Genomic DNA, 111,404 nt, shown 5'->3' with positions numbered 1-111,404 from the left:
TTCTACCAAACATTTAAGGGAGAGTTAACATCTATTCTCCTCAAACTATTGAAAAAAAAAAGAAGAAGAAAGAAAAGCTTCCAAATGCATTCTATGAGGCCAGCATTACCCTAGAACCAAAACCAAAGACACTAAAAAAAAAAAAAAAAAAAAATAGAAAATTAAAGCCAATATCCCTGATGAACATAGATGCAAAAATCTCCAGCAAAATATTAGCAAACCACATTCGACAATACGTTAAATGGATCTTTCACCATGATCAAATGGGATTTATTCTGGGGATGCAAAGATGGTTCAATATTCACAAATTAATCAATGTGATACACAACATCAACAAAACCAAGAATGAAACCACATGATCATCTCAGTGGATGCAGAAAAAGCATTTGACAAAATTCGACATCTGTTTATGATAAAAACTCTCACCAAAGTGGGTTTAGAGGTAACACATCTCAACATAATAAAGGCCACATGTAACAAACCCAAAGTTAACATCATGTTCAATAGTGAAAAATGAGAGCTTTTTCTCTAAGAACAGGAACAAGACAAGGACATTCACCCTTGGTACTTTTATCCAGCACAGTACTTAAAGTTCTAGCATAGCAATCAGACAAGAAAAAGAAAAAAGGAGTCATCCAAATTAACAAAGAAGAAGTGAAACTGTCACTATTTAAAATGACAACAACAAAAACTGTCACTATTTGCACATGATATGATACTATACATAAAAACAAAAGACTCCACCAAATAACTATTAGAGTTAATAAATGAATTCAGTAAAGTTGCAGGATAGAAAATTAACACACAGAAATTGCTTATGTTTCCATATACTAATAATGAAGTAGCAGAAAGAGAAATTAAGAAAACAATTTAATTCACAACTACACCCAAAATAATAAAATACCTAGGAATAAACTTAACCAAGGAGGTAAAAGTCCTGTACTCTGAAAACTGTAAAGCACTGATGAAAGAAATTAAAGATGACACAAATGGAAAGATATCCCATGCTCATGGATTAGAAGAATTAGTATTGTTGAAATGTTCATACTACCCAAAGAAATCTATAGATTCAATGAAATTCCTATCAAAATACCAACAGTATTTTTCACAGAACTAGAATAAATAATTCTAAAATTTGTATGGAACCAAAGAAGACTCCAAATAGCCAAAGCAATCATGAAAAGAAGAACGAAGATGTAAGTATCACAACCCCAGATTTCAAGATCTACTACAAAGCTGTAATAATCAAAGCAATATTGTACTGGCACAAAAGTAGACACACAGACCAGTGGAACAGAATAAAGAGCCCAGAAATAAACCCATACTTTTATGTTCAATTAGTCTATGACAAAGGAGGCAAGAATATACAATGGGAAAAGACAGTCTTTTAAATAAATGGTGCTGGGACAACTGGACAGCCACATGCAAAAGAATGAAAGTAGACAACTTTCTCACACCACACACAAAAATAAACTCAACCTGGATTAAGGACCTAAATGTGAGACATGAAACTATAAAAATCCTAGAAGAAAACAGGCAGTAATTTCTTTGACATCAGTCTTGCAACATTTTTCTAAATGTCTTCTCAGGCAAGGGGGTGAAAAGCAAAAAATAAACTGATGGAACTACATCAAACTAAAAAGCTTTTGCACAGCAAAGGGATCCATCAACAAAACAAAAAGGCAACCTATGGAAGGCAGCTATGCTAACCACTATACCACCAACGCAAGGCAACCTATGGGATGGGAGAAGAGATTTGAAAATGATATATCAGGTAAAGAGTTCATATCCAAAATATATATAGAACTTTTAAAACTCAACACCAAAAAAACCCCAAATAATCCAGTTAGACAATGGGCAGAAGATCTTCCTGAATAGACATTTCTCTAAAGAAGACATAGAGATGGCCACCAGACACATGAAAAGATGCTCAACATTACTCATCATCAGGGAAATACAAATCAACACCACAATGAGATATCCCCTCACACCAGTCAGATGGCTACAATCCAAAAGACAAGAAACAACAAGTATTGACAAGAATGTGAAGAAAAGGGAACCCCCATGAACTGTTGATGGGAATGCAAATTGGTGCAGCCCCTGTGGAAAACAGCATGGAGGTTTCTCAAAAAATTAAAAATAGAAATGTCATATAATCCAATGACTTTACCACTGGATATTTACCCAATGAAAACAAAAACACTAATTAGAAAAGATATATGCACCTCTAGGTTTACTGCCGCATTAAGTTTTTATTTGTTTATTTTGAAAGAGAGCATGTGAGCGCATGAGAGTGGGGGAGATTGAGGGGAAGAGAGAGTGGGAGAGAATCCCAAGCAGGCTTTATGCTGTCAGCACAGAGCCTAAGGTGGAGCTCAATCTCATGAACCGTGATACCATAACCCGAGCCGAAATCAAGACTCGGACACTTAATCGACTGAGCCACTCATTTGCCCCTGCAGCATTGTTTTTAGTAGACAAGATGTGGAAGCAACTGGAGTCTGTCAATAGATTAATGGATAATGAAGAAGTGTTATAGACACATGATGGAATATTACTCAGCCATAAAAAAGAATGGCATCTAATCCTTTGCCACAACATGGATGAACATGAGGTTATTATGATACGTGAAATAAGTCAGAGATAGACAAATACTATATGATTTCACTCATATATGGAATCTAAAAAAACAAAACAGATAAACAACAACAACAAAAAAACCCAAACCAGCCAACAAACGAGAAAGATTCTTAAATACAGAGAACTGGTGGATGCCACAGGGGAGGTAAGTGGGGGGAGGGGTTTGAGTAAAATAGATAAAGGGGATTAAGAGGTACAAACTTCCAGTTATAAACCACTCATGGAGATGAAAAGTACAGCATAGGGAATATAGTCAATAGTATTGTAATAATATCAAAAGGTGACAGATGGTGAGGGACTACACTTACCACAGTGAGTGCTGAGTAATGTATAGAACTGTTGAGTCAATGTTGTATACCTGAAACTAATATATCATTGTATCTTAATTATACTTCAATAAAAAACTGGGATTGTATTGTACATAATGCTTTGTAGGCTTGCTTTCTTCACATAGTAATATCATGTACATTTCATTATATATTCTTAATGGCTATATAATCCAACTTTAATCTCCCCTTACACATTTCTGTTTTCTAACTTAATGCTGGTATAAATGTTTCTGGAATGAACATTCCTGTGGCTAAATCTTAACACACATCCTTAATTATTTCCTTAGGATACTTCCAAGAAGTAGAAATGCTAAATCAAAGGGAGAATGTTTTTAAATACCTTAATCATTTCTTGTTAAATAACACATGCAGTATAAAAATCTGGAAAATAGATGAACACAAAGACAAAAATATAAATCACCTATAGTCACATCACCCAACAAAATCTACTATTTACCTTTTGGTGTTAATTGTTCTGGCCTCTAATATATATGTGTGATTTTTCACTCCCACAATAAAATACTTCCAGTTCTGTCTTCTTTAGCTGATGGTCTCATGCTCTGAATCTTGCAACCTAGCAATCATTTCCTCAGTGGCGGATTCTGTCAGCAACAGTTCTAGATAACTTGACCATGATACCAATATACATATAAGCCAGGGCTCCCTGAGGCGTCTGTGGCTACAAAGTCTAATTGGGGTCAGAAGCAGAAGCTGGGACAGCAGGTTTGGCCTTAGTCTTACACTGGCCATCCATCAGTCAGTGTGACCAATTGTGATAGCTGCCTATATCCAAAAAGGGATTTCCATCTCTGGTTATATATGATGAATGAACCTGCACATTTGTCCCCACTCTTTTCTGAAACCCTCCTAAAGTGACAGTAAGGAAGTAAAGCATACATTTCAAAGACAAGGAGAACAGGAGAGGCACCATCAATGGACAAGAGAGGGTAGTATTTGGGAAATAGAAAGCAGGTGGACAAATGACATAGTGGCTTTGAGCATGGGCTCCGGGTAGAAGTGCTAGATCCACGGCTTTTTGACCTTGAGCAAGTCACTTAAACTCTCCATATCTGAACAAAAAATAGTACCTACCCAGAGAGTGGAGGGGAATAAATGATACACTCCATGTTAATCACTTAAGACAATGCCTGATGGAGTTGGTACTTAATAAGTGGCAGCCATTGTATGTACTATTATTACTGTTGTTGTTCCATAGAGACTCGAGACCTTGGCTGGAAGTAGGGGAAGCTAAAAAGAGCAAACCAACTCAACTGACCTCCAATGGAAGGTAAAGCAGCACACTGAAATGGTTTGACCTGGCAGGAAGGATCCCTAGTTAGCCCCTAGAATTCAAATTACCAGGCTTACCCCTATCAAGCAGGGATGTGGAGGCTTCCTCTTTGATAAATATCCTCCATATGAAGACCTATAGATACTGACACTGAGCTGCCTCAACAAAATAGGTTCATCCCTCACTGCTCAGTCAACACCACCCCCCACACCCCACCCAACACGCAGAGATTCCAGTTAGCATTCAGTGTCTCATTCTCAAATATCAATGGACAAGCCGGGGAGACCAGACATGTGAAGGGAAAGTCTAACACAAAAGATAGAGAAGCAAACTTACTCAACAGAGAAAAGGAACACAGAGGAAACAGAAAAGTATGGGTAGTGGAAGAAAATTTTAAAAACAAACCAAAATTACACATCTTCGGGAGATGAAAGAAGAAATAGAACCAGGAAATAAGAACAAGCTGGAATTGATCTTAGAAATCATTTATTGATCATCCCAGTGTAGAGGCAAGGAAATGGGGATCTAGCAAGGTGACCTGGTTTGCCTAAGGTGGTAAAAGTAGAATTCGCACAAATCAGAGGGAATTCATACAAAGGGCTTAGCAGTAGGAAGCACTAGATAAAATTTTAGTCTTAATACTGTTCACTAAGAGTATTAAGAATATTATTTGTAAATGAAGCCTCAATAAAGCTGTTTAAAAATTTTTAGAGCTTAGGGGCACCTGGGTGGCTCAGTTGCTTAAGCATCTGACTTTGGCTTAGGTCATGATCTCATGGTTCGGGAGTTCAATCCCTGCATTGGGCTCTTTGCTGTCAGCACAGAGCCTCCTTTTGATCCTCTGTCTCCCTCTCTCCCTCTGCCCCTCCCCAACTCATGCTCTATCTCTCTCAAAAATAAACATTAAAAATTTTCTTAAGGGGCACCTGGGTGGCTCAGTCGGTTAAGCGTCCGACTTAGGCTCAGGTCATGATCTCACGGTCCATGAGTTCAAGCCCCGCATCAGGCTCTGTGCTGACAGCTCAGAGCCTGGAACCTGTTTCAGATTCTCTCTCTGCCTCTTCCCTGTTGATGCTCTCTCTCTGTCTCAAAAATAAATAAACATTAAAAAAAATTAAAAGAAAAAATTCTTAAGAACTTCAATATGTTAGGTATGGAGCAAAAAGCTTTGGTTGATAGGGGTTATCGTGTTTATGCTCATAATTCGTAGGTATTACTGTTCCCACTTTACAAATTTTAAGAACCCTGACATTAAAAGAGTTTATTTAAACTTCTTCAAGCTTACCCTAGCTACTGAGTAGTGAAGCAAGCCTGACTCCAGAACACCTACTTGTAGCAGAGCCAGGAGCCCAGTTCTAAAGGACTCACATCAAAACTCAAACATGCTAGAATTCCCACTGGAGTTGAACCAATGACTTAGACTAGTATTGCCTAATTCAAGTATAATTTAAACTATATATATATATATATATATATATATATATATATATATATATATAATTAAACTATATATATAATTAAACTATATATAAAAACTATATATAATTAAACTATATATATATATATAATTTTAAGTTTATTATTTTAGACAGAGAGCGAGAGAGAGGAGGGGCAGAGGAAGAATGAGAGAGAGAGAATCCCAAGCAGGCTCCTTGCTGAGCCTGGGATCCCATGACCCTGGGATCATGACCTGAGCCAAAATCAAGAGTCAGACGCTCAACTGACCAAGCCAGCCCCATATAATTTTAAGTTTTCTAGAGCAACACTAACAAAAAAAAATAAAAAGAAACAAGTAAAATTAATTTCAATAGTATACTTTAATTCAATATATCCAAAGTAGTATCATTTCTACATGTAATACAAAAACATTAATGGAATTTTTTTACACTTCGTTTTTTATTAATTTCTGAAATCTGCAATATAATTTACATTTGCCACATATCTCAGTTCCAATTAGCTGTATTTCAAATGCTCAATACCTACCTGAGGCAGGGGGTGGGGGGGGCTACACTAACGGATAGGCACATGGTAAAACAATGACAGCAAGAGGGTGATCTGGGCTGAGCTCAATCCCCACAGCTTCTCCACTTGAGCAACTGGCGGCAGAGGTCAATGAGCCCATCATGGAGCTGATGAATGCCCTCTTAACGTTGGGCTCAGTAACTCTGTGATAGATTCTGAGACTCTACCAGAACATACCCCTTCCTGTGTTTCCTAAATCCCCCATAATGTCTCTATCCCAGCAGTTATTGAGGTGGGGCCATGGAGCGCAATGGTTAAGAAAGAATTCTTGAGACATCTTACGGTGCAAACATGTGCTTTTATTATGTCATGGGGACAGGACCCTATAGGCCGAAGGAGATGTTCTTCTGATTGTGAGGAGCGACTGATTACATACTTTTAAGTTTGCGGGGAGGGAGAATAGATACATTAAAGAAGACTACTAGGAGCCTGTAGATCCGGCTATTATTGTCAAGGTAAGGTTGCTCATAGTCTGTAGGAAACCATTAAGGCAGCCATGAATTCTCTGAGGAATATCAGCCCCTGCAGGTCTCAGGTATTTACCACTGGGCTTCAAGCTGTAAGGAAATTTAATTTTACTGCATTTGTCTTGCCTTGGTTCTCCTCATCTTTTCCCCCCTGAACAATTTTGACCCTTAAATCTTTAAGGTTGCTGAAGGTGGAAGGTCTTCTCTTCTGTAACTTCTTCCTGCTGAACAGGGGTGAAGAGATGTCCCTACCTATGGGTCAACATTGGTCAGTTGGGGAATTTTTATATAGGAGTTACAGAAGGCAGAGACAGCTGAATCCAAGGTAGACAACATGTATGAATCTCAAGTAGAAAGAACCATCTGTCGGCTTGAATTTATGACACTGAAGGAGTCTCAGCACCAGGTGGAGAGACACCAGAGAAAACAACAAAATAAGATTATTATGATAAAAAGAAACCTGAGAAAAAGACCTTTGATAGTTGACCAAAATCCTTCTCCAGCCCAGGAGTTTAAACAATCATTGAAGGAGAGGGAGGGATAATGTAAAGTGCCAATTTGAGTATTCATCTTTTCACAATCCTGTTTCATAATGTGGAATATATTCACAACATCCCATTTTAATAATAGCATATGTACCACCCTGTGCAGCTGTTAAAACACCTAAGGCATTTGATTTTGTAGAACTGCTTTGAACATCTGTGTAACTTCAGCATTAGGTAAGGAAATAGTGTTTTTTGAGTCATTTTGTGTTTTTATAGTGTATTTGTTAAAGGATTCCATATGCCAGATGACATCCTTCAGACCCACTGATGGAACAAAGATGGACGTTAAATGATCATACCAGTGAAATACTGATTGTGTCAATCGTTGTCTTAAATTTAGAAGATGAGCAGAATAGTGATGGTTTTGGTAATGCACCCATGAATCCCAAACCAAAACCAAAACCCAAGCAAAACCCAAGGTGCAATGACCTATCCATCCTGGAGGAAGCCAGGGCCATATGTTGGACCCAAGTAACCATTGGGTTCCATTTGGAGTGAGCCATCTAATTCTGGGTTTCTCTGCCCAATCAGTAGCAAACCAATCAGTAACCTGGAGTACAATGGTTTGAGAATATACTTCTAGTGATAGCCATCCCAAATGTCATGTGCTATTTGTCCAGGTATCACATGTATGATTTCTTTGTTCCCAGCATAAACTCATCTGTTGATTGAGTTGTCCAATGTTTGGTGTGAGCCATAAATATTCATCCCAGATTTGGTATATTCCATCCTGGGGATATCGATATGTAGGGTTTTTAAGATTGCACTCATTGGCAGGCATTAATCTGTAGGCTTGTGAGTTCAGTTTAAAACCCTAATAGTTTGAAAAATGAAAAATTCTGGTTATGGCTTGGAAAGTTCCAAGTCATATGGATCATAGGACAAGAAGAAACATTTTGTCTAGTGACAGAATTACCACGATATATGCTAGTGTTAGAATTAGGTATCACATCTAAAATATAAGTACCTAAAGGATGTCAATCAGTGCTTTGTAAAGGAGAAACCCATCAGAGTAACCTGGAAGTACTTGACATGGGAAAAATTCTACATATCCAACAAGCTGTTTCATTTTGCAGTTCAGTATAATACTGTGTCCATTGTAGAAAGGAACTGTCAAAATGTGTGAACAGAGAACAAAGAGAAAATATACAACCTTCATTGTCGTTTGAAGAGGAGTTTGAGGTCTTCCACAGGTTCACAAGAGTAAGAAGGCATATTAGTTTGTTCATTGGTTTCCTGTGAAAGAGGTGCAGGTTTTATTTTAGATATGAGTCCAGGAAGAATATCTAATTTTACTGCAGTAAGAGTACCTAATATGACCTGATGAGGTCCTTTACATTTTGAATTTAGGTACCCTCCCTCCCCCATATTTGACTTCCAACCTTTTAAATAAACCATGTCTCCAGGGCTTACATGGGGTGGACATTCAATTATAGTTCAATCAGGTTTTGGGAGCATGCGATCAGCATAGTCATTAAGTAACTTATGAATTAAACTGGCCTCGAGTGAATAATTTAATAAAGTATTATAATCTTTATCTAATAACATGTCCATTGTAAAAAAATGGCTTTTCATATAATAACTCATAGCCTGTAGGTTCTTCTGGAGCAATTCTCATTCTGAGAAGTCTTCATGGTAAGACAGTAACCCAATTTTCTTGGGTCTCTAGACTAAGTTTAGGAAAGTGTCATTTTCAAGTATGATTAGCTTTCTCTACCTTTCTAGAGGATTGTGGGTGCCAGGGTAAAGGTAGAAAATATTTAATTTTTAAAGCTTGTGCTATTTGTTGAGTTACTTGTGCAGTAAGAGAAGGTCCACTGTCAGTTTGAAGGGATCACAGAAAGTCTGATCTAGGCATAATTTCTCACAACAGGACCTTGGTTACTTCTGTGGCTCTTTCAAGTTTTACATGGAAAGGCTTCAATCCATCCAGTGAAAGTATTACAGACACTAGTAGGAACTTAGAGCCTTTGCAAGGAGGTATTTGTGTGAAATCAAGCTGCCAGTCCTCTCCTGGATATGTTCCACCTCTTTGGACTGATTTCAAAAGTTGGGGGGGGAGGGGGATGGATTGTACCTTCCAGATTTACTTGTACACAGACAATATAGGGTTGATATACCTGTTTTATAGTTGTTAAATGTATTCCACCAAATATATTTTTAATCAAATGTTCTAAAGCATTTTGCTCAAATGCTTAGCTTAGTGTAAACCTGTGTTACCTTCCATTGGTTATTTTTGGGTGTGAAGATTTTTCCCTCATCATTAACAAGATAGTCCTGTGTGTTTTTTGGATACCGCCATTTCTGGGCTGTGTAAATTTCTTGATCTCAATATACTGGAAATACGGACTTATTGGAGTTAAAACTGGTATAAGACTTAATATTTATTTTGTGCTGCCTGTTTGGCTGCATGGTCGGCCAAATTGTTTCCTTTAGATTCCAAGGTCATGTTCTTTTGATGTCCTTTGAATGAGTTACAGCCATCTCCATAAGTAGATTTACAGCCTCAAGAAGGGTAATTATTTCAGGCCCATATTTGGAGAATTACGATTTGGTAATAGTCACTCTTCCTTCCAAATTGCTCCATGGGCATGTAGCACCAGGAAAGTTTATTTGGAGTCAGTATAAATATAATTTTTAGGTCTTTGCTAATTGAAGAGCATGAGTAAGTGCTAGTAATTTAACCTTTCAGGCAGAAGTATTTACTGGAAGGGCTTTTACCTCAGTGGTCTTAAGTAGGCTAACTATGGCACATCCAGCTTTCCTTTCTCCCTTATCCATGAAGCTACTACCATCAGTAAACCCACTGTCATGTACATTTTCAATATGGGAATCTTTTATGTTTGGTCTGCTAGAATAATCAAGATTGATCATTTCTGAGAGGTCATGTCCTAACATAGAAGTATGATGGTCAGGTCCAGGCATCAGGGTAACTGGGTTTAAAGTTTGACAGGTTTTAAGTATTATTTCAGGCATATCTAAAAGCATAGCCTGGTATTTAGAAAGTCAACCTCCTATCATCCAATGGTGGCCTTTGGTCTCTAGGACATGCTGGACCTGATGTGGAGTCATTACAGACAAGGACCGTCCTGTGGTGAGTTTTTGAAGCTTCTTCTACTAGAAGGGTTATTCTGGCCACTGCTCAAAGACAAGCTGGCCACCTCTGAGCTACGTTATCAGGTGTCTTTGAAAAAGCAGCCCACCAGTCTTGTTTTGTTCCCTAATTTCCAGGTAAAAACCCACAAGCTTCAACTGAATCATACAATGGTTTGGCTAACAACCAAAATCCAGGAATCCATAGGCAGCAACATCCTACCATACTTAGGAAAGCACAGAGTTATTTCTTTGTAGTTGAGGGTCCAAGATCTAATATAGCCATTTTCTTGTTTGTAGACAGGGTACAGTGACTTGTTATTTCGTATCCCAGATATTGTACCTTTTGTGTGGAAATTTGTGCCTTCTTAAGAGAGATGCAATATCCCATTTCCCCAGATATTAAGGTTATAGAATTACTATCAGACGTTTCTTTTGTAGGACTACAGATTAAATATCATCCACATATTGGGGGTGCCTGGGTGGCTCAGTCGGTTGAACATCTGACTTCGGCTCAGGTCATGATCTCACTGTCCATGAGATTGAGCCCTGCGTTGGTCTCTGTGCTGACAGCTTGGAACCTGGAGCCTGTTTCAGATTCCGTGTCCCCCTCTCTCTCTGCCCCTCCCCCACTCATGCTCTGTCTCTCTCTCTCTGTCAAAAATAAACATTAAAAAAAATTTTTTAATATCATCCACATATTGGATTATAGTCCCTTAAGGCAAGGATATATCATAGATGTCTTTGCTAAATGCAGCTCCAAATTGGTGAGGACTCTTTCTAAATCCCCATGGCAAGAATGTCCAATTGAGCAGTCTGTGGGCTTGAAGGTGAGGCCCATTCAAAAAAAAGCAAATACTGGCTGTGTTTCTTCACAAAGAAGGATGCAAAAGAAGGTGTCTTTTAAAATAAGTACTGTAAACCAGTTAGCATTGCCAGGGACCTGGGTGAGAATAGTATATAGATTTGGCACTATGGGATGAATTGGTACAACCACTTAATTTATTGCTCTTAAGTCTTGTACCATTTGATATTCTCCCTTTGGCTTTTTTACTGGTGAAATTGGAGTATTATAAGGAGATTCATGAGGCCTTAAAATACCATGTTTGAGAAAATTATCAATAAGTGGTTGTAACCCAGATTTTGCCTCAGGTTTTAAGGGATGTATATCTCTTTATGAGGTATAGTGGTCCTTTAAGGTCACTTTAACGGTTGGGCTTTAAGATGCATTCTGGGGGGCTCAGTTGGTTGGACATCCGACTCTTGATTTCGGCTCAGGTCATGATCCTAGGGTCGTGGAATTGAGCCCCACATTGGGCTGTGTGCTGAGCATGGATCCTGCTTAAGATATTCTCTCTCTCTCTCTCTCTCTCTCTCTCTCTCTCCCTCCCTCCCTCCCTCCCTCCCTCCCTCTACCCCTCTCCTCCATTCACACTTCCTCTCAAATTAAAAAAAAAAAAAAAAAAAAGGATCCAGTCCTGGGACACTGCAATCCCAGACTTGTGGATTCACTTCTTTCCAGATATTGGAAGGGATATCAAGGCAAGGTTTTAATTCTCCCCAAGTATTAAAGAGAATAAGCCATGCTCTTCTTTAGTAAGAACACACCTCCTGCTCTCTAGTTTATATGTTAAGTCTCATCCAAGTAATGGAGTGGGACAAGATGGAAGGACTAGAAGAACATGAATAACCAACTGACTTTTGTATTTGCAAGTTATAGGCATTATCTGACAGCACATTTTAGTTTCCCCTTCTATGCCAACAACATTACAGTTAGAAAGACAAGGAAGGCCCGAGCGCTGAGTAAAAACAGACAAAGTGGCTCCTCTATCAATAAGGAAATGGACAAACTTACCTTCCATGTCCAGGGTGACCTGGGGCTCAGTCATCTTGATGTCAAAGGGAGCCGGACCAGCCTCAGGGCCCCATCATGCCATATCCTCTGTTTCCCACTATTGGGCAGCAAAGTGAGTTCCTGTCTTCCTCTCTCTTTGGAGACGAGGACAGTCTCTCTTCCAATGTCCTTCTTCTTTACAGACAGGACATGGCCCTGGTGGAGAGGTTTTGTTTGGACATTCCTTGCTCCAATGTCCGATCTGGCCATACCTACAGCATGGGGTTTTACCTGGTCCTTTGTCTGATGCCGGCTTTTTTTTTGGCCCCTGGTTAGTCTGGCATTGTGGTAAATCTGCAATAGCAGAAGCCAATATTTGAGCCTTTATTTTACCCTGCAATTTAGCTCTCTGGTCCTTTTCCTGTCTCAAAACTCTATCTCTATTATTACAAATTCTAACAGCTACCTCTGGTAGGCACTGGGTGGGGGGTTGAGGGCCTAAAGTCATTTTAGTCAATTTTCAGTGGATACCAGGTGCCAACTGACTTATAAAATGCATGCTTAATATAATTGTTCCCTCAGGTGAGGTTGGGTCCAGATTTGTATATTCACAGATGGTTTCTATCAAATCACCCTGAAATAGAGCTGGATTTTCATCTGCAATTTGAGTAACTTGCTGAATTTTATCAAAGTTTACAGGTTAAGAGGAGCCTTTTCCATTCCTTCCATGAAACAAGTGATCATATGATCTGTCTTTCCCTTCCTTATCCTCTTGATAATTCCAGTGTGGTTTGGTATGTGGGTTTGCAGGCCCCTGGTAGGACAATGATCTCAGATCTGGCAGATCAAATATATATATATTTGACTTGCCAGGTCAAGTCAAATATAACAGATAATTGTTGAAAACCCTCAATAAATCGAGAAGGGTTTTTGAGTATCATCCTAATTGTTGTTTTATCTGAGCCAAGTCTGCCATAGAGAATGGGACATGGACTCTAATAGTGCCCATTTCTCCATTAGCAGCCTCCCTATGGGGGTATTGTTCAGATTTAGGAGGAACTCCTGGAAGATAGGGAGTTCTGCTCCTGGTATGTCCATCTGGGCTGGGAGCAGAAGGGTCCCGAGCTTGTAAGGAGGAGGCATGGTAACAGAACCACTGTCTTATTTGTCCAAGCCGGCTGGTATTTCCTCCAGTAGTTCAGGTTTGTTACAAGGAGGCAGCCTTTTTAAACAATCATCATCCAATGTGTTGAGAGAAGAGGGTTATTAGCCTGCTTAGTGGCTAAACATATCCTGCAAGACACCCTTAGGTCAGTATCTTGATTCAAGGTCAAAAGTCCTGGACATAGGGCACTTTGGTCCATTTGCCTTATTTCCTGCAGAAGAGATTAAATTGGTATATAATACTGAAGTTTACTGTCCCATTAATAGGCCATTTTCCTCCTTTCCTAAGGAATACTGAGGCCATGAGTTATTGAAGGAGATAAATCTTTTCTTCTTTCAATCTTGCAATCAAAATTGGTTCCAGTTTGGGTTAAGAGACACCCCAAGGGGGAGTTCTTGGGGACTAAAGAGGAAGATCCCATGGTCTTATAAAAGCAGAAAAGTCCATTACCATACTCCCTCCTGGATTGCTGAGTGGTGTTCCACTCAGGATAATGTCAAAGGTTCTAAGTGTTCAAAGACCAGAGGCATCCCTCAAAAAGCCATTATGAATGCTGACTTGTTTACCAAAAGGATGTCAACATCCCTTCACTTCCCTATTGTTTTTCCCATGACACACTGAGAGCCTGTAGACAGACCAAGAGAGCCTGCTATTTTAATCCATGGAGATGTAAAGAATTTGCAGGGGGACATACCCAATGTTACAATTTAAGCAGTCAGTACGGGACACTGATGAAGAATAGTAAAATGGAAATCCATCATGGTCTAAGCGACATTCCAACACACATAGTCTTTATAACTGACTTCTCCAGGAAATGGTCCCTGGTTGGGTTTTAATTCAACTGGGTACGAGTTTTGGCTGGCTCCAGGTGGAGGTCTCTTGGCCAGAAGTGGCTAGACCAGAGATGTGGAGGGGATCACATTAGACCAATGAGGAGCAAATCCTACATGGGAGTCTTAAGATTAGCAACAATCTGTTTTGGGGGGGGGTGGGTAGGTCAGGGATGGGTATTAAGGAGGGCACTTGTTATGATGAGCACTGGGTATTATACGTAAATTATGAATCCCTGAATTCTATTCCCGACACCAATAGTGTACTGTATGTTAACTAATTAGAATTTAAATAAATATTTGAAAAATTTAAAAACATGTTTTAAAAAATTAAAAAAAAAAGATTAGCAACCATCCTAGTGACTAAAGTGGCCATCCCACGCCCAAGAAAGACAGCTTTGTGTAAGGACAGGAATAAAGAGAGGGCATTAAGTTTCTGGGTCTTGATTACCATTAGGGCCAAGGTACTAGCTTCCAGTCAAAAGGCAGGCTTTTTGTTCCTCCCCATAGAGCAGCCATGGGTGAGAGGATTGCATCCTGAGCAAACAACATGAAACTGTCCCAATAAGACCGTACTCCTTGAATAAACTCTGAAATGAAAATAAAAGGAGAGGAGCATCTGGCTGGTTCAGTTTGAAGAGTATGTGACTCTTGATCTCGGGGTTGGGAGTTCGAGCACCATTTTATGTGTATGGATTACCTTAAAAGGTTTTAAAAATAATTTTAGGGGCGCCTGTGTAGTTCAGTCAGTTGAACATCTGAGTCTTCATTTCGGCTCAGGTCATGATCCAAGCCATGCTTGGCTCCAAGGATGGAGCAGGCAGAGCCTGCTTAAGATTCTTTCAGTCTCGGGGCACCTGAGTGGCTCAGTTGTTAAGCATCTGACTCTTGGTTTCGGCTCAGGTCATGATCTCACAGCTTGTGGGATTGAGACCCACATTGGGTTCAGTGCTGGCAGCATGGAGCCTACTTGGGATTCTCTCTCTTCTCCCTGCTCTCTCTGCCTTACCACCCCTGGCCTCTCTCTCTCAAAATAAACTAACCTTAAAAAAAAAAACCTTAAATAGAAAATGATTCTCTCTTTCCCTCCCTCTGTCTCTCTCCCCCACTCGTGCTCACTTGCTGTCTCAAAATAAAAGTAAATAAAAAATAATTTTAAGGAGAACGTGGTTGGCTCAGTTGGAAGAGCATGCGACTCTTGGGGTCATGAATTTGAACTCCACATTGGGTGTAGATATCACTTACTACATACACATATACACAAATGTAAAAGGAGAAGAGGGAATAACCTGCCAGGTTTGCACAAAGGCTCCAAGTCCAGTGAAAGAAGATGCAGAATCCCTGTACTTATGGGCCACCAAAAATGATGTGGGGCCATTGAATACAACGGTCAAGAAATAATTCTTGAGACATCTTATGGTGCAAAAAGGTGCTTTTATTATGGCATGGGGACAAGACCCGGGGGCAGCAGGAGCTGCACTTACGACTGACAAGCAACTGATTATATACTTTTAAGTTTGGGGGGCTGGGTAGAGATCATCTAAGCCTCTAAAGGGATATCCTCATGTTAAAGAATTTTAGGATCTTAGAGGTCTAGAGGTCTAATTGTCAGGATAAGGTTGCTTTCAGTCTCTAGTAAAACATTAACATTAAGGCAGCCATGAGTTCCTTGAGGAAGTCACACTCTGCAGGTCTCAGGTATCATCAGTGGCCTGCAAGTTGTAAGGAAATTTAATTTTACTGCATTGTTCTTGCCTTTGTTCTCCTCATCAGTTATCACCTGCTATTCTAAAGTTTTTACATGTCAGTGTCCCTCTATTAAAGCTGGTTTCTTTGAGGTCAGGGACTATTCCTTTAAAATTCCTGATTCTAAAGCACCTCTGTGCTGTGTACATTAAATAATCCCTAGGTTCCAATCCAAGACAGCAACAAAGGCCAGCATTACCCTGATACCAAATCCACCCTAAGACACTAAAAAAATAAACAAATAAAACCACAGGCCAATATACCTGATGAACATAGATGCAAAAATCCTCAGCAAAATATTGGCAAACCACATTTAACAATACATTAAAAGGATCTTTCACCATGATCAAGTGGGATTTATTCCAGGGATGCAAAGATGGTTCACTATTCGCAAATTAATCACTGTGATACACAACATCAACAAAACTAAGGATGAAAACTATATGATCATCTCAAGAGATGCAGAAAAAGCACTTGACAAAATTCAACATCTGTTTATGATAAAAACTCTCAACAAAGTGGGTTTCGAGGGAACATACCTCAACATAGTAAAGACCACATGTAACAAAACCACAGCTAACATCATATTCAATGGTGAAAACTGAGAGCTTTTCCTTTAAGACCAGGAATCAGAAAAGGATGTTCACTCTCACTACTACTTTTATTCAAACTAGTCCTAAAAGTCCTAGCTACAGCAATCAGACAAGAAATAAGAGGCATCCAAACTGGCAAGGAAGAAGTAAATCTGTCACTATTTGACAAACAAACACAAAAACAAAAACAAAAAAAGACTGTCACTATTTGCAGACGACATGATACTATACACAAAAAACTATTGGAAGTAATAAGTGAATTCAGTAAAGTTGCCGGTTACAAAAATAATCTACAGAAATTGGTTATGTTTCCAAACACTAATAATGAAGTAGCAGAAAGAGAAATAAAGAAAACAATCTCATTTATAATTGCACCCAAAAGAATAAAATACCTAGGAATAAACTTAACCAAAGAAGTGAAAGACCAGCACTCTGATGAGTATAAGACACTGCTGAAAGAAACGAAGACGACACAAATGGAAAGACATTCCATGCTCATGAACCGAAAGAGCAAATATTGTTAAAATGTCTACATCACCCAAAGCAATCCACACATTCAATGCAATCTCTATTAAAATACTAACAGCATTTTTCACAAAACTTGAGCAAATACTCCTACAATTTGTATGGAACCAAAGAAGAGCCTGAATAGCCAAAACAATCCTGAGAAAGAACAAAGCTGGAGTTACACAACCCCAGCTTTCAAGATATACTACAAAGGTGTAATACTCAAAATAGCATCATACTGGCACAAACCAGTGCAACAGAATGGAGAGCCCAGAAATCAACCCATGCTTTTATGGTCAGTTAGTCTCTGACAAAGGTGGCGAGGAAATGCAACGAGGGAAAGACAGTCTTCTCAGGAAATGGTGCTGGGAACACTGGACAGCCACTTGCAAAAAACGCAATTAGACTACTTTCTCACATCACACACAAAAATAAAGTCAACATGGGTTAAAGACCTACATGTGAGGGGCGCCTGGGTGGCTCAGTCGGTTAAGCGTCCGACTTCAGCTCAGGTCACGATCTCACGGCCCCTGAGTTCAAGCCCCGCGTCAGGCTCTGGGCTGATGGCTCAGAGCCTGGAGCCTGCTTCTGATTCTGTGTCTCCCTCTCTCTGCCCCTCCCCCGTTCATGCTCTGTCTCTCTCTGTCTCAAAAATAAACGTTAAAAAATAATTTAAAAAAAAAAGACCTACATGTGAGACATGAAACCATAAAAATCCTAGAGGAAAACATAGGCAGTAATTTCTTTGACGTCAGACTTAGCAACATTTTTCTAGACATGTCTCCTCAGGCAAAGGAACCAAAAGCAAAAATAAACTGATAGAAATACATCAAGTTAAAAGGCTTTTGAACAACAAAGGAAATCATCAAAACAAAAAGGCAACCTATGCAATGAGAGAAGAGATTTGCAAATGATATATCTGATAAGGAATTCATATCCAAAATATATCAAGAACTTGTACAACTCAAAACCAAAAAAACCCCCAAATATTCCAATTAGACAATGAGTAGAGGACATGCCTGAATAGACATTTCTTTAAAGAAGACATACAGATGGCCAACAAACATAGGAAAAGTACTCAATATCACTCATCATCAGAGAAATGCAAATCAAAAACACAATGAGATATCACCTCACACCAGTGAGAGTGGCTAAAGTCAACAACACAAGAAACAACAGATGTTGGGGAGTTTTGGAGCAAAAGGAGCCCTTGTACACTCTTGGTGGGAATGTAAATTGGTACAGCCACTGTAAAAAACAGCATGGAGTTTTCTCAAAAAGTTAGAAATAGAAATACCATATGATCCAGTAATTCCACTACTGGGGATTTACCCAAAGAAAACAAAAACACTAATTCAACAAGATATATGCACCCGTGTGTTTCCTGCAGCATTATTTACAATAATCAAGATATGGAAGCAATCCAAATGTCTGTTGATAGATGAATGCATAAAGAAATGGTATATATATACACACACATATATATATACATATACATACATACAATGGAATATTACTCAGTCATAAAAAAGATGAGATCATGCCATCTGAGACAGCATGGATGTACTTAGAGGGTATTATGCTAAGTGAAATAAGTCAACAGAGAAGGTTCCACATATGATTTCACTGATATGTGGAATCTAAAAAAATAAAACAAATATATAAACAACAAAATGTGGAAACAGACTCATAAATACAGAGAATAAACTGATGGTTGCCAGAGAAGAGGTAGGGGGATGAGCAAAAAGGGTGAAGGGGAGTGGGAGATACAAGCTTCCAGTAATGGAATGAGTAAGTCACAGGGATAAAATGTACAGCATAGGAAATCGTATTCTAATTATATTGTATAGTGACAGATGGTAGCTATTCTTGTGGTGAGCATAGCATAACATATGGACTTGCAAAAATCACTATGTTGAGCACCTGAAACTAATATAACATTGTGTGCCAACTATACTTAATTAAAATAGTAACAATAATCCCCAGTAAGCACTGGTCACATTCTATGGGCTTTTGATACTAGCTTTATTGAAAGAAATAAATGAAGGCATGCCTTTGCCACTAGGTGACACTCTTGTCCCATCATTTCTTTGTTACTTGTTTGTTGTAGTCAATGCTATGGAGGGCTGTTTTTCACATTCACAAGAAAACAGGAGCACCCCCAAATCCTTTTGATTGGCCTTCAAAGCTGCAAATGATAGGATCTAAGAATGTAGGTGTGTATCCAAAATGAAAAGCCATCTTGATGACAGAGCGGACTCTTGCCATGCTGAAGTCCTCAACAACTAGCCAAGGAATCTCCGTTGTCTTGGCCAGTTTTTATCTGGCCAGTTTATCTTGGCCGGTTGAGGAAATCGAATATCCTGTTTTGGAATGAATAGGAAAGGGATCCTGGGATGAGTCATCTGGGGCAGGGGTGGGGGTAGGAAAGATGGGAAGGGGTAGAAGAGAGGTCAATCTGTCCCCATATCACAAACAAACAGCTCGAATTGTGACTACTTTGCATCTGGAGGCCCCCCACCTCGCTTCCCATAGTCTTCCGCCCATTGCCAGATTTGGTACGTCATATCTAGTCCACTCAATGTTTCCTTATTTGCACCTTCTTGTGACTCCAATAGACATTTGGCCATGGAACTGAGATTCACAAAAGCATTCAGGACTGTTCAAAGAATGCCGAATGACACTAGACACTGTGTGCGTATATGCACTCGCACAGTAGGTTGAAGATGGATAGGGTGGAAATTTCTTTAGTGGCACTGGCTTCTTTTTCACAAAATGGAAGTCTATGCAGATTAACTTTTCCTTAAGCATAGGAAATATATCCAGCCCATTTTATTGTATGCAGGCCAGAGGAACAGGAAGTTGAAACCTCCTGTGTTAGCAAGGTGACCATATAGTTAATTCATGGTCAAAATCAGGACACTTGTTTGTAGAAAGGAGTGTTTTTTCTAATTATATGGAGACAACAAGCAAAAACTGCGAAACTGGTTGAACTGGGATAAATGGTCACTCTAGATACAAGGTATTGCCAATGCCCTACAAATAGCTTTTCATCAGATTAAATTGCAGTGAAGGTTATTTGTTCTAGTCTGGTTATTTTCCTTGCTCCTGACAGCAAAGAAGAAAATGGCTTTGCTGTTTCTTAGCGTGTGAAGAGTGACTGGCAGTGGACATTTCTAATTTTCCTCAGAGGGCTCACCAACTTCTGCCTTCGGCTAACAGAGCCTAGTGCCAGGAATCACCAACAGCAGGAAAAAGCCGACATCCATATGTCAGTTCCTACTTCCCTCAAATCTGTTCTTGACTGCAGTCTGATTTATTTAATATCTGGCTAGTTGACTGTAGGTCTGAACCTACAATCCCAGGTTAAGATGGACAGTTGCCGAGAGGTACCTTCCCCTTACCTCAGGACTCACATTCCCTTGAGGTCTAAGGCTAGAAGCAAAGTTCCCCCTGCTGCCTTGATCCTTCTTTGTTCCCATCTGTGAGGCACCTCCTCTGTGTGATCACCTTAAGTGGAGCCCTGTGATGCAAGGAGCTAGCTGTGAGGCATGGTGCAAAGACAACAAATTGGGTCAAAGGACATGAGCTGAGAGCCTAACGTATAGTACCTGTTCAATACATGCAAGCTGATTCTCAGTCCGGCCATCATAGTAACAATTGCAGTAGAAGGGAGGCTTCTGTGATCCTCTCTACCATGAGTGTGTCAGAGAAGGAATTCCTTGCCTGGGTGTCCCCAATTCAAGCCTAGTGTAGTAGAGGCTAGTACCATTTGTATCAAGTGATAACACTGGGGCCTCTAGAGATCTAAGGTCTTTCAACATGCTTCAAACCTTAAACATGATTCCTTTGAATCCCTGGGAACTGGACAGGAAATAAAGGATCTTATTTCCCCACACATGAAGGCATAATGCCTTTGCCTAGCTCAGAACTCTAAGGGAGGGGCACCTGGGTGGCTCAGTCAGTTGAGCATCTGACTTCAGCTCAGGTCATGATCTCATGGTTCATAGGTTTGGGCCCCGCATCAGGCTCTGTGCTGACAGCTCAGAGCCTGGAGCCTGCTTCAGATTCTGTGTCTCCCTCTCTCTCAGTCCCTCCCCAGCTCTCACTCTGTCACTCTCTCTCTCTCTCTCTCTCTCTCAAATAAATAAACATTAAAAAAAATTTAAAAAAAAAGAATTTGAAGTGAGAAGAAAGTAGCGTAGAATAGTAAGAAGACCTGAACTTGAGAGTTGGATAGCCTTGGGTGTGAACTCCCATCCTTCCTAGCACTCATTATTTTAGTCAAACTCACTTAGTACCCGGAGCCTTATTTGTAAACTGAAGATCATGATAACTACCTGCAGGGTTGCTGTGACAACAAAATACTACAGATGTTAAGCCCCAGAACATAATAGGCCCTCTATATATGGAAACTATGATCACATAGGATCGTCTAAAAGAACAGTAATACTCAGGTGGGGGGAGAAGATAGCTCTGTAAACAGGAGTCCCCAGAAAGGAGATTCTAAAATCATAAATCTTGAAAGCCAAACAACCAAACCTAAGACTATACTTATGAGCTATCTCAACTGGGTAGTTTACACCAGAAAGCCCCTCCACCAGGGCAAATAAGCTTATATCAAATCAACGACAACTGATTTGATCAACTGGTAGTGGTTACCTGAACTGCTGGTTGAGAAAGATTCTGGTGCGGAGTCTGAACTCCCCAGGTAAGCGTGCCATGACTGACTGATTTGTGATGCCTGCTCCAGGCACAGGATTGGGGAGTACACAGTTACCTTTTGTTTGTCCCTGACCAATGGTAAGACCGTCCTTAATGCAGGCAGAAATCTGGAGAACTAGAACAGTACTCAGGCTTTGGGCAGCTTTGGGGAAATAAATGGAAGGCAGCATGCTCCAAAGGTTGATACAAAAGGAAAGGCATGGAGGATCATGGGAAACCCTTGATAATGTGTTAGGCAAATTTCAATGATTTCCTAATCCCATCCAGGAGTAGCCTTCCTAATTCTTCTCAGGAGACCCTAAGAAATTATATGGATGAGTCAAGAGAAGATTGGGAATATTGAGAAACCTTAAAAAGTGCACAGAGCCAAGTTAAAGTGGAGACAGGAAGCACAAAAGAATATAAGGTCCAATGAAAGCAAATGCCCACACTGGTCCTCAGGAACATTAGTTTAAGGTGCACAAGTTTATAATCCATGAGCCCAAACAGTCAAGAGCAAGAAAGCCTCCAATGCCCCTAAATTGAATGTCCCCGTCCAGAACCCAATGGCCTTGCTGTGATTTGAATGATGTATCAATACATTTATTCTGAGGACTCTACTCTTGAGAAGAATTGAGTAAAAGAAAGTACAGCCTAGTTCTCCCTTAATGATAGAGTACAAAAGATGACCTTTATAAGCATCATGGAGACTATAAATAGCAAACCCCTGTTTCCTGACCCTGTCCCAACTCAACAAGAAATAGAAGAATTGGAAGCAGAAATAATGGTGTCAAAGCAGACGTGAGTTAGGAAAGATAATCTTGAAGAACTTGAAGAGGCAGGAGAAATATAAAGACCAAGAAGTTTCAAGGAAGAAAGAGTTTTTTTTTTTTTAAAGAAAGAACAAGCAGGGCACCTGGGTGGCTCAGTTGGTTAAGCGTCTGACTCCTGGTTTTGGCTCAGGTGGTGATCTCATGGTTTGTGGGTTCAAGTCCCACATCAGGCTCTGTGCTGACAGTGCATAACCTGCTTCAGATTCTCTCTCTCTCCCTCTCTCTCTCTCTGCCCCTTCTCTACTCACACTGTCTCTTTCGAAAAACAAAATTTTTTTTTAAAAAAAGAAAGGAAACAGGCTTCTCTTCTACTGAGACTGTCATTACGCAGATTTCTCTGAGTGTGAGGATAGTTGCCCATGTGGCCACCATGTTTTGTGGAGTCTTTAGGGTCAGCCATCACGGAGGAAGCATGCTATACGCCTCCCTAAACTTTCTGGGACAGGCAATATTCCTTTGCCTTTTATCCCTACATTTTCCAATGACACAGCAAACAGGGAAGCACCTGTAAATTTTCCAAACTTTTTGGCAAAAATCACTGAAAAGTAAAGTCGACGGGTCCTGGCTCAGTTTGGAAAGATGTGGGTTCTAGGGGTGCCTGGGTGGCACAGTCGGTTGAGCATCCAACTTCCACTGAGGTCATGATCTCATGGTGAATAGATTCAAACCCTACAGCGGGCTCTGTGCTGACAGCTCAGATCCTGGAGCTTGCTTCCGATTCTGTGTCTCCCTCTCTCTCTGCCCTCCCCCTCTCATGCTCTGTCTCAAAAATAAACATTAAAACAATTTTTTTTAAAAGAAAAGATGTAGGTTCTAGACTCACATCTTTCCTGTATTATTTTTTAGGAAATGTATGTTTCAAAACTTTTTTTCTGATTATAGAATTAATATACCCATTTTGGAAAATGCAGAGAGGCATTAAGAAGACATTAGCAGTTGCCCATAAACCCTCTACCAGAGATAACCACTGTTTGCATTTCCCAGCCTAACATCTGCTATTCACTAATGGGTACCCTGGTCATCTTGGTGCATATGTGCTGTGGGACACTGGTACGTTGGGAAGATGTCCTTAGTGTCTCCTTGCCAGTTTTTCACCAGGAGCAGTACTGGCAGGGTTTGGGATGGGAAGGTGAGGGGTAATAACAGTGAATACACAATGGTGAGAAACGGGGTGATGGAAACTGTGAGCAAATTGCAAACGTGATGCATTTTGACTGTAGATATGGTAACATTAATTACTGGTCTGGGGGATAATTTGATGAAGATTAGACTTCTCCGATGTGTCCCGGCAGGTAGCTAGGTGTTTCACTAATTAGAATGACAGTCCCTCATGGTTTGAGAAACACTGTCTTTCCCAAGGCCTAGTTTCCTCATTTGTACAGTGGGGAGACCTCTGCTTACACGAGATAAACTGTGTAAAGTTCCCTCCAAACTGGAAGTAAAATAATTATTTCAAAGCCTATATATTGTAGCACCCATGGCCAGTGCCTTTAAACCTTAACCATGGGTTCTACCTTCTACCCCACTGCTAGACCAGCGTATGCAGTGACCACCTGACTTACTGTGATAAGTGGGGATGATGGGGAAACACAGAGGGAGAAGAGCTCAGGGTGAATCAGAGGAGACTATCCTAAGATTAGCTCTATCTCCTGATCACTGAAATAGTCCCTGGAATTTTCTGCTTAGTCCTAGAAAGACCTGATCAAGCTGGATCAACTGTTGCAAACCTACAGGCATCTCCGGGAAACAGGAGACAAATGAGCAGGAGATGAGGCATGTTTTACAGAAACACTACCCTTGCGGTGCACCTGGGTGGCTCAGTCGGTTAAGTGGCCGGCTTCAGCTCAGGTCATGATTTCGCAGTCAGTGAGTTCGAGCCCCGCGTCGGGCTCTGTGCTGACAGCTCAGAGCCTGGAGCCTGTTTCAGATTCTGTGTCTCCCTCTCTCTGACCCTCCCCGTTCATGCTCTGTCTCTCTCTGTCTCAAAAATAAATAAACATTAAAAAAAAATTAAAAAAGAAAGAAAGAAAGAAACACTACCCTTGTGCAGTTGGTGGCTCCTCAGAATTGAAACTATCTCCTTTTAGTCATCCCAGGTACTGTCTTTCATAAATGTCTGAGTTGGGGCACGTCCTATGTGTGGGCAGATGAACCAACCAGGCTTTTAGCACTCAGGGGATGGGCTGAGGTGAGGGGTGGTGGCCTTTCAGTGAGGAACCAGAGAAACAGGGTTATTTCTCACGCACCAGCCATGTGGACTTGAACCCATCTCTCCCAGTTTCTCTCCCTCTGGGTTTCTCAATGTTAGCATTGTTGACATTTGCAGCTGGATCAGTATTGGTTGGGTGGGGGTGGGGGTTTCCTGTCCATTGTAGGATGTTTAGCAACATCCTTGGTCTCTACCCACTAGATGCTAGTAGAAGCCTCATCCTGTCCCCGTTGTGAAAGCCAAAATTTTCTCCAGACATTGCTAAACGTTTCCTGAGGGAAAAACCACCCCTGTCCTTGCCCCACTGAGAACTACTGCATTATCCCGAAGGAGACAGAACTAACCAGAAGGCTTGAACAAGTTACGCAGTAGAGAGATGGCTTCAAGGACAGCCTAGTTTTGGGGGTCAAACTCACTCAACATCAAGGCCCAGCTAAGACTAGGCTCACATTTCCTTAAGTGTATTTCCTTAGGTTTGACCTTTGACTTCAACGACAGCTCCTTCACCATTGTTCTGGCCCGAGCACTTAGACTCTCTGAAATCTCTCCGTGCCACTTCCTATCTCCCGTTTCCAGGAGAGTTTTCTTCATGTTGGTCAGCCATCAGCAGCCCGGGGCTAGCCCTGTGTGTGTACCTGCTCTATTGTGTCACTGCAATCTTCCAACGTCCATCCAAGACCATTCCTAGTCATGGCTCTTTGTCTCATGGCCAATTTCATTCTCATCTGTTGTTACTTTGCTATTACTGCTGCAACAAATTACTGTGACTGTAGTGGCTTAAAACAAATGTGTGCATTTACACTTCTGGGGGGTAGAAGTTTGAGATGGGTCTCTTTCGGGTAAAACCAAGGTGTCTGGAGGGTGGCGTTCCTTTTGGGAGGTTCTATTCCCTTGCTCTTGCCAGTTCGAGGAGCTGCCCACGTTTCTTGGTTCAAAGTCCCCTTCCTCCTTTTTCAAAGCCAGGGATAGTGCATCTCTGATCACTCTCCCTGAGCCACACCGCCCTCTCTCTAACCCCAGCTGGCAATGGTTCTCTGCTTTTAAGGAGCAACGTGATCAGATTGGGCCCATCTGGATAATCCAGGCTCATCTCCCCATCTCAAAGTCCTTCATTTAATCACATTAGCACCGTTGATTGGCCATGTAACGTTTTGTCACAGGTCCTAGCTATCAGGGCATCGTTCTGCCTACCACAGCTGTGCAAACTGCCTGGCCTACGTCAGCATCATTCAGACTTGGTGATCCATTCTGAGGGGTCTGCGTGCAGGTGATGAGCTCAGTGTTTTCAGAAGGCAGTGTCACCAGGCCACTATCACCCTCAGCACAGTACCAGCTGTTTAGCTCCCACGATTATTACACAACAGCATGTAGTCTACCGAAGACTCCAGCCCTGATCTCCTAGGAGGAGGGTCTAAAGCTAGATCAAGTCCCATCTTCTCCTTCCTCTCTAGTCTCCTGTTGGCAAACACCAGGCAGAGAGGGTGTGCCAGTGCTCTAGCCACATCCCCCCAGGTCTCCCTGACCCCCCCGCTGTTCTCTGCTCAGCACAAGACACCCAGGGCTGTGAACAGGCTTAGGAAAAATGTGGATAACAGTGAGCAAACACAGAGTAGCTCACTGAACCCTCACAACCACCTTGCCGCCTCCCTTTCCTACGGGTGAGGAACTGGAGGCAGCGATGTTTAGTCACTTGCCAGTAAGTGGGAGCAATGGGATTCACAGCTAGGCAGTCTGGCTCCGAATCTATGCCTGGGCCCCTAGGCTATGGTGCGGCCCCCATCAGGAGACCATCATGCTCTGTGGGGAACAAGAGGGCTTTCACACCTAGATGCGATTTGCACTTTTAAAAAGCACAGTGGGGGACACCTGGATGGCTCTGTCTGTCATGCATCTGACTTCAGCTCAGGTTACAATCTCACTGTTTATGAGTTTGAGCCCTGTGCTGACAGCTCAGAGCCTGGAGCCTGTTTCAGAGTCTGTGTCTCCCTCTCTCACTGCCCCTCCCTTGCTCGCACTCGGTCTCTCTCTCTCTCTTAAAAATAAACATTAAAAAATTTTTTAAAAAGCACTCTTTAAAAAAGAGGGGTACCTGGGTGGCTCAGTCAGTTAAGCCTCCAACTTCGGCTCACATCAAAATCTCATGGTTTGTGAGTTCAAGCCCCACATCAGGCTCTGTGCTGACAGCCTGGAACCTGTTTTGGATTCTCTTCCTCCCTCTCTCTCTAACCCACCCCAGTTCACGCACATTCTCTCTCTCTCAAAAATAAACATTTTTTAAAAAGCAGAGGAGCGCCTGGGTGGCACAGTCGGTTGAGCATCTGACTCTTGATTTCAGCTCAGGTAATGATCTCACAGTTCGTGGGTTTGAGCCCCCTGTCAAACCTCAGTGCCGACAGCTCAGAGCCTGGAGCTGGCTTCGGATTCTGTGTCTCCTTCTCTCTCTGCCCCTCCCCCTTCTCCCCCTCTCAAAAATGAATAAACGTTAAAAATAAAAAAATTTTTTAAAGCTAAAAACAGAGAGGAGCACCCTGTGCAACATGGAGGCACGCACCCGACCAACGGGGGTGGATTCAGGCTGGGAGTCGGAAGGTAAAGTATGTTCAGGTTCTTCTGTTTACTGGCTGAGTGGCTTTAGGCAAATAACTGACCGTCTCTGAGACTCAACCTCCTCACCCACAGAATGGAGGTGACACAGGGGTGTGGCAGAGATGAGGGATGCGAAATGAGCTGGAAGACATTATTACAGTTTGAGCGTGGGCTTCACACTTGTTGGCAATGGATTTGGGACAGAGACTTTTCCGGCTGTCACATCACACCAGGCAGCACCTATTCTTGTGCCATAGAAAGCCGGGTCTTTCTTTTCATTCATGGCTACTGCCTAGGTTCTTGCTCGGACCTCTGCAGCTATCTCTAGTGGACACCCTGCCTCCCTTCCTGCCCCATCTAAATGCCACCCTGATTAGTCTTACTGAGGCTACACCCCTGTTGTTAACTCCCTTCTATGAAGGCAACCTTCTATGGCCTGGGTCTGGGGGTACCACAGATGAGCCGAGCCGGGTGGACCGGGTGTGCAGACACGCTAGCTGGACCCTAGGCAGCTTGTTAAAAAGGGACTTGGCTACTCAGCTCCTGTGGATTATCTCCATGAGGCCACATCTTCCCGTGTTTAACGAGAAGCTGGCAATCCCGGTATTATGTGAAATGGAGGTCTATATTTTTAAAAGTTGGCCCAAATACACAAAGACACACAGACACACACACACACACACACGCTATGCAGTCCAAACAAAAGCCACCTGCAGGATAAATGGAATCAGCCAGGTTTTGACTTTGGTGTACAGGCTAAATCCAAAATCATGAACTTTGCATTCTAGGCTTAGAAAGATTCAACAATGACCTACTTTTCCAATCTTCTCTCCTGCTCTCCTGGGCCCTTGGCTAACCAAGAGCAGTTCTGGATCCCAGGACACCTGAGGCACCTTCCTGCACCACGCACCTTTGCTCTGCTGGCTCTGCAATGCCTTTCTCCCACTTCCTCCAGCTCTACTTCAAGAGTTCTACTCCTCCGGAGGTCTTCCCTGAATTACCCCCAGCCAAAGAATAATTGAGTAATCATATACAATCTACTTCCCCTGGGCCTTCAGGGCATTCTCAAAGTTTCCCTTCTGTTGTACTTTTCTCCCATATTGTGGCATGCACCACACATCAGAGGGCTTCAGAGAAAAGTTGTGATATTAAATTGTAAGCAATTTATGGGGTGCCTGGGTGACTCAGTCAGTTGAGCGTCTGACTCTTGGTTTCGGCTCAGGTCATGATCTCACAGTTTCGTGGGTTTGAGCCCCACATTGGGCTCTGCGAGCCTGCTTGGGATTCTCTCTCTCTCTCTCTCTCTCTCTCTCTGCCCCTCCCCCACTTGCGCTGTATCTGTTTCTCTCAAAATAAATAGATAAACTTTAAGAAAAAGAACTGTAAGCAACTCCTGTGCAGAGTCCCTTCCCCAGTCCCCAGCCTGCCCCCACTAAGCCCTGGGATATTCCTTGTAGGTACTGGATGACTGTCAAGGCTTCTTGAAAGCTCCAGCTTTAAGGGATTAAGCTGAGTTTATCCTGGCCTAGCTCAACTCAGACCTGGAAGACTGCCTGATTGACTCACCAGTTTTACGCTGAATCCTTGGACGTGCTGCCCGTGTTGCAAAACTCCCCCTTCTCCTTGTAGCCCCTCCACAGGGCTCCACTCTTCCCCTGGCATGCCCTGCATCTCTTAGCTGCATCCTTGGTCACTTGAGATCTTGGGCCAGGGACTCTTAATGAGCAAAGCAGCCTCCCGCACCCTGGGGGAGCTGACCCAGGTGCTAGCCCTGCTGACTTGCATCAGGGGATGCATCACCTGGGAATGGGAGGAGATGCCCTGAAGGAGCAGCGCCTGGATTTGACTAATCCAAATTAGTACTGATATTACCTGCCTAAAAACTCTGGAGCCCAGAGGGGCCTTATAGACTTGAAGAGGAGGAGGACACCTGAGTGGCTCAGTAGGTTGAGCATCTGACTCTTGATTTCGGCTCAGGTCATGATCTCACTGTTCATGGGTTTGAGCCTCATGTTGGGCTCTGCACTGACAGTGCAGAGTCTGCTTGGGGTTCTCTCTCTCTCTCTCTCTCTCTCTCCCCCTTCCCCAGTCGCACTCTCTCCCTCTCTCTCTCTCAAAAAAAAAAAAAAAAGTTAAAAGATCAAAGGATGTAACTGAGCCCCAGAGAAGTGTGGCTTGCCCAAGGCCAAGACAGAGTGTGCCCTGGATAGGATCCAAGACGCCCAACTCCAACCTTAAGGACTTTTCTCCACTGAGCCATAGATTTGCCACTATCATTCTTCTGATAAAAACACAGGGGAGAGATTGCAGGGCCACATTTTTCAAAAACCCCATTTTGCAGCCAAGCAAAGATGGGTTTCTGATTTGCCTTATCTTTCCTGCCTTTGTGAATGTATCACTTGGGAAATCAGCACTTGCTGCCCCTGCAGGATCCCGACTTTGGTGCAATTTCCTTACCAGAAGGAATAGGAGAGGTGTGCATCCACACATGTCCACCTCCTGCGAAATGTGTCACGGGGGGGGGGGGGGGCAGGGGGCAGGGAGACAAATGAGAAAACTGTCACAGGCACTTTGCTGTGATGTGTCTTGATCTGCTTTCCATCGTACCTTTTCCCATATTTCCCTTGGAGCATTCAAATGCGGAGGAGCTACCATTTAAATGACAAAAAGGTTTTTACACTTGACGCCATTTTTTTTCAAAATAAGAGATTATACTGTTTTGTTCTCATGCCTGCCCCAGAAACCTCTGCATCAATGTACAGAGATCTATCTAGTGATGTTAAGACAAGATTATTGTCTTTTCTTTACAGACAAGGATATTGAGGCCCAAAGTAGCTCAAAATCAGTCACCTAGGATTTTGTAGTCAAATCAGTGGGCCAGGTGCTGTGCTGGGTTCTCGAAATACAATGGTGGGCAAGACGGATACGGTCCTCACCCTCAGATTGCTTTCAGCCTAGCAGGAGAGAGAACTGTCAATAATTTATATGAAACTGAATGTGAACAGAATACACCACCTCCAAATATTCCACTTTGGCATAAGAATTGTTTTGAGCTGAAGACTACGGAGAAACAGACTGCAGAAAAAGTTCTCTCCCCTCCCCCACTTGCCTAAAAGCAGGGAATGGATTTCCCATTGTGAAGGTAACCTCTTCCCTCTCTTGTACTGGGAAGGGCAGAAGCACTGAATCACTGGAGAGGACTCTAGACTCCTCAGCTTCAAGATGGCCCAGGGAGAAAATGACATAACAAAACTTACTGAACCCTCATCAGCCATTAGTTTCCTCATACATGTATCTTCCCACAGTTTACCAGCCCCAGAAGCTCAAAATCCATTTTTAAAATGTCTTGTCACTTCTCTACACATTTATTGTCCTTTGTAGAAGCCTCTGGGTCTGACCACGTCTTTGGGGTTTCGTTTCATGTCTAAGAGGCCCTCCACATGCATGTGAAATAAACCTTTTAATCCTGTTCATCTGTCCTCTGACAGTTTAATTTCCAGGGCCTCAGTCACAGCCCAAGAGGATAGAGGAGAAGGTGTCCCTCACTCCAACATCTTCAGACACTTAGTCCCGTGTCCATGATGTGGACCCCAACAGTCCCAAGTCAGCAGTGAAGATCTCCCGGGTCAGCTCAATCCTCAATCTTTATCTGCTCCTTTCACCTGACCTTGTCACTGCCGTGGCTGCTTCCCTAAAACACATGCTGTATTTTGAGGTGAGTCTGGAGATCTTAATCTTCATGGCCGGTATTTCATGAGTTTCCCAGGGGTATCTTTCAGGGTCGGTAGCCCAGAGCCAGCTGCCTATGGCTCATCTCTGTTGTGATGATGTGGCTTAGCCAAAACCAGAAAGCCAAAGAGAAAGCATCAAGGAGTTTCTTTGCTTATAATACACTTAGGCATGCAAACCATGGCAGGCTTTGATGGTTTCTGAGAAATGTCCAGCATTTCTAAGGAAGCTGTCATTTAAAGTCAGCCTCATGACCTCTGCTCATCCAAGCACATTTCCACATCCAAAGCCCAGAATTCTTTACGTCTCTATCCCACGGTTAAGCTGTGACAGCTTTCACTACCATGAAACCAGTAAAATCCAGCAGAAGCCAACTACTCTGAGACAGGCTGATGGATGCGGAATAACAACTGATATACAAAGGTGTGCATGTGTGTATGTGTATGTGTGTGTTGTTGGGGTGTGGGGACACCCCAATTTGGAATAAGTATTGCATAGGGGGCTATGCCAGTAAGTGTCACTGGATGTTGTGAGTGCCTAGCCACAGCCCCTGAGTCCCTAAGCACTGTGTGACAGGCATAAACCAGGAATACTTTAGGGTCACCTGCTTGGGTGTCAGAGGTGGGTGGTCACTTTAACAGTCTGTCCTGAAGTCTGCCCCCTCTGCTATGTGGCAGTCCATCTTCCTCCTGCTTCTTGAGCCAAGGAACTCTTGAGGTAGGTCAGGAGCTCAGTGAGAATGAACTTGGACCCTTCCATGACAGGGATGCTGGCATGTTCAGATACAGCCGAGAGGCTTAAAGAAGGTGGGGAGGGAGGCTTATTAGACACAAAGCTGCAGGGAAGAAGGGTGGGGGTCCTTGGGGACAAATCACGACTGCTAATGATTAGGGGGCATTACGGCAGTAAGGTCAGACTCAGCACCAAGTCCTGGGTCCTGGGGAAATTATGGTCAGAGGGCAGCACCCACCACCTACCATCCTTGCCACCAACTGGCCTTCCAGCCCAGTATGCACGACCCCAGTGGGATGCCCCTGGGAGTTGCGTGTGAGGAGAGAGGGATGGAGGAAAGCCAGAGCGGGCGTGAGGCTGGTGAATTGATGCTCCGCACCGTGAAGGGGTCAGAGGTTGAGGGCAGGTTGCATCCCGGCGTTGCCGCCAGGCACTCGCAGGCCGGCGAAGGATGGCAGAGATGTGGACAAAGGCCCTGGTGGCAGAGCAGCCTGGGAAGCGTGAACGGGCCGAGAAGCACGGAGCAGACCAGCAGCCAGAAGAAGGTGCCGGGAGCTGCCAACCGTGGCCAGCCTGTCCTGCAGGTGCCCCCCAGCCCCCCACCTTAGCAGGTGGGGCGGACTTCAGGACAGACTGCCACCCGCGGTGAGCAGAAGGCCTACCTGGGTTATGCCTGTCACACAGTGTTAGGGACTCCCCAGAACACGTGAAGAAAGGAATTTCACCCTGGATTGCACTTCCGGTGGGAACCCATACAGACTGCAAGCTGTAGAGAATGGAGTTTGCCCAGACTCTTAATGCCTAGGTGCTATTATTGCAAAAAGAGCCACTGCTTTAATGACAGGTTTTCTGGGAGATTTAAAAAAAAAAAAGATAACAAGAAACGCTATTATGTAACATATCTACATAATTAGATGCATCCCGATTTCATAAATATTAGAATATGGTAAAAAAACAAACAAACCACACAACTCTTTATAGAATTGAGGTGACTCTGTCATATTAACATGGTGACATTTATACTCACAGGCCAGAGAAGGGCATGTGTTCAGGTGACTGATACAAGGGTGTCAGGCAAGCCAGAACCCTGATGTGTTGTTTTTGGAACCGCATTCACAATTTGGGAAGGGCTGGTTTGTTCAGGGCCTTGTGACCACCTCTCCCGTGGACCTTCAGCAAAGCTCCTTGGCTCTCTGAGCCTGAACAATCCAGTTGAGGAGTATCAGGAACCTCTAGGAATATTACCCACATGCCTCTCTTTTCTTGGGAAAGTTTCATTTAAGCTACATTTATAGTGAATCTGAGCTCATTAGTTAAAGGCATCATGCGGCATAGTCTTTTCTGAGTTTGAAAAAGTCTTCAAGGAAGTAAACATTCATAATTTCTGTTTCACTGAGATGATTTTTTTGGTCAGAATTAGGTTGGCTCATCTTTTTCTCTTTCAAATGAGTTACTTGGGGCTTGTTGAACATGTAGACTTTTCCTGGTGTGGCGTTTCCTGAAGGATGGGGAGTGAATTTTCCCTTCTTAAGCCTTCCCCTGCAAGCCCTCTGCTCAGTGGCAACTGCTGGGAGTGCCCTCTCCCTTACCCCATTAGCCATTTCCCCTCCTTCCCCAGGTTTTGAGCACCGCAGAGCTTTGTGAGACCAAGACAAACACTGTGGGTGGTTGAGAGCACAGGTTCAGGAGCAGAACTGCCTGGGTTCAAATCCTGACTCCCCCAAGTGATAAACTAAGTGCCCCTGGAAAAGTTACTGCTCTCAGAGCCACGGCTTGTCACTTCCGAGAGTCATGGTGATAGCACCCATATCATAGTGTGGCTCTGTATCTTAAATGGGTAAATGAATATGTAACACTTCAAACAGAAGCTGGCACAGAGAAGGTGCTCAGTAAATGTGAACCACTAACTATAAAACAAGCAGGGCCAAAATGATCGAATATAGATTAAGGTGGACTCACACAGCACACACCAGTCCTAGAGTGTTTTCCCATCATCCCGCCAAAGTACACTTCCCACCATTCAAGTCAGGCCTGGGCCAAATCATTGTCTCACAAAGGCCCTGCTAGAATGTAGACATTAAATCGTATGAGGGTAACTTATTCAGATCCTTTAGCAGAAAGAGTGGTTTCCACAGAGGTGAAGCTTTGTGAGAATGTTCTTGTTTCTTCTTTTTTTAAAGTAGGCTCCATGCCCAGCATGGAGCCCAATGCAGGGCTTGAACTCACGAACCTGAGATCAAGACCTGGGTTGAGACCAAGAGTCAGGCGCTCAACCAACTGAACCACCCAGGTGCCCCCAAAATATGAGGCTTGCTTCCTTTTTTTTTTTTTAAGATACATGATTTTTTTTTTTCCTGCGAGGCTTCATGCCCAACGTGGAGCCCAGTGCAGGGTTGAACTCACAACTCTGAGATCAAGACCTGAGCTGAGATCAAGAGTTGGATGCTTAACTGACTAAGCCACCCAGGCACCACGAAAAGGTGCTTGAACACTAGAAGACATACTCAGATTGGATCCAAGGGACTGGATGAAAGTTTGGTGCTTATGAAAAGGGGACTTGGAAGTGAATATAAAAGGAAATACACTCACATGGTTCAAAACACCCAGAGGAATAAAGGTACACAGGAAAAAGGCTACCTCCCATCAAAGTGTTGATTTCACATTTACATACTGCAATACAATTACCACCAACACCTCCATCATGTCACATACTTATTCCTTTTTTGTGATGAGAACATTTATGATCTAGTCTCTTAGCAACTTTCAAGTATATGATGCAGTACATAAGATCCCCAAACTGATTCACGTTTTTTGTTTTCATTTTTGTTTTTGTTTGTTTGTTTGGAACTTATCTTCTAACTGCAAATTTGTCCCCTTTGACCAACCTCTTCCCAATCCACCCCCACCCCCCAAGGCTCATGCTCTTAACTAACCCTTACTCTGTACTATAAGTTACTTAACATCTTGGAGCTCAGTTTTCTTCCTTGTGAAATGAAGACAGTTAACCACTTTCTACGTCATCGTTTTGAGGATTAAGGTAATGTGTAGAAAGCATTTGGCACAATGAGTATTTGACCTCCTTTCCCCAGGCTTTATGAAAAATTTCCACATCTCAGAATGGAGTTTCAACAGCTCATGCACTTCTGTTCCTCCAGGGGATGTTCTCCATCTCCCTTATAACCAGAGCAAAACCAAATGGGTCCCAAGAGGTGGGAAAAGGACAGTCCCGGGAAGATCTGCTGAGTGTGGAAGAGCCCCAGCTGATATAGGAAGCTAGATATGAGCTATGTGCTCTGCTCCTGCTGTGTGCACAAGAGAACCTGCTACCATGAAATTACACAGGAGCGTGAAGAAGCAAGGGCTCCCAGACCTTTATATCTCACCCTGCACCAGCGCAAAGAACCCTGGGTCTCCTGCTTACTGTGCAATTATTGTATTGTATTTTATAACAAAAGAAACATGAGGTCTCTGTGTCAGATTAAAAAAGAAGAGAAAGCCTCTCCAAGGCTTAGCTGAGGATGCTTAGATTTCCAAAATACTGTTTTCTTAGCAGGGCAAAAAATAGCTAAGGAAAGAAACATGCAGGATATATTTCTTCTCTCTTGGTCAAGGCAAAACCGTCGTGGACAGGGCCTCCATGTAAATATTTGCAGGAGAGAAGAGACCACTGAAATCACCCAGGGCCAGAGGCTTTCTCCTCTTCTCAGAAAACACCACCTCAATTCTGAGGGAGGGATTCTGGTCAGAAGCAACACAATTATTCTGTTTTGAACATCATAATGAAGTGTGGGAGTTGGTTCTGGTTTTAAAATTCATCCTATCTTTTTTTCCTCAGTCACCACACGTGATTATTCATCTCCCCCAACCATCCCCTCACCCCACTTTTAAAGGGTCTTCCTGTCTCACTCACCCTCATCCGTGAGTTTCAAAGGACCCACTTGGCCCCCAAGACAGTCACTTCCACCCTCCAATAAAGCCCTGATGTCCGGGGGCAGTTTAACTTTGACCCCTACTGGTACGGGCTCATTGACAAAAGAAAAGCAATGGCCTTTAAGGCACCTTCTGGAGTCAAGGCCACTTACAGGCTGTCCTTACTCCCATTCATTCCACTGATCAGCCCAGGGGTCTTCTCACCTGCCTCTCTGGGCTCACTACTCTCCATTGGTCTGGTTCCTGATTAAATCTTATGTATGAAGACCCAGGAAAGCACTCCCTAAATGGAGGGCCACTCAGAACCAGCTAGTATATTTGGCACTAGGAAGATGCAGAGTAGAAGCACAGCTGTTAGCGCTCATGTCATAAACACAAATATTAATCACACACAATGAATGGAACCCAATCAAAAGTATTTGTGACAGGGGCACCTGGGTGGCTCAGTTGATAAAGCTTCTGACTTCGGCTCAGGTCATGATCTCATGGCCCGTGAGTTCAAGACCCACATCGGGCTCTGCACTGACAGCTCGGAGCCTGGAGCCTGCTTTGGATCCTGTGTCTCCTTCTCTCTCTGCTGCTCTCCCCACTCACGCTTTGTCTCTCCCTCTCTCTCAAAGAGTAAATAAACATTTAAAAAAATTAAATCCTCTTCTTATTCTTCTGTTTCTTAGTTTACCTAGTCTGGATACCCATAGATTTCCCAGAATGAATTTAACTCAGGGGCATGGCCATTCCTCTTCTTCCCCTCTACCTTCCTTTTCATGATTTTTCTGTCATATGTTGTTATTGAATTATTCTTCAGTGCTTCTAGTAGATACTTGGAAGCTTTGAAATAACACATTAAACCATTATTTATTATCCCATCAATGTTGGTCAGCATCTGGTGACTCCCTTCCACACAAGGATATAAGGGACCCTATCTCAATTTCCTTCCACGTTTCCCCCTTTGCCATCTGTCAACTACACCTTTAACTCTGCAAAAGTTATGTTCTGTGCTGTAATTTTTATGAGGTCTTCTGTATTCTGTCTGTGGTTGATTTTAAAAGTTATTTTGTTTTTAATCCCTAGGATACACGTTTGGATGAACACCCGCCAGGAGAAGGCCTGACAGGTAGCAGCTGATCTGTAGAAAGTCTTTCTAGTGTTGGTCCCATTTCTGGAGCTCCCACCTTCCCCATTCCTACTTTCCAGCTCTGTGACCTGAAGCCCGCAGCCTCTCCAGAGCCCCACCCCTATTCCACTGTTACACCTCCTCACTACATGGGTCTGTGTACCCTCCATCTACTTCCCATCTCCCAGAAATGTGTTGACCTTTCTTATACCCTTATGATCTCCCTTATGTTCTCTTGGCTTGTAAGTGCGCTCCTTTGTACTTCATTATGGACATTGAGGAACATCTCAAGAAGAGGTGACAAAGGCATAAATTTGGTCTGCCACCCTGAACTCAACGATAAATGACTTTGTTTTTATACAAAATAAAGGTGGTAGAATTAGTTCCTACTCTGGACACTTTGTTCTTATTATATGTTTATCAAAGTCAGAATTATAGTCTTGATCATTGGGTTTGAACAGCTGTTGACATTTCTTTATATTTGAGCCATTCTAAGTCATTGCTAGAAACCTGGTGTTACTCCAGGTGACAGGCTATTTATGAATAGATGAAGCATGACAATTAAAGTAAATTTTAGTGCTAGAGTAATTGCTAATATCTGTTTCCACTTTATTTGCTGTTTATATTTTTCTATTTGTATTTTATCTTGACCTCAATAGATTTGGATTCCTTTGATCAAGTATTACATCTTCTAACTTTCTCTAGGCCCAAGTATGGTTCTTGCAAGTAGTCAATGCTTAGTAAACATAGGCGATGCGATGTTGCCTGGCAGAGTGGCTGGCATGAGTACCATGACCAGGGCAAGTAATGAGTAGGTGACAATGACAATCTGTTGGCTACAACACCCAACTAAAAGAAGTTTCAAAAAGAGAACCAGAAAAAGAAAGAAAATAAAATTATGATCCTTTTAAATATAAGAACATGACCCAGAACTGAATTCAGTAAGAACCTGGTGCTTATATAAAGACCCACATCGAAGCTCATTAGCATGAAATCTCAGATAATCAGAAATAACAAAAAATATCTTAAAAGCTTCTAAAAAGGGGGGCACCTGGGTGGCTCAGTCAGTTAAGCGTCCAACTCTTGACTTTGCCTCAAGTCATGATGTCACAGTCATGAGATCAAGCCCCATATCAGGTTCCACACTAAGCATGAAGCCTACTTAAGATTCTCTCTCTCTCTCTCTCTCTCTCTCTCTCTCTCTCTCTTTCTCTCTCTCAAAAATAAAATAAAATTTTTTTAAAGCTTCTAAAAAGAAAAAGTAGGCCACATTCAAAGGACCAGAAATCAAACAACATCCCACTATTCTCAATAGCAACACGGAAGGCTAGAAAATGATGGAATACTTTCAAATTGTTTAGTGAAAATACTTCCAACTTAGACGTCTTCTTCTTCTTCTTCTTCTTCTTCTTCTTCTTCTTCTCTTCTAATTTTGAGAGAGAGAGGGAGGGAGAGAATCCCAAGCAGGCTCCATGCTGTCAGTGCAGAGCCTGACTCGGGGCTCGATCTCACAAAGTGCAAGATCATGACCTGAGCTAAAATCAAGAGTCAGATGCTTTATAGACTGAGCCATCCAGGTGCCCCACAACCTAGACTTCTATTCTCAGCTAAAGCCTCAGTCAAATATGTGAATAGAATTAAGACATTTTCAAATATCCAAGAGTTCAAAAACTATCTCTCATCCATCTTTTCATAGGAAACTAGTGGGGTGTGTGCTCCACCAAATGAGGAACTATACCAATGAGAAAGATGTGGAATCCCACAAAAAGGAGAAGAAAGTCCAAAGAAGATGGTGAAGAGAAACAGCAGGACAGGAGAGCATCAGGATTATTGCACAGTCTGTCCACAGTTGAGGAGAGATGGAAGGTTCCAGGATTGCCTTTCAGAAAAATATGAGGGGGTGCCTGGGTGGCTCACTTGGTTGAGCATCTGACTCTCGATTTCAGCTCAAGTCAGGATCTCATAGTTGGTGAGTTCGAGCCCTGCGTCAGGCTTTGCAACCAATAGCGTGGAGCCTGCTTGGTATTCTGTCTCTCCCTCTCTCTGCTTCTTCCCCACTTGCACCTCTCTCTCTCAAGAATAAATAAACTTGAAAAAAAAATTAAAAATATGAGTTACTATAAAGAGAAGGACTTGGGGTGCCTGAGTGGCTTAGTTGTTTGAGTGTCCAACTCTTGATTTGGGTTCAGGTCATGATCTCACATTTCATGGGTTCAAGCCCAGCATCAGGCTCCATGCTGGCAGTGTGGAGCCTGCTTGTATTCTCTCTCTCTGCCCCTCCCCTGCTCACTCTCTCTCTCAAAATAAATAAATAAACTTAAAAAAAGAAAACAACTTGTATAGCTTGGACAGTGTTTGAGGATAAACTATTGCTATATAGAAAACTAAGCAATAAAAGGAGACAATTATTAACTCTGGGATAAACAATCTGTTGTCTAAGAAGGGAAAGGTAATTATAGTACACCAAATGGTCTACCTGTAACCATAGTCATAAATGCAGAAATTCTGAATATTCATTTGACCAAAGATAATAATTAAAATTTGATTCAACAAATGGTGTTGAAACCATTTTACATCCATGTGCAAAATAAAATGAAGCTCAGTGCTTACCTCATACCATATAACTAGAAATGGAGCAATGACCTAGATTTAAGAGCTGAAAAATAAAATTGCTAAGAGAAAATCTTGGTGGTCTTGTATTTGATAAGACACAATAACTGGAGAAAAAACATGCAAGACATATCCAATTATAGACTTTTATCGAAAAGATATAAAGGAAATATCTAGGGCACCTGGGTGGCTCAGTAGTTAAGCATCTGACTTCAACTCAGGTCATGATCTCACAGTTCGTGAGTTCGAGTTCCACATCAGGTAAGCTTGTGCCCCACTTTGGGTAAAACGCAAGCCCCAGGTGAGCCCCACTTCTATCTCTTTCTCTGCCCCTCATGGGATTCTCCTTCTCTCTCTCCAAAAAAAAAAAAAAAAAAAAAAAATCAAACTTATATCTGATAAGAGACTTATAACTAGAATATATAACTTTTACAATTTTTTTATTGGGAAATCAACCCAATAAAAAAGTGGACAGGGGCACCTGGGTGGCTCAGTCAGTTAAGCGTCTGACTTCAGCTCAGGTAATGATCTCGCGGTCCATGAGTTCCATCCCCATGTCAGGCTCTGTGCTGACAGCTTGGAGCCTGGAGTCTCTTCAATTCTGTGTCTCCCTCTCTCTCTCTGTCCCCCCCCCACTTGTTCCCGCACTCTTTCTCTCAAAAATAAACATTAAAAAAAAGTGGACAAAAGTTTTGAATAGACACTTTACCAAAGAGGATATACAAATGGCAAATAAGCATACAAAAAGAAGTTCAACATCATACATCATCAGGGAAAATGCAAATTAAGACCACACTGAAATAGCACTACCTACCTATTAGAATGGCTAAAATTTAAAAGACTGGGTCAAGAAGCAACGGGAACTCATGTACATTACTGGTGAGAATGCAAAATGATATAGTCATTTTATAAAAACAGTTTGGCAGTTTCTGCTAAAGTTAAACATGCACAGGAGATAAAATGAAACTATATATTTGCAAGTTGCTAAGAGAGTAGATCTTATAACTTCTTATCACAAGAAAAAAACTTGTAACCCTGTGTGATGATGGATGCTGACTTATGGTGGGGATCATTTCACAATATATACAAATACCAAATCATTATGTCGTGTAGCTAAAACTAATATGGTAGGGTCAATTATATCCCAGTTAAAACAAAAAAAAAGTTAAACCCACACACTAATCTACTCCATCCCTGCTCAGAGGTGTAACAATAAGAATACGAATTCTCCCTTTGAAAAACAAGGAAAATCAGAACATTCAAGGTACATTAAAGTGCATTTTAAGTCTATTGTTTTTATTTGGTGATTATGCTCTAAAGAAAAGAAACTCCCTTCTCTGCAAAGCAATGAAAACATGCTGGGTAAACTTTTGTTTGGCAAATAGTAAGAGAGATTCTTGTGTCTTCAGACACTTGTTGCACAAGTGACCTTTAAACTTAGCTCAAACTCTCAGATCCAGTGGTTGTATATACTCAAGGACCATGCAGGATGAAGAGATACAAAATCCTGGAAATCTCAGAGAGGAGCTGAATTTCATGACACACTACTTTCTCAAAGAATTTTGAGCCAAAATTTTTAGCAAGCAGACACCTTATTTTAGAGCATGGGAAAAAGACATTTGGGGTGAAATAAAAATAAATTGAGGAGTACCTGGCTGGCTTACCATGTGGCTCTTTATCTTAGGGTCAAGTTTGAGCCCCACGTTGGGTGTAGAGATTTCTTAAATAAAAAAACTTAAAATAAATGTGGGGCACCTGGGTGGTTCAGTCGGTTAAACGTCTGACTCTTGATCTCAACTCAGGTCATGATCTCGCAGTTCGTAGTTTCGAGACCCGCATCAGGCTTTGTGCTGATGGTGCAGAGCCTGTTTGGGATTCTGTCTCTCCTTTTCTCACCTGCTTGTGCCCCTCACCTGCTTGTGCTCTCTCTCTCTTTCTCAAAATAAATAAATAAAATTAAAAAAAAAACCTTTTAAAGAATAAAACTTCCAAAAAGAAAAAATAAATAAATGTAATGTAACAGTGAAGATAACCAGCTACAACTACACACAACAATCTGATTCTTACGGACACAATGTTGAGCAGAATATATGCTAACCAGGTGACGGCTAGATTTGTGTGTGCTTGTGATTTATTGAGCTGTAGACTATGATTTGTGCACTCTTCTGTACGTATGTTATATTTCAATACTTTTTTTTACAGTCTCCCATATGATTCTATTTGTTAAGTTCCCCCCAAAAGACAAAACCAAACTGTTCTTTAATAGTCACGCAAAGGCAGTAAAAATATAAAAAGTCATTCCAGCAATTACCTTCAGGATGCAGGAAGGGGTTTAAGATCAGGAGTGGGTGAGATTGGGGGCTGCAACCAGGGGACCTTGATTTACTGAACTAGCAGAAAGTTCTATTTCTTGACCTGGATAGTGTTTGTATAAGAATTTGCTTTAGAACTCTGCTAAACTGAACATGCAAGTTTTATGCACTTGGACAAAAAAATAAAGTAGATTCAACCCAATCTAAATGTCTACTAATAGGGGACTATTTAAATTAACTATAATACAGTCATGTAATGTATTCTGTACCATTAAAAATGAGGCAACTGTTGTCCTATGTGCTTATAAGGATCTGATGTCCAGATTGTGTCCCCAAATGACAAAAGACATGCTAGCAATGAACCTGGTATGATTCTCTCTCTCTGTCACTCTCTCTGTCTCTCTGTCTCTGTCTCTCTCTCTCTATATATATATATCTGGAAGAACAGACAAGAAATGAGTCAATATTCCCTTAAGGAGGAGACCGGGAACCAAATTTTGTATTATGTCCATTGGTTATCATTCAAATAGCAATGCAAATTAATTTTGGAAAATATTTGTTTATTGCACAGTTCTTTCCAGATTCTATGTCCAGGCTCATCTTTCACTATAAAATACTTTAGCAAAGAAGAGGAACTGGCATCCAGATACAGGGGGCCAACCATGGCCATGTTAATTACATAAGGACTTTTCTAAGAAAGCATTTCTCAAGCACATATCATGAACTTGGCACTGGTTAGGCCCTATAAAAACAAAGGTAAATAAGACAAAATCTAAGCCTTCACGGAAGGGGAAGGCAGTGGGGAAAGAAGAGCAAGAGGCCATTTGGCCCCATGGGGATTTTTCTTCCTGTGGCTGTTTAGTCTTGCTGCTCATGGTCTTAGATGCAATTAGTTCATACTCCTTGTCTTGACAAGTCTTAGAAATCAACCAGAAAACACATATTTCATGAACGAATCCCACAATACTAGACAAAGCATTAAATACCTCAGTGGTAGAATCTTCATCTTTCTACACCTCCGAAGCTCTTTTACCCTTAATCTCTGTTGCTTCATCCTCAGTTTTCAAGAAGGCATATGTGAGTTCCTAGGTAGGTGGGCTTTTCACATCTCTGCTGTTTGATAGGATTCAAGGACAATGAAAATGTAACAGTTAAGGCAGCAGAGGTGCCGAGAACCCCACGTAATGTGGGGGGAGAAAAAAAAGCAGAGGCCATTTCCTTCCACAGACGGGACGAGTTCCTCACTAAGCATGGGAAGACTGGAATGGAGGAGGACCCAAATTCCTTGTGTGAAGAAGGAAGTTGTGCCTTCTGCTTGTTGTCATAATTTCAATTTATGTGTGGTTATGTTTTTGAAAACTCTTTCCCAAATAAATTCTTTCAGCAATTTACTAAAACAGTTATTTTGAATGGTTGTAAAAAATCTGGGTCACCTTTTTCTTTTCTTCCAGTTTTATTGAGATACAATTAACATATAACATTGTATAGGTTTAAGATGTACAACATAATGACCCGATATATGTATTACCGCCAAATTTTCACAAGAAGCTTACTTAATATCCATTGCTTCACATAGTTACAAATATTGTTTCCCTTGTGATAAGAACACTTAAGATCCACTCTCTTAGCAGCTTTCCAATATACAACGATACGGTACTATTAACCAGAGTCATCATGTTGTACATTACATCCCCAGAACTTAGTTTATCTGAAAACTGGAAGTTTGTATCCTTTGATCTCCTTCACTGAATTTTACCCCCCACCTCTCATCCCCCACCTCTGGCAACCACCAATCTGATCTGTTTCTAGGAGTCTGCATTTATTTTTTTATATTCCACGTGTAAGTGAGATCATACAGTATTTGTCTTTTTCTGTCTGACTGATTTCACTTAGCATAATGCCCTCAAGGTCCATCCATGTCGTCCCAAATGGTAGGATTTCCTCGCTTTTGTGTGGCTGAATAATAGTCCATTGAATGTGTGTGTGTGTGTGTGTGTGTGTGTGTGTGTGTATACACCATATTTTCTTTATCCATTCATCTGTTGATGGACACTTAGGTTGTTTCTGTTCTTTGGTTATTGTGAATAATGTTGCAGTGAACATGGGAGTGCAGGTGCCTCTTTGAGATAAGGAGATAAGGATTTCAGTTCCTGTGGATACACACCTACAAGGAAAATAGCTGGATCGCATGGTAGTTCTACTTTTAGTTTTCTGAGGAACCTCTGTAACTGTTTCCCACAGCGTCTGCACTAAATTACGTTCCTGCTAGTAGTGTCCAAGGATTTCTATTTGGATCATCTTAAAGGACAGAGGTTTAGAAGCATCTCATTGTTGTAGTGATCCAAACCCATGCCCCTCATTTCTTCATTAAAATCCCACTCGCTGCTCTTGCCTGTCAATGAATATTGATGGTGGGGGTGGGGGGTATAGGTGAGGAGAAAGGGGTCTTCCTGACGTGAGTGGCATGTGGTGGAAGGGTAGCAGCTGTTAAAATCCACATGCACCTTCTCTTCGTAAAGATCACCCCCTGGATTTGGCCATAGTGGGTGACAGCTACTTTCGGCTGCAGGTGGTTCCACGGGAATCTGCTGGGAAAAGGGTTCTGAAGAGTTCTGAGAAGGGGAGAAATCATAAGGCCAGCTGGTCAAAGCAAAAGGATAATTGGGACAACGATTGTCATTAAGAGAATTTCTCCCCAAAGCAGTGTTTTTATTCCACGTTTGCCGATCATCGTAGTCAGAGAAGACTCCAGAAACAGGATGAAGCAGGTCCCCACTATTATAAATCCAACTACTGGACAATTTGCATTTCTCATAGAGTTTAGTGGGGCCCAAGGTAGAAGCAGGGTCTACCAGATCAGTGGTTCCCCCCAAACAATAACTCTTGGAGAAGAATAAGGAATCATTCAGTGACTTCTGCTGGGGAGTGTTAGCTATTAAACGTCCACCGTAACTACCAGGCAATTGGATGCCTTCCTGGATAGACCAAGTTAAAGGTAAACTTCCCCAACTTTGTGTTTCACCTGGAAGAGACTAGAAAGGAAAGTGAAAAGCTCACATTAATAAGTTAAGCAAATTGACACAACTACCACAGGCACCCAGAGTTACTCCACACAAATCAGTGCTCCGTCCGATTTTCCTCATTCCTCACATACTTGAAGCACAAATGCACAGGGGAGTCTTACCACAACTACTTAAAGCCTGAAAGAAGCTTCAGTTAGAGTCGAATTACTCTTACTCCTTTTACTCTGAGGAGAGTGAGTGTGTTTAAAATGTTTCATCCTCAGGGCGCCTGAGTGGCTCAGTTGGTTAAGTGTTCAACTTCAGCTCAGGTCATGATCTCACAGTTTGTGAGCTCGAACTCCATGTCGGTCTCTGTGCTGACGGCTGAGAGGCTGGAGCCTGCTTGGGATTCTGTGTCTCCCTCTCTCTCTGCCCCTCCCCCGCTCACACTCTCTTCTCTTGCTCTCAAAAATAAACATTGAAAAAAAATCATAAAAAAATAAAATGTTTCATCCTCAAGCACAAATCTGATATTCTAACTGCCTTTGTGAGGAACTTGCAAGAGACTATTTAAGAAGAATCAAGTCATGGCTTCAAAGATTTATATTATACTCAGTATAACTCTCAGGGGATCTCTCTCTCTCTCTCTCTCTCTCTCTCTCTCTCTCTCTCATGCACACACACACACACACACACACACACACACGCATATCACTTCCCTCCTTGACTTCCCTGTATTTTAGTGCTGTTTCCAGTCTGAGAGACTAGGGTTATTTATTTTTTTCCTTCAAGATTTTTCTCTGAACTCATGGGAATTTTGTTGAATCATAAATAGGACCTGTAGAATATATAAGTAGTAAATTTATTTTTATAAATGAAGGAAGTGTACTACCTTCCAGTAAGTCACAGGAAAAGAATCTGGTTGAGAATTAAGTTATCCTTTTGTTTATGTAACAAGAGGGTAGAGGTGGAGAGACCATGACCAGCCAGAGTGACTGGGAGGAAATGTCCTTCAACCTGTCCCATGGCTTGGAGAAGGGACGAGGGACCAGCCATTTGGTTTCAAGGACTCACATTTCCCTACAGACTCAAATGACAATTTTTCCTATGTGAGACACATTTACAACCTCTAGGGATGGACTGACTCCATCTCTGTTCTCATGAAAAGAAATGTAGAGCCCTGAGCAGTAGTAAAATACAGGAATTAGCACCACTGTGAGGCAGACATACCCACAAACCTATGGTATGATGCCCACAGACCCACAGACTTCACTTCACAGTTTGGCTTTCCCACCCCAACCCTCCAGATGGCCATTATTTTCAGAACAGTGGGTTTTCATCTTGAGACAATGTGCTGAGGAAATATTCTATTTAGGGGAAGAATGGAAATTTGGGGGAAAAATTCTAAACACAAGGCTAATTATTTTGTGGAGATCATTTTAGGTTCCTTTTTGATAGAACCGAAAGATAAAGTGCCGAATATAGGTTAAGTACTAATCCAAATCTCTTTTGTCAATTGTAGTGGGGACGATGATTCTAAAAATATATGGAATTTAATGAACATTTGAGAACATACCACAAAGATGGTAGAAATTAAGAGGAAACCCCCAGATTCCATTTGTTTGGTGGATGCTAGCTTGTAGATGAGCTGGATAGTATGATTTTGACTTCATTGGTAGGTGGGAAGGGACCAGGGACATCTATTGCTCCCACCACATGGGTGGTGAGTTGTATGTTTTGAACAAATAGGGGGACATGTTACCTTTGTCTCTGGGCTCCCCTTCAGCTTTAAGGAGACAGAGGAGGATGCCGTCTGTGCCCTCTTCATTGCTCTTCTTGCCTCAGCTTCCAACTTGGTTTCTGGCTTGGGATGATCGTGTTCTCCCTTTGACTTATAGGAGACAGGGAAGTAAAATAAATAACAAGATTGTACTTCACGGTATATAAAGGCTTATCCTGTGCCCTGCCACCTGACGGGGCGTTGTTGCCATTGATGACTGTCATGAGACAGATGAGACCTCTTAAACCCACGATGTGCTTTCCTGCCTGCCTTTGGTCATGGTGCCCCTTCCTCCCATGGTGCCTCTTGCACACCTGGCCAAGTCATCTCCACAATGATCACAAGGGCCGCTTTCTAAGTGCTTCCTATGGTACGTAGAGGATGCGGTCACAAACACATGATCTCATTTTACCTTCAAGCACATTAGTATTACCACCATTATTACTGTCCCCCGCTCACAGAGTAGGAAACTGAAGCATGGAGAAACTATACCAGCCAGGCAACCTCCTTAGCAAGTGGGGAGCCAGCTCTAGGACCTTCAGGAATTCTGTGAGCTGGCTGTTAAAAATGGCTGGTGACAGCCTAGCAAATCAGGACATTTCTCTTTCTACAGGGACACTGATCCTGCCACCCAGGCAGTCTGCCATCAGAGGCCACGCTCTATCCTGTTTACACCACCGCCCCCCGTAAAGTCCTTCTTAACATCCACATTTTATGTAAAACTGTGGGTTTAGGGGAGCAAAGTAACATGTTTAGGTTTACAGAGTCGGTTAGAGGTCAGAGCTGGTATTCGACCTCGGGTCTGTTGAAGCCGACTGCATGCCCCTGCACTGCGCTAGCCCCAGCGTGATAGGAGTACTGACAGCTGCCTCCCCCAAGAAGCCGAGGCAGAGTCAGCTGGCTCCCTGGTACATGGTGCGTCTGCTGAGGTATGGGTACAGACATCTGCTTGCCCAGCGTGGGCCTCAGGCTTGGTACAGGCTCTCGTCCACCCATCCACCTCCTGTACGAAACTTCTCCCTGTGCTCTGTACACATTTCTTGAATGAAAGAGAAATGGCATCTCCTCACTCTAAATTCAGTCCAACCTGGAAAAATATGAAGCGTCCATCGTGCCTCCAGAAGTTGGTGACCGGGAAGCCCCCATGGCCTCGGCAAGGAATCAGCTTGAGAGGCCCATCACAGTTGGGACAGCGTTTCCCTGTAAGAGAGCAGAGGAGGGAGGCCATGTCAACTGACTCCTGAGTCTGTGCGACTCTAGCAGTGCAGGCCTGATTCCAGGATGGCAGAGAATATAGGTGGGCACAGCTTTATGAGCTTTCATCCCCTCCTGGGCATTACCCCTGACCCTAGGAGGCCTGGCCATTGAAGTGTCCCAGCCCAGGTCTCACACAGGGGGAAAAGGAAGCAGTTTCTTCCACAGCAGGGTATTTCACAGATCAGGGGAGAGCTCTTTGAGCAGAAAATCCCTCCCTACTTATTTACTGATACTTGAAATTTTTGGTAGAGAAGAGGAAAGAATTCTTTCACTTCATAATTAGAATTAAGGGTCAAGGAGCAAAGTCACAGGAGAGAAAGAGCACAGCCACGAAATTTTCATTAAAGTGTAAATGACTGATAGCAGATCCTTTCCCGAGAGCAAGTTTTAAAGACAAATTACAAGGACAGAACGTGAGGTAACTTGGGGGCTGGAGTGGGCAAGACACAGGGAATGCTGAACGTATCTGCTTCAAAATCCCAGGAACACGATAAAGGAAAACCAAGCAAACGTGATTATGGCATGGATCTAAAGGACGTGGAATGGAGTCTCATCTCAAACCTAGCCCTGCCGCTCCCACTCCAGATCAAAGCATTCACTGAGTTCATCTTCGGCCCCATTCCCCAAGATGGCAAGTGTGGCGAACAACTTTCACCTAAACTTTCTGTGGGTGCATGATGAACTCATGTCCGCCCATGAAGTGACACGTCTGCTTTGTAACAGAGGCCTGGAGTCAGGTGCCTTGAGCCAGGGGAGCAGTTTTACTGGTGGGTGCTCTGGGCACGGCAGATCCGTGGGGCAGATACTGGGGGTTGAGGAGGCTGGTCGGCTCTCCATAATGTGTTCTACATAAGGAACAACCTTGGTCTCCACACACTCCACACCCCTCGGGATGTGCTGGGATGTGCCGGAATGTGCTGGCCTCTGGGGAGGAGCCTCCTAGTGGACGTCAGCTTCCTTACTGTGCCAGGGGACCCTACTCACTCTGCTGCTTCTGCCGGGCTTTGTCGCAGATGGCCGGTCTCAGGTAGATCTTGCGCCCCTCCTCAGCGGAGCAGTCACGGCTGCACACCACCACGCCCAGGCAGGACTTCTTGAGGATGCGCGAGTTGTGGTTGTTGGTGTTGCGCATGGCCCAGCTGCTCAGGTGCCGCTGCGCATTCCTGTCCTCTGAGCTGTAGATGTGCTTCTCGTAGGAATCTGGCCACTCCTGGAACCAGTCGGTCTTTTTCACGTTCTGACAGAAACACAAACAATGTTGCTGTATTTTAAGCGAGAAAACACAACTGTTCATAGATGCGAAGATGGTTTGGCACCGAGAGCTGCCGAGAGACCTTTGGCAAAGACCAACCAGGGTTTCGTTCTGACGGCAGGATCTGGGCACAGCGCAGCGGCAGGAACAGAAGATGCTGTGTCTACAGAGGACTTGCTCCCCGGACCAAAATGAATTGTAATTTCGGAAGTGGGAAGTCTCCTGGCTTCCCCTGAATTCTACCCCACTGATGTTTCTCTAGAACTTGGTGATAAGACTTAACTGACCATTTCCCACTAAGAATTTTTGAGGGTGAGGGGTGTCTGGGTGGTTCAGTTGGTTAAGCATCTGACTCTGGCTCAGGTCATAATCTCATGGTTTGTGAGTTCGAGCCCTGTGTCGGGCTCTGTACTGACAGCTCAGAGCCTGGAGCATAGAGCCTGCTTCAGATTCTGTGTCTCGTTCTCTCTCTGTCCCTCTCCTGCTTGTGCTCTCTCTCAAAAATAAATAAATAAACATTAAAAACAAAGAATTTTTGAGGGTGAAGTAATATTTTTGTGCTCTTACACAATCACAGTGGAAAACATCGTGGCAGGGTAGTGAGATAATGTCTCATACCACACTGTAGATACCTTATTGGGAATGCTAAGGGTTTAGGCAAAGGCACCAGAGATAAGCATTGGGAAAACTGAGGAGGCCTGGTTAGGGAGGGTTCTGAGAGCTGCTGTCTCTCCTGGGGAGATTTTCTTCCTTTTTCTCTACTAGCATATCCATGGGCCTCAAACAAGGCAGAGGAATAAGGAAGAGTTTACTTTGGCTGGAAACTTCTGTTTATTGCCCAGCCACTGGCAGTATTTCCGATACATGAACATCTAAGCTCTCCTCCAAAAGGTCAGAGAGACATTACATTCAATCTTTATAGCATATGTTGTTGGGCTTTCTCTGCTTCTGTTTCTTCATCTGCAGAAGGATAATGAGACCTGCCTACCTCAAGAGTGGTTCCGAGAAGATGATAATATATAAAAATACTAAGCACAGCACCAACCATGGATTACACTCTAAATAAATGTTAGTCACTGATGCTGAGCCTCACATTCCTTTGGCCCTTTGGTGCATAGATCCTGCATTTGACAGATCCCTCCTAGTTCTTAAGAATGACAATCAAAACATAAAAGACTCTTAAAAACTGAGAATAAACTGAGGGTTGATGGGGGGTGGGAGGGAGGGGAGGGTAGGTGATGGGTATTGAGGAGGGCACCTGTTGGGATGAGCACTGGGTATTGTATGAAAACCAATTTGACAATAAATTTAATATTAAAAAAAAAGAATGACAATCATTAAGTAGTCTCTATACTCAAGCTTAGATTGTGTCCATCCCCATAGCCCTCAGAGACCTGGCATGATATAAGACTTTTCATCAAGAAGATTCTAAAAGCTCAGAGAGAAGATTCTATAAGGTTCACAAGAAGACAGGGTGCTTCTCCTTTGATTCCCCAACAAGACAGCACAAAATAGACTGAGAAAAAAGCATTTTAGAAGGAAAAAAGCGAACATCAACATTAGAATGGAAGGGCAGCATGGGAAAGTTGGTGTTTACTGAGTTAGATCTCAAGTTTAGAACATGCCAAAGAACTTTGTAACACAAGACCCTGGGCAAGTGACTTTGTCTCTGAAGCCTCATTTTGCTCTTCTCTAAAATGGAGACAGTGAGGGGTGCCTGGGTGGCTCAGTTGGTTGAGTGTCCAACTCTTGATCTCGGCTCAGATCACGATCTCACGGTTCGTGAGTTGAGCCCCACGTTGGGCTCTGTGCTGTCAGTGCAGAACCTGCTTGGGGCTTTCTCTCTGTCCCTCTCTCTCCCTGCTCCTCCCCCACTTGGTCTCTTTCAAAATAAATAAATAAATAAACTCTTTGGACAGTGATAAAACATTCTTCAAAAAATACTGCGAAGAGCAGATGTGTTGTAAACTGTAAGTTTCCTAAAATGACAGTTGCCATTTGAATGGAATGTCGTGGGAACGGACAGGAATCTGAGTAAACATAAATGAGAGGTTTCATGTACATGAGGTGTAGTGCTAGTTAACAGTTAAGAGCTGGGGTCTGCAACCTAGGGTCCATGGGTCAAATCCAGCCCACTATCTGTTTTTGTAAATAAAGTTTTATTAGAACACGGCCATATTCATCCACTTAAGTGTTGTCTGTGGATACTTTCACACTACCACGGTAGAGTCAAGTAGTCATAGCCGAGACTGTCTGGCCCATTACAGGATGTTTCCTAATTCCTGGTTAAGACCTGTGAGGCAGGGGCGCCTGGGTGGCTCAGTCGGTTAAGTGTCCAACTTCAGCTCAGGTCATGATTTCACGGTTCGTGGGTTTGAGCCCTGAGTTGGGCTCTGTGCTGACAGCTTGGAGCCTGGAGCCTGTTCTGGATTCTGTGTCTCCTTCTCTCTCTGCCCCTCCCCTGCTCACGCTGTCTCTGTCTCTCAAAAATAAATAAATGTAGAAAAAAAAAAAAAAAAAAGACCTGTGAGGCAGACAGCCTTGTGAAGTCTTAACAAAGTTCCTTGTCCTCTCCGTGCCTCCACGTCCTGCTCTGTACTTTACTAGATCTGAGGCCACAAGCAGTGTTGTTGTAAGAGCCACTGACTTTCAGGAGAGAGAAGACCCACAGAGATGTCACTTCATGCTTTCAACTTTGCCAAGCCAAATGCAAGATGGGCATCCAAGCCCCTATAAAGCAAAGGCTTTAGTGGCACAACTTCTTCCACAGCCTTCTTTCTCAGAACGGCACAGGTGAGCCCTTCCTGTGCCACACTGTACCTGTCGTGTGGGAACAGGAAGCTGTGCAAGGAGAAGGCAGTGTGGTGTTCAGAGAGTCCCCTCTGCTCCACAACAGAGCTTCCAGAAAACACTCATGCCCAGGCTAAGGTGCAAAATGGACTGTGGGCTTTTTCCAGGTCTTTCCTCCCCTCCCCCAATTCTCTGGTAATTCTGAGCTAAGTAAGTTTCACCTCAGGCAGCCCCACTCCAGCTTGTTCTACCCCCCACCCCTTCTCTTCCTTCTAACCCAAGGCTCTAAACAATGCCCTCTTGTTTTCTGTGGTCACAGTAATACCACAGAACACATAGTATTTATCTTCTGAAGTAATAAAAATTCTGGTTAAAACATTAAAATGTGAGGGCACCTGGGTGGCTCAGAGTGTTTGACTCTTGCTTTCAGCTCAGGTCATGATCTCACAGTTTGTGGGATGGAGCCCCAAGTTGGGCTCTGCACTCTCAGCTCGGAACCTGCTTGGGATTCCCTCTCTCTCTCTCTCTCTCTCTCTCTCTCTCTCTCTCAGAAATGAACTTTTAAAAAAACATTCAGATGTGGATCTTTAACAATTTGGACTATAAAGATCTACTGGTGAATTTAAATTACTCAAACACAAAGCGCAACAGTCAGGGTAGCAGAGAAAAGGGCAAAGCAAACTTGTAGAAAAATGGAGATTTTCATTTTAAAGGTGAGTGGCCCCTGCAGGCTGGTCAGCACCATAAACCCCACAAACCAGGAGGGGAACTTATACGTACAAGTGTCTCAGATGTTCAGAGGAAAAAATGATCTCCACTGTATTTCCCCCCAGGTCAGTTTAATGTATCTCTCTTGGAAGCTTCCTCTTTGACTTATGGATTATTTAGAAATATATTGCTTAGTTTCCATGTATTTGCAGATTTTCCTATTTCCTTTTGCTATTAATTTCTAGTTTGATTCCTTTGTAGCTGGAGAACACTGTGTGTTTTCAATTATTTTGACATTGTTGAGGTTTTAGAGCTTATGGTATTTTCTACATTTGACTGTCTTTTTTTTTAAACACTTTTTTAAAGTTTATTTATTTATTTTGAGAGAGAGAGAAAGAGAGAGAGAGAGAGAGAGTGAGCATGAGAGCAGGGGAGAAACAGAGAGAGACGGGGACAAAGAATCTCAAGCTGGCCCTGCGCTTGTCAGCTCAGGGGCCCAACACAGGGCTTAAACTTGAGAACTGGAAGATGATGACTTAAGCCAAAATCAAGAGTTGAACTCTCCACTGATTGAGCCACTCAGCGGCCCCATCTTTTCATTTTTTAAGGGTTATTTTTTGTTTTTTTTGTTTTTTTTTTGTTTTTTGTTTTTGTAATCTCTACACTCAATGTGGTGCTCAAACCCATGACCTGGAGATCAAGAGTCACAGGCTCTTCTGACTGAGCCAGCCAGGTGCCTCTACATTTGACTATCTTTTAAGCTTTTTTTTTCCCCCTGATAGCCTCTCCACTGACAGCCTACTTTTCCAGTTTCATCAGTAATGCAGTAATAATTCTGACAATGTATGGACTTGAGAAAATTACTAGGAGTAAATGTATTCGTATCAAGCTACTCTCTATGCTCAGTCTTTTGAGTCGGATGCTTAGTGGATGTGGAAATTAAGACAAAACCCAGAGTCCAATAATTCAAAGGAACTCAGGTGTCAAATGAATGATAGTGATCTCTGAAAGCCTTGTAAATTTAAGGCACCAGATAGGTAAAATTTAAAAAGAAAGAATAATCATTTCTTAATCTTGTTTAGCAAATCTCCATAAAATATTTTCTTCTTTTCAAGAGATCTGTTTATTTTAATTTCTAACTTTTCATGAGTAACTCTTTGTTTTTCCTCTTGGTTAAGAAGTTTATAATTTAAAGGGAATACTCTTAAGGTTTCCAACATGTAAATCTAAGTAATTTATATTTTATAATCTCATGGGTAACATCACTGGGGGTTTAACTAACATTTCTATGACTTCTCTAATTTTTTTACTAAGAGATCTAATCCTCTCACTAAAAATCTTTGCAACTCCATGGAATTCTGGAGCACCCATCCTTCCTCTTTCTGCTTAGTTTAACTACTTAAAGTTCTAATAGGGTCCCTTAAGAATTAAATATATACTATTATCTAAAACTAATAAAATGAAAACCAAAATTCTGAAATAAGGCATCAAGACACCTACATTATCATGTTGTTATTTACATTAAAATAGAGTTCACTTAGAATATAATCCACTCTCATATAAAGCAATTATCTGCAGATTTTCTTTAATGCTAAGAATAGCTTAATTCTTTTTTTAAAGTTTATTTTATTTTGAGAGAGCATGCACAAACTTGCATATGCAAGTGGGAAGGGGCAGAGAGAGAGGGAGAGAGAGAATCTTAAGCAGGCTCTATGCACAGCATGGAGCCCGAACTGGGGCTCGGTCTCACAACCATAAGATCATGACCTGAGGTGAAATCAAGAGTCAGATGCTCAACCGATTGAGCCACCCAGCCTCCTCATAGCTTAATTCTTTATAATTAATGTTTCCAAATAAAACGGGGATAGCAAACAGATATGCCTTTAAGCAAATCAGATAAGAGTGAAAAAATTAGATGTTATTTATGGAACACAGGGGAAAAAAAATTTGACCAGCATTTTGATTTACATACAACTTTTCAGGAACTTAGCTCTTCTGGCCAACTGGAAACCAAACTTCAAGTGTTATGAAAGGAAGAAATTCAACTCAACAAAATGTTTTCGAGTTAGCTCACAAATAACTTCTTAGGCTAACACTGCAATTTCCTACCTTCGTTAAAGGGACAAAACTCAAAACAAAAATTTCCTTATTTGCTTGGACAACACTAAGGTGGGCCAGAGTACCCCACTTTCCATATTCTTCATCACCTACCTCTCTCTTCTCTTCTTCCTTCCCTTTTCTACTCTACCTGACTAAGCAAGGGACCTTCTGGAAGGCACCCAGAGAAGAGTTTCTCCTACCACAGATGCAGTAATGTTGCTATCCCCATCACACCAGAAGCACGGGATGGCAGAATTGGCTCCAGCAGTGGGGATTCGATGACCAAGGGGGCCCAGCATAGATCAAGGAGAACACCAGCAAGGAGGACAAAGTCACAGGTGGCCCTGTCAGACCAACAATGCCTGATCATGCAGGCAGATAATAATTGACAAGAGATCCAGAATCTGGTTTACCTGTTAGCTTCTTTAGCACCAAGACACATTTGATTACAATTACTGGCTCATTGTGATTACACTAAGCCACATGAATTCACTGAAAGAGCTCAAAGGTTCACCTTTGCTTACGAGCTTAAGGCAAAAACAACCTTGCTGGCTAAAATCATGGTCCAGGAATTAACTAACTGAAGACATGGCTTTTTTTGTGGTTGACTCACTAGGTTTTAGGTTGGCCTGTATTTATGTTTAGCCTATGTATATTTTTTAAAATCTTTTCTCTATGAAAGAATGTACTTAAACCTTGCGATTTTGTGAGTTAATGACTTTGTGTGGCTTTGGCCATGGATTTTTTTTTTTTTAACGTTTATTTATTTTTGAGACAGAGAGAGATAGAGCATGAACAGGGTGGGTCAGAGAGAGAGGGAGACACAGAATCTGAAACAGGTTCCAGGCTCTGAGCTGTCAGCACAGAGCCCCACGCGGGGCTCGAACCCACGAACTGTGAGATTGTGACCTGAGCTGATGTTGGACGCTTAGCTGACTGAGCCACCCAGGCGCCCCGGATTTTTTTTTTAAAGTAAGCTCTAACATGCATCCCAATGTTTACAGCAGCACTATCAATAATAGCTAAATTATGGAAAGAGCCTAAATGTCCATCGACTGATGAATGGAGATATATATATATATATGTATATGTACATATATACATATGTACATATGTATACATATATGTACATATATATGTACATATACATATATATGTATATATGTACATATACATATATATAATATATATACATATATATATATTATGAAATCTTGCCATTTGCAACAACATGGATGGAACTGGAGGGTATTATGCTAAGTGAAATAAGACAAATATCCTATGATTTCACTCATGTGGAATTTAAGAAACACAACAGATGAACATGGGGAAGGGAAGGAAAAATAAGATAAAAACAGAGAGGGAGGGAAACCATAAGAGACCCTTAAATGCAGAGAACAAACTGAGGGTTGATGGGGGGGGGGAGAGGAGAATGGGTGATAGGCATTGAGGAGGGCACTTGGGATGAGCACTGGGTGTTGTATGTAAGCAATGAATCATGGAAATCTACTCATGAAACCAAGAGCACATTGTATACACTGTACGTTAGGTAACTTGACAATAAATTATATTTAGGAAAAAAAAAGACCCAAGTGAAAAGTTATGAATGAAAAAAAATAGAAAAAGTAAAGTAAGCTCTATACCCAATGTGGGGATTGAACACACTACCCTGATATCGAAATCTGCATGCTTTACCAGTTGAGCCAGCCAGGCACCCTTGGTCACAGGTTTAATCTGAACACTGCCCCTGCATAGGAACAAAATGATTCAGGGTTTGTCTGCTGTGGTGCCACTGGAACACCCTGTATTTGTGCTCACAGAAACTGGCACCCTGCTGAAGTGGCTACTACTTAGGAAGCAAAAGAAGTGATTCCCTTCCCAATTTTCAACCAACAAAAAGAAAAAAAGAACTCTCCTAGGTATTCAAGGCTGTCAAGTGTTAGAGTCGTATTAATGAGATTGTGCCACTTTCCAGGAATTTGTAATTAACATTTTTAATGAAGGTAAGACTAAACCAACACCAGACATTTGCTGCTTGGACCAAGCAAACCCTAAAGCAATTATATTTGAAATTTTAAAATGAAAAATGTAATTTAAGGAGAAATAAAACAGGAAAGCAAAATTGGTATATCACATTACCCTGGAATAGAGACATTTTATCAATGATGCTTTTGAGTAACTTGAGTGCCTGCCGTTCTGGGTTGGGTCCCTGGGGGCTGGAGTAAGGAGAAATGGTATAAAAATAACCACAAGTTAGAGGAGCAACCAGAAACAAGTGAAATGAAGACCGATAAAGACATACATGCAGCTGAAAGAAGGAAGCACACATGAAACAAATAGAGGGGAGAGATGACTTAGCAAGGGCAAGTGGACTCTGAGCCCTGGATCTGATCATGATCCTGTCCAGCCCCAAAAGCCTAGTGGCTGCCCACTTCCTAGAAAACAATGGAATCCTCTTAGGATAGCCTGCTTCCAAGCCACCTTTCCTGCCAGTAACTTCCCAAACATCCTGGCCGAACGCCTATGCACAAGCTCCCTCAACTGTAGAGGCTGAATAGCCTTCGGACATTGGTGACCTGCTCTACCTTGACTGTCCTGTTTGCTTCCTTCCCCTGCCCTAATCCTTTTACATTTTACAGCTTCTCCAGAGAAAGCCCTTTGCCAGAATCTCTGCCTTGCTTCCCATGCCCAAGGGGCCCTGAATTACAGACTTCCTGTTTCAAGTACCTCCAGCATTTTTCTGTATGACTTAGGTTTTCCGTTCAGGCACGGACCTTGTTACATTTGCCCAGATGATCATGAGCCCTTCCATGAAAGTTAACATAGCTTAATGGCCTCTGTATCCCTGGAGCCTGCTGTAGTGTCTGGCACATTCTAGTCATTTGGAAATGTTAGATGTCCTAATGAGGACGTCACCATTCACTGTTGCCAAAATTTAATCCATATATCTTGACATAACTGAGATGTACAAGGGGACAGGGAATTTAGGGTAACAGAAGATGCAATTAACATTCAGGTGACCATCCTGAAACTTGAAGCATGTGAGTAGATTAGCAGGAAAGAAATTGGTCTACAAGTTATAGGAATTTGCCTACACACTGCAGAAGTAATCATTCTGGCAAGAACACAAAATTATGAAAAATAAATTCTAAATTCCTTGTATGAATGTGACAAAGAATGACACTGGGGAAATCTATAACAATGACAAGCAATTGCATTTGATCCTTTAAACCACATTTTTTGTGCCCAAACAGGTGACATGAGGAACATTACTCGCCGGCAGGGCTCCACGGCCAAAAACAAGTCAGGGCCAAAGTGCCTAACACAGCCTCCCCTTGGAAGCACTGCCATTGCATGGATGGAAGTCTTCAAGTCCGCAGCGAAGAAGTCTGTTTAACTTTGTTGAATCTAGTGTTTCTGTTTTCTCTTTCTTTATATACCCACAAAAATACCTCGTCACTTATACTCTATAGAACATACTTTCGGAAACACTGCTCTAAAGAGTTTAGAGACTGAGGCAAGGTATATAAGGAATTACTATTTTCCTTTTACCGAGCAGGTAACTGAGACTTGAGAAAATCGATTTGTTTAGAGACCCACAGATTCTAAGCAGTGGAGCCATTCGCTAATGAATTCCACATTTGTTATTTGCTGGCATGTTAACATGCCAGGCATTGTGTTAGCACTGGGCCCCCAGTTCTAGAGGGCAGGCTGCCTTCCTAACCTCAGGTCACAGAATCCTAGACCATTAGAACTGAAAGCTTCTATAAGAGACTAGTGAGTGCAACTGCCTCATTTTCAGAAGGGGAAAGGAAGTCTCAGTAAAGGTAAACAACTCCCTAAGGCTTTACAGGTTAAAAAAAAGAGGCAGAACTGGAATCCCAAGCCAGGCATTTGTCTCCATACCCTGGTTTACACAATGTAACCGCTCAGCCTCCAGATATGCTCACAAAATATACAACTTAATCTGCTTGGAAATCTTTTTATTTTTCACTTCGGCTGGTTCTTGATAGGATTCCAGAGCCAGCACATACCCACATTGGGATGGTGTTGTTTCTGCTTAGAAAATATTAAGAGATTTTGCACTTTTAATCATTTCCCTGGCATATTTACAAGGGCACTTGAGGGTCACGGAGTTATTTCCATGAGCAATCAAACTTTTTGATTAACTATAAATGATACATTTTCAAAAGTGAATGTGTATTTTTGCTGTGAATTTCTGAATTTAATGTGTTGAGTAGCTGAGACTGTTTTTGTTTTGGGAAATTCGTGGGGGAAAATGAACTTTTATGAGCCCTGAATTTCCCTCCAGAGAAGTGGTTCTTCCTTTTGTCTACAGATCTGATGAATCATATGGATCTTCTGTCCCAGAAAAAAAAGTGCATGTTAGTACACAGTGTTCCCTTCCATGTCAGAGGGTTCTCCAGCCCCATTAAAACCCCTGCTCTAGGATGTGACACTGTAAATTTTGTATGTATCTGCTTACTTCCACTCTTGACATTTAGGACACGCACCTTCTACTTGTGAACTACAATCAAGAAATCAAGAAAAGGACTAGGCATCAATATATGTCCCTGAACCAGAAATAACTAAAATGTACTTTCAAGTTTCCCTGAAAACAGCTACAACAATCATAAACCATTAAGAGAAACCATAAGGACAAATCCTTACAATAGGTACTTATGTGATTTAGCTGTGGTTTATTTAACTATCTTAGATGAGTGGAAAGTAGGGTACACTTTGTGTCTTCCAGCTCCTCCAAGACCTACCAAGAGGTAATGGAGAGGGGAATTTAAGGAGAAAACAGAAAGAAAAGAAAATCTTCAGTAGAGTGAAATTTGGAGTGATGTGGAAGTCTTTATTAGAATGAAATCTGGAATGGTTATAAATCAAGACTATGGAACCTCATTTTTTTCTCCTCCACTTGGGATAATCCAAATTTCTTGTTCCCTGGAATCAGGAAGACTAGCTTGACCTTTTTATTACAAGGTACTGCTGGTCTCCAGTCAACCTTCCCAACACCCTTTCCAACAACCTCCAAGGAAAGCATCCTTCAAATGCCAGAAAGGGCATCAGTTTTAAACAATTAATGTTTTCCACCAAATTAAGAATTAAAAAGTCAAGTGCCAAAAATGAAGGTAGAGAAAATATGAAATGAAAGTCACTCTGTCGCTGGAAAACACCCAGCATGTATGTACCATGTATTACTCCACAAAAGTTCTAGAAGAGCTGCTAAATCCCATGAAAGCACTATCATTTGGACGTTCCAGTTACAGATTTAATTTAAAATCATTACTATAGCAAATAAGGTTGTATGAGAACTTGTGTACTCTGCAGAGTCAATCTACGGGCAAATACTTTATCACAGATTTTATTCTACTAGCTAGCTAAGTTGGGGGCAACATCAGCCAAGCCAACTTTGAAAGAGAAAGGAAGTTGCATTTTCTTTGTTTCAGTCTATAACTATTGTGTGTGTATGTGTGGGGGGGGAATCTGATAAGTCAAAACCCACTCAAATTATAGGTCATGGCTTCCCCTCTTAAAATTCCTCAATTGGATGCCCAGCTGAAGCTTTCAGGAGAGGAATTTCCCCAGCTTGGACTCTCACCAATTTCCTTCTAGGTCTTAGCAAGTCAAGAGTCCAGCTTTATAGCCACATGCTGAAGGCAGATTCTTATAACAAGTACATACCTGTGGCAGCTTCATATCATTAATATCCCAGCTTAACATCTCTTTTTCCTCGGAATCAAAGTCCTCAGGCTCCATGATAGTCAGATCACCCACGGGTTTCTGTCTATCCAACTTCCCGCAGAAGTGGTTGAGATTTTGCTTTCAAAAGGCGCTTCGTAGACTTGATCAGTCCAGTCTTTATTCAAGCAGCTTAGACCTGGAGACTGATTCCTGACACTAAAAAATAAATGATAGTAACACTGACCGTTAGAAATAAAAATCAGTGCTTGCCTGCTAGAAAAACCTGTTTCACTGACATTTTTTCAAGCACCAGCATACAAATAAAAACAATGTAGAAGCCATTAGTATCTTGTTGAAATAAAGCTTGACCATGGGGAATCAGAAGCACCATGATCATCGTTTTCACCTCAGGCGTGGGCTTCCTTTCTCACAGCTAGACGTCTCCAGCTTGGGAAAGCCTGAGTAGCAACCATTGTCATCTGCAGCCAATAACTAGAACCTTTCCCCCCATATTCCCTGGGGCAGGAGGAAGAACTGGCTTGGGGTTATTTTCATGGATACACTTTTGTACATTAGCTAACATGTGGTTCAAGTTACAAGTGGGAAACATCACAACCAAAGGTATCTAGAAGTATTTTTTAAATCTAAATTGCCACAGAGATTATTTTCCCTCTCCTCAATAAATCCAGTGTGCACTTTGTATCTTCAAATATTATCAATGGATATCCTCATCAGATTCCTCTAAAGCCTTGGCATTAAAGACATTTTAGACCTGATAATTCTTTGCTGTGGGGGGTTATCCTGTGCATTGTAGAATGTTTAATAGCAGGGGCACCTGGATGACTCAGTGGGTTAAGCTTGTGACTCTTGATTTCGGCTCTGGTCATCATGATGTCATGGTTTGTGAGATAAAGCCCTGAGTCAGGCTCTGCGCTGACAGTATGGAGCCTGCTTGGGATTTTCTGTCTGTCTTTCTCCGCCCCTCCCCCGCTCATGCTCTCTCCTCTCCCTCTCTCTCTCTTTCTCAAAAATAAACAAACATTAAAAAAGAAAAAAAGAATGTTTAGCAGCATCCTCGGTCTATGGCCATTAAGTGTTAGTAGCAACCCATCCCATTGTTGTGACAACCAAAAATGTCTCCAGACATTGCCAAATGTCCCCTGGGTGGCAAAACTGTTTGAGAACTATTGCTTAAAAATAATGTTTCTACTATAACTCAAAGCACTCTTCAAGACTTTCCGATAGCAATCTCCTGCTTCCCTCCCCCCTCCAAGAAAATTCTATCTCACTTTACTTTGATTAAATTATTTATGTAAATGATAGACCTTCAAAAATGTTTGTGCAAACTGCATTTCTTCCCCCCCATTAGAAATACTGCTCTAGTTTCTAACTGGTTAAAGAGGATTTACAAAAAAAGAAAAGAAAAGAAAAGAAAGGAAGGAAAGAAGGAAGAAAGGTAAAAAAAGAAAGAAAGAGGAAGGAAGGAAAGAAGGAAGGAAGAAAAGAAAGGAAGGGAGTTCTACTCTGAGGAAAAATTAATCATTTTGCAGATGAAATATGCTTATTAGAACACTAAGTGAAACATGTTTACAAGTGTGACACTTCCACTGCTGGTGCCCTTGTAAAAGCAAGGGACATAATGATGTTACATAAAACAACTTAATAGTAAACTTGAACTAAAAGTTTAATAGTCTCCACCTTAGGAAGTTCATGAGCTCTGTTCCTTAGTTATGTACCTTTATTTAACTATATAACCCGGGGGACAAAACAGAAGAGACTCATAAATATGGAGAACAAACTGAGGGTTACTGGAGGGGTTGTGGGAGGGGGGGATGGGCTAAATGGGTAAGGGGCACTAAGGAATCTACTCCTGAAATCATTGTTTCATTATATGCTAACTAATTTGGATGTATATTAAAAAATAAAACTAAATTTAAAAAAAGAACTAAAAAAACCAAAACCAAAACAAGCAAACAAAAACTATATAACCCTAATACTTGTCAATCACTGAGATACGCTGAGGGAAAGTATCTGGATAGAGAAGACTGTTGACCTGAACATGTAACCATTACATAACAAGCTAATAGGGGTCTCTTCTCTCCCTATCCCACCTACCACACTCACCTATAACCTAGTGGTCAAAGACTCAAAGAGCATGTAGTCCATCATCTTCGTTTTATTTTATTTTTTTTTAATTTTTTTTTAACGTTTATTTATTTTTGAGACAGAGAGGGACAGAGCATGAACAGGGGAGGGGCAGAGAGAGAAGAAGACACAGAATCTGAAACAGGCTCCAGGCTCTGAGCGGTCAGCACAGAGCCCGACGCGGGGCTCGAACTCACGGACTGTGAGATCATGACCTGAGCCGAAGTCGGAGGCTTAACTGACTGAGCCACCCAGGCACCCCGATCACCTTCATTTTAAACGCTGCTTTGTAAGGTTAAATCCCCAGAGTTTTAAATCAAATTCTATGTTTGGGGAATAAACATTGAGTTACCGAAGAAATGCTGACACAGACAGACTTGAATTCAGAAGATTTAAATAACAAGTCTGTGAGACACAAAGATCAAGTGTAAATGTGATGGCAACAGTTTTATGTGTTTATCTCTTTAAACTTCAACAACAGTAACTCAGATTGTCTAAAATTTGTTATAGCTAATTGGAATAGATTGATCTTAAAAAAAAAAACACCTTGAATGACAAGATTCGTATCTCAAAAATTCTAAAGCATTGTCGCATTTTCAGCCTATGCGACATAGACATAATTCTTTTGTTTTTAAATTAAGGGGAGGGTAGAGGCACCTGGGTGGATCAGTTAGTTAAGCACCTGACTCTTGGTTTAGGCTCAGGTCATGATCTCACGGTTCATGAGTTTGAGCCCCAAGTCAGGCTCTATGCTGACAGTCTGCTTAGGATTCTCTCTCTCCCTCCCTCTGCCCCTTCCCTTCTCTCTCTCTTTCTCTCTCTCTTGATCTCTCCCTCTCTCTCTTTGCCCCTTCCTTTCTCTCTCTCACTTTCTCTCAAAATAAATAAATAAATTAACACACACACACACACACACACACACAAATAAATTAAGGGGAGGGGAATAACAAATCTTGCTGCATGAAAGCTACATTGCTCTTTTGATTTTCTCAGATATAAATTTTTGCCAAATGAACAAACATTAATTTACTATTTCCCTGAAAGTTAAGAACAAAACATAGTAAAGACTGCAACCTTTCAAAAATAAACAACTCAACTCAGTTTTCCTCCAGAATTAAAGAAAATAAATCGTAAAGACTTCCCTTTTTTTCCTTTTTTAAAACAAGTTGGGCCAATGTGTATTCAGATTTCATCATTTCTACAGAGAACCAAAGGAAGTAAAACAAATGAAATTCAGTAGGAATGGGGTGCCTATGGTCCCATTCCTTACATTCGCCTCTCCGCAGGATTTGTGGCTTCCTTACCTTCTGACTTCTTCTGGAGATGCAGCCAACACTGTCATAAAAATCTCATCTCTGGTTCAGGTCCCAGCAGCTTCTGGTCATTTTCTACGCAGGAGCTGCTGTTCCCTAATCCAGGTCAAGGTACGCTATGCTAATGAGCTCTGGCAGCAGTCCAATCAAAATCCAGATGCTCTCAACGTCATCAGATAGGGAAGAGAGATCCACAGAGTTACTTAACTAGTCCAATTGTCCCCAGTCCAATTGTGATGGATATCCTATAATTCACCCCTAAACTCTTCCCTCCCTTATGTTAAAAGGGGATTTTAACTGAAATGGGCATTGAAAAGAGCCTCATGAGGAAGTACAGGTGTTTTCCTGCTCATAATTTCATAGGTTGGGCCCAAAGCAGATGGATTAACAGTAGATTCTAATTCTCCTACCACTTACCCCTGCCTGTGTATGAGAGAGAACAGACAGACAGAGGTAGGAAAATATCATGCAAATGGAACTTACTGGGATAGATATTAGATTGCAAACATTCCTAAGCCAGAAATGCTAAAATGCTATTTTATACGTACCAATGATGCCCCCACTAATTCTGAGTGTTCCAATCCTCTCAAATCATACCATTCTTGGTGCGACTCAGTGGCTCAGTCGGTTGAGCATCTGACTTTTGGTTTCAGCTCAGGTCATGATCTCACAGTTTGTGAGATTGAGCCCCACCTTGGGCTCCATGTTGTCAGTGCGGAGCCTGCTTGGGATTCTCTCTCGCTCTGCCCCTCCCCCACTAGTGCTTTCTCTCAAAATAAATAAATAAAAACTTTAAAAAAATAATACCATTCTCCCTTCTAGAGATGTCCTCAGCCATCTGGGCAGAGCCTAAGTCAGTTCAGCCCACCTGCTATGTCCCAGGCTGTCTGCAAGGCTCAGGGAGAATTAAAGCCATGAAGAAGTTTAATAGTGGAGGGGCACCTGGGTGGCTCAGTAGGTTGGGCATGAGACTTCAGCTCAGGTCATGATCTCATGGTTCCTTTAGCTCAAGCCCCACGTTGGCCTTGGTACTGTCAGCTCAGATCCTGCTTCGAACAGTCTGTCCCCCTCTCTCCATGACCCTTTCCTGCTCACACTCTCTCTCAAAAATGAATAAACATTAAAAAAAAGTTTAATGGAGGAAAAGATGAATAATAACACTATAACACTAAATAAGCTGAAGATAACATATGGTATAGAGGCAGTCTAGAAAGAAGATCAAAGGGGAAGGTATGAAGCTGGAGGGAAAGTAATCTGGGGAAACTTCTTCCACCATTGTGATGCCTGATCAGACTTTTGAAGGACAAACAGATATTTGTCAAGGCATCAAAGAATGGAAAAGTATGTTCCAGGTAGTGGCAATACTGTGGGCAAAGGTAAAGTGGTGTGGAAAGTGCAGTGTGCTCAGAATTAGAAGTAGGTGCCTGTCAGGAAGGTCCTGGCCATGTAAGACAGACTGCGGAGGAAGGGATGAGCAGGCCAGAGGGCAAAATCCTTGGGAAGATGCTTGGCAATCTTTGGCAATGTTGAGAAGATTTCTCACTAGTCTTTCAGGTCATGAATGAATTTCTCTTCTGCCTGGAGGTTGGGACCCTGAAACATTTTCTAGTGCTTTATCTTACTAATTTGATCTGCTTTTTGCAGTCCCTCCTTGGTCAGGGAGTTCTTTCAACATCCCCAAATATGCTGTAGCAGGACAAAGCCTACTGCTGTGCCAGCTGGCAAGACAGAAAGGTCTATATGGTTCAGTTCCAGAATCACAAAGCAGGGCCAAGAATGGCTTTTAGACCCAAGAGGAAATAAATTGGTAACTGGCACACCGATCATGATAATCTACTCCCTTAGGTCTTCTGCCATCCGTGTCTAAATCCTATCCATCCCTTAGGAACCTCCCAAAATGCCACCTCCTTATGGATCTTCCCATATTATTCTAGAACGCATGGTTTCTCATTTCTATGGTGTTCCAGAACTCTTAACTGAATGACATGCTGTGTTAGATCACTTATAACTAACATCTTTTTCTAATTATAAAATAAAGTCATAATCTTTTTAAAAAAAATCATGTTCTCATCTCCTAGATATCCCCACTGTTAATATTTTGGTCATGTCCTTTCAGACTTTTATTTTCTCCTACATACATCACCAAACATAGATATTACTTTGCAGAATTATAAGAGTATATATACATACTATTCTGTGAACTCTTCATGAGTTTTAGTCCTGGCCCCCCAGCTAAGCTGCTAGTTTCTTTACGGAGAAGTTGGTATCTTCCACTTCCTGTCTCCTCACACAATGACCTGCTAGAACCCCATTTCAACATCACATCTATCCTCCTCCCAATAACCAACCCTCCTCCGACACAGGAAGGAACCGAGGAGCTGTCTCCACACTCTGATTGGGCTGTGACTTAATGTCCCAGATTGGTAACAGCACTTCTACTTTCTTAAGGCCAACGTCCTACCTTTTTAGCTAGATTCTCCTAAATGGATCTCTGTCATTGTTATTAATGACAACAATAATCATCGCTGCTTTCCTTGATGGAACTCTTACAATGTTGGCAGGTGCCATGCTAAAAACTTGATCCTTACAGCACCCCTATGTGGTAGATGCTATACTCATTATACCCCCTTAACAGGGGAGTTAATCAAGACTTACACAAATGGTATCTCACAAGCATGGAGGTGGCAGAGGTGGGGCAGAACTTAGATGAACCCGCTGGCCATGGTCCTACATGAACCATCCAGTGCTGTTCAGAGTCTGGAGTCTTTGTCTCTGCTCCCATATACTCAGAGCTCCACATCGCTCTTTTCAGTCTCTGTCTCCTCCCAGAACACAGGAATCCTGCTCTAAAAGTCAGGTGCCCAGAGGCCCTATTGCGTGGTGACTGATCACAACCACAGAAGCTTGGATTTCTCAGTACCTCTGTCTTGCGTTCCTGGTCACTCTGGGGCCTGCCTCTTGAGGTCATTCTGGTTTCTTTCATTGGTGGGGTGCTTTAGGCATTTTTTAAGGATAGTTCTTCTCTGTATAGGACTGTCCCATAAAAATACTGTTTCCCTAGACACTAAAGTCCAGAAACACATCCAAGTCACAATGTCAACCATAACCTCCTACCCCTATATTTCCAAATGTTTAAAAAGGGCCAGGGAGAGAGCGGTTTTGTACTGCTTCTGCTTTAGGACAAGTATGCCAGACCCTCAAAGTAGGCCCTCAAGATCTAGTTGCTTGCCTAGACTACCACCTGTGGTTTCCAATTCATAGCCTTCAGACACCTTGCTGTACTAGATGAATGAACTTTTCCAGTATCTACAACTCTGTCAATCCTCCCAGTGCCTACCTTATCTCAATAGAAGTTCCAGTCCCTAGCTCCACCCATTGTCTGGTCCCTCTACCATGAACTAAGCCATCTATTTAACCCTTGTTGTATGTCCAGCATTGTTCTAAACATTGAATCCTCACAATGGCCTCATGAAATACAGTATTATTAAGCTACATTAGTCTGAGAAACTGAGGCACAGAGGGGTTAAGTAACTCAATCTCTACAATATCATGAAGTAGCCAATCTCTTGGCATCAGTAATCTGATCTTGGTCAAAGGAGAAATATCAACTAGAAAACTATGATGTTAAAAGGCATTCCCTTCATGGTAGAGTAAATCTCTTTGACACACAAGCCCTTTCTGGTATCAACTATCCCTTGCCTCCTTACCTCACCATTTTTTTAGGAAACTGCTCTTCCCCCAAAGGCTGTCCATCAGAGTTTTCTGTTCCTTCCAGCACGGGACCCAGTCTGACCTACACTATCCTTCCCTAGAATTTCCCAAGTCAGAGGTGGAGAGATTGCTCTTTCATTTCAGATGCCAAATTGTAAGCCTGGCTTCAGAGCTGTATGGCTATATCTCTGCTGTCACATGGCAAAATCTGAGCAACGGGGGTGCCTTGGTGGCTCAGTTGGTTAAGCATGCACACACATGGGGGAGACTCTTGGTTTCCACTCAGGTCATGATCTCACGGTTCATGGGATCAAGCCCCACATCAGGCTGTGTGCTAACAGAGCAGAACCAGCTTGGGATTCTCTTCTCTCTCTGTGCAGAAGAAGACAGACAAAGGGAGAGCAAGGAATGTGACCTGCATTCAGGCAAGCCTGTGGCCAACTCCAATTCTCTTATTTGGAATTATAGGATCCACAAATACCACATACACTTTCACTCCTTTCAATGTAGATCTTCAATTTGCACCTGTTAAAGATCACCTCACGCATCTCCCATCCAGGTAAGCCTAAAGTTAGCTCAGATTTCAAAATAAATCATTCTCCTTTTATTTATCCTTTGAAAGGTGGGCACCCAAAGGAACTCATCAGATACCCCTTAAAGTCAGAAAAATGCTTCGTAATATCTCACCTGAGTCAAATGTGCAGGACACAAAGAATTGTCATCATCAGCCCAATTAGACACTAAACCAGCACATGCATTTTTTTAAAAAATGTTTACTTATTTATTCTGAGAGAGCGCGCACAAGCAGAAGAGGGACAAAGGAAAAACACACACTCAGAATCCAAAGCAGGCTGCAGGCTCTGAGCTGTCAGAGCCTTGACAGCTTGAACCCAGGAACTGCAAGATCATGACCTGAGCTGATGTCGGACTCTTAACCAACTTAGTCACCCAGGAGCCCCCAGCACGTGTAGTTCTTAGAGCAGGTAATCAAGGGACTTCTCAGAGCTTTGCAAAACTGAACTTTGGATGTTTTCTTCAGGGTTTCTCAAATTTTAAGTCATTTGTGGCTCTCATGTGGAGAACTCTCCAAGTTCTGTATAATATACTTCAGTTATAAAACCACCCTGCATCATCTTTAATTGGATTCTGAGCTGCATCTGTTGTGAGAAACAGGAGGCTGACTTAGTGTTCTCTTTTTCAGTCTCTGGGCAGACAAGACAGATTTGGTTAGACCATCGAGATCTCTAACTGGTGGTTCAGGTAGGGAAGCCCCTGGACGTCATGGTGTTCTCTGGAAACTATTATGAAATTTAAAAATATTTACTGTAGAAGCACCTAGGTGGCTGAGTTGGTTAGTGACTGACTTTGGCTCAGGTCATGTTCTCACGGTTCACAAGTTCAAGCCCTGCATCAGGCTCTGTGCTTGCAGCTCAGAGCCTGGAGTCTGCTTCAGATTCTATGTCTCCCTCTCTCTGTCCCTCCTCTGCTCACACTCTGTCTCTCTCTCTCTCTCTCAAAAATATAAACATTAAAAAATTTTAAAAAATATATTTACTTTAAGGGGTACCTAGCTGGCTTAGTCGGTTGAGCATGTGACTCGATCTCAGGGTTGTGAGCTCGAGCCCCACATTGGGCACAGCACTTACTTAAAAAAAAAAAAAAGAAAAAGAAAGATAAAATATTCACTAAGACTTGAGAACTGTTTCACTTATAGAAACTATGACAGATAGATATGTATGTAATATCAATATCACAACCATGAACCCAAGTGTCAACCCCTTACAAAAGAAAAAAACAAACAAGCTTTCAAATTCATAACAGTAGACTGTTGGTACACCTGGGTGGCTCAGTCTTGGTTAAGCGTCTGACTCTTGATTTTGGCTCAGGTCATGGTTTCACAGTTCATGAGACCAAGCCCCGTGTTGGGCTCTGGGCTGATGGTGTGGATGGAGCCTGCTTGGGATTCTCTCTATCTCTCCCTTTCTGCAACTCTTTCCGGTGTGCACACGAGTGTGTGTTCTCTCTCTCAAAATAAATAAACATTAAAAAAATAATAGTGGGGGTGCCTGGGTGGCTCAGTCAGTTAAGCATTCAACTTCAGCTAAGGTCACGATCTCACGGTTTGTCAGTTCAAGCCCCACATCAGGCCTTCTTCTGTCAGTGAAGAGCCTGCTCTGGATCCTGTCTCCATCTGTCTCTGTCCCTTCCCATTCTCTCTCAAAAACAAATAAACATTAAAAAAAAAATGGTGGATTGTTTCCAGTTTCCTATAATATTTTGTTGTCCTTTTGTACTAAAAAGCAAGAAATGGGATGTCCTACAGCTTGATAACAATGTGAGTAAAAGCAGAATTGAGAAAACTATTGTTTCTTGAATAATTTTGCTAATTAGGAAATCAACACCAATTTTTTAAAATTTAAGAGTCACAGATTAAAAAAAAAAAAGAATCATAGAATAGTTAAAGCAGGAATAGGATTTTGCCATTTCCAGGAAGGAATGAGATACCCAAACTGTATTTCATAAAAACTAAAATTTTTATGGTTGTTTTCATAAAAACATGGTTTTATGGTTATTTTTCATAAATGTCAACATAAAATATTATCTATGCTAAAATGTAACAAGTTGTTACTGTTATTTGAGATGAATTAATAAATATTTCAAACTGTTTTCAGTTCTGATATCTAATGTGGTAAATATGGGTAGATAGAACCACATAATCAAAAGTTGTTGAAGGTTCTTATTAATTTTGAAGAGTAAAAACAGACCCAAAAGTTTGACGACTGCTACTGTAAAGTACTAAGTCCTAAAATACTGAACCTTGGTCATCTGGAGGAGAGTGGTCTCTGGTGATATTCAGCACTCAGAGTGTAAACTGCCACATCTCTAGCCCATGGTGGGTTCCTATTTCAGGACTAGAAAGATGGCAGGAAGGGAGGGGGGCTGGGAGAGGGCAAGGAGAAAGAGCCGCTTTCAGTACAATGGCCCACTGACAACGTCCATAAGACAAAACATCCCAGGAGGAGGGAGGTCCTGCCCACAGCGAGGCTCTTCTGCCCCCAGGGCTGGTTCCAACACACCCAGCACCCACCGCTTCTGCAGCCTGATGGTTCCTGCTCACCCGCAGTGGAGGGAAGGAGCGTGCCCTTTCGGAGATGCAGGACAGGGCAACTGGGGTATCCTTCTCTGGTAGGCCGTGGAGGGAGGCTCTAGCAGCTGCTGTCCCCAAACAGGGCAGAGCAGGAGAGGGAGAGTGGTGGACGAATGTGGTAACTCAAGAGACTCAGTGATGAGCACACACGAGAAAACACAATCCCAGAGAGAACTGTGCGGAGCTGGGATCCTGCAGGTGGGGCCAAAGGCCAGCACATGACAGCCTCAATTGATGCCACCCAAAACTCTGAAGCCTGGCAAAATCACAGCTTAGATATTTGTAATGAAAGAATACTGATGGGACACCTGAAACTAACGTAACATAGTGTGGTAATGACACCTTCATTAAAAAAATAAATAAAAAATAAAAGAATACTGAGAAAAAACGCAGCAAGAATGGTAACCAATAATGGGATTATGGGTAATGTTTATTTCCTTTTTCATATTTATCTGTAATTTTCTAAATTTTCCATAAGAGGGGTACCCGGCTGGCTCAGTCGAAGGTGCATGTGATTCTTAATCTCAGGGTTGTTATTTTGAGCCCCAGGTTGGGTGTAGAGATTACTAAAATAAATTAAAAAAAAAACTTACAGAAAAAAAATTTTCTGTAAGAAACGTGCATCCTTTTCTATCATGATATATATATATATTTTTTTTTTTTAATTTTTATTTTTTATTTTCAAGAGTGAGAGAGACAGAGCATGAGCAGGGGAGGGCAGACAGAAAGGGAGACACAGAATCCGAAGCAGACTCCAGGCTCTGAGCTTGTCCACCCAGAGCCTGATGTGGGGCTCGAACTCATGAACTGTGAGATCACGACCTGAGCCGAAGGTGGACGCTCAACTGACTCAACCACCCAGGAGCCCCATGATATATATATTTTTTTAAGTTGGTGATACAAGTAAAAATATCTACTATTTGTACAGTACTTTATGCCAGCAATGCTCAAATATTTTTACACTCTTAATAAATAATGGGAGCAGTGCCTGGTGGCTCAGTTGGTTAAATGTCTGACTTCGGCTCAGGTCATGATCTCATGATTCATGGATTCAAGTCCCGTGCTGGGTTCTGTGTTGACAGCTCAGAGCCTGGAGCCTGTGTCTTTGGATTCTGTGTCTCCCTCTGTCTCTCTGTGCCTCCCCTGCTTACACTGTCTCTCTCTCAAAACTAAATAAACAATAAAAAATTTAAAAAAAAAGAAAGAAGGGGAATCTCAAAAAGCTTTATGTGGTTACATCCGTCAATATTTACCAGATTAGAAATCAGAGCTGAAACAAATTTGAAATATTTATTAATTGATGTAAAATAATAGTAATAATCCAGTACATTTTAACACAAATAGCACTTCTGTAAAAAATAACTGGGTCTTCAAAACAAAAATTCAAAGAATGAGTTACTGTAACATTTTTTGCCAATCTCTAATATCTAACCTAATAGAGAGCAGTGGGACATCTCATACCTGCTTCTGTGTTCCATCTATTACAGTGCATGTGAATGTCATGTAGGCTCTGGGAACCTCACTGAATATGTATAAGAGATTTATAGTGAAGAAAAGTAAATAACATCTTAGTATATTCATGAAAACAGTTTTAACCTTGTAAACCTCCCGAAAGGGTCTGGGCGACCCCCAAGACTCTGTGGCCCACACTTACAAAAACACCATTTTCTTTATACTGTACAAAATACCTTCACAAACAAATCTCATTTGACTCACAAGAACTCTTGGAATTGGGCATGTTTTTAAACAGAGGAGGAATCTGAGAGTCAGAGAGGTCAACCAATTCATCCACCATCACATGGATTCCTGTCTCTAGAGTCTGAGTCTCGGACTCAATTCCAGATATCCATCACATCAACTCTGAGAAGCTTTTTAACCACCCGCTTTTTCCCAGAGCACTAGCCTGGGGGCACACTCAAAGATTTCTTTTTTACACAATAATTAGGATGGCTAATACATGAACTCTAGAATGTGCTTGAGAAACGAGATCCTGGGACTTATGGAAAACAGAGTATGACATAGCAGAAATAAGCCCAGGTCCTGGTGGGCAGGAGCCCCAAGTTCTGGATGCCAATTCCTTCACTTATTGTGTGACTTGAGACGAGGTTCTCTACCTCTCTAAGCACCAGGATTGCCTCATCTGCAAAATGGAATGATGATATCTTATTTGCCTGAAGGCATGGTCTGGACAAGCCGATTGCCCAAGGTCCCTGCTAGTGCTGTCATTTACCAAAAATTCCAGTCATTTGGAAGGTAGAAATACAAACAACTCAGCTGAAATGGACTCTCCTTTTGAAACTATAGTTCCTGTAATTCTTCCTCTTTCTCTAGAGTAATATTTGGAACTTGGTATTTATGGAAACGTATTTCAGTCACCTTTCTTGTAATTTCTTCAGCCTTTATCCAGAAAACCTGGCCTTGAGAACAATTCATGGAAATCACTTAAAAAGTTGATATGTGGAGACCAAATGCAATTCGACAGGCCCCACAAGTGCAATGAATGCCTACTGTTGTGCTGCAGACACGTAAAATTCTAGAGAAGCATGCACACCTGATTTTTCTGGGAATGCTACTGGACTTACACATCTATCATGTACTTAAGCTGCTTTATGTTTCTTATTTTTTTAATTGTGGTAAAAAATAACATGAAATTTACTGTTTTAACAAATTTTTAAGGCTTATTTCTTTTTGAGAGAGAGAGAGAGAGAGAGAGACAGAGAGAGAGAGAGATACAGCATGAGCAGGGGAGAGGCAGAGAGAGAGGGAGCCACAGAATCTGAAGCAGGCTCCAGGATCTGAGCTGTCAGCACAGAGCCTGACGTGGGGCTCGAACCTACAAACCATGAGATTATGACCTGAGCTGAAGTTGGCCACTTAACCAACTGAGCCACCCAGGCGCCCCAGGTTTAACTATTTTTTAAGTTTATTTATTTCGAGAGAGAGAAAGAGAGCACAAGTGGGGGGGGGGGGTGGGCAGAGAGAGAGAGAGAGAGAGAAAGAGAGAGAGAGAGAATCCCAAGCAGGTTCCACAACCAGCACAAAGCCCAACTCAGGGCTCAATCCCACAAACTGTGAGATCATGACCTGAACTGAAATCTAAAGTTGGATGCCCAACTAACTGAGTCACCCAGGCACCCCATTAACCATTTTGAAGTACAGTTCAGTGGCACTAAATACATTGACACTGTTGTGCAACCACACCAACATCCATCTCTAAAACTCTACATCTTGCAAACCTGAAAATATACCCATTAAATAAGAACTCTCCTTTCTGCCCTGGCAACCACCATTCTACCTCTGTCTCTATAAATTTGACAACTCTAAGTACCTTATATCAGTGGAATCATACAGTATTTGTCCTTTTGTGACTGGCTTATTTCACTTTACATAATGTCCTCTGGGTTCAAGTTGTAGCAAGTGACAGAATTTCCTTCCTTTTTAAGGCTGAATCCTATCCTATTGTATGCATGCACCACATTGTGTTTATACATTTATCTAAAGATGGACATTTGGGTTATTCCCAGTACATTTAAGCTTTCCAAGACTTTGTTTAAACTTGGGGTGCCTGGGTGGCTCCGTTGGGTAAGCATCCGACTTCAGGTCATACCTCACGGTTTGTGAATTCGAGCCCCACATCTGACTCTGCGCTGATGGTGTGGAGCCTGCTTGGGATTCTATCTCCCTCTCTCCCACTGCCTCTCCCCAACTGTTGTCTCTCTCAAAATAAATAAACTTTAAAGAATAAATAAAGATTGGAGAAACTCAACACAGATAAAAAAGAAAGGAAACTAGAGCAGAAGACATGGCTCAGAGAAGTAGCACGGAGTTCAGACTTGAGAAGTAAATTCTAGTACTAAAACAAAAACCCAAAAAACAGATTTTTGTCTTTGTTGTTTTTCCCTCTTCTCTAAAGAACTGTTACTAAATTGTGTCATAAGATCATGGAATGCACTGCATTTAGTTTCACATTCCACAGAAAATGTAGCAAAATTCCTGAAAAATTCCATTAGCTTTATCTTTGAATATATCAATGTAGTGTACAATTAGGGAAACATTTTGATCTGAATGATCACACTTGATTTTACAAGAATCTTACAAGATAGTCAGGGTGAGTTATTTGTGCAGTTTCATAGATGAAGAAGCTGAGAGTCTCAGCCATTAGCTCATCACCAGCAACATGGGGCAGGGGACACCATCGAGGTCTCACAAGAACTCCAGCTGTGTCCCTCACCCCTGTCAGTAGCTGTGAATGAGGATTTGAAGTCATGTCCTAAGTGTGATTTCACTTCACCCTGAAGCAAAGAAATACAAGCTGGACAACATCTTAAGATCCTTTTTATCTTGGGGCACCTGGGTGGCTCAGTTGGTTAGGCATGTAACTGTGGCTCAAGCTATGATCTTGGGGTTCATGAGTTCGAGCCCTGCATCAGGCTCCTTTGAACCCACTTCGGATCCTCTGTCCTCCTCTCTCAGCCCCTCCCCTGCTGGGGCTCTCTCTGTCAAAAAAATAAGCACTAAAAAAAAAAAAAAAAAAAAAAGATCCTTCTTATCTGGTGATTTAATTTGACAGTTTTCCATGACAGTGAGTTCTTTATTTAAAATCTGATGTGTCTATGTGAAAGCACCTGCTAATGTATATATTTAGTTAATGAAATCATCTCAAGTTCTGTTAAAGACTCTGCAACAGTGAGAGAAAATCAGCAAAAAATGACAGGGGAGGGTAAGGTTGTACAGGTTGAGTAGGAGGAACATTACTCTTTGATCCTCATGCTTAGTTTAGAAAAAGTAGGTATAAAGTTGATTAAGTGTATGACGGCTGGATAAATTTGATGGTTGGCGCAAGTTAGGAGTGCTTAGAGCAAAGCTATGAAGTGGTCAGATTAACTGCCCATTGAGTGCCCCAGACTCCTTGCAAACCCATGGATTGTACCTTTCTCAGCTTTACCCAGGGACCTGGTGCCTTCAAGATGCCTGTCTACCCAGCCCTACCATACATACTGAGCCCCTTTTCTGGATAATGCCCCATCTTCTGCACTTTTTCCCATCTCCTCATCAAAACTTGCCTATTTGAAACTTCTAGCTAATAACGGCAGATTGTCTCTACACATTTATTTCCCCTCCTTTCCCAAACCCATTGCTAGAGTAACTGTAAAGGAACTTTAAGTGATATTAGGGCAAAAATTAACAACCACAACAAACAGGCAAGGAGGCCACAGTAGAAGAGAGATTTCAATGATTTTTTGGAAAGACAAATTAGACATCAGGGGAACCAACTTAGGAAGGGGAGAATGCTCCAACTTAAATGGAGGTGGATGTGGACGAAAAAAGAAAGCCACTGGCTCACAGGCTGAGTGCCTGGTGACCCCAGGGACTGAGGTAGGACAGGCTTGAGTGAGGCAAAAGCACTGGTGGGAGGACTGAGCAGTTGGGTTGTTTTCCTTATTCTGCTCATGAGATAATAATGCCTCCCCAGCCAGCAGGAGAGCTGAGGTTTGTTCTCCTGGGAAACTGAACAACCGAGGGTTTGGATTTGGAGACCTATGCCATCTGGGGACATAATAAGGTAAGGTGGAAATGAGAACCAGGCTGAAATTAGCTTAATTAAATGAAAGTCTACAAATTAACTGTGGGGACCTTAGCGTTTTTCCTGATCCTGCTGTCAGAAGATCAGCAATGGAGCCTATGCTTGGACACCACGCTGGCTGTAGGAAATAGAGGACCCTTCTTTTCTACAGAAATTGAGCAGTCTTAGAAAAATGAACTGCAAACAGTTTAGGGTTCTATAACAAAAAGGACAGCTCAATAACCAGTCCCCTAAAAGAGAATCCACCAGTCCACAAGTTTAACCTACACATATAAAGCTACACATCAGCTTTTAGAAAAGTGATCTCACTCTTAAATATGAACAAACAGTCAAGGGTGACTACAGATTTGGAAAAAGCCTGTAACATGAAAGAGATTTAAAACTAACCAACTAACCAAGCCTTGGAGGAAGGAGAGTACAGGAAGATGTTGAAGCCATGCCATTAAAGACCCTGAGGATGGGATAACCAAGATGTTATAGGGAAAAAAAAAATTCAAAAAGCAAGAAAGGACTCTGGGAAATCATAAATACAATAGTCAAACTGAAAAAAATCATAAAAAGTTAGGAAATGGAAATCAGGGAAACCTACTAACAAACAGAAAGTTAAATCAAAAGTGAAAGAGCGGAGAAGATATTTACAAATGACATATCAGATGAAGGGTTAGTATCCAAAATCTATAAAGAACTTATCAAACTCAACACCCAAAAAACAAATAATCCAGTGAAGAGATGGGCAAAAGACATGAATTGACACTTCTCCAAAGAAGACATCCAGATGGCCAATCAACACATGAAAAAATGCTCAACATCACTCATTATCAGGGAAATACAAATCAAACCACAATGAGATACCACCTTACACCTGTCAGAATGGCTAACATTAACAACTCAGGCAACAACAGATATTGGTGAGGATGCAGAGAACGAGGATCTCTTTTGCACTGTTGGTGGGAATGCAAGCTGGTGCAGCCACTCTGGAAAACAGGTGGAGTTTCCTCAAAAAACTAAAAATAGAACTACCCTACGACCCAGCAATTGCACTACTAGGCATTTACCCATGGGATACAGGTGTGCTGTTTCAAAGGGACACGTGTACCCCATGTTTATAGCAGCACTATCAATAATAACTAAAGTATGGAAAGAGTGCAAATGTCCATTGATGGATGAATAGATAAAGAAGATGTGGTATATATATACAATGGAATATTACTCGGCAACTAAAAAGAATGAAATCTTGCCATTTGCAACTATGTGGATGGAACTGGAGGGTATTATGCTAAGTGAAATTAGTCAGAGAAAGACAAAAATCATATGACTTCACTCATATGAGGACTTTAAGAGACAAAACAGATGAATATAAGGGAAGGGAAACAAAAATAATATAAAAACAGGGAGGGGGACAAAACAGAAGAGACTCATAAATATGGAGAACAAAGTGAGGGTTACGGGAGGGGTTGTGGGAGGGGGGATGGGCTAAATGGGTAAGGGGCACTAAGGAATCTACTCCTGAAATCATTGTTGCACTATATGCTAACTAATTTGGATGTAAATTTAAAAAAAAATAAAAAATAAAACTTAAAAACAAAACCAACCAAACAAACAAACAAAAAAAAAATGAAAGAGAACAGGGGTGTCTGGGTGGCTCAGCCAGTTGAGCATCTGACTTTGGTTCAGGTCATTATCTCATAATTAGTGGGTTCAAGCCCCATATCGGGCTTTGGGCTGACAGTACAGAGCCTGCTTAGGATTCTCTGATTCTCTGTCCCCCTCTGTCTCTATCCCTCCCCCGCTCATGAGTGTGCACATTCTCTCTCACACACACACACACACACACACACACACACACTCTCTCTCTCTCTCTCTCTCTCTCAAAAAGAAAAAAATAAACATTAAAAAAAGTGAAAGAGAACAAAAGTAGGAAACAAGTTTAGAGGATCAGATTAGAAAATCCACCCAACTAAAATTGAAAGCTACCAAAAAGATAAATAATTGAAAGAGGAAAATAACAAAGTGATACAAGAAATTTTCCCAGCCAGAATTGAAGGGCATGAGACTGCAGACTGAAAGTTGTACTGAATGCTCAACATGGTAAGTAAGACCTACCCTGACATATCACTGCAAAATCTCAAGACACTGGGAGTCAAGAGAAAGAATTCTTACACTTCCAGAGAGAAAACGCAGGCAAATCAGAATTTTACTGGATTGTTCAAAAGTACCAACTCTTCCAAACCAGCAGATGATGGAGTGATGATGCCTCCAAAATTCCAAGAGAAAAGTATCTTCAGCCCAGAATTCTAGACTGAGCTATATCATTCAAATGTGAGGGAAGAATAAAAATGTTAAATATTCAAAGACTTTAAGATTTTGCTTCCTGTGCACTGGAAGCTACTGAAGGATATGCTTCCCACCCCCCCCCCCACTCCCACACTCCCCCCCACCCCAATAGGGAAAATTGGATGAGAAAGGGTTCCAGGAGAGCAATGAAGAAAAACCCATCAGGGCAGGTATCTAGAAGGCCATAATTATGAGCAGAGACCATAATCACGAACAGAGGATTCTGGGAAAGAGAATGTGATAGTTAAATTTTATTGTTTGTTTGGTGATGGTTAATTTTAATGCGTCAACTTGGTTAGTCCAAGATCCTGGATATTTGGTTAAAAACCAATCTAGATTTTGCTGAGAAAGTACTTTTTCGATAAGATTAATGTTTAAATCAATAGAGTTTGAGTCAAGCAAATTACCCTATGTAGTATAGGTGGGTCTCATTCAATCCATTGTAGGCCTTAAGAGAAAAAAGAATGATGTCCTCTGAGCAAGAGGGAATTCTATATCTAGACTGCCTTCGGACTTGTGCTGCAATATCAACACTTCTCTAAGTCTGGCCTCCCAGGCTACCCTACAGATTTGGATTTGCCAGTCCCCAGAAATCATGTGAGCTGATTCCTAAAAATGAAATCTCTCTTTCCATATATATATCCATACACACACACATATATATATATATATATATATATATATATATATGTGTATGGATATATATATGGATATATGGATATATTCTGTTTCTCTGGAACATGCTAACTAATACAGAGGTCTACAGGAAAAAACGAGAAACAGTGCCTTTGCAAGGATGGAAAATATTACCAGTTAGTGTGTGGCAAAGATTCAATAAAGTAAATTAATTCGGGGAACATGGAAAATGAGGCAAATAAAAAAATAAGATAATTATTAATTCCAGGAAAAACAAAGGATTGTACCTCAGCAATGAATAGTGGCTTGTCAAGGAAATGTAAATGCCTACGATTGACTAGCCAAAAATCTTTGTATAATTATCTGAGGAGAGGGAAACCAATCAGTAAAATCTAAAACTGATAAATTGAGAAACACAATATAAACATATTGTTCAGAAACATGGAGATGAATGCTAAGAAAAATTGCCAAAAAAAGGATACGGGTAATTTTCCATGAGTACAAGGGTAGGAGGTAAGAAAAGGCAGAACAGCTACAGTTTTTCATCATAAACCTTTTTTAACTATTTGAACTTATATTCAGTTATTATTTTTATAAAAATTAAAATTAACTGAAAAATGCTTGCCAACTTGCAGCTCCATTCCTTCTGGGTTCTGTTGCTCGGTAATTAATCTGATGTAGCCATAAAATAAAGCTTGATATGTTGTCTAATCCTGTCAGATAATTTATTTAATTTTTTTTTTAAATTTTTTAATGTTTATTTATTTTTGAGACAGACAGAGACAGAATGAGAGTGGGTTGGGGCAGAGAGACAGGGAGGCACAGAATCTGAAGCAGGCTCCAGGGCTCCGAGCTGTCAGCACAGAGCCTGATGCAGGGCTCGAACTCACGAGCTGTGAGATCATGACCTGAGCCGAAGTTGAACACTCAACCAACTGAGCCACCCAGGCGCCCCAATTTATTTAATTTTTAAAGGGTTTCAGTGCTATTATACTAAAAAGACTAACTGTAAAAATTTTAAATCAACACAGGCAATATGTGTGAAGAGTGGAGAATATTCAAGGCTTTTTAAACCGAACCACTGGGTGATGAGTATGTTATTTGAGACCTAGGGCATCATGGTGTCTTAGTGAACACCTAATTTTTTTTTTTTACATTTATTTATTTTTGAGACACAGAGAGAGACAGAACACAAGTGGGGGAGGGGCAGAGAGAGAGGGACACACAGAATCCGAAGCAGGCTCCAGGCTCTGAGCTGTCAGCACAGAGCCAGAGGCGGGGCTCAAACTCACAAACCATGAGACCATGACCGGAGCTGAAGTTAGAAGCTTAACCGACTGAGCCATCCAGGCGCCCCATCAGTAAACATCTAATATAAATTCTGATTGAAAAACCTTAAAATAAAACTTGGGACGACTGGGTGGCTCAGTTGGTTAACTGTCCGACTTGATTTCCCCTCAGGTCATGATCTCACAGTTCATGGGATGGAGCCCTGCATTGGGCGCTCTGCCCTGGCAGCAGGAAGCCTCCTTGCGATTCTCTCTCTACCTCTCTCTGCTGTTCCCCTGCCTGCATGCATGTATGTGCACTCTCTCTGTCTCTGAAAAATAAACAAACAAACAAGCAAACAAACAAAAAACAACTCATGCTCAAGACTATTCTGAGTGTAGTGCCTCATCTGCAAGGTAGTATGTGTGTGTTTGTAGGGGGTGGGAATGGTCACACTGCAGACCCTTGCAATCTAAAATATTTCCTCCATTGGTTTCCCATAGGACACTTGAAATTCAATGACTTTTTCATTTCCTTGGTTCTTGAGGGCTTTTTGATATTGGAAATCTTCCCAGGGAAGGAGAGCCCCTTAGCAGGAATTACTTTGCTTGCTACCGAGCATGAGAATGGAAAATTGAGGGGTGGGGAACGGCTGAGGTGGTGGCCTCCCAGGACTAGCTTTTGGCCAGGTCTTTGTTTTTCCCAGTCACCAAATTAGGTCGGTGAGAAAACAGTAGAGGTGGGCCTGGTGTGTTTGCAGTAGCAGCAACAGGCCAGGAGGTAGCAGCCCTGTGTTATCTGGAGCCTCAGCCGGGGTTGCCGGAGGGAGCAGTGCGAGAGCAAACAGGGTCATCCCAGAGGCAGCTGGGCTGAAAGAGCATGTTGATTCCATTGCCGCTGGATTGACAGTGAGCATTCAGCAAACAGTTCTTGGAACGAGTGATCTCTATGACCAATCATTAAGACTGCTCCCACGGCACATGGGTGGCTCAGTCAGTTAAGCGACCGATTTCGGCTCAGGTCATGATCTCATGGGTTCGTGAGTTTGAGCCCTGAGTCAGGCTCTGAGCTGTCAGCACAGAGCCTGGAGCCTGTTTCGGATTCTGTGTCTCCCTCTCTCTCTGCTCCTCCCCTGCTTGCACTCTGCCCCTCTCTGTCTCTCTCTCAAAAATAAACATTAAAAAAAAAAAAAAAAAGACCACTCCATTGAATACACCCTCAACGTTTGTAGGTCTGGGTCATTCCACTCTCCACTTACCCTAGTCCTGGCCCATAGCCACAGAACGTGGTCAAAGAAAACATACCACCGTGCTAACCGCTCTCAATTTAAACCCGTGTCCACAAATACCCAGAGGACCCTCAATTATCTTTTATGTCGCCATGTGTTCACTCTCACACCCTCTCCTAGTCATCTATTTTATACTTTCAACTCACTCCGCACACCTCCAACGTCCCCACTCGGCCGATGGGCGTGCTTCCCACTTCACAGAGGAAATGAAGCAGCTGGAAGAGAGCTTCCCAGACACCCTCGCCAACAGCCACACCCTGATAGTTGGCTTTCCCGAGTGTTACTATAGAGGAACTGCCCAGGCTTTTAGGGGCAACCCTGCCTGTGCCTCCGATTGGAATCCTCTCTCATCTCTATGGGAACAGGACTCCAACAATTTTCCACCTTTTTGTCCACATCATCAAGTTTCCTTCTCTCCTGTGTGACTCTCATGAACACACAAACCTGCTCTTACTTGTCTCAACATTATTTATAGTCTCTCTTTTAGCCCCAATTACCTATCAGCTTATGGCCTCATCTCTCTCCTTCCTTTTCCAGTAAAATTTTTGGAGTTTTCCACGCTCGAGGATACTGTCTCCAAAGCCTTCCCCACCTTTCTTCGTTAAACACACTGCTCTCAGGCTTTTGTTCAGACCATTCCTAAGAAACTCCTGATCTGCACATCACCTAAATCCAACTTGGTCGACTCTGTCCTCGTCTTCACTTTACCTACAGAAAGCACTAGACACAGTTGGTGACTGGCTTCTTGATGACACGTTCTTCATTGTCTCCTGCGTCACCATGATCTGACTTCTCTGCCTTTCTTAGTTTTTTTTTTTTGCTGATTTTTCCACCCTTTCTCCCCAGTCTCTTATTCTTAAACTCTGTCCTTGGACTTCTTTTTCTAAACATAATCCCACTCCCTTGGTGAGCTCCTCTAGCCTCCTAACTTTAAATACCATTTAGATGTTACAGTTCCCAAATATACACCTCGAGCTCAGACTTCTTCCCGGAGCACCATACTTTACACATCCAATTGACTACTCATTATCCATATGACCATTCAATTGACACCCAAATTGATATCCTGATATTCCACTGTTCTGTCCATGGTCTTTCTATCTCAGTTAATGGCAGCCTGTTCTTCCAGTTTCTCAGAACAAAATCTTCAGACATCTTTGACTCCTTCCTTTTTCTCATATCCCATGACTATTCCTGCAGGAAATCCTACAGGCTCTACCTTCACAAATATCCAGATTCCACCCTGGGCTAAGCCACCATCATCCCTCCCAGAATTAGTGCACAGCCTCCTGACTGATCTCCCTGCTTCCACATGTGAGTTTCTGCAATTTCATCTCAATATAGCAGCCAGACTGATCCTTTTATAAAAGGCCAGATCATGTCTTTCCTCTGCTCTAAACTCTCCATGGTCTCTCCATTTTAATCAGAATAAAAGTAAGGTCCTTAGAAAGCTATATAGGACTCTAGACCAGCACTGTCTAATAGAAGAAATATGATAGGAGAAGGGTGCCTGGGTGGCTCAGTCGGTTGAGCACGATTCTTGATTTCAGCCCAGGTCAGGATCTCATTGTCATGAGATCAAGCCCCATGTCGGGTTATGAGCTGAGCGTGGAGCCTGCTTGGGATTCTCTCTCAAAATAAATAAATATTAAAATAATATATATATAAATATATAAAATAATATATATAATAAATATATAAAGTAATATATAATATAAAATGTATATTATAACATATAGAAAATATATAATCTATAAATGTAATCTATATTATAAAATATATAACATATATATAAATAATAATATATCTATAATATATTAAATATATATATAAAATAGGTGCCACATGTGGCATTTTAAATTTTCAAGTAGTCATAATAAAAAAGTAAAAGGAAACAGGTCAAATGAATTTTAGTAGTATATATTTTTCCAAGTTTTTTAAGGGGTATCTGGGTGGCTCCATTGGTTAAGTGTCGCACTGCCGCTCAGGTCATGATTTCACTGTGAGTTCGGGCCCCAAACCGAGCTCTCTGTTGTCAGCATACAGCCTGCTTGGGATCCTCTACCTCCCTCTCTCTCTGCCCCTCCCCCGCCCAACCCCTGCTGGGAGGGAGACAGAGGATCCCAAGCAGGCTCCATGCTGTCAGTTCAGAGCCCAAGTCAGGGCACTGTTCAAGTCATGAACGGTGAGATCATGACATGAGCTGAGATCAAGAGTGGGATGCTTAACTGACTGAGCCGCCTAGGTGCCCCAATTTTAATAGTACATTTTATTTAGTGTGGTATCTCTAAGACATCATTATTTCAACATGGACACCATATAAAAATTGAGAAATTTTACACTCTCATTTTCATTCAATGTCTTTGACGTGTGGCACGCCCTTTAATCATACAGCACATCTCAGTTTGGACCAGGCACATTTCAAGAGCTCAGGAGCTACGCATGGTTAGAGGCCACCATGCTGGATGGTGCAGCTGGAGCCCACATCTCTTGTTGGGGCCTCCTGCTTCCCCTCACTTGGCTCATTCAGCTCCTGCCCACTGGGCAGGCTTCACCTCAGGGCTTTTGCACAGCCCATTCCCTCTGCTCTCCCTCCTCTTTCCCCTGACAACCTCACAGATGCCTTTTTCACCTCCTTGTCTTCCCTTACGTGGCCATCCCACTTAAACTGAAACCAGCACACTTCTCATTTGACACTTCCAATTCCTCTTACCTGCTTCAATGTCTTCCCCTAGTACCTATCACTTTCTAAAAGATCACATATTCATTAAGCATTCTCTATTTGCTCACAAGAGAAAAGCTCCACAAGGGCAGGTGTCGATTTTGTTCGGTGACATGTTCCCAGTACTTACAATAGCACCTGGTACATAGTAGGTGCTCAATAAATGCTTCCTTTTTTTTTCTTTAAGTTTATTTATTTATTTTGAGAGAGAGAGAGAGAGAGAGAGAGAGAGAGAGAGAGAGAGAGAGAGGAGGGCCAGAGAGAGAGAGTCCCAAGCAGACTCTGCACCACCAGCTCGGAGCCTGATGTGGAGCTAGAACCCATGAACCATGAAATCATGACCTGAACCAAAACCAAGAGCCAGACGCCCAACCTACTGAGCCACCCAGAAGCCCCTCAATAAATGCTTCATGACTGAATGAATCAAGGAGAGCATAACTTTATCTTCCCACAAAGGTTCTCGTGGCTTGGAGCCGGCATCTCACATGATGCACAACCAGCACACAATCATCTTGGGGTGACTGAAACGGGAGCTCTTTCATCTGTCAGCAGTTGTTGTGAGAAAAGGCAAGGATAGGTCTGATGCAGCAAGCACTGAGTATCCACTGTGTGCACGGCTGTGTGGAATGGCAACACAACGATCATAAGGACGATCACAGGGCAATCATAAGGACGTGGCCCCATGTCCTACAGGCAGGCCTGGATTTCCCCCGGGGCAGCTCCAGAGGCCAGAGCCAGTGCCAAGCTGGGGCAAATTGATACAGACTAATTTCACTTTTTTGGAAAGAATCTTTTAATAATTAGCACCATTCAAAATGAACAAGACTGTCTTAAGAGATCTAATTATGGTCCCCAATTTAGAATCACTATTGCTGAGATGTGGGCTGTACTGGAGGCTGGACTAAAGTCACCTTTACCATTCTAAGATACTTGAGCCTAAATGTTGGTGGAGTAGAAATAATATGGGTTGTTTTTTTTTTTTAAGTGAACTCTGCACCCAATGTGGGGCTCAAACTCACAACCCCAAGATCAAGAGTCTCATTCTCTACTGACAGAGCCAGCCAGGTGCCCCAATAATATGGGTTTTGACATCTGATAGTCTGGTTTGAAGTCCTTATTCCACTGTTTACCTGCTGCTGTTTGCACATTGTTACATTTTTTCAGGATGTTACCTGAAATCTCCAGCGATTTGTTTCTAGGTAACACATACAAAACTGTCTTCCACAGGAGTCGACATGTAGTGGAAAGCAAACGACTTTTTTTTTACTTGGAAAATTCTCTCCTAGGTTCCAGAGTTTCCAAAAATATTAAAGACCCCCCCCCGCCACCTTTAATTCTCATGTTATTTCTAAAAACCTGCTCCCACCAATGACTGCTCCCTAGGTCTTTTCCTAAGGGCAACAGCAACAGTCACAACTTTTAACTGTGAAGTGCTATCTCATTTGATCTTTGCAAAAGGTGTGGAGGTGTTGACCAGAATTAGTCTCATTATTCAGATGAGGAAATTGAGGCTCAGGGATGTTAATTAACTTGCCCAAGGCCACATATCTGGTTAATAGTCAAAAACAACTTAGGAGGGGCACCTGGGTGGCTCAGTCCATTAAGCATCAGACTCTTGGTTTCGGCCTAGGTCATGATCTCTGGGTTCGTGGATTCCAGCCCTGCCAATGCAGAGCCTGCTTGGGATTTTCTCTCTTCCCCTCTCTTTGCCCCTCCCCCGCTTGTGGTGCCCCCCCCCCCCTCTCTCTCTCTCTCTTTCTCTCCAAATAAATAAACTTAAAAAAGATATAACCTAGGAAATTCCAGAGAATTTCTTTCACTATTCTGTATTCATTCATTCACTCAACAAGTATTTATTGATCCATCAGTGCCAAGAGCTGTGCTAGGACTGAGGATGCGCTCTGCACAAACCCCTTCTCTGCTTTCTGTGCCTTAGTCTCTGGACTTAGGTTGGGGGTTTTTAAGCATCACCTGTTCCCGTTCACTTAAGGCTTGGGCATCCCTTCTAGGCCCCAGTAACGGTCTCTGCAAGTGCTGCTGGTTTGCTGCTTTTCTACTGAAGCAGCAGTTTCCTCCTGAACTTAGTCTATCAATACTGTGCAAATAAGCCAGTAATTTTCCATTTCTGACTGGACAACAAGGTGAAGCTTACTTCTCCTTAAGCAGCGGCCGCACATCTTAGCCAACATCTTGCAGAACGCGGACTGTAGTTTGAGAACCTGGCACCTCTAAAGGCCCCTTTATGTCTTCCTTGACTTCTAGTTTGTTTCCAAATGACAGTTACAGCTTGTACCTACTATTTGGTGGGCGGGGGGCGGTGAGTGCATACTGAAGCAGTACAGAGACATTAATTAGCAAAAAAATGTTAGCTTGCCCCTCCTTCTTCTCAAAGGTCTGACCTGACACCTCTGTTCAGGTCACAGACCCCGCCCATGCTGGCTCCCTCCTTAGGTCAACCCCTCCTTAGGTCAACCTGGAGGGGCTGGCCACAGGTGTCGGTGCAGATTTTAAGGGCTCAAGGACTTCCTCTTTCTGTTCAGTATGATTTTACTCACTTGTTCCAGTCAAAAAACAAAACAAAACAAAACAAAACAAAACCCTTAAACTCTCTTCTAAATTACTTTCATTTTAGAAGTAACCAGAAGATTATGAAAGCTTAAAAAGAACCAACTGCAATTTACCCAACCCCAGTTTATGTAATATTGTAACATAATGTTTAGAGTCCATATTTAAAACCTCTCTGGGTGTCTGTCTGGCTCAGTCAGAAGAGCATGCAACTCCTGATCTTGGGGTTGTGAGTTCAAGCCCCTTGTTGGGTGTAGAGATTACTTAAAAATAGAATCTTAAAAAAATTTAAAAATAAAAATAAAACCTATCATATTCAGGTAGGTCAAATGGATGAGTTGTGCTGATTTCATTATTTCTTGTCATAGGGGAGGGGAGAGATATTGAACTAATGCTCCTAAATTTCTTAGCATAACAGTCAAGGACCTCCCTGACCTAGTTCTAAATGGCCTTTCTGTGTCAACCTAGACTCGAACACTGATTCATCTTTATCTCACGTCCTGACATGGTGCTGGCTGGATACAAGGGAAGCATGCAATTATTCCAGCCCTCTTCCGGCATTATCAATATGCTACCTATGCATATGATCCCTCTGAAGAACGGTGAGTTCCTTGAATTCCTTACCAAGGATCTTGTCCTCTACCCAATGTTACTCACTCATCCCTATGGCTGAACCCTAAACCTTAAACCTTGTCACCAGTAGCTGCAACTGCTCATAATCTCAAGGTCAAGCATTCGATTCTACCTCCCGGCTTCCTGGTGGCCCTCTCCAACATTCTTCCCCCAGACTAGAACCTCCAATCCATTGATGCCCCAACACGTAACACTGCCTTGACTGCTTCATGTTCTTCCTCCCTCTTAATCATGCGACATACTTATACTAAAACATTATTTGTTGTTTAGCTGCAATTCAAACATAACTGGGCATCCTGTTGGTTTATTTGCTAGACCTCACAACCCTAAGACTATCATGGTAGGGTCCCCTCCCTAAGGAAAGAAAGAAAAACAAAAACAAAAACCTTAAGGCAACCTGGTTATACACATACGTGACATCCCTCACAACCTTGTAACATGAGACCATTTAATCAGACTACATGTTTGTATGTAATCATACATGGGAGACAAAGAAGTGGAAAATATGTAAAAAACTATGCCACGTGGCATTCAGGGCTCAGTTCTTCGGTGTGAACCCAACTGAGCGGTGCCGGCAGGAATAAAGTTGCTTCCTGGAAAGAAAAGTCTCGGTGTCACGACTCTCTGTGCGAGAATCCTGCTACACTATCACTCTCCTGTGTAAACGCAACTTCTTAGGCCTCCTGCCTTGAAACTCCCTTGGCAAAACCACAGCTGCGAAAGCCCAACTTTCTGACACCTCTGTGTCCCCACCTGTGTGGCCGACTGTGGCTGGAGAAAAACACAATCCCACTGAACAGATCTCCCTTCAGATTCATGACTACAAACCTCAAAGGGGGCCTTCATGCTGCATGGAGAATCATTCTACTAACTAGGTTCCTGGTGAAGTCACATTCTGTATTTATGCCCTTTGTTCTCTCCTCAAAACTCTGTACTTTCTCCTCTTTCTCAGGGCCCTACCAAACAGAAGATCGAAGCACTCAGCAGAATTCCCAGATTCTCCTCACCCCACTTATATCCCAGTTTATTTGTATCCATCTGTATTAACTTTCCTGTCTGTCACCCAGATTGGGAGTCAGCAAACCATGGCCTGGGGGCCATTCAGTACATCATGCCAGCTAAGGATGGTAGCTGGTTTTTAAATAATTGGGGTGGGGGTGGGGAATCACAAGAATCCATTTTGCAACATGTGAAAATCATCTGAGATTAAAATTTCGGTGAGCCTAAATGAAGTCTGACTGGAACATGGCCATGCCCATTCATTTGTATATCGTGTATATCGGCTCTGCAACACAGCCGAATAGTTGCAACGGAGACTGTATATCCGCACATACTAAAATATTTACTTGTCTGGCCCTTTGTAGAAAAGTTTGCTGACCCCTCATCTATCTGTGCTCCAATCCAAAGCCACCTAATCCCATCCCTCTTCCCTACTCAGGAATATTGCCCTGCTAATTCCACCCAACCCTGCCTCATCAATTTTTCCCAGTCTGCTAAATCACTCCCGTGAGCATACCAAAAAGCTGTTGTTTCTCCAATCTTAAAAACAAAACCAAAAAACCTCCCAAAAAACAAAAAGATCAAATCAAAAAATACTTCTTTCTGGCCTCCTTCTGCCCCTACTAATTAACTGCTCTCATTTACAGCAAAAATCCCCAATTATCTGCACCTGAGGGCCACACGTCTTCTTCCCCACGTCTCACTTATACTTTCGCCCTTCACTCACCCCCGAAGACGCACCGCACGCACCTCGGTCCCACGGCCACAGTGAGGCTGCACCAGGGGCCAGTTCTCACCCCATCTTACCTGGTGGGGGGCAGCAGGACACAGTGGATCACTCTCGTGGCCCCAAAGCTCCTTTTCACTAGGCTTCAGAGACACCACACCCTCTAGATTTTTTTCCCACCTCCTGAGCGCTTCCTCATTATCTCTTTTCCTGGTTCCTCTTCTCCCCTTATCACCAGAGGCCCCAAGACCTCTGTCCCTACCCCTGCTCTCTGGCGCGCAGGCTCCTGCAGGCTCTTACGCTAATGTTTCCAAATGCACACCCCCAGCCCTGAACCCCGTCCTGAGGTCCGAGCTTCATTACCCAGCTGCCCACCGGCCTGGCCAGGCCAGCTTCTAACAGACAGCAACATCAACTTGGCAGTCCCCGCGTCAGCCCGGGGCTGACACCCGCGTTCCTCTCCATCCTCTCCATCCGCGGCCTGTGTTCCCGCTTCCGGTGACAGGCAAGCCCGCCCTTCCTTCCAGGCCTCAATCCTTGCAATCGCTTTGACCGCTCTTCCCTTCTGTGCCACCTAGAATCCGTCAGGAGAGTCCGTTGGCTCTACCTTTACAATTTGTCCAGCGGCTCACCATTTCTTACCTTACCTCCCCTCACTTTAATCTCACCGAGATTAAAGCAAACTCCCCTGGCAGCGCTCCCTCCTTCCGCCCTTGCGTTTTTAAAGGGAAGTCCTATCAAGCCCTCCAGTGGCTCCCCATTTCACTCGGAGCAAAAGCCAAAGCGGATTAATGGCCTCCAAAGCTCTACTTGATCTAGCGCGCTGCCTCCCGACCCCTCACCTCTCTGACCCCATCTCATCTGTCCCTAACTCAGCACAATACACCAGCCTGCTCATTGCTTCTGGGACAAGACAAGGCTGCTCCCCTTGGGGCTTTTGTGCTGGCTATTCCCTCTATCTGCAATGCTTTTCCTTTCTCTACTTAGCAGCCTGGTAAACCTCTGTCACCCTCAAGTCTGCTCAGATGTCACCTTCTCAGTGTGACTTACCTTGACTGACCTCCTTACCTCTCAGACCCTGCTCTACTGTATGACATTGCTTTATTAACTTCTGACATATTGGGGTGCCTGGATGAGTCATACGGTTAACAACCGATTCTTGGTTTCCCCTCAGGTCATGATCTCATGGTGGGTGGGTTCCAGCCCCACGTTGGGCTCTGCCCTGACAGCGCAGAGCCCTCTTGGGATTCTGGCTCTCTGCCCTTCCCCCATGCGCTCTCTCAAAATAAACAGACTTAAAAAAAAAACCAAAACACAACTTCTGACTTATTTTCCTAGGTACCTACTTATTCTGCAATGTACTAGAACGTTAACTGCACGAAACAATACATTTTGGTCTGTTTTGTTCTCTTCAAGTATTTCATTCCAAGCCTGAAACCAACACACAACAAATACATGTCGAATGAATTGAATGCCTACTTACTACGTGATTTCACCTTCACGTTTTTACTCAATTTTTCAATAGCCTTGAGAGTTACGCGCTATCTCCAGTTTACCTTGTTAACTGAGCAAAGAGGCCATTAGACCGAAATGGCCCTCACGCGTTGGTGGCTTGCATAAGAAAACCAAAACCTAAGCCTGTAGTGCCTCAAGGTTAAGAAATCAAAACCTAAAGATAATCAATCACAGCCAGTTAGGCCGTAAGCGGTAGCCAATCAAATAATTTCCTTTCCGGGCTTCACCCAAGCCTTTCCCCTGCCTCAGGTCAGCAGAGGGCTCCGAAGCACTTCCGGGGTGGGGCTGCCCGAATGGAATCGATTTTTGCTCACTGACTTCAAAACGGTAGTATACCTCAGTTTGTCTTTTAATGACCTGTCTGGATACCAATGTTCAAAAAGTTTAAGTAGCCTGCACAAATCACAAGTTATTGTTCGAAAGTGAAATTGAGAACTTCAGTTTTTTTTTTCACCCCACACACTGTATTTGTTGTTTCCAGCTCTCCCGCGTGGCTACCTGTTCCTATTCCTGAGGGTCAGGAGAATGCCAGTTTCACTCACACCCAAGATGTGCTCTTGGAGTCCACAAGGAAAGCAAATTTCTGCAAACCAAGGCAGGACTTCCCAAAATAAGAGCAAAGGAAAAGTTAGGAGTGGACCCTTGCTCATAATTATAATTCCATTTGTCCCTAAAATAATTCACACCTTTAAATAACATTAACTTCAAATTATTTAAATAGGTAGGATTCTTTAAAAAAATACACAAAGAAGTAAACATATAACAAACCACTTACTTTTTTCAGGTTTAAAGGCTTCCTTGATGAGGTTGTAGTAGAAGAGACTCGAGGTGAACTGGATGAGGCCTGGCGGGAGATCTGGGGCAAAGGGAAATGCTGGAGAATAAAAAAAATACAATGAAGGGAGACAGAAAAAATACAGGGAAAAAAAATGTTACCTAAATAATTTGGACAGATCACATTCCCTAGGCTACACCAGTGGCAGATGATCTCAGAGAACCTCTCTTTGTTTTAGAAAATCTAAAGACTGTTTAGAGCACACGATGTCTTTTGCTTTCAGGAGAACCAAACGCCACAGTCCAGATCTAGATTATCTTACCTAGAAGAGAAATTCAGGACCAAACCAGTAGAAAAGCTACTACCAACCCCAAACTCAAGCTCCTCCCACTTCCGCTCTGGAGTCTCAGATTTGCATCAGAAGCTTTGGAGGAGGGAGTCTGGGGAGTCTGGTAAACAGACTGCCCTGCTGTGCCCAAAGGTACACTCACCCCCTCCAATACGTGGGTATGGCTGGAATTGGCCCTAAGATTTGTAGGGAGAGGGGAGGAAGACAGTTTTATATGTTACCATTAGTTCTCATTAAAACTGCAGAATCTCTACTAGTTAATAATTAAATACAAGAAACATCAATCCAGCAGTAGTAGTATTATGCATTTAAAAAAATCATATGCTGCAGATAACTAAGTAAGCATTGTTATTGTATTAATAATGCAATGTGAAAAAGGATAGATAGGACACTTTAGTGGGCCTGGAGAGCCCCTAGCTGTCTTTCTTCCTCATTGCTCCCAAGCTTCCTTGTGTTAGACAACAAAAACAATAGGCAGGCACATAATCAAATGGAATAGGAGGGTGCAGAGGTCAGGGCCATTTAGACTGAACTGCCCCTCCTACCTAAGATAATTGCATTTAAAGGGCTCCTTGAAATTGTTAAATACAGACCTTTTGAAAAAAGAATTGAAGTGATTCCCAAGGGAAAGTGCCTGGGTCTATTACTGACCTTTGGGACTCAAAACCAGTCCCTGATCAGGAATTGGGTGCAGATGAGTTGACTAATGCAACTCCTTCAACCCAGGTAAAGCTCCCCCGGAAGCCCCAGGATGCGTGATTCTGGTTTGTCTGCCCTGTTTTTTAAAATAAAAGTCAATGGGGGCACCTGGGTGACTCGGTTGAGCGTCCAACTTCAGTTCAGGTCATGATATCATGGCTCGTGAGTTTGAGCCCCACATATGGCTTCCTGCTGTCAGCCCTGAGCCTGCTTCGGATCCTCTGTTCCCTTCTCTCTCTTCATCTCTCTCACTCATTCTCTCTTTCTCTCTCTAAAAAATAAACATTTAAAAAAATGTTAGGTAAAACAGTTAAGTAAAATATTCACGAAGTATGATTAAGTATTCATTTAGTAAAATAAATGGGTAGTAATCTAAGAATTAGGTTTTGGCCCCCCTCTGTACTTGATGTGGGAAATATTGAGTCAGATCCCTTTGCAGATGTCTTTATGTTGACCCTCAATGGATCAATAGAATATGTTTGATTAAAATCTGTTCAAAATGTGCTAACCTAATCTAAGTTAAGAAGACAGAACTAAAATATAACTTTCCTGAGAGTCATGATTATAATTGGAAAACTTGGCTTTAGTTTTGAGCAATTAGTCTAAAAAATGATGTCATGGAGCCAGTTTGGAGTGAGCTCTAATGCGTTAAATAATATACATGCTCAGTTGCCTTTTTGCTAGACATTACATCAGACAACTGGAATTCAAATCCTGGCTACCCCATGTCACTGCTTACAGACCTTGGGCAAGTCACTTGACCTCTTTGCATTTCATCTGTAAGATGAAAGTGATAATACATCCCTGACTCATTGGTGAGACTAATGCAGCTAGAATGACTGTATTAAATAACTCTATGGCCCTAAATCTCTGTACAAATGTTAGTTACTTTTAACATCAACTACTGTAATTGCTAAATGGTGAATATTGGCTAATAGCTACACAGGACTCTTCCTAATCCCCAGAAAGGACTTTTTGAATATATTCTGTATTGTTATATTTTATTATTCCTAGTAGATAGATAATAAGAAAAATTTACTAATATCTGTGAACTTCTATTTATGACCACCAGATAAAACAATTTACATAAAGCCTAAATGTCTTCACTGGAAGTAAGAATGAGAGAAAAATCTTGGAATCAACCTCATTCTCCCCCAACAGGGGTTGATAAAATAAATTATGCCTCATCCATCCTATAGAATACTATTCAGCTTTCAAAAAATAAAATAGGGAAGCTCTTTAGGTAGTTATATAAAGCCTTCTGACATATCTTGTTAAGTTGGAAAAAAGCAAGATGCAGACCTGTATGTTTGTTATGCTATTATTTAGATTAAAAAGGCATTGGGAGGGGCGCCTGGGTGGCGCAGGCGGTTAAGCGTCCGACTTCAGCCAGGTCACGATCTCGCGGTCCGTGAGTTCGAGCCCTGCGTCAGGCTCTGGGCTGATGGCTCAGAGCCTGGAGCCTGTTTCCGATTCTGTGTCTCCCTCTCTCTCTGCCCCTCCCCCGTTCATGCTCTGTCTCTCTCTGTCCCAAAAATAAATAAATGTTGAAAAAAATAATTTTTTTTTTAAATTTTAAAAGGCATTGGGAAGAGGGACAAACTGCTTGTAAAATTTATATGGAAACGCAAAGGGCCAAGTAGAGCCAAGGCAACCCTGAAGTAGAACAAAGATAAGGGATTTATTTAAAAAAAATTGTTTTAACTTTATTTATTTTGAGAGAGAACATGCAAGTGTGAGCCCGAGAGGGGCAGAAAGAGAGGGAGAGAGAGAGTCCCAAGCAGGCTCTGGGCTTTTGGCGTGAAGCCTGACAGGGGGCTTGATCCCATGAACAGTGAGATCATTGACCTGAGCCAAAATGAAGAGTAGGATGCTTTACCGACTGAGCCACCCAGACACCCCAAAGATAAAGGATTTAAACTATCAGACATCAAGACTTATTATGAAAAAAGTTGAATTCACTGAAACAGAGAGTAGAAAAGTAGTTGCCAGGGACTGGTGGGTGGGGGAAATAGGGAGAGGCTGGTAAAAGGGTACAGACTTTCAATGTAAGAGGAATATGGCCTGAGAATCAAATAGGTAACATGGTGACTTGAGTTGATAACACTGTTTGTATGATTGAAATCTGCTAAGAGAGTAGAACTTAAATGTTCTCAAGAAATTAAATAAATAAATAAGTAAATAAACAAGTGAAAAATGTGAGTATGTGAGGTGATGGATGTGTTATATAAATAAGCAAAACAATAGGCAGGCACTCACTGTACATTCTAAATATCTTACAATTGTATTTATCAATTATCCCTCAATAAACCCAGAGGAAAGAGATACTTACTGTGAAGCTCTAGTAGTTAAATCTGTGTGTTATTGGTGCAACAAAAGGTAAATAGACCAATAAAACAGAGTAGAGTCCAGAAACGCACACATGTGGGCAACTGACATACAACAAAGGTGTTACTGTAGTGTGGCAGAAAAAAGACAATCCTTTCAAAAAATGGTGCTAAGTTAACTGGATATTCGTATGGAAAAAGAAAAAATGAATCTTGACCCCTCGCTTACAAAAATCCACTCAGAAAAAAAAAAATCACTTCGGAATGATTAGAGATCTGAAAACAAAACAACTGAGGTAACAGAAGAAACATAGATAAATATCTTCATGAGCTTGGGAAGTCAAAGAGTTTTAAAGCAGGAAACAAGAAGTGCTAGCTACAAAATAGTGAAATTTACAATAGGACTACATTAAAACTAAGGACTTTTGTTTAGCAGAGGATACCGTCAAGTGGGTAAAAAGGAGGCGGTGGAGAGGAAAAGCTGCTTGTAATATACGTAATAAACATACATAGCCAGAAATATAAAGAACTACGGATCGGTAAAAAATAAAATAAACAGACTGCTTTTTAAAATGGGCAAAGGGCCTAAATAAATACCTATTTACCAAGAGATGATCCAAATGACCAGCAAAGATATGAAAAGTTGTTCAGCTATTATTCTTTAGGAACATGTATGTGGAAACCATTCACAAGAATGGCGAAAATGCAAAAAATAGTCAATATCAAGTATCGTTGAGGACATAGAGCAACTGGAACTGCAAAATGCAGGTCCGTTTGTTAATATGTACACGAGCCAAATACACACATCCTGTGACCCAGCGAATCTACTCCTAGGTATGCAACAGAAATGTTTATGTGCATTCACCAAAATACAAGAGCAATTACAGCAGCACTAGACATTATAGCCCCACACCCCTATGTCCACCGATAGCAGAATGGATACAGTGAGGTATATTATTTATACAATGGAATACTTTTCAGCAACAAAAATAAATCAACTACTACTCCGTATAACAACATGGATGAATCTCACAGACATAGTATTGAAGGAAAGATCTAGGTACATTGGAATACACACTGTATTATATAAAGTTCAATCTATGTTGTTAGAAATTAGGATCGTGTGGAGGGTGTGAGCTTGTGGTCTGGCCATGGACTTTGAGATTCTGGTAAAGTTTTCTTTCTTGATCTAGGATTACATGTGTTCATTCTGAGAAAAAATATTGAGCTGATCACTTGTGATTTGTGCACTTTTTTCTCTAAGCATATGTATGTACTTTATTTATTTATTTAAAAAAATTTTTAATGTTTATTTATTTTTTTGAGAGAGAGAGAGCACAAGCTGGGGAGGGGCAGAGGGAGAGGGAGACACAGAACTCGAATCAGGCTCTAATCAGGCTCCAGGCTCCAAGCTGTCAGCACAGAGCCCGATGCGGGGCTCGAACTCACAGACCACAAGATCATAACCCAAGCTGAAGTTGGATGCCTAACTGAGCCACGCAGATGCCCCTGTATGTACTTTAATAGAAAGTTTACACTTTGAAATGGGGTAAGTAAATATTCATATTCATATCATTAAAATCCCTGGAAGAATACAAAAGAAACATGTTTTAAGGAGGGGGTCCTGGGTAGATGGGGAGGGAAACTTTTCATTTTAATTTTTTCCTACTTTTTAAAAAGACTTTCTTTTCTTTTTTTTTTAATATGTTTATTTTTGAGAGAGAGATAGAGACAGAGAGACAGAGGAGTGGGGGAGGGGCAGAGGAAGAAGACACAGAATCTGAAGCAGACTCTGGGGGCTGAGCTGTCAGCACAGAGCCCCACACAGGGCTCGAACCCACAGACTGTGAGATCATGACCTGAGCCGAAGTTGGACGCTTAACCGACTGAGCCATGCGGGTACCCCTCAAGGTTTTATTTTCAAGTAAACTTTGCACCCAGTATGGGACTCGAACTCACAACCTCGACATCAAGAATCACATGATCCACCCGCTGAGCCAGCCAAGTGTCCTTCCAACTTTTGTTTTTTGCTCCACCTACTTTTTGAACCATTGGAATGGATCATTCATTCTGATATTTAAAAAATAAACATTAAAATAATAAAAATTTTAAATATGAAATGAAAATAACACTTCTGAGTAGTTCAATTGCTTTTGGTCCCCCAAATTCTCATGACAAGAAATGAGCAACTAGATATGGAAATTGAAGATAAGACAGTTTATTATTTTGCTAACCAATCAACTTTCTGTCTTTAACAAATGTACTTTGATCTCATGAAAAAGCTCAGCAAAGGGTTTAGGACTGTTAATTTAGGATGAAATAAACAGTTGTGATTAGGCAACTCTCTTCGTCTGAGACATGTCCTGAGGGGGTCTGGGGCTCCAGCCTAGTGAGATATGAGACCCATTTGCCAAAATGGAAATCAGAACAAATTCTCCACTGTCTGGGAAGGATGCTGGCAAGGGAACCCCACTGTCTTCCATTTAACTCTTCCTGAATGTTTTCCCATCAATCCTTAGCCAGACTGCTAGCAGCAAAGATACTTCTTCATTCTTTCATTTACTTAGATTAATATAGTCAGATTCCTTAACAAAAACCTCTGGGTCACTGCTAGCTTGTTCTGTCCCTGAAACAGGCTGTCCTAGTTATATCAAGGTGATTATCAAATGTTTCAGCCCCTGCTTTCAGCAAACAACACTGATTTTAGGAGAAGAGATGAGAGTAATGAAGAGTAACGAAAAAAGGTGAAGAAGAGGAAGAAGGCAAAGAGACAGCGACTACACTGAGAAGCAAGCAGAGCAAACACTGGAGAAAAGGGGAAGCAGAATTTATCTTTTTTGTTTTTCCTCCCTGAGGCTGTGGAAATAGACACAGGGAGGTGGTGACTCTCAAGAGGAATTAAGACCTTGCACTGTCTGTGTTCCAGAGGAGGTTTTCTTGGTTTCTAGGCTCCAAAACTGCTCAGCAGAGTATCTTCCTCTCCTCCTTCTCTCTCCTTCCTCCCTCCCTCTCTTCTTTAACTCTGGGCTTCATTCTGTTGTGTTTGTTTGTTTGCTTGTTTATTTTGAGAGAGAAAGAGAGAGAGACAATGCAAGCAGAGGAGGGGCAGAGAGAGAGGAAGAGAGAGTCTCCCCCACTGTCAGCCCAGAGCCCAACATGGGGCTCAGTCCCACACATTGTGAGATCATGACCTGAGCCAAAATAAAGAGTTGGAAGCTTAACCTACTAAGCCACCCAGGTGCCCCTCTGTTTTGTTTGTTTTTATTTTATTTATTTATTTTAATTTTTTTAACGTTTTTTATTTATTTTTGAGACAGAGAGAGACAGAGCATGAACGGGGGAGGGGCAGAGAGAGAGGGAGACACAGAATCGGAAGCAGGCTCCAGGCTCTGAGCCATCAGCTCAGAGCCCGACGCGGGGCTCGAACCCACGGACCACGAGATCGTGACCTGAGCTGAAGTCGGACGCTTAACCGACTGAGCCACCCAGGCGCCCCTGTTTTGTTTGTTTTTAAAGACAGGTTTATTAAGATATAATTTACATGGAATAAAATTCACCTTTTTTTGCTGGGAAGACCTATGAATTTTGACAAATATAAATAGTTATACATATAATCACCAAGATATAGAACATTTCTATTACCCCCCCCCCCCCCCAATTCCCCTTATCTCTATAGTCACCCTGCCCTTTTAGGCCCTGTCAACCATTGATGACTTTCCTGTCCCACTAGTCTTTTACAGAATGTAATATAAACATACAGGATTTGGGGGAACCTGGGTGATTCAGTTGGTTAAGTGTCCAGTTGGTTAAGTGTCCGACTTGGGCTCAGGTGATCTCTTGGCTCATGAGTTTGAGCCCCACATCAGGGTCTCTGCTGTCAATGCAGATCCTGCTTCAGATCCTCTGTCTTCCTCTCTCTCTGCCCTTCCTGCCTGCACGTGTGCTCTCTCTCTCTCTGTCAAAAATAAATAAACATTAAAAAGAAATAAATACATAGGCTTTGAATCTGACTTCTTCCATTCAGAAGGCTTTTGTCATTCTTCCACGTCGTATCATTCCTTTTTGTTGCTGAATATATTGCACTGTGTGGCTATTGGTTTATCCAGTCACCTGTTGATGAACACCTGGGTTGTTTCCAGTTTGGGGCAGTTACAAAGAAGGCTGTCATAAACATTTGCAAACAGGTTTCTGTGTCTTCCTTAGTTGGTTAATGAATATTCAAACACATCAAAAGTTAGAAAGAGACTAGTAGAGTGACCCTGCACAGAGTCATTGCCAAAATTCAACAGTATCAAAATTGTGCCAATGTCTTCTATATCTCTCCCTTTTTTCCTTTTTTTGCTAAAGTTTGTTTAAGAAGGTGCTTGAAGTTGTATCAAATCTCTAAAAGCATGATAGATCTCTAAAGCATGACATTTTCTTATACAGCTACAGTGCCACTATCACTTCTGACTAAGTGACTTCCTCTTGGTATTACTTACTACATCACCCATAATCAGACTTCCCCGATTCTCTCAAAAGTGTCTTTCTACAGTCAGATTCTTTGAATGAGGGTCTACATTACATGAGGCTACTCTGTCCTTTGACCCCACGTCACTGACTTACAGCCTTTTTTCTATAGATCATTTGCATATTTTGGACTTGTCTCTTTACCTCCTTTGTGGGGGGTGGAAGGGTCACTGAACTTTCTCCTCTATTTCTAAAAAAAAATTTTGGGAATGTTTATTTATTTTTGAAAGAGAGAGAGCGTGAGCCGGGGAGGGGCAGATAGAGGGGGAGACACAGAATCTGAAGCAGGCTCCAGGTTCCCAGTTGTCAGTACAGAGCCCAATGTGGGCTGGAACTGACTAGCCGTGAGATAAGGACCTGAGCTGAAGTTGGACGCTTAACCCACTGAGCCACCCAGGCGCCCCTCTCCTCTATATCTTGCATTTCATGTAAGTTAGCTCTGAGGACATGATTAGACTATTGGTGGCGTGGTTAAAAGATAAATGAAGGCATATTAAAAAATTTTAAGAGTTTATTTACTTCCAAGTCAGGCAGCGCCAAACCGAAAGTGGTTAGGAGCGCTCCACCAACAGGAGTGGGGAGAGACTTGTGTGCAGAAAAGGTGAGAGTAAGGCAAGGAAATTATTGATCGGCTACAGCTTACAGACTAGTTGCCTGCTTGTGATTGGTTGTCCTTAGGTTTCGATTTCGTAACGTTGAAGAGCTTTCAGGCTTGGATCTTGTTTGCTGCTAATGAAGACACCGTGTGTTACAGCTGCCCATGTCTAATGGCCTTCCTGTTTAATTTGACAGGAGCAAGACTCCTGCATAGGTGGGGCAGTGGGCTTCCTCTTGCATCTCATTAGGGGCCCCTGCGGACGGTCCCCTATTAGGGATGCTAAATTTGATCAATGTCAGAACACACGTGGCAGATCAGGCATGAAAGGGACCATCAAGCCGCTCTATTTGCTTGCCCCTCCCCATTCCCTCCCAGGGAGTCACTGGTACAGATATGGAAGCTGGGCCCTCTGGTCCTTGCTCTTGCCCACACATCCCCATCCAGAAGGAACCCTTTCTCCCAACAGCCTTATTTGGCTCTGACTACATTCTACCTGGCATATTGTTTGTGTTTGTGCCCCCAACTCTGCCCCCACTTTAGGGTGCAACGTTTAGAGGGCAAGGCAGTGGTTTATGTATCATCTTATGCCCATTTTCCTAAGTCGTATGTTAGTGCAGACAGCACAGCTCCTGAGTCAGACAGATTTAGATTGCCTTGGTTTCTACACCTTTAAGCGGGAGTAGTAATAGAAACTTATTCATGGCGCCATTGTGAGAAGTAAATACAGGCAAACTCTTACTGTGTTTCACTTTATTGCACTTTGCAGACAATCACAATTTTTTTTACAAATTGAAGGCAATTCTCCTAGTATTTATGTGTTTATTTTTGGTAATCTCTACACCCAACTGTGGGGCGCAAACTTATGACCCTGGGATTAGGTCTCATGCTCTTCCGACTGAGTCAGCCAGGCACCCCTCAAACTTTTTTTATTATAATTATTACATTTGTTACAGTTGGTTACCTGTAATCAGTGATCATGATTCAGACAACGGTTGGCATTTTTTAGCAATATTTCTTAATTACATTATGAGGTTTTTTTTTTAGATATAATGCTATTGAACACTTAATAGTCTATAGTATAGTGTAAACATAAGTTTTTTCATTAAAAATTTTTTGATGTTTATTTTTCAGAGAGAGAGCTGCAAAGAGGAAGGGGCAGAGAGAGAGGGAGACACAGAATCTGAAGCAGGCTCCAGGCTCTGAGCCGTAGACACAGAGCCCCATGCAGGGCTCGAACCCATGAACAGTGAGATCGTGACCTGAGCTGAAGTTGCACTCTTAACTAAGACACCCATTTGCCCCCAAGCATAAGTTTTATATGCACAAGAAAACCAAAAAATTCATTTGGCTCGCTTTATTGAGATATTTCCTTTATTGCAGTGGTCTGGGACTGAACCCACACTATCTCCGAGGTGTGCCTACTCTCAATAAAAATTATCTTCAGCATTGGTAGGGTGCATACTGGTTATCTCTAAGTAACTATTTGTCCTAATGGCTGCCAAACATTGGCATATCTCATCATTGGCATATTTTATCATTGCCTCGTGGTTGGGAACCAGGCACCAGCTTACAGCTGGCTTTCTCTAATTCATAGGATTCTCTGATCACTGAACTGATGTGTACAAGAACTGACCTTGTCCAGACCCCCCACCCACCTTGCACGAGGGGATAGATATTACTGTTCTTATCTTATACAGGAGCTAACTGTGGCCCTCAGAGGCTAATCCATTCAGACAAGGAGGGAGTGGAAGATTTAATGGGAGAAGAGAGATGATATGTCATGGGATAAATTGTTCATGGTAATCAATTTAATGATTAAACAGCTAAGAAGTGTTGAAAGAAGAGCAGATTTCAGGTCCCCTGCTTCCAAATCTAGAGCTCTTTTCACTACATGTTAATACGTTTTTCTGTTCTTTAGGTCTTCAGTGATGGTGGTGAGCGGGTTGGGGACCTTGGGAACAAGCCTCTGTGGAGAGAGGGAAACTCTCTGCAGCCTGAAGGCTGTTAGCACTTTTCCTGCAGAGGAAAGCACCAGCTAAGGAGCAAGCTCAGAACCAGTCCAAACTAGTCTGTGCCGTGACGGACCTTCACTGTGCTGAACTTTCACCGACTTTCCCCCCTCATTATAATATTAAAAATCATGCCCAGGGATGGAGATTTAACATGTTAATTAGGCATGCGGCTGCCAAAGAAGCAGGACCTTTAAGCACACTGGTGCTAATAAATCCCGGCCTCTACCTGTTTATATATCACCCTTTTCCCACCGAAATTTCTTTGAAAGCCCCTCCCTGACCTCTCCCCGGAGAGTCAGCCTGAGGATTCTTTTCTGCTGCTTCTCTCGAACTCGAGCATAAGTTCCGATAAAGCCTTGCCTGTGCTTTTAAATTTGGGGTCCAGCTGGTTTCTGCCTTTGTGGGGTCCAAGGACTCGAGGCCATTTAACACCACCAACTGTAGCGATGAACAAAGAATAAATTGAAAGGGGAAAAAAAGCTATAAAGCCAGTGTTGCTTCGACTTCTGTAGAACCTCGTTTGCTCTCCATTTGGCTGTAATTTTCTCTTCCGCCTGCCTATGATAGTGATAAGGGTTTCCATTAGAAAGAGAGAGAAATACATGCTCTCCCCCACGTGAATATCTGTATGAGGAGCCATGGAGCTGTGGTCAGGACCTTGTAGGCGACTTGAGTGACCCAGGCTGGGAATAAGTGCACTGTCACTACGCGCCTTAATCCCTGCCTGTGGGGCCTGTGTCCAAGGCCGGACAATTTAGTGCACCTTAGAATGCATTACCTTCAGGAAGAGACCGCCTACTCACCCCACTTAACCCTAGTGTCTGCACACACAGAATGTTTCCACCCCCACCAGACCCCTGCATCTGAAATACAATTTTGAAAGAATTCTTTCCCTGCAGTCAAGGTATTGTCTCCTAAGATGACTTCATTAAAGTGCAAATGGACCCAATAAAAGATATGAGGGCCATTATATTAATTAACAATGACTTAATGCTCCTTCGATCATTCTGATTAAGTGAATGAGAAGATCCCTAACACTTGCTAATTATCCTTTTAACAAAGGCTCCCAGCTTTCAGCAGGCAATAGCATTAAAGCAGATTGGAGAATATCCTTTCATTTCTGCTGTATTTCTTTTTACAGTTACTTTATATTTGTACAGTTACTTTATACTTATGTTTACTTTTATATTAGATGAATTTTCTATTTTATGTCACATGTAATTTTAAGATATATTTATTTAGCTTCTTAAAATGTGAATAAATTTAGTAAAAGTTATTAAGTATACAATAACACAGGTGGTACTCAATAATGGCAAAAATTGAGAAGGCTATGTGCAAATGACTGAGCATAGAATTATGCCATCCCTGACTTAGTAATAACTTAGTCTAACTTTTTTTTTTATTTTTTTTTAACGTTTATTTATTTTTGAGACAGAGAGAGAGCATGAACGGGGGAGGGGCAGGGAGAGAGGGAGACACAGAATCGGAAGCAGGCTCCAGGCTCTGAGCCATCAGCCCAGAGCCCGACGTGGGGCCCGAACTCATGGACCGCGAGATCATGACCTGAGCTGAAGTCGGACGCTTAACCGACTGAGCCACCCAGGCGCCCCAACTTAGTCTAACTTTTAAAAGTTGATTTGAAATTAGAAAATAATGTAACCAATTCAGGCAAAGTTTGAGAACTAGAGAAAGAAAAAAAAAAGGCATCATACATCATCCACTCACACATATTATGTATGCTCTTGTCACACTTGTGTTTTTTGGGAAGGTCTCACGGAGTGAGGTCCCTGTGATGTAAGAGGCATGCAGGCACGTCGGATTACTTCATTAGGACGCGGCTGCCCAGGAGAGAGAAGTCAGGGAAGATGAGAGGAGGGAAAGGGGTGATGTAGGGAGATTGTCATTACAGGAAAAAAAGATTGATAAGGAGCATGTCAGGGGCATCATTCCATAAGTTTGGTAAGCTCAGCTTTGTCTGGGTGACCCTACGAGGAATTATTCGAAGGAAAAATCTATAGCCTAATTTCCTAATGGCTAGATGTGACCTTCCATTTTCAAGGACCAGCGACACCTTCAGGGTAAGATAAGGAATAACTAAACCACTTGAGAGACTGGAGTGTCAATAGAAAGCTGATGGATCAATGATGATGTAATTTAGTGGGCCAGAAGCACTGTGTGGTGCCGATTCCCACACTGTGGTCACGATGCCTTGGAAATCACATCGTGAGCAGAATAGTTATTTTTTTGATCCACTGAAATAATTCACCCTATGCAGGGACCAGAAGTTTTCATAGGAGTAGCAAGTGTCTGGCAACAAAAGACAAAACTGCAAGCTGCAAAATAGAATCTGTGCATTTATTTGGGGTCTTAGGGATTATAACCTGAGGGACACAGATTCAACTGAAATCAAAAGTGTGTTCTGGAGAGACAAAAGAGGTTAGGGTTTTTCAAGAGGAAAGAAGGAACTTATGTAAGTTATTTTGAATGAAGGGTAATTGGTGCTGGTCTAGCTGGGCTAGTGTTAGGTGGGGGTCCATTTATGTCCACTGTAACATATAGAACATGTAGCAGGTGCCCTGGCTCTTACCTGAGTTCAGGAAAAATCCCAAGAATTTGAGACATAAGACCTGCATAAGCCTCATATCCTCAGTGTCATACTAGCTCCATCTTATTTATTTATTTTTGAGAGAGAGAGAGTGAGAGAGAGAATGTGCACATGCATGTGAGCTGGGTGTGGGATGGGCAGAGAAAGTGAGGGAGAGAGAGAATCCCACGCGGGCTCCACACTGTCGGCACAGAGCCCAATGTGGGGCTTGAACTCATGAACGGTGAGATCAAGACCTGAGCTGAGAGCAAGAGTTGGGACACTAAACCAACTGAGCCCCCCAGGTGCCCCCAGCTCCATTTGAAATAACCCTCTTAGCAATGCTTACTCCATTTTATTCTTTCCATTATCACAAATGTTTAATTAACAAGGAGATCATTAGACTGAGGTGGCTTCAGTGCATTAGTAGCCTATTAAGAAGAACCAAAACTGAGCCTATAATGCCTCTAGGTTAAGAAATTGAAATCTAAGGACAACCAATCACAAACAGTCAGCTAGACTTTCCCAAATAAGGCAACCACTTAAGCTATGGCCAATGGAATAGTTGCCTTGCTTTGCTTTCCCTGTAAGTTTTTCCCTTGGTTCTTGTCAGTGGAGAGCTTCTAATCATGGCTGATTTGACATTGCTGGATTAGGATTGATTTTTGCTGAAATAAACCCTCAAAAAATTTTTAAATTTAATTCAGTTTAATTTTTAAGAATGTTTATTTTTAAAAGAGAGAGAGAGATAGAGACAGAGATTGTGTGTGCAAGTGGGGGAGGGGCAGAGAGAGAGGGAAAGAGAATCCCAAGCAGGATATGTGCTGTTAGCACAGAGCGCTATGTGGGGCTCAAACTCACAAACCATGAGATCATGAGCTGAGCTGAGATCAAGACTTGGACACAACCAACTGAACCACCCAGGCACCCCTTAAAATTTTATTTTTAAGTAATTTCTATACCCAACATGGGGCTCGAACTGGCAACCAAAGATCAAGCATCACATGCTCTACCAACTGAACCAGTCAGGTGCCCCTCTTAAAATTTTTACTGTGCTTCAGTTTATATTTTAACACATCTCTCCCCATCAACACGATTAGAACTGGATTTGAAAGTTAGTTGGTAAATGGAGAATATCATTACTACAGTGTCTGATACACTACCGTGTATCAGGCACTATAGACACTGGGTATTCAACAGATGGACAAGGACTTGCAGTCTAATGGGGACATCCAATAAAATAGTTTGACAAATGAATATATAAGACAATTTCAAATTTTTGGATAGAAATAACTGCTATATAAGCAGAAATTGGTGGAAGGAGGAGAGAGAGAGTGCATGTGTGCATGCGTGTGTGTGCATGTGTGTATGTGTGTTGCTTCTGTCCACTGGCTGATCAGGGAAGGCCTCTTTTAGGACGTGACATCTGAGTTAAGCCCTGAAGGATGAAGGGGACCCAGGAAAAGAGTTGGGGAAAGCAATCAAGCTACAGGACAATGCTGAAGCAAAGGCAGACCAAGTGGGCCTTTTAGAGAGACAGCACGAAATCTGTGGGGTTGGATGAGAGAGGCACTGAGGTTAAATGTGTAACGGGAGGCAGTTCAGCACGATGGTTTAATGTTCAAGCTGTAGAGTCAGACTGCCTGAATTCAAATCCTCACTCAACCACAAACTAGCTGTGTGACTTCAGACATGCTACTTACCTTCTCTGTGGTTCATTTCTTTATAAAGAGGAGGAAATACAGGTAACTTCATCATGGAGTTTCTATGAAGATGACATGAGACACTCTAAGTAAAGCACAGAGCTGTCTCGGCACCCGGTTGTCCTCAATAAATATCAGATATTAGCATTAATGTGTCCCTGTCCACATAGACTCTAGTCCAGTGGTAATATTCCTTCTCTTTGGGGATGCACTTGGAAGGACACTGCCAAGTTGGGATTCTATGACTACTTTTTCAAAGTTGAATGGTAATACACTGGAGATCTGCAAATTAGGGCTCCCTGGGCCAAATATCTCCTGATGCCTATTTTTGTAAATCCTCGAGTAAGAAATAGTGTTTATGCTTTTAAATGTTTGGGGAAAAAATAGGAATATTTCATGATGAATGAAAAATAGGTGAAATTCAAATTTCAGTTTTCATAAGTAAAGTTTTATTAGAACACAGCCACAGTGTTATTTACATGTTGTATCTGGCTTCTTTCTTGCTCCAGCAGCAGAGCTGAGAAATATCCAGAGACCATAAAGCCCACAACATTTATTATCTGACCATTTAGAGGCAATGTTTGCCAATTTCTGTAGTATATCATAATTGTTAGGAGTGTAGATTTTGGAGACATGTTATCTGGAGATTGAGTTTCCTTCTAAGCAAATATCAACTTCCTCAACAGGTTGTGATAATTAAGAATATTTATCCTATAGTCTGAACTCAACAAAGCTTACCCATTGTTTTGACAATGAAGGTGATGATAATGATGATGTTCTTCTAGCCAACAGTCCAGTCTTGGATTGACACTTTTCCTTTTTAAATTATGTAGGTATTTTCCCTGGAAACAATCTTTTGAGCCTGTAAGACAGTTTCTCTTTTTTAGCTCATTTGCATTTCCGTGTACCATAATAGTTGAACTCTATGAGGGTAATCTTTCCCTTTTATTTCTAAGTTCTTAGAGGATTTCTTAGCTAAGCCTCCCAGCATTTAAAAATGCCTACAGCTGCAGAGCTTTTTAACTCCCTTCTTCTATCTTTGCCCAGGTGGACAAAAGTTCACAAATCTGTTTGATAAGTAAACAGAATACCTTTATGGCCTCAATTTAGTTCTTGATTATGGAACAAGATATAGTTTTGATTGTTTTATGCTAGTAATACATATCATTGGAAGCCAAATATTCTCCCAAATCCATTCACTCCTTGTTTCCTTTTAAATGGACTTTGTGGGTTTTTAAAATTTTTTTTTTACATTTATTTATTTTTGAGAGACAGAGACAGAGCACAAGTGGGGGAGGGGCAGAGAGAGAAGGAGACACAGAATCCAAAGCAGGCTCCAGGCTCTGAGCTGACAGCATAGATCCCGACTCAGGACTTGAACTCACAAACCATGAGATCATGACCTGAGCCGAAGTCAGACACTTAACCGACTGAGCCACCCAGGCACCCCAATAGGCTTTGTTTTTTAAAGTAGTTTTAGGTTCACAGCAAGAGTGAGAGTATAATACAAAGTTCCTGTTTAATAAACAAAGTTTCTGTATAACCCCTTGCCCCCTGCACCCCACCCTCTCCCCCCAACCTTCTCCACTATAAACAGCCCACATTAGAGTGGTACATTTGTTACAAATGATGAATCTACATTGACACATCATCATTACCCGAAGTCCATTACCCATTTACATTAGAGTTCACTCTTGGCATGGTGCAATCTATGGGTTTTGACAAATGTATAAGGACATGTATACACATCATAGTATCATAGTATCATACCATCCCCTGGCAACCATTGATGTTTTACTGCCTTTTCCAGAGTGTCTGATAGTTGGTATCATACAGTATGCAGCCTTTTTTAAAAAAAAAAATTTTTTTTTAATGTTTATTTATTTTTGAGAGAGAGAGACAGGGCATGAGTGGGGGAGTGTCAGAGAGGGAGACACAGAATCCGAAGCAGGCTCCAGGCTCTGAGCTGTCAGCACAGAGCCCAATGTGGGGCTTGAACTCACAGACCGTGAGATCATGACCTGAGCTGAAGTCGGAGGCTCAACCGACTGAGCCACCCAGGTGCCCCAAGCTTATTTATTTATTGAGAGAGAGAGTGAAAGAGAGAGAAAGAGAGAAACAGTGCGGGAGGGGAAGAGAGAAAGGGGGACAGAGGATCCAAAGTGGGTTCCGCACTGACAGCAGACAGCCCGGTGTGGGGCTTGAAATCACCAACCTCAAGATCATGACCTGAGCCAAAGTTGGATGCTTAATTCCTCTTTCTTATAGTTCACTGTTGGTGTGTAGAAATACAACTAAATTTTGTGTATTGATTTTGTACTCTGTAACTTTACTGAACTAATTTATTAGTTCTAGCTCATTTCTTTTTACTGCTGAATAGTATTCCATTGTCTAGATGTTTCACAGTTTATCTATTCACCTACTGAAAAAGATCTTTGTTGCTGTCAAGTTTTGGCAAGTATAAATAAAGCTGCTATAAATATCTGTGTGCAGATTTTTGTGTGGATATGTTTTCAACTCACTCAGGTAAATACTAAGAAGCACAATTGTCAGATCACATGATAAGAATATATATATATACATACATATATGTATATATATATATTTTGGTAATGTTTATTTAAGAGAAAGAGAGAGAGGGAGCGAGCGGGTGAGCATGAGTGGGGGAGGGGCAGAGAGAGGGGGAGATACAGAATTCGAAGCAGGCTCCAGGCTCTGAGTTGTCAGCACAGAGCCCGATGCAGGGCTCGAATCACAAACTGTGAAATCATGACCTGAGCTGAAGTCAGATGCTTAACCAACTGAGCCACCCAGACACCTCAAATATATTTTGTTTTGTAAGAAACTGACAAACTGTCTTCCACAGTTGCCATTGTTGCATTCCCCCCAGCAATGGGTGCGAGCTCCTGTTACTTCACAAGGTCACCAGAGGGTGTTGGCAATGTTCCGTAGGTCAGCCTTTCTAATAACTGTTTAGTGGTGTCTCATTCTTCTTGTTTCTTCTCATTGTTGTTTTAATTTGTATGTCCCTAATGACATATGATGTAGGACATCTTTTTATATGCTTATTTGCCATCCATTTATCTTCCTTGGTGAGGTATCTGTTCAGGTCTTTTGCTCACTTTTAAATTGAGTTGTTTGTTTTCTTAATATTGAGTTTTAAGAGTTCTTTGGATGCAAGAGTTATTTTGGATGCAAGTCCTTTATTAGATATGCCTTTTGCAAATATTTTTTTCCATTCACTAACCTTTACACTGAGATTAGTTGCCATTCTTTTGGTTGGAAAAGGAAAGTGAATTCTTCAATAGAATTGACTATAAGAGGTAAAACTAAAATCATTTTTTCCATTATAGCATGAAAAATTTTTTGGCTGGAATGATAGTTTTCACTTTGGGGAATAAAAGTATTGCCATTACTATCCATCCATTCAACACTTAATTATTGAAGACTTACTATATTCCAGGCGGTATTCTAATCTACTCCCAGGAAAGGGTAAACATACCATAAATCTTTCCTCTGGGAGATATTTATGTCCGTGAAAAAGACAGAAAGCCCACTCCCACCTGCATAAACAAATATTATCACAAACTTTCTTATCTCTGTCAGTTCTTCTAGAAACCCATTTGAACAGTCTTACCAATGAGAACTTACTCCCCAAGACTCTTTGAAATATTCACCTGTAATCCTCTCCTTGCTCTATGTCCACCAGTTCTAAAATATATTATGCTCTTTATACCACCTTAATTAAGGCCCTACAATGAGAGAACTGCCTTGAACCCAACTTCTCAGACCTCATAAACATCCCAACATCACCCTCTGAGCTCCAAGACTCTTTCATGGAAGTGCATCCTCTTTCTCTTTTGTTGCAGTGAGAATAAACTCAGCTTTGTCTTATTAATAGGTTGTTTTCCCGGTATTTCCTGGAAGCCCACTGCTCAACAGGGGTAAATTGCAATTTTTTAAAAAAATTTTTTATTTTTAAATAATCATTACACCCAACGTGGGGTTTGAACTTATAACCCCGAGATCAGGAGTTGCATACTCTGTACTGACTGAGCCAGCCAGGCACCCCTTATAGGCAAAGTTCTTTTTTTATATATATTTTATTTTTTTTAAGTTATCTCTTCACCCAATGTGGGGCTCAAACTCACAACTCCGAGATCAAGAGGCACATGCTCTACTGACTGAGCAGCAATTGTAAATATAGTCACCAAGTAGGCTTCATTAGGAACATGATATTTGAACAAAGATTCAAAAAAGGGGGTTTACTCTAAGGATTTGTGAGGGAAGAGTGTTTCAGGCAGAGAGGACAGCCAGAGCAAAGATTCCAGTGGGGTTCAGGCCTGTTTTGATTTAGCAGAGTGAGCAAGCAAAGAGTAGTGAGAGATAAGTTCAGAGATTATGTGTGACCTTGAGTGAGGTGTGTGTGTGTGTGTGTGTGCACGTGTGCATGTGTGTGCACACACACATGCCTGTATCTATGGGGCAATGATATAATTAAGAGTCAGCTAGTCAGTCTACAGATATTTAATGAGGTCCTACTATGTGCCATTCTAGGTACTAGAAACACTGTGATGAAATAAATCAACTTAATGAATGTACATTCCAGTAAATAAACAAAAAAGAGAATTTCAGATATTATGGGCTACAAAGACAAACAACAGAAAGGAAGCAACTTGAAGGAAGAGGCTCCTCTACTAGTATGTCAGGGAAGTTTTCTTGAGAAATTAATGCTGGGCTGAGGTCCCAGTAAAGAGGAGACAGCTGCCTGATAAGTGTGAAAAGAACATTCCAAGAAGTTACAACAATTTGCAAAGCCCCTGGGGAGTCTGAGAGATAATAGAAGGCCAGCGTGGCT

General features: G+C 42.0%; 1 protein-coding gene and 1 long non-coding RNA gene across 4 annotated transcripts; both read right to left on the bottom strand.

The window, feature by feature from the left end:
- Positions 1-42,538: 42,538 nt before the first annotated feature.
- On the bottom strand, positions 42,539-91,885 carry GCM1 (glial cells missing transcription factor 1). Of its 3 annotated transcripts, none has more exons than XM_027057565.2 (6): positions 91,766-91,885; positions 60,402-60,617; positions 48,845-49,097; positions 47,691-47,803; positions 46,586-46,714; positions 42,539-44,853 (listed from the first exon to the last, which is right to left on the bottom strand). In XM_027057565.2, exons 2-6 carry the CDS (start codon positions 60,474-60,476, stop codon positions 44,116-44,118), a joined length of 1,308 nt encoding a protein of 435 aa, XP_026913366.1. In that variant the 5' UTR covers positions 60,477-60,617; positions 91,766-91,885; the 3' UTR covers positions 42,539-44,115. The 3 variants fall into 3 exon arrangements, with proteins under 3 accessions (XP_026913366.1, XP_053078662.1, XP_014925616.1); XM_053222687.1 differs by lacking the exon at positions 91,766-91,885 and adding an exon at positions 89,556-90,011; XM_015070130.3 differs by lacking the exon at positions 91,766-91,885 and adding an exon at positions 63,851-64,077.
- Positions 91,886-92,919: 1,034 nt separating this feature from the next.
- Positions 92,920-108,056, bottom strand: LOC128315618 (uncharacterized). The gene is made up of 3 exons (XR_008298560.1): positions 107,285-108,056; positions 106,547-106,608; positions 92,920-93,084 (listed from the first exon to the last, which is right to left on the bottom strand). It is a non-coding gene; the product is annotated as an uncharacterized LOC128315618 (long non-coding RNA).
- Positions 108,057-111,404: the final 3,348 nt, after the last annotated feature.

Source organism: Acinonyx jubatus, chromosome B2 (genome assembly GCF_027475565.1).
Source record: "Acinonyx jubatus isolate Ajub_Pintada_27869175 chromosome B2, VMU_Ajub_asm_v1.0, whole genome shotgun sequence".
NCBI classification, from domain to species: domain Eukaryota; kingdom Metazoa; phylum Chordata; class Mammalia; order Carnivora; family Felidae; genus Acinonyx; species Acinonyx jubatus.
This window is presented reverse-complemented; position numbering and strand designations above follow the sequence as displayed.

What these genes read in the sequence shown, in the direction of transcription:
- GCM1 (XM_027057565.2), bottom strand. Translation starts at nt 60,476, where the DNA reads ATGGAGCCTGAGGACTTTGATTCCGAGGAAAAAGAGATGTTAAGCTGG. An exon ending in ATGATATGAAGCTGCCACAG is followed by an intron (nt 49,098 to 60,401) that starts GTATGTACTTGT and finishes TGTTTCTGTCAG; the next exon opens with AACGTGAAAAAGACCGACTG. An exon ending in AGGGGAGCCCAGAGACAAAG is followed by an intron (nt 44,854 to 46,585) that starts GTAACATGTCCC and finishes TTTCCTTTCTAG; the next exon opens with TCTCTTCCAGGTGAAACACA.